This window comes from Protopterus annectens, chromosome 2.part2 (assembly GCF_019279795.1).
Source record: "Protopterus annectens isolate FY-2018-M chromosome 2.part2, PAN1.0, whole genome shotgun sequence".
In the NCBI taxonomy this organism is placed as follows: domain Eukaryota; kingdom Metazoa; phylum Chordata; order Ceratodontiformes; family Protopteridae; genus Protopterus; species Protopterus annectens.
Window position 1 is genome coordinate 418,538,679 of NC_056730.1, and position 144,179 is coordinate 418,682,857.

Genomic DNA, 144,179 nt, shown 5'->3' on the forward strand with positions numbered 1-144,179 from the left:
TTAGGTTAAACATATTCAGTGGTATTCTTAAAACATAACCTGATAGATGAAACAGCAAAGCTTGTTCTATATTAAAAATCTAGTTTTTTAACATGTGCCTGTCTTGCATATTGGTGTTCATGCTTTTTGTAGAAGCCTTTCTGTACTGACACACAGAGTACCAAGGCATTGCTGACATTGTGTGCATGATGAGCTCTGAGGCTTATTGACTATGTATGTGACCAGCCCAGTTGCACAACAAAGAGTTTCTTGTTACGGCTACAGTACAGACCCATGGGCAGATCATGAGAAACCACCTGGTAGCCACAGGTGGTTTACCATGACCAGCTGTAATAGTGTGGTACATGACCACCCCTAATAGTTGATACAAGTATGAGCACACAGGTTTAGAATGTTGATGTCATATACAGCACAAATAGAGGTATTGAGTGAGAGAGAGAGAACTGGGCAATGTAAGGGACAATACCACTGGTGGCTGAGGGCTTAGTAGTGGTTGTACCATAGAAACAGAGTCCATGAAGACAGACAAATGAAATAAAAAGTGCAAAGGGAGGTACAGAACAAAACAGTTGTAAGTAAAGCAGAGTGGACAAGGTGGTATGATAATACATGAATGTAGAAACATGTGAAACAGACTGGAATGGTGGATACAATAAAGTAACATGATGTACCAACCTTTATCAGTCCTGACAACATTAGAGTGTAAGCAGTGGACTGTACTATACTGTAAATGTCATTAAAAAGGAAAATGTGGTACCTTGAGTATCATACCTGTGTATATAGAGTTTAATGGAAAGCTGAGCCATTGCAGTAATCAGAGTAAAAGGGGATAATAAAGCACACAAATCAGGTAAATGTAGCACATGTGCAGAGTGATGGCAAGAAAAGTTGAATAGGCCTTAAGAGAATTGAGCCCATGACTTTCCCACTGAATGTTTCCATAGCAGTGCAATAGAAAGGGGAACCAAAGCAGCAGGAGTCAGAGTAAAAGCTGTCATAAAGTGCACATATCAGGGAAATGTAGCATGTGTGCAGACTGCTAATGGAACAGTTGAAAGCCCCACCCAGTACATTGACAGAGTAAGAATAATTCCATGAGTGCACTGAGCCATCAAAGGAGTTTGAATAACAGCAGAAACTAAACTTTATTTCAGATTGGTATGCGCAAGGTTTACTTCATTTATGCGACTGATTAGTATGTGTTTTTGCCATAGTATATGAAGTGTCATTTATCTCTTGTCATTTATGGCCATCTACATTGCTGTCTGCCAACTGTCAAGAAATGCATGACTGCATAAAGATGTTTTTTATGGTAGATGAATCCCATCAATACATTTGGTTAGAAAGGGACAAACTCCCTGACATAAATTACAACCTGATGATAGGAATACTTAATTTCAGGGGTACTGAGCACATGACTGTAAGAAAATATGCCTGAATGGATTTGAACCCCTGCCTATGTCATTGATATTTGCTAGACCAGGAGATTAGTTAGGCATGCCATGGAAGTGCTCATAAGAAAGACAAATGAAAAACACAATTCAAGTTAACAGAACACAGTATAGTGAGATAAGAAAAATGCACCTAAATAAATTTGAAATCCTGTGTTTGGCAATTATAGTCTCTAGACCAGTCTATTAGCATATGAAGCCATAGAAGAACTTACAGGAAAGGGATCAGAAAACATACATTTCAATGCATTGTTAGAACAGCGAAGAAGACTGAAAATTGAACATTAGAAAATAATGTACCAATCATCAGGGGATTATAACCCTATTTACTGACAGTGCACACATCACTGCTAGCGTATACTGAGCCACAGAAGCAGTCACATACATGTATTATGTTTACATTGCTTCATATTTGCATGGTAAGTTATTAGCAAATGATGCATATTTTTTTTTCACGCTGATAAAAGGTAGACCTCAATAAATTTGAACTCCTCTCTGTCTAACGGGCATTTTACAGACCAGTGCATTATTAAGTGAAGATTCAGAAGAACTATAGTGAAGAGGTTATAAAACACACAATTCAATGTTAGAACAGTACTTTTTTTTATAAATGCTTTGTGGGCATGTGTGCTGTTTCTGCCTATGTTGTAACTACCTTATAGTCTGGAAATAGGAGTATAGGATAGAAATTGAAAGGGGAAGCAATCAGTAGGAACAATACAAGATAAACAAATATGGAATGAGCAAGATGGGGGCAGGATAAGAGTCTATATCCCCCAACTTCTTTTTTTAATACCATTATTGAATTATCACTTGTGGCACAGGTAAACTTGCATTTATGTAAAAGTAATCAAACCATATTAACAAGTTTGCATCTAGGATATATAACAATGTATGTGATGCATAATCAAAGAAACATTACATAAATCATTCAATTCCTGCCTTCTCTTAAACCTTAGTCCTCCTCCAAAATGTTTTTCTGCATCTATTGTTCCCACAATTTCCATTTAATTTACTCCTACTCTTTTATAAAGATCCCACTTCCTGTTCTTTTTTTTCTGTTACAATATTCACTAATTCTAGTATAGTTGTTTCCATTTTCTAGTAACTGCTTTTTTTGCAGCCACCAGAATTAAACTTTACAAGGCCTTACTGTGTCTAGGAAATTCAGATCCTGTACACTAGCTTAAAAAATAATTTCCTTAGCTACACTCATTTGCTCTCCCAGTACTCCTGACAGAGTACTCTGTAGGGATTTTTTAAAGTCTGCTAACTCATTACATTCCCAAAACATATGTTCCTAGTTACCTCTTTTATCCCCATCACACCACCAACATTTGCCATCTACCTGAGGAAATTTTCTTTGGAATCTGCTTGGGGTATAAAAGTATCTATGCAAACACCTCCAGGCAAAAATCTTAAATCTTCTAGACTTTGTTGCATATTTGAGAGCCATACGTATGTCCTCTTATTGTTTCTTTGTGAATTGCTCGTCTAATCTCTCTTTCCAATCTTTTCTGACCTCTTCTAATTGATTTTTCTAGTTATTGTGCGATATTTTATATGCCCTGATAATTATCCTTTTTTAACAGCAACTTCTGTTCTAGATTCAATTAAAAACTCAACAAGTGCAGGTATTTTATTTAGGATCCCCCTATCCCTTTCTCTTTGTATATATTTTGATATCAATCCCTGATAGGGAGGCAAATTACTATCCTGCAAACTAAATGTCTTTTTGACCTCTTCCCATTCTAGTACCTTTCCTTCTCTTATTATTTGTTCTGAATACCTTGGTTCCTTTGCCAGCTTCCTCCAGTAAATTCTAGCCCCCTCCTGTCTATTCTTTGTACCCATAATTGCAGTCATTCTATGTTGGCTTAGTTCTTAGTATGCTTTCTGCTACTTTATGAATATAATATTCTGTATGACTTGCTATTCTCCTTAATGATCTGCATCCAACACCCCAGCCTTTCCTTATTTCTTAATTTATCCTCCTGCATCATCAACATTCCTTTCCATTTTGAATTGTAGCTTTCTGATTGTTTTATTTATAAGAGCCTTAACCATGTAATTTTGGAATATATACCTTCAAATCAAGTAATCTTATCCCTCCTTCTTCTGTTGGGAGGATCAGCTTATCCAACTTGACTCTTGCCATCTTTCCCTATAAAATAAAATCCTTCAACTCTTTATTAATTACTGTCCTGAACTTCTCCTCTGGTTTATAAAAATGTGCCTAGCCTGTGTATAAAAGTAAAGGGGCTAAAAACATTTTTACTGCTTGTATCTTGCTATCCATATTCATTATACAAGAACTTCCAGTTTCTCAGTTTTTGTATTATCTTTTGATTAGTCTCTTCCAATATAACCTCAGCTGACATAACTGAATCCTTTTTAATATATACTCCTAAATACTTCTTTTTATCATGTCTCCATAAATATGGGTATAGCTGTACCATTTCATGTATGGGTACATAGTTTACAGCTATAGCCTTTGTTTTATCTTCATTAATTTTATATCCTGAAAAACCCAGAACTGTCTCAGAAGATTCCAAAATAATGAGATGTCCTTTCCTGATTCCATCAACTGGCCTGGTACAAAATAATATCATCTGCAAATAATGCTTTTTGCATACACCATACCAACTATAACCTTGCATTTCCAAATCCCTTATTTTCTTTGCCAGTGGTTCTAAACATAACGCAAATAACAAAGGGGAAAGAGGACACAAGTAAATATGAGAACACCAAATATAATGAAATGTTTTCCTTTAGCACCAAATGTTTCTGCTTGTTTTTCAGGCTGCAACACAGGACTTTGTTTATCTTTTTTCTTTTTTTACTTTTACATTGAGGCAAGTTGATAATAGGGCAATAAAAGACAGAACACTTGTTTCTTCATGACTAGAAATTAATGATTTATGAAAGTATGCAAGTAGTTTTCAAATCTGGGGTGGGGAATAAAGATAAAAAAAGAACAGACAGCAACTAGTGTAAGTATACATACAGGGAATAACATGCATCTTAGCAAGGAGAACCTCAATTTCAGGTTAACTAGGGCCTGTGTTAGCAGCAATTTGGCACAAATGTTCCTATTAGGAGGGTCATCAGATATCATTGAGTACAATTTCCATTTTGGTGTGTACGTAACCAGGTATATCTAACAATTGGAATGTCCATAGAGGTTCCTCACTAAAAGAATACAGCATGTGAGTAACAGGTCCTATGCAGACTGCTTTAAGGCCCTATCTTTGTATTCTGTCTGCTACAGGCTGTTGAGGGGAGGTCTATGCCTGGCATACAAGGCATTGACAGACCCCACTCTGATGGACATCCTGCATATCCCCAAAAAACAGCACTATAATTACCTATTCTAAAGACTTAAACCTTGCCTGTGATATAAATAGGACCTGCTGGAGATACAGGTATGTATCTCAAAGACTACCCCTTTTCTGGGACAGGTTCCCCATCCATGTGAAGCAGAGTTCCTCCCTAATCCAAATCAACCTATGAACCTATGTGTAAACTTGGACAATTGGATGGGTAACAGGAAATTCATTGCTGGTTTGGCAACTATGTCTCTAATGGACAGACAACCTGTAAATGGTTCATCTCCCAGGCCCCTGCTTGTTAAAGTTTCACCTCCAAAGCTCCTGCTTACATTTATCAAAGGTACTAGAACTTGTCAAAGATTTGAAATGCATGGCTAGGCTTAAAAAGGCACTTGTGGTCTTTAGCCTAGTAAACACCTATAAACCTACAGCCAGGTATGCTCTTGTATCATATATAGGGAAGATTCTGTAACATATGTATCATGGTAACAGAACATAGTATAGCAAGAAAATTGGTATACACCTGAATAGAAGTGAACCAATGGCTGTGTCACCCATATCCTCTGCATCAAAGCATTAGCCAGTTATGCCACTAAAGCATTCAGAGGACATCCACCAAAAAATAAAACACTGCAAAAGAATGGTAGTCATATGATGAAAATGTAGTATTGCAAAACAAAATTTCACTCTCAGGGAACTAGAACCTTCATAAAGTACACTAAGAATGAACTCATAGGTTCATAGGTAGGTACTAGGCTATCAGCCCAAGGGCCTAAGTAAGCCTAGCCAACAAGGTTCCCTGGCTTACGCCACCCAAGAAAGTTAATTTCCTGTGTCCCTGTTGAGCAGAGCCACAGAAGTGATCCCCGGGGTGTATTGTCTATTTTCCATCCACTCATCAAGATTTTCTTGAAGAGTGCTAATGAGGAACTTTGCTTGACATAGATGGGTAGCTTGTTCCAGAGTATAGGAAGTCTCTGGGACAGGAATCTATCCCTCCAGCATGTCCTGTTTATTGCGGTGACAAGGTTTAGGTCCCTAGAGCGTGTATCTCAGAGGGATTGGGATTTTTTTTAGGTGTAACATGTCCAACAGCTCTGGGTTTAACATAGCTTTATATGTTAGGCAGAGAGCTCCTCGGAGTAGGCAATATGCTACAGAGTAAAGCTGGAGTTTTTTGAGATGGTCAGTGTAGTTCGTCTGTTTGAGGCCAGTAATCCTCTTTGTGAGGTACTTCTGTGACCTTTCCAGCTGCTGCAGATGTCTTGTGAGGTACATTCCAAAAGGGGCGTTGCACTCTAGAATGGGTCTAATGAGTGCCGAATAGAGGGGAACAATGACATCTTTTTTCCTGGATGAGAACCCTTTTGTGATGGGGTGTGCCACATAGAAGGATTTCCCGACTACTGCAGCGATGTGATTATCAAAGGAGAGACTACTGTCCACCTGTGTCCCAAGGTCTCTTATCACACATTCGGCATTAAGTAGACTGCCATTTATGTGGTAGTTCATGGGTACAGAGTTTTTACCAAAGGGGATGACAATGCACTTTTTGGCATTGAGCTTGAGGCCATACCTCTGACACCAGGCATTTGTCCTTGTGAGGCCCATCTGTAGGATGTCCACATCATTTGGGGACTCAACTATGGCTCCTAGTTTGCAGTCATCTGTGAACATTGTTAGCCTGTACTTCAGAGAAGTAGATACCAAACAGGAGAGGTCCCAGGACTGAACCCTGTGGTACTACACAGATCAGATTTGGAGTCTGCAACTTTTACAGTGTGGGTTCTGTCAGTGAGCCAGCTGGCAACTAATCTTGTGATGTAGGGATTTATACCTAGTTTAGTGAGTTTAGCTATAATTCCAGAATGGGGGATGGCGTCAAAAACCTTGGCAAGGTCAACATAGGCTGTGTGAACCACCTTACCCTCATCTATGGCTTTGTTGACTGCCTCAAAAAAGTTGATCAGGTTCAGAAGGCATGATCTGCCTTTCAAAAACCCGAACTGGGTGGGGTCCAGAATTTGGCGTTTACCAATGTCTTTGTTTATGAGTTCCATGATGATACGTTACATGGCCTTGCAGACCAGGCTCATCAGGCTAATAGGGCGATAGTTCCCAGGATCAGTGGTGGCTCCCCCTTTGTGGAGTAGGACTACTGTTGCTGTGTGCCATTCAGTGGGCACAAAGCCTGACGTGAGACTATGATTGACCATGGTACTTAGGTGAGGAGCCAATTCGTTCTGAAGTTCATGTAAAATGCAGCCTGGGATGTTGTCCGGTCCCACGGATGCTGTGTTTTTGGTTTTAGAGAGGACAGCTTTTACCTGCAAAGATGTGATTACAGGGACTCTGCATTCTTCCTGTAGAGATTGGGCCCTTTAAGGGTTTGAGAGGGGGTAAAGTTAGTAATGAATCTATCTGCCAGGATGTAGGCAATATCAGCTGGTTCTGTAATTTTTGTGCTGTTGTGCTGTAACTCAGAGCAGATCTGGGTGTTGCCATTGAGAATCTTGACATAGCTACAGAAGGCTTTGTGGTTGTCCTTAGAATCAGTGGCGATGACTATGTTGAGCCAAAGAGGTCTTCATAGGGAAAGTATTAACTTTAGTATACTTCAGTGTTGCTTGTTGACATGCACCTATGATAAGCTCATTTGCACAACTGATGGCAAGATCTTGGCATATTCAAAGGATTTTTCTTAATTTTCCATAGCATGGGAACTATTATTTCCGTGTGGTTATAGATGACCAGCAACATTGTTGTACACCAACAGTCACACAATGTATGACCACAGAAAGATGATTTTAATATTTAAAAATATGAAGGTACCCAGGACACCAAGACTGTTCCATACTTCTTTATTCACAATTCACAATCCACAGGATAAGCGCTTTCATCCAATTGTTGTTGGATTCCTCAGAACAATGAACATTACTAACTCCACCTTTTTATACCCCTCCCTGTAAATCAATTAAAACTAATTGGTAGGTTAAAATTCCCTTAAACATCAGTTAAAATTGCATAGTATTGCACCAGCCCCACCTATTCGTTAGAAACATAAAATGGATGTTAAAATTCAGAATACTGTTTAGTATTTTATTGTCAGAATGAGATAGTATTCTGAATTTTAACATGCATTTTATGTTTCTAACAAATAGGTGGGGCTGGTGCAGTACTATGCAATTTTAACTGATGTTTAAGGGAATTTTAACCTACCAATTAGTTTTAATTGTTTAATTGATTTACAGGGAGGGGTATAAAAAGGTTGAGTTAGTAATGTTCATTGTTCTGAGGAAGTCCAACAGCAATTGGATGAAAGCACTTAACCTGTGGATTGTGAATTGTGAATAAAGAAGTGTGCAACAGTCTTGGTGTCCTGGGTGCCTTCATATTTGTGAGTGCTGTTTTGTCTCTTTGGTTATACATTTTAATATTTAAGCCTGTTTGGCATGCAAGTGGTGTTATTAACTATTTATTTGACCATATTAAAGGTCTGGACTATACGGCAGAGATGAGAAAGCAACCAGGGGATAGAACACAACATGATCAAATCAGGAATGATCAGGATATAGGTTTGATAGGAATCATATCTCTCAACTTCTTAGCTCAATAATCATAGCTGAATTGAAACAATAGTTTTAATTATTTAATGACCAAAATCCCAAGTAACATGCCAGAAATCTGCATGTTTTATGTTGAATGATTATGGCCAATCATGTGTACATTAATAAGCTGGAAAATGTACCATAGAACAGAATGAAAAGAAGCAAGCAGATGATAGAGTACAAAGTGATCAAATGAATGAGCATGATGGAGGTTGGATAGAATCCATATCTCCCAACTTCCTAACCCAGTAATCATGGACGAATTGCAATGATAGCTGTAATGTTTTAATGACCAAAATTCCCAGTTAAGTGCCAGAAATCTACATGTTTTACGATGAATGGTTGTGGCCAGTCAAGTGTACATTAGTTAAAGGTCTGTGAGGTTTTAAAGTATGGGAGAGAGTATTTTTTGAAACAGGTGCCCTTTTTATTTTACTATTGAGAAAGAAAAGTTGGAGAAAGAAGTCAGGAAGTAAGAGGTGGTTAAGACTTGGAAAGTAGATTGCAAGGGAAGACAGACATGATTGACAATTGTGTGGAGTAACATGATAAGGGAGGGGGAACACAACTGGTAAAGGAGACATCAGAAAAACAGAGGGCAAACAATGGTAAGGAGAGGATTGTATAACATATAGGGGTGCTTATACACACAAAAATGAGGGGGAACACTGGGTTTTAGGGATATGATAGGCCTGTGCATTTAGAGATGCAGTCTCTGCTAGCTTCAACACAATGGGAGATTACTCCTCACCCTAGGAGCCACTACCAATGAGTCTTGCCTCAGAAAATGGAGACAGTGCCAGGCAGGCATATGACTCAACAAATCACAGGAGCATGGTTTGTATGCAGTTGATGCAGGCATCCAACTTCCTGTCCATAATATCCCCCACAAGCTCTGTAAGCCCCTGACAGATGACAAAAGTGTTACTTCCACTTGCACTGCTACTAGTGGGTACCAATGTACCGCCCTCCAGTAGAGGACTACCTAATGCAGGTGGTACAAGTAGGGCAGGAGGTGCGGAGCCAATTCTGGCGGGCTGGAATTCAGATATGCTGCATACTTCTGGTAGTGGTGGTGATGGTGTTGGTGCTGATGCTGCCAATATGGGGTCAGGGACAACAGGCCATGCCAGTTGTGGTCAGTAAAGGTCACTGTGCAGCTGCATATAATAGTAACAGAAATGGGGAGACATAAAATTTAAAAAAAAGTATAAAAGAGAAAGGTTAGTTACAAAGAGGGTGGGAGAAGAATCATACAAAAACAATGACATTTCATTCTTTATTTTGATACTCAAAATACAGTGAAGAAAATAATATTTAATAATATACACAGTTATGTCATCAATCTTCTGTTTCTGTTTGTAATTATATTTGGGGTTGCAGGGGCCTATGCCAAAAGCCGTCAGTGCATGCAGACTAATATAAGATCATATTAACTGCAGGAGCTATTTATCAGGAATGCTTATATGTGCTTGTAGCCAGTGATGCTATTTCAGTTTTTTGCAGTAATACAATTGTATATATACATGAGAAAGCAATGAAAATGTCAATCACAGGTGACAGATTATACCGTGAAGTGGCCAGCAAAGTAATAATTATGGCTAAGACATAAATGGACATTTTAGTGGTACAGTGATGTTACTGGGATTACACATATAAATCATGCCATGACAGCAGCATACATGCTTTTTGTTTTTTTTTTTGCTGTTGTTGTTATTGTATTTATTTATTTATTTTTGTGTGGGGGGGGGTTGCACTCACAGCCATCCTAACAATCTTAGTGCACATACACTTAACAAGATGAGCCACATCTCCACTTATACAGGGAGTGGTAATCAGGAACAAAAGTCTAACATTACACAATCATACTAATTACAGTACGATTTGCCAGTACTGACAGATGTGGTCCTGCAGTATAAATTTTATTTACCATTCTTTTTAATTGCTAAAACTGTCACTATGCAGATAGACACATTTTTCACAATAGTAGCTATACTTACCCCAGCTCTCCCTTAGATGCCCTATTCTGTCCATATATATCACCCTGTTCCTTTCAATCTCTGCAGGAACAGGAAATAAAGAAAGATAAGAATGAAAAGGTGTATGGTGCCATGCACTAGCGGAGTGATTCAATGCGTAAATTATGTTATACCTACAGTATGGAAGTGGCACCTTTGCCCTAATTTCATCCTCCCATCGGTAAAGAGGATCAGGCTTGCTGTGACTTAACTGGTGATGGCACTGTTGCCTCCATGCATGGTATGCCAGTAGCACGGGTGACAACCTTGGACAAACTATTCCCGGCATTAGCCTTACACTGTGACCCAGTATAGCTCTCCTGTTGGAGTCTGCAGCTGTACTGCTTATGGAGGAGGAGGAAGTCTAGAAAAATCTTGGGGTCCTCCTCATACTACCTCTGTGCTGTAAAAGGAACATTACCCTCACATTTTCTAGCCATAATAGTGTCCTTTCAAATATCTCAGGGCAAATGGCCAGGAACTGATACTCAAATTACTTTTCATATTTCTCAACCTCTGTGTATTAACAGGTACCTCATTTGAGTAATGGGTGACAAAATAATAAAATACAGGTACAATATTACTATTGTTCCAGTGTCACTTTAAGGTGTGAAACATGACAGTCCTCCATCCCTCTGTTTGCTGCTGAGAATAAATGCTAAACTGCAAATTCATCTTTAGAATGTTAATTATGGAATGACAGTTCTCTCCAACTTCACATAACTGGCTTCTCACGCATGTGTGGAGCTTACTGAAGGTGCTTAAGTGTGTGCACAGTATCATGTAGAACTCAGCAATAGGTTTAGAAGGTTCACTTGTTGCACAAATTGAGCAATTCAGAAACAATAATGAGTTGAGCCCTAATTAACATTCTCATCACACCCAGAGAATTCATAAATACCAATGCCTTGGATCAACTTATCCACACCCCCACCAGGGGCAGCAATATCTTAGACCTGGTCATTACCAACATGGGCGACCGGTGTTCCACACCAAAGGTCAATTACTTGTTGGTCAGATCTGACCACAAGCTAATCACCCTAGACATCCACATCCCGCCCCCACCCCCCCATTAGGGAAACCACAGTAAATAATTTATCCAAAGCAAACGTCACTCTTCTTAAGATAGAAGTGGCAAACTTCACGACACTCTTGCAGATAGACAATAGAGGTATGACTGCTAAATCCTACACAAATACACTTACATGAGTGCATGGATAGTGCTATCCCTAATAGAACCAAGATGCTATCCTCCAAAAAAAGGAAGTCAATCTGGTGGTCCCTTGCCATGAACAAACTCTACAACAGAAGAAAGAAACTGTTGCAAAAAAGAGTAAAATCCCATGATTGGTGGAACTCCCTGGTCACCCTCAGTAAGAAGCTGAAATCCCTCATAAAGTCCTCCAAAGCTAGTTATGAAAACAAAATCACCACTGATTCAAAAGACAACCACAAAGCATTCTATAGCTATGTCAAGAATCTCAATGGCAACACTCAGATCTGCTCTGAGTTACAGCACAATGGCACTAAATATACAGAACCAACTGATATTGCCAACATCCTGGCAGATAGGTTCAGTGCTAACTTTACCCCCCTCTGACCGCATAAAGGGCCCATCTCTATACTGGAAGAATGCAAACTTCCTGTAATCACGGCTGCACAGGTAAAAACCACACTCTACAAAGCCAAAAACACAGCATCCATGGGACCTGACAACATCCCAGGCTGCATTCTACAAGAACTACAGAACGAACTGCCACCCCACCTAAGTACCATGTTCAATCATATACTCACCTCAAGCTTTGTGCCCACTGAATGGCACACATCGATGGTTATCCCACTCCACAAAGGGGGAGCCACCACGGAACCCAGGAACTACCTCCCCAATAGCCTGATTGAGCCTGGTCTGCAAGGCATTGGAACGTATCATTATGGAACTTATAAGCAAAGACATTGGTAATCTCCAAACTCTAGACCCCACCCAGTTCAGGTTTGTAAAAGGCAGATCATGCCTCCTAAACTTGATAGAATTCTTTGAAGCAGTCAACAAAGCCATAGAAGAGGGTAAGGTGGTTCACACAGCCTATGTAGATCTCACCAAAGTGTTCAACACCATCCCCCACTCTGGAATTATAGATAAACTCACTAAACTAGGTATAAATACCTATGTCACAAGATGGGTTGCCAACTGGCTCACTGACAGAACCCACACTGTGAAAGTAGCAGACTCCAAATCTGACTTCAGACCAGTGACAAGTGGAGTACCACAGGGTTCAGTCCTGGGTCCTCTCCTGTTTGGTATCTACTTCTCCAAAGTACAGGCTAACAGAAGATCTTTGGCTAATGAAGTTCGCAGATGAATGCAAACTAGGAGCCATAATCGAAACTCCTAACGATGTGAACATCCCATAAAAGGGCCTCACTGAGACAGATGCCTGGTGTCAAAGCCATGGCCTCAAGCTCAATGCCAAAAAGTGCATTATCATCCCCTTTGGTAAAAACTTTGTACACATAAACTACCACATAGGCGGTAGTCTATTTAACACCAAAAGTATGATAAGAGACCTTGGGACACAGGTGGACAGTAGTCTCTCCTTTGATAATCACATCACCACAGTAGTCAGGAAATCCTTCTGCATGGCACAGGTCATCACAAGAGGTTTATCATCCAGGAAAAAAGAGGTCATTGTTCCCCTCTACTTGCCACTCATTAGACCCATTACAGAGTACAACACCCCTTTTGGTATGTTCCTCACAAGACATCTACAACAACTGGAAAGGCTGCAGAAATACCTCACAAAGAGGATTACTGGCCTCAAACAGATGCCCTACGCAGACAGTCTCAAAAAACTCCAGCTTTACTCCATTGCATATCACCTACTCAGAGGCGATCTCTGCCTAACATACAAAGCTATGTCATACCCAGAGCTGTTGGACATGCTCCACTTAAAGAAATCACTGAGCTACATGCTCTAGGGACCTAAACCTTGTCACCACAATAAATAGAACATGCTGGAGGGATAGATTCCTGTCCCAGAGACTTCCCATACTCTGGAACAAACTACCTATCTATATCAAACAACGCTCCTTATTAGCACTCTTCAAGAAAAATCTTGATGATTGGATGGGAAATAGGAAATTCACCCCAGGGATCACTTCTGTGGCTCTGCTCGACAGGGGCATGGGTAAATAATTTTCTTGGGTGGAGAAAGCCAGGGTACCTTTTTGGCTAGGCTTATATAGACCCTAGGGCCAATAGCCTAGTACCTACCTATGAACCTATGAGAGAGTAATCTACATGATAAAAGCATGATGAGATCAAATGATCCTCATTGCACCAGAACAGACAAGCTTGTGCTCAAATTCTGCTTCTTATTACCTTAAAGAGTTGTGGCTACATAAGATATCTTTACATAAGCTGTGTGGTACTTTATACACCTACTTCTTCATACAAAAGTAGCTTTGTGTGATATTTACTGTCAGATTCTGGTGTACCTACATATATTTATTAGCCACAGCTCTCTGGAGGGGTAAGTTGCAAGTGTGCTATCATAATAGAATGGAGGCAAGTGTCATACAACAGTGTAATGTTGTGTACCTTAAACATGCGTGATTACACAACAATTTCTACAAAGGTTGTGGCTAATGGTCATGTGCTTGTTAAGTTTTATTACTTTTTAACTTGCGGTCATGTGTAGATATTTTGTGGTGGGGGTTGTGCTTAGGACACAATAATGCCTGACATTCAAGTAAAGATTGTTTTGTGGATACACGTAGGTTTCTGGTTTGTGCTACTGCATGGTTGTAACCATGGTCAGTTTGGTTATGAAGATTTCTAATTGGTGTCATGAACCAGGGCTCCAAACCATATTCAGCATCACTCACAAGATGGTCTAGTGATAAGTAAATCATTGATAGAGGTCACATGTGCGCAATATGTAGGAGTCATGAAACTGCCTGGTTGGCCTGCATACGCATTAAATATAACACCCTATGCATTACAGAGCACCGAACAGGTGATGAAGTGATATCCTTTGCAATGCACATACCCTCTTCCCATTTCAGCTGGTGGAGCCTTTATATTAATGTGGGTACAATCTATGCCCTCAGTACCTCAGGGAAGTGAGCTATGTCATAGAAGCCCTTCACGGTGTTAGTTCTCTACTCTAGGGTAAATGGGAACCACATATATCCCCCCACATGCTTGAAGAATGGCATCAAGGATCTGGTGGAGTATTTTCATGGCAGATGCCTGAAATATTCCCACTGTTTCAGCAGTGGGTCACTGAAAGGTCTCAGTAGCTAATTTATGGAAAGTAGCACATATATTAGCATCCACTGGGATAAGTACTTCATGGTTCCCATGGGACTGCAAATGAGTCCTACAGATTTCCAATATGTGTTGCATAGTGACTCTGTCCACACAGTAATGGTCCACTATGTCATTCTCATGGAGGGTTGAGAGGCAATGTTAAGCATGGTCAGAAAACCCTGCATCTCTGGTGAGTGACATTGTGCACCACTTGTTGCAGTGGCAGCTCTGAGAGTCTCTTACAGATACAGGTTTACAATAGCTGCAGCAACCTGCAGCAATGTTCACTACTGGTATCTAACCATGTACAGACCTAAAGACAGATGCAGTGTCGCTGCAATGCATTTAAACATTTCTGAATTGCTCAGCCATGTTTCTTTTTTCTCATTAGCATGGACAGAGCTTCATTATTGAGTCATTAGGAAATAACTCATCTGACCATGTTATTTCAGTTGGTTGCATTATGCAGTTGCGTTTACTGAGTAACACACAACCTGCTTGTGGCATTGGTAAACAAATTCTCCTAGGGTAATGACTATATAACAAGTAAAGTTAAATTATATTTTAATTATTATGTATTAAAATCTATTTTAATTCCATTTTAATCAATTACTATTATTTTCTTTATTGGTAGATAAACATTCAAATACATATCTATAAAAACAATGAGATACAAGAACACTGTACCCTGTATATCTGAGTGTAATTCCCAGAGGCCCTGGCTGCATATTATTTACCTCTGAAAATGTAATTTAATTTAATGAATGCTTCTGCAATGCAAATTCTCCAGTTAAATGTTAACTAAATGGCTAACTGTGGCTTGATTCCATTTACTTCTGAAACATGTCCATAGACAACATGATATTTAATGAAGCAAAAGTTACAAAGTGAATTTCCTTTAACACAATTTTAAAGGTGTTTTCGGAAACGACTATGCGTTTCCTTCTTCAGAAGGTAAAAAAGCGAAAAAGCGAAAGCAAAAACAACGTAATTACATCCAGCCCATCCTTTTAAAACAATTTAAAACATCATATGGTACTAATTAATTGATAAATACGCTCAAAGCTATGTTTGCATTTAACTAACAACAATTCTAACTACATCAAACCAAAAACAATCCCAAAGCATGTCCATTTATTTTAACTAAATAATTCTGAGATATAAGTTAGTTGTTATACTCTTAAAAACTCTTACCCAGACTTTTCACATATACTACGAAAAACTAATTATATTTACATTTAAATACAGTAATTCAAATTATATTAAAAATAATCCCAAAATATTTCACTACTTTAATAAAACAATATCATCAAATGTAGGTTTAAAAATAAATCCAAGTTGGCCAATAGTACAAATGGCCAATATGGACAAGTTGAAGGCAGCAAAAAAAAAACGCATTCTATATAGGGAAAACGGAGCGTAAATTGAGGCAACGTGTTTATGAACACTATTACGCTATCTCCAAAGGTGACATAAACAATGCACTTGCATGCCACATTTTGGAATTCCCTAATCACGAATTTGAATTTATGGTGCTACAAAAAATAGAAATTGCCCCTTACGTGGGACCATGGCAAATTCATCTGGACATACAAGAACTATGTTGGCAGATAAGGACAGGGGCTACTTTTGCGCCAGGTCTTAATGAAAATATGTCCATTACTTGTGTATTAAAAAAGCTTGCTTGCAAAAGATAGGGGAGCTTGTTATTACAGATTTTTAAATTGCCCCGTGATGATTTTTATATTTTGATACCTTGTTTTAATACTATTGTTTTGTATTTAGTAGGCATCTTGGCTATATATACCCTAATGTAAAAGATTTAGAAATGGATTTCCTTTTTTTTTTTTTTTTTTTTTTTTTGCTGCCTTCAACTTGTCCATATTGGCCATTTGTACTATTGGCCAACTTGGATTTATTTTTAAACCTATATTTGATGATATTCAGTTTTTATTAAAGTAGTGAAATATTTTGGGATTATTTTTAATGTAATTTGAATTACTGTATTTAAATGTAAATATAATTAGTTTTTCGTAGTATATGTGAAAAGTCTGGGTAAGAGTTTTTAAGAGTACAACAACTAACTTATATCTCAGAATTATTTAGTTAAAATAAATGGACATGCTTTGGGATTGTTTTTGGTTTGATGTAGTTAGAATTGTTAGTTAAATGCAAACATAGCTTTGAGCGTATTTATCAATTTATCAATTAATTAGTACCATATGATGTTTTAAATTGTTTTAAAAGGATGGGCTGGATGTGATTACGTTGTTTTTGCTTTCGCTTTTTCGCTTTTTTACCTTCTGAAGAAGGAAACGCATAGTCGTTTCCGAAAACACCATTAAAATTGTGTTAAAGGAAATTCACTTTGTGACTGTTCGTGACTGTTTTCAACAGTAGTTTGGCGGCACTCAGCTAACCACTTCGGGCTTTGTGTTTTACAAGTTTGTTTGCCTTTTTCATTCATGATATTTAATGAACCAGGTGCAAAACCTGATCCATTCTTAAGACTTCATGTCCTCTCGTTTATTTGCCTTGTTTACTGCTATGTCTGGAGCCCTTCTCCAGGGAACTCCAATGAAAACGGCACCTCCTAAATGAACATTCCAACTCAACAACATTTTTGTTTATTTATATTTTATTAAATGGGTTAGCTATGCAAAGCAGAGTTTACTTACAGAAGGGAATCCATAGGGGAAAACCTCCTTGGAACATTTTAACAGGTAAGGAATAGAAATAAATAGAGCAAAGTTACATAATTGAAATAGAAGAGAATAAAGTAAAACAAAAAAGCTGAGTAAATACAAAGATATAAACTAGAATCCAAAAGTCAAGTAAAGTGAGAAGATTATGGTATGCCACAAAGTACACAAAGAACACAAACTCGACAGTGTAGTAATTGATGCTTGAGATTGATTTTGAATTTATTTCCATTTTCAGTATTCTAATGGACGATGAAACTTTCTTCCTTAAATAGAACAGAAATAGATTTGAAAAGCTCTATCATCCATCAGGCCATTGGTTATGGGATAGCAAGTGATATTTGATGTGAGGTACTAATATCTATTTGGCTATTGTGTAGTTTTAGTAGAGACCTCCTATGCCAACATTGATTGTTGCCTAAATATTTGAAAATGAAGATGTGTTGATAGTAAGGTATTCTTTGATTACATTACATCAATATTTTAAATACTGTTCAATGGTAGCGTGAAGAATGAAGTCTGCTTTGCTATTTTGTCTTTTTGTTGTTTTAAGTTCGACCAAGACATATTAAGTAGAATGCGTCTTCGGTCATCTAATAGGAACCCAATTGGTTGTACCCATGTTACACACATTAGGAGGGGAAATACATGTTGCTTGACCCAAAAAGGGCTATTAAAGGCATGGTTGGCTTCTTCTTTACCTTTAATAACACCTTAAGGATCAGGAGTATTGGAGGGAAAGCACAAACACACAGACCTACACTTGAAGTGGAGAAGGCATTTGTTTCCCACTAACCCAAGGTTGCTGTCCTGCAACAAAACTTCCTCAGTTGCTGGTTCTCTGAAGAGGCAAAGAAGTTGCACTTCTGAGATAGCCCACCTGTAAATCAAATCAAAGAACACATCTCTTCTCAGCATCCATTTGTGTGTGTTGGTGGTGATGGAGGATGGGTCTGACAGTGATCTGTTCAGGCTGTTTGCTAAAACATTTTTCCTGTGATGGAATGTAAGATGCCTTGAGGAGAGTCTGGGTCCCCTAGACCAGCCTGAAAGAGGTCACTGGACTGAGATGAGCCTGGCTTTTGCATCATTTGGTAATATTTTTTATATGGAGTAACACAGGAATTGTGACATTCAGAGCCTGAGAGTGTTGGCATCATCTATTTCTAAGGTACATTTTTGCACTTTTCTGATATGGATCCTTATTAAAGATCCTATCCAAATGCAGGATACTGTGTTGTAAAGGACCTTGATAAATTCCCTTGCTGTGACAGAACCTATCTCTAATAATTAAAATATTTTAGCAGTTTTATTTCATGTTCTTACAATCCAGTAAACATTTCCCTAGGCATCTTTTCTCCCACTGTCTGTCAACCATCCTGTCTTTCTTATGTGTCTCAAGCCTGTTCTTTCTCTAGAAGTGGGAAATCCCTAGATCCACTAGAAAGGTAGCCATCCAGATGGGCCATCATTCATGCGGAAATTTAGGAGATTGGGCTCTCACCATCATGCAGTAAGGAAAATATTTTTTTGCACTAAGCCCATAACCACCAGCCCAGGATGGATAGAAAGCCTACTCACATAACCAGAGTGACTCACAATGTCCTCCCCCCCTGTGAGTGCATGTTCCCATTTACTCACTTGCCTTTGTAAGTTGCAAACCTACCTGCAAGTCAAATAACCCTAATAAAAAAATAGAAGCAACTTCTAAATTAGTCATTTACTTGTATAAACTAAAGACATTAGATTAATATATTAATTATGTTCCCCTGCATGTTTGTCATGAACAAACAGAAAAATATACAAATTTAGATTTCTTCCCATGCTCCCTTTCTATACTCTTCCTCATCCATCACTCCCTCCATTCTTAAAAATGAAGAAAAAGATGCATCTTCAATTTGATCTAAATTCTTAATATTGTTTTTTTTTATAATGGGTCCACTACACGCACTAAGTCCCAGGTGGCCAAAGACCACTACCACACAATCAGGGATTCAGGCATCATATAGTTCACAGGAGTTGCCATTCATGCTCAAACTACATTTTCATGTGAAGAGTGGTAGCCATGCCAAGAGAAAATAGCTGTGGAACCTCACCTGAACAGAGTAGTAGAGTTCAAGCAAGGTTACTGCGACAGACACAGGGAGTAATTGGAAGGGGTGGGAGTGTAGTTTAGGATTTCAAGCAGTCATCAGGAGCAGGTTTTACATTTAGGGAGTGGGGTATGGGAATTTCAGGTTTAGGCAGAGAGGTGTTTAGGGTTAGGGAGAGATCAGGGACTTTAGGTTTAGGGAGTAGGATGAGACTTTTAGGGTAAGGGGGTGGGGGGAATTTAAGGGTAATGGAGTGGGGGGTGGTGTTAGGTATCAGGATTGGAGTTTAGGGACAGGGAGTAGGAGTGATATTTTAGGTTTATGGAATGATGAGGGCACCATGTTTGGGGAAGTAGAGTTTTAGGTTTAGGGGGTGATCAGAGACTTTATAGTTAGGAAGCAGGAGATGAGTATTATAGTTAGGGCTCAGTACCAGTTCAGAGTTTTGACAAATGTCAAATAAATACATTTTGAGTTAAAGTTAGGGCTACACAATTCAGTATGGTTGAGTGGTAGAAGGGATAAATAAATATGACAGGGCTACTGGGAGTTAGAACATTTACCATTTACAGCAAGTAGTAGCAAGGAAGTGCATCCCAAACGAGCATGCAAGCACACCTATAGTAGACTGTTTTATACGATTATCTAAATCTCATCATCTTGTTTCATTAATTTCATTATTAGACACAACAGAAGAGTCATTTATCAGTTTAATAAAATAGTTTGCTGTGCATTCATTCAGCAGACAATGAAAACATATTTTATTTTGAAAATAAGCTCAATCGAAATCTTCTTGTCAAATTCAAAGTAAACTTTATTGTCATTCAGACCATACAGCAACAGTCCACAGCTGAATGAAATTGCGTTTCTCTAAGCTCATGAGCAAATATAAACACATAATCAAAGAACATATGCACACCAACAACACAACAACAACAACAGAGTCCAAGCCATCAGAAGGCACCACATCTGCATTAACCATGCTCGACCCATCACAAACACCACAACAATCCTCGCCATCCACACCATCGCTAGCTCCATTTCAGCAACATTAATGTGCCAAGTCCCAGACTGGTCTCAGATTTAACAGAACCCAAATTTAACTGCCACTATTCGAAGGCCCAAATGATGATAGTGACCAATGCAATCAAGCAACCAAGTAACCACAGCAATTTGTCACCATCAAAACCATCCAAACCATCACCAACTTCATCTTCAACAACATCATCTCAAGTCCCAAACTGATCCCTCCAACATCCAAACCAGCAGACCAATCCAGGTTTCTGCCTTCCACCTTCAGTGCAACTGCTCTATAGGCCCCAAATGGCCATGGTGTTCCCAAAGATCCAAAACAGCAATGATCTCCAAAAACACAGCAAATCCACAGCCTAAGCCCAAAGAACACCACTGCTGCAGACAACTGCAAATCCAACCAACAAACAGACTCCCAAATGGATGGTAAGTCAATAAAAAATACATAAAGATACAAAATGCACACCAGGAGCCAGAGTAGCCACTGCACACAAGGCACTGCCATTTTAGCCATCCAATTATCTAATGTCTAATTTCAATTTGTATAACTATTGTCAATCATATTTAAGTTCAAGTTGGTATGCCTTAAACAAAACTGAGAACAAAGGAATAAAGGAGTACTATTATTATTTTCACAGACATAGAATCCTAAAAAGGACATTTGTCAATGTATATTAATCATGAGGAAGTAACATTAGGCCACTAAAGGCCCGTGTAACGTTCAACTGTTAAAAATACTTATTGCCCACACACAGATAATCATTAGAAAAGAATATAACAATGACAAATAAAGAAGGATAAAGAGGACAGAGAAGAGGAAAATATACGTATGCATGTTTATAAACAGTTTGCAGCTTTTCAAACAGTTCTTTGTGTTTACCGAATATACATATTTTCTGCTTTCCTCTCTGTACTAGCTTTTTTTTAATCTCATTAAGAATGTTTCTAATTACTCTTATTGTGTAAATCTTGATTAAGGTAATGATCACATTCTTGTTTAAAAAGAACAGATATCATAAACTAAAATAAGAAACCCAGAAATAAATATTAATGGCCTTGCAATTATACAGCATTGAAAATTTGTAAGAGAGAATGCTATTAAACAAAACAATAATGTTTGTAACTTGCAGATAAAATAAAGCTAGGGATAAACAGGGATATTAATGGTTTAATAAGTATAAGACTGAATAAGAGATATTCAATACATAAACATTTCATGTAAAGATAATACTGCAAACGTGGAAGTGGAGGGCAAGATCTTTAGCGTGAAAAACATAAAACATTATTTAGAGAATTAACTACAATCCTGAGACACTGTTTAAAATATGAACTTTTACAGAACTTACTCTAAACTACTGTGACCATCCTCAAATAATAATTTCATTCCAAACCATATTTAATAAAAAGTATGAATGCAATTATATTCTCATTTTGGTTATTCACAAAGTGATATTAACAATTAAAAACTACATGCTAACTATGTATTCAGCATTGGCATCAACCCCGTTTCCCATTTTGTAAATAGGGTCAGGGGTGCCACATCAACAGGGACCTTTACCGAGAGCAAGTGTTTACACTGCTAGGAGGTTTAGCTAAAATCAATATCATTCTACAAGACCTACATTTAAAGTTGCCCGCTTTGGAAGTTACCAGACACATTTCATCCTGTCATCCTGAGTTTCATTGCATTATACCTTGAGTACTGCAGGACTCAAAGCAGGTTACTTAACTTTATTGTGCTGTATAAAAGTACACTTGTGCCTAGAATGAGTATGTAGTTAATAAGTAAATACATAAATTCACTAAGAAAGATTGTAGGAACACTAACTTAAAAGACAAAGATAGCATTTTATTTACTGTGTGGCTTCAAACGCTAACAAATTGCATACTCTAAGGGTCTTATTGTGACATACCACAATGCCAAATAACATAAGGCTTAGATAAAGAAACATATCTTCTTCTTTGAGACAGAGTAAAAGGGTTATATCCTTGGCAACATCCTCTTCTGAAGTCAAAGTTATCTCACTTTAAGTTATTAGAGTGTGAATATCTTGGCTAGGAAATACTGAAACAACTTCCCTAAGACACTATACTGACTGTACCGTCAGTCAATAGAGAAAGAAAATATTACTCAGAGAAATAAACAGAATTACTTGAAAATGAAAAAATGTAGGATTTGTCTAACTGAAAAATAGAATTAAAAAATAACAATCATCTGAACACTGCAAAATTCTCAGACAGAGATATGAATTTGGAAGAAATAAAGGGACATTTTATACCATCAGCCATGCTCTCCATTTTGGCACTGTCACCCTTTACTGTTTCCACGGCTACCTCAACTCTAGAAACCAGGTTGCTGAACAGGCAGAAGTTAAATGTGAGTCATTTGCAACAACAACTGGAGTTTCACAGGGTTCATTTCTTGGTCTAATACATTTGAATGTTTCTGTTATTTACATATATACAGTGAGTGTGTTTGTGATGACCCTCCACTGGACCAGTAAGCAAGCAGCCTCAATCCTCAACACTGGCAACAGTGAGAGGTATACACTGCGAGGATAACAAGTACACACACAGCATTTTCAGATGCAGCTCTCTGCATCAACTGCAATTTCCCTTAAGAGCATACAGAGACCACAGTCAGTCTGGGGCTAGTTTCTCCCTCTTCTTTCAGATCCCCAATAAGACTCTCCACTAACGCACAACTATAGAGTTGAGATATCAGCTGAGTGACCAAGCCAAGACCTCCAGCACTCTTTCTGTCCAACCAGTGCTTTGTGTCCCTGCCCAAGTAGCTGACAGACACACTCTTTGAGGTTTTATTTACAAACACCTGGGAGAGGCTGGCACACATTTACAAGCTATGCCCCCTTCTGCCCAGACTGTAAGGTAGTTACCCCTGCCACCAGTCAACTCCTTATCAGCTACTTTAAGGTCCTTAACAAAGGGTGTCCAATCTTACTGTGTAATATTAATATTATCACAAATGGTAGTTTGACCAAGAGCACAGCTATTAAGAGGTACTCACACAGTGTCACCAAATAAATATGCAAGTACTCTCAGAACTTAAATATCTCTACACAGATCAGCCACAGTGAAATATTTCAATATATTTAATAATAAAAGAAGAAGACAGTACTAAATATATATTCATCACAGTGACATCAGAGTTCAAAACCACAAGAAATATTTAAACCAACATTGCAGGGCAGTCTCAAATAATTAAAGAAAAATATCTAAGCTAAGTTTCACTATATTCCTGACTGAATCTAAGAGAATTACTATAACATAAGAACTTACTAATAGAGCAAGGTAGGTGTGGTGAATGGATCTTCTGGTTATTGTCAGGTCCAACACATAATGCAGAATGCCCTATCTTGCTAAGAGACTTCTCAAAATAATATCTAAAATATTACTGCTGGAATAGCTTGCAAAATGACATCACTTCTTGTTATTTGACCCTAGTTCCCAGGCAAAACAACCATTGATGGCAGCTGGTAGCATTTAGCATCTACCTGTAAAAATACATAGACAAGGGCTTTGCTCAGATCTTTGGCAGATGCTGGAAGTCATAAAACAATTGTATTCCTTCATGCTTTCAAGACTAGTAATTAGTTCACCCTAAAGGCAATACAGAAAGCTTCCTAGCACAGACTTTATGTTTTTTGCTGCATTGAGAACTGAAAGATACTATCTTTTATGGCCTAGCCTAAAAGTAATATAATTTCAAATAATTTTCTAAAGTTTGCTGGACTGAGGTTAACCTCCTGTATTCCAGTTTCCACTGTTAAATATATACATTTAAACAGTTACAATAGTGCATGTACATTTCTGTTCTCTTCCAGTAGGGCACACTGTGGTTACATTTTAAACACAGCATTCTGCAAATACTTTTCAACATACACATCTGTACAAGCAGTTTGATATACACGACATACAGTTCTAATACATTTGTAACACAAGCATCTTGTATAAATCATTTTGATATTCACCAATAACATATAATTATTTATAAAATTCCAGTTAGCTGTGCTGGTAGCATCTTTTTTTCTCACAGTGCTGATGATGCAAAGGTTGTTCTGTGAGCAAATAAATCTTCAAAACTGCATCAAGGTTTCAGTGCCGTTGAAATGTTTTTTAATACAGCCCTCTCATTTATGAAAACTGCAGCAGGAAGGAAGCTACACAAAGTGAACCATTTATAAATTCAAACAGAGTACTGCATTACGGTCACTGTATGACCTGGAATCAAGGGGTTACTCTGAGAAAGTAAGGGAAAGCAAAAAACGTATTTAGTTTTTACCCATGTTTCTGTTTGTTAGCTTTATATATATATATATATATATATATATATATATATATATATATATATATATATATATACACACACACACACACACACACATTTGATATATATGTATATATATATATATATATATATATATATATATAATATATTTTTTTTTCCTTGTAACTGTCTGGCCATGCTGCTATCCCCCCCCCCCCACCAAGTGTCTGTAACACCAATTCTGCTTGCTTCACTTCCTTTACAAAATGTGCACTTTGTTGGCCTTATCTTTTGTCAGTTTCTTACCTCTAAACTTCAAAGTGCATTTTTAATTTTTTTTAAGTGCAAGACATCTGGACAAAGCCAAAATAATGGAGGGACAAAGGCCCAAAATCAGGGGCAAATTTTAAATATTGCTCTTAATAATTAGAAAGTTGCTAGAATAATAAATTTTGTGTTAGCATGCATTTTCTGAAAGATATGAAGTCTGAAACTCAAATGTAAGTAGTTATTTAGTTTTTTTTTTCAATCTTTAATGATTTGTTAGAAAACCACAGATTGTATGAGGAACAGACCAAAAATATGAGGCAAAAATCTAGACAGTATGTGAAAACTTGAAAAACTGGAAGATGTGTACTACCCATCTTATTTTTTCTTCATCTCCTTAGTTTATCAAAATTGCAGCAGCTTACATCTCCACATGTAAATAGCTTCCTAACTTCTCAAAAATACAATAGTATTTTAAAATAAAAAAATATATATAAAATGAATTTCATTCATTCAGATCTAAGAGTGGCCCACAGGAAACCCACATGAATGCAGGAAGAACATGCAGCCATGCACACTCCACACAGAAGGCACCCCAGCCAAGAACTGAACCAGGGAACCTCTTGTTGTGAGGCGACAACACAAACCACTGCACCATACCAAAATGAATAACTATACCAGAAGCACAACATATACAATTATGAAATGAATATGCCAAAAATATGCAACATCCAGTGAATAATGTCCTTTCCTTTCCTTTTTAAGTAATAAGAGAACCACCCTAACATCTTGACTTTTTTAATTTCAAAGAGACAAGCAACACAAATCTCTATGACTAGTCAGCAGTGATTCACATGTTCCCATTTATACTATCAACCAATAAAATTATAATAACTGCTTTGGTTCATAGGTTTGTACTAGGCTAATGGCATAAGGGCCCTTATAAGCCTAGCCAATATAATCTGATTTTACCCAGTATATGGTCCCTAGGGGCAAAAGGATGGCATGGATTTGTGCCTGTGCATTGAGTATTTTACAGATTGCCTGTGTTCATAAGGGACATAGGCAATAACCCAGGTGTGAATTTGTGATTCCCCATCCATTGATCCAAACTGCATTTGAAGAGGGTCAGGGAATAGCTGTGCTTAATGTGAATAGGAAGCCTGTTCCAAAGAAGGGGCAATCTCTGAGACACATATCTGTCTCTCCAGCATGTTTTGTTTGAGTCGCTGACTAAGTTTAGATCCTCAGATTGGGTGATCCTCATGCTGTTTGACTTGCAGATGTGTAGCAGCTCCATCAGGGCTGGATTTGTGCGTACTCTGTAGGTCAGGCATAGGACACCCCTAAGAGTCGGTAGGAGACAGTAAAGAGAATGGGATTCTAGTGTGTCTGCATAGTTCATGTTGTTTACACCCTCTATTTTCTTTGTGAGGAAACTCTGAGGTCACTCCAGCTGACATAAGTGCCTAGTCAAGTACATGCCAAATGGCGCACTATATTCGATTATTGGTCTGATGAGGGATGAGTACATCAGAACTATAATTTCCTTGGATCTGGATGCCATACCTTTAGTTATAAGTTGTGCCACATAAAAGGATTTCCTCATCACTGTGGGCACTTGGTGGTCAAAGTTCAGACTACTATTTATCTGTGTACATAAATCTCTCACCTCCAAGTCTTCTTTAAGTGGTGTGCTATTGATGTTGTAATTTTCAGGGGTATTTGACTTCCAAAAGGATATGATAATGTATTTTTTTGCATTATTTTTAGGCCATGGTTCTGGCACCAATCATTTGTCTGATCTAAATCCTCCTGAAGAATATCTACATCACTGGGGGAATTCAGTGATAGCCCCCAGCTTGCAGTCATCGGCAAACTTTGTCATCCAGAGGCCTTCCACTTTTGCCTTGACATAAAAGAAGTATATTCTGAACAGAAGTGATTCCACTACTGAGTCCTGTGGCTCACCACTAGTAACTGGCCTGTTGCTGGACCTGGATTCGCCCACTATAACCACATGTCCTGTCCATGAGTCAAATAGCTATCCTTCTGGTGACATAGGAATTTATGCCCAGTTTTGTGAATATATTTATAATACCTGAGTGGGGAATTGTGTCAAATGCCGTGACCAGATCAAGATAGGCAGTGTGTACTGTTTTACCCTCGTCCATGGCCATAGTGACTTTGTCAAAGAAATCCACCAGATTCAATAAGCATAGCCTGCCCTTGACAAAGCTGAATTGGGTCAGTCCAGTGTTTGGAGGTCTCCTATATCATTATTTATCAGGTCCATGACTATTCTATCCATGGTCTTACATATAAGACTAGTCAAACTTGTGAATCTGTAATTTCCAGGATCAGTAGATGGTCCCCCTTTATGCAGGGTGATGACTATTATTGTCCTCCACTCTACTGAGACAAAGCCAGTCCAGAGGCTGTGGTTAAATAGAGATTCTGATGGGCCTGATAAGTCCTGATTTAAGGTGTTCAAGAGGCAACCAGGTATATTGTCAGGCCCAACTGAAACCGTGTTTTTAGCTTTAGAGAGTGCAGTGACAACCTGTTCTTTGGTGATAATTGGTGGTGGAGGATATTTATTTGGGGAGAACTGGGGGTGATGGGGAGGTGGAATTTGAGCTGAATTTGTCAGCCAGCAGATTTTCTATGTCTTCCAGCTGAGTATAGGTGATGCCATCTTCAATTAATTCCACACATTGCTAGGTTTGCCCTTAAAATTGCGGATATAACTGAAAAATGCCTTATGGTTATTCTTAGCTTTGGAGGCTATCTGTATCTCAAAGTCTGCTTTCAGAGACTTGACTAGTTTCCTGACTCACTTGTTTAGACTAATGAGGGACTTTTGCTCTGTTGTGCACATTCCCTCTTACTTCTTGACAGGATTTTCTTTCTTTTGGTGTACAACCTATTAATACCAGGGGTCCACCAGGGTGGCTTGTTTTTGCAGTTTGACCTGGGTTTATTTCAGTCTGGTACTGCCATTTCGATGCAGTTGTTTATATGGTCCTATAGGGCTTTTGCATATACCTCTACATAGGTTTCTGTGTTTTCTGGATTTGGGGAAGCTTGGAAACTAGCTATGCCATTGCTTAATAGGGTGTAATTTACCTTAGAAAAGTTCTTAACATTTTTGGACTTAGGTGGAGGGACTAGTTTTGCCTTTATTCCACTTTGTGATCTGATCTTACCAGTGAGAACATAAACACTGGGTGGGGGGTGCAGCACTTCCCATATTTGTGAGCAACAGATCTGGCATATTTATTCCCCTAGTGGGAGTGCAGACTAGCTGCTCCTGGGCATTTGAATTTACAAAGTCGTGAAATCTTTAGGCCTACATGTTAGTGGTCATACATTCCTCCCAATTAACAGAGAGGTAGTTAAAATCAACCATGAGTATGGTATTGGGCTAAATAGTGAGTGATTCTATTAACTTCAGGTATGTTGTATGGGTTTCCTGTTTCATAGTGGGGGACCTGTAGCTAGCAAGGATGTGGTAATGGAATTTTACCATGGTTAGTTGGACATGGGGTAACTCAAGCATTTCATGTTGTTTGACTAGCCTTGAGGTGTGCTTATCCTTTATGTAAATAGATACACCTTTCCCTTTTGCTCTTTCATGTTCAATGAGTAGTCGGAATGTATGAAAGGCATTATAGCTATGCACTGCCAGAGTGCTTTCCATGGCTTTGAATCATGTTTCAGCAGCTGCACAGACGTCAGCATTCTCCAGGGTGAGAAGAGCTTCTAGGGAATGCAGTTTCTTATTGAGGTTCCCAGCATTGATCAGTAACACCTTTAGCTTTTCCTGAGTAGCTTTTGTTATGTTGGAAGGTTTGTATGTTTGGTAATACCTGGGGTGGATAATCTTTTGGCCAATATCTGAAAGCCTAGAGGTGACAGGTAAAGACCATCCTTGGCAAAACAGTATGCCCTATCAATCATGTCCTTGCAGGCTGGCAAGTACTGGGCCCCTTTGGAATGACACCAGTATCCAAGCCAGTTGTTAAAGTCAATCATTTTCTGATGGTATTGCGGCATCATCTTTGGAGATGGTAAAATGCCACTCAGTGCTGGCTCATACCTGCCTGTAACACATATTTTGAGAGCTCAATTATGTCTGTCTTCATTTAGTCCAAGGAGGTACATCTCAGATCATTCACACCCACCTGGATTATGACTAAATCATACTGGTACTTAGGGGTAAGTGACCTGAGTGCTTGCATGATCTGGAGAATCCTGGCCCCTGACAGGCAACTAACTGTAATCTTCCCCTTATCCAGCCTGATAAGAAGGACATCAGTGTGTCTCACAATGGAGTCTCCTATGACCAGAATATTGGGTTGCGGAGTGTTTCGCCTCATGGGCTTGGTAGTTGAGGCACAATGAGATGTGGCTTTATGTGTTGTGATGGGAATTGTGTACCTGCAGAGTTTCTGAGGACTGCAACTGAGAGGCCTTTGAGATTTGGGTAAGTTACATGTGAGCACCTTCACATATATGGGTCAGTGTGCCATTCTTTTTAGGTGTGGTAAGTGATGTGTGTGAGTTGCTGACAACCTGTTTGTGTCGGTATGTGAGAGTCTAGCATCCAATGTCAATGTGTAACTGCATCTCTCACATACTGTATTAGTCTGAGAGTGTTTGTCAGTGTACATAAGGCTATTGTTACATTGCCTCAGGATACTCATGTCCACTATGCTGGATGCACAAATGTTAGAAAAGTGCCCATCCATGGTTGCAGGCCCTAATGCATATTTAAAAGGATAAGAGTGGAGGGTGTTTGTAACAGGATGAGGGAAGGGTGCTTATGTGGTCCAATCTGCAGCTAAGCTAACCAGTGATACTGCCCGGCACCAAATCAGATGCTCTCTGAGCAGCAATAGTCCTGGGTGCTATTATAAGGCAACTAGCACAGTAAACCTTCAAAGTATAATGCAAATAAGCAATGTTTCTAGAAGTTTGGGTCCACACAGGGCACTAGCACAGCAAACAGCTCCATGCAAATGTGATGAATTTATACCAACACTGGAAATGCTTAGACCAGGTAAACACCAACTGACTAGATGACTAATTCCTGTCCTCCTAATGTAAAACCATAGTAAAGGAGTGTCTGGAGTGAAATGTTAAACCAAACAAACTTAAGGATACAGATACAGCAGTGTACTTTAAACAGCTCATAAAAGTATGATTATTCAATACAAGTACTTTGTTTTATAGGAATGAGCCAAGAGCCACTCAATTATACAGAATCAAGCCAATAAAACAGCTACATGCAGGAATCTCTAGTGTGTTCCGCCAACATATACAGACCAGGCCACCATCCAGTGCCCTAGATGGAAAATCCACTGACCTCTATGTAAAAACACAGAAAAGTGCTTGCTAGAGTGTAAAAATACACTACTTTATCCAACACCTAACTAGTTAATGAATTCAGGGTAAGTAAACCAGTAGAATAGACAATGAGAGGCAGAATGCACTTTTTTTCAAAATAAGCACAAAGAAAGACAAATAAATAATTCAAGATATAAACAGCAGTGTAAAAGGCGCTTAAAAATCTCAATTTACAGCAAGGGTGGGCAGCTTAAAATCATCAAGTTTAAAAATCAGATCAAGGAATGCGAGAGCGGGTGGGAAAAATAACAATCAGGAAGCCACCAACAGTGCTTGTAGTTTATGAAGGCTTTGATTCTTATCAATAAACACAAAGACCAGAAATACCCTGTGTATTTAAGTATCACTCAAGAAACAAATTAACCAATGAAAAACATGTGACATGTGCAGCCTAGAAAATGTAAGTGTCTATCTCCCACACAGAATAAAAGACACCAGACCAAGCAGGTTTCTTAAAACAGAAAACAAAATACAGCAGGTTAAACAAAAAGCAGCTCTGTCAGTTTAAGCAACTCAGAGACAAAAAATATATGTTTACTTTCCTCACCCAGCAGGAAGTCACCAACAGTGCTTGCATTTTTTGCAGGCTTGAGTCTTATCTGAAAATAATATAATTGTATTTATTTCTGCATCCACCCACTACAAACCAGGGCTAGCCTTAACAATTGTCTGGTCAAGTTAGACCTTTTTGGTGTGGCCTTCAGTTGACAACCCCCCCTTCCATGTGGGCTTCTTGATTTTTAAGATTATTTCAAATGACATGCCAAGAATATATGCTATTACTTTGTATTAAAATAAAGCAATATGTTTATTTATTAGTTTATATTTTGTTAGAAGACCTGTTAAAACAGAAGTAAACTGTTGGACTCCTGCAGTTGCACCAAGATCAAAAATCTCCTGTACTTCCTCTCTCAAGGACTGCTTAACTTGTTCCGATACACTATATAGGGGACTGTTTGATGGGCTCCTGAGGCTTTGTATCTACATGGCACTTTATCCATTGGCTGCACTCTGGTTAACCAGTAAATAGGGTCATGGAGTTTCTGACCCTGGCTTGGAGGTAGCTGCACACACACCTGCCTAGCATTTCTTTTTTTCTCTCTTTTTTCTGTTTGTCTCTCTCTCTCTCTCTCTCTCTCTCTGTCTTTTCCTTTCCTCCCATGATCATTTTAGTTAAGCCTTGCTCTTCACATCCTGTGTCCAGCAATAATACATACTATAAATACTTTGTTTTTGTGTGTTGTTTTCTTTGTAGAGCCATCGTGTTGTGTGATGTAGTAATGTACAAGTACTCTTCTCGCTGATTTACTGATTGAATTCTTGCATCACATCAACTTATAATTGTGCTCATTTATGCCATGTATTATCCTGACATACTCTCTCTACAATTATTTTTATATTAACATGGTTGCACTAATATTAAAGTTTATTGTTTATTTAGTTGTATTACTGCTGTGCTAAGCCTGAAAATTGTCTAGGTGGAGCAGTGCTCCACACTGGTTTACAAACTTGAAATAAGCAAATGAAATAAAATAAAATAAATATGTTTGTAAATTAAGTACTTTAGATACTCCATCATCTTTGGGAGGTGCTGCTGACCATACCAAGCAGATGGTGCTACTTATTTACTAAGATGCAGACTTATTTTAAAACATGAAACCTGGCAAAATATTGTAACTCATCACAGTTCCCAGCTCTGACTTCCCATGTCCAGTGTCCTCTGATGTCTGGAAGCACTGAACAGATGAGCATATTGGTTTGTACTTGGTGGTTTTGAGGTGCAAAAAGAACATGAACAATTTTTAACATCCATTATATAGTCTCATCTCGTATTTCCCCTTTCTTTTTTCGTGGACTTCCAATCATCCCCTGCACTTGCTCTGAATACTTACAGTCAACGTGCTTCCAGAAAACCACATCAAACTGTTGAACCTTCCCAGAAAGTTCAGCAATATTAATAGAAATAATCTCAGGCCTCTCCTTAGAAATTGTACTGCTCACATACCATCCCCTTTATGATTATTTCTGAAAATCTGTTTTTTATTAGTTTAATTATTTGTCAGACTAGGTAGGTGAACTAATAAATGCAGATCTTTTAAAGCCATATCACAAGTCACAAGTGTTACAGAAAGGACTACACTTGGAGATAATTTATAGTAGTTACTAAGTATCATATTTTGAAAACCACTTGGCACCACAGGACCCGGAAGCACGTAAACAAAGGCTTTCAAAATAAGCAGATGAAGAAATCAAACATAAAGTTCATGGTTTTGGAACAGGTACAACAGGATATAAGAGGTGGTAGTTGGGAGTCAAAATTAGAATACCGTGAGCTATTTTGGCAGCTCCGTTTAGACGCTACTAGATACCCAGGTCTGAACGACACCCTTAACATTATTAGTGTTCTGAAATTGAGGCAAGCCCGTTTATAACACAGTTTGGCACAACATGACATTTATTGTTTTATTCACTTTTGAATTTACAAAATTTTATAATAAGATATATGGAATGTTATGTCATACACTTGAAACTTAGAAAATAAATGTTTTACAATGCTATTCAGTAACTCTAGGTTTTAATTTGGAGTTTTGATTTTATCGATGAAAAAAAGTCACTGCACTTATTTGTGATTATAAAAATATTTTGCAGAATTGTTTTGGCACATTTTAACAGTTTGATTTAATTTTATGTTTAACATGGTATCCAGTTGCTGAGATTTTTTAGAAAATGAATTTTTAATGATAATAAGAATGCATTTTAGAATTTCCTTATATGGTAATTTTCCTGTTGGGAAAGGTTCACAGGAAGTCATGTGATGATTGTGGAAGTATTTAATGTGAATGAACTTCCAGCAATGTTTTTTGCCTTGAAAAAGCTCGCAAGTGGTCGAGTGAAAGTGCTTGGAAGATTTTGTGGATTTTTACTTTGCCTAGTTATATTAAAGGAGCTCATTGGAGATCTAGCAGCTGTTTGATTTCTTCATCTGCTTATTTTGAAAGCCTTTGTTCCGGGTCCTGTGGTGCCAAGTGGTTTTCATTCTTGGTTTGATTTTGCTTCTAGTTTTGGTGTTTTTAAGTATCATATTTTGGCAGGTGGAATGAAATCAGAATGCCTTAAAGAAACTTATATGGACGCAGGCAGAATATAAAGAAATGCACATTTTTTTCAACTTTTTTATAGTACATTTCCTCCTAAAATTCTTTCCAATTCCGGTCTAACCACTTTCTAGCTTTAAGTATCTGCCTCCCAAATTCTGTATGTGGCTGAACATTGTGAGACCCTGCTGTACATTTATGAGTCAGATTCTGTTTACTATTCTCCCTCTTTCAGCCAAGTGAATCACTTTTTCTATCTACCTTTGCATTTCAAAACTCTCTTGACACACCTCATATTTATCTTCTCTGGGATTGTTTTGCTGCTTTTTATTACTGCACCGAGCATTTCTCTGCCATACTATTGAACTGATAACATTCTATCACAAGTCTTAGTGATTAGAAATTACCTCAAATCACAGTATTTTTTATGTTTACTATTCTAGTTATGTTTTCCAACTGTATTCATTAGCAACCAGCTATAAACTCCATGTCAGCAAAAAAGCAAAAGAAAACAGTAACTCTCTACCAGTCTTCATATCAATCCCGAAATCTTTTGAGACAGTAACTACATCAGTACAAAAAAGCTGATGGTTAATTTGACCAATTTGGGGTTTAAAACCCTGTTGAACAGTCAACAATAGCAACTGACTACTGGATCTGAGCAGCTAACGCTGTGAGCTATGCAAGAGGTATGAAGCTGTGGTTACTAATAATAATGGACTAGCCACCAATGCAATACTTGATGGAAAATGTCTGCTCCACTAGCAAGACGTTTAATTATTCAGGAGCAAGTGGACCATTTGGAAACATCTTGCATGTTTCTTTAGTGTCTGCCATACAATTATCTGGACCACATAAGGCATAATGACCCTGTCGTAGTGTATTAAGGAGTCCCCTGAGGGAATGGGGCCCTATGGGCTAAACAGGTCCAAACAGCCTAAGATTGACACTGCTTCAAACAGTAAGTATTACACTGTAAAATAAACATAACTTTATTTCTTTCTAAACTGGTGCTAATTTGTCATCTGGCGATGAAAAATAAAATGAGTTATTTTAACATAATCTTTAAAATTTGTGGCTTTTTCTCTGGCCCTGTAATGCATGGGTGTGATATAGTAGCATTTTGAAAAGGAAGTATGCCTAACTGGATAAGAGACTAATATTTGTGTCATGAATACAATAAATAAAATAATAGCGGTGGAAACTATTTTTTGAATGCATCATGTAAGATATATATTTTCAAATTAAGGACAACATTGCATGATGAGATGACATGCCATTGTGGTGCTTTTTGATAAAATGCAAAGTGCAAGTGAGCTAAATTGTCTGTGCTATTACAGCAGGTGCCGAGATACAGCACATAAATAATAGAAGGATTTCTGGGCTGTACAGCTTTAAGTGCTAATATTCCACAGCTGCTCACTGTGCAAACATCATAATGACTCTGATGTCACTGTGGAACTTACTGCAACATATTTTCTTGTGTGGTCACTGGTTCTTGACTAGCAGAATTAAGCACAATTTTCAGAGGCTGAGATAAGAAAGAGAATCATCCCTGACTTTTTTCATTAAATATTTAATTCAAGAGGTTGCAAAGTGACAGAGAAAATCACCATTTTTTATGTGGTACATCCATCCCATTATTAAGAGGTATGATAACAAATTTCACTCAGCTTTCAACAGGTTTTAGGCCTTGTTTAGGTCAAAATCATCTCTTGGTGTGAACACTAAGTATAGTGTTGATCTTTAGTGATTATTGACAATTATCTCAGGGTTTTACCATCATTATATATCTGTACATAGTTATAGCTCATTTTATACTGATTAGGACGCATTTCATTTACTTAGATTATATATCTGTACATAGTTATAGCTCATTTTATACTGATTAGGATGCATTTCATCTACTTAGATTATATATCTGTACATAGTTATAGCTCATTTTATACTGATTAGGATGCATTTCATCTACTTAGAAAAGGAGATGCCATGTACTGAAATGCTAGAGTATTTAGACTGTGTTCTGGGGATGCACAAGCCAGTGCATTTCTTTGTGCCGGTCCCACGCCTGGATAAATGGGGAGGGTTGCGTCAGGAAGGGCATCCGGCGTAAAACTTCACCAAAACATTTCATGCAGTCACCAAGAAAAATTTTTATACCGGATCAGTCGAGGCCCGGGTTAACAACGACCGCCACCAGTATTGTTAGCCTACAGGGTGCTGGCAGAAATTGGGCTACTGTTGGCCAAAGGAGGAGAAGAGGCGGAAGACATGGCCGAAGGCAGGAGGAGAGGAGAAAGGCTAGGACTGTGGTAGTGAGGGTCGGAACTTTGAATGTTGGCAGTATGACTGGTATAGGGAGAGCTAGCTGATATGATGGACAGAAGGAAGGTTGGTATATTGTGTGTGCAAGAGACCAGATGGAAGGGAGTAAGGCTAGGTGTATCGGAGGTGGGTTCAAATTGTTTTATCATGGTGTGGATGGGAGGAGAAATGGCGTAGGAGTTATTCTGAAGGAACAGTATGCTGAGAGTGTTTTGGAGGTGAAAAGAGTGTCGGATAGAGTGATGTTTATGAAGCTGGAAATTGATGGTGTAATTATGAATGTTGTTAGTGCATATGCTCCACAAGTTGGGTGTGCAATGGATGAGAAAGAAACATTTTGGAGTGAATTGGATGAAGTGGTGATGACTGTACCCAAGGGTGAGAAAGTGGTGATTGGAGCAGATTTTAATGGGCATGTTGGTGAAGGGAACAGAGGGGATGAGGAAGTGATGGGAAGGTATGGTGTTAAACAAAAGAATGCAGAAGGTCAGATGGTAGTGGATTTTGCAAAAAGGATGGACATGGCTGTGGTGAATATGTATTTTAACAAGAGGGAGGAGCATAGGGTGACATACAAGAGTGGAGGAAGATGCACACAGGTGGATTATATCTTATGTAGGAGGGCCAGTTTGAAGGAGATTGGGGACTGTAAAGTGGTGACCGGAGAAAGTGTCGTTAGGCATACGATAGTGGTTTGTAGGATGACGTTGGTTATCAAGAAGAGGAGGAAGAGTGTGAGGGCAGCACCAAGGATCAAGTGGTGGAAATTGAAAAAGGGTAATTGTGAGGTGGAGTTCAGGGATGAGTTAAGGCAGGCACTGGGTGGCAGTGAAGAGTTACCAAATAGCTGGGTAACTACAGCAGAGCTAGTAAGGGAGACGGCTAGAAGGGTGCTTGGTATCACATCTGGACAGAGGAAGGATGACAAGGAGACATGGTGGTGGAATGAGGAAGTACAGGAGGGTATACAGAGAAAGAGGTTGGCAAAGAAATGGGATTCTCAGAGAGATGAAGAAAGTAGACAGGAGTATAAGGAGATGAGGTGCATGGCAAAGAGAGAGGTGGCGAAGGCTAAGGATAAGGCATACGAAGAGTTATATAAAAGGTTGGACACTAAGGAGTGAGAAAAGGACCTGTACCGATTGGCTAGACAGAGGGACTAAGCTAGGAAAGATGTGCAGCAGGTAAAGGTGATAAAGGATAATGAGGGAAACATACTCACAAGCGAGGAGAGTGTGTTGAGGAGATGGAAAGAGTATTTTGAGGGGTTGATGAATGAAGAGAATGAGAGGGAGAGAAGGTTGGATGATGTAGGGATAGTGAATCATGAAGTAAAATGGATTAGCAAGGAGGAAGTAAGGATAGCTATGAAGAGAATGAAGAATGGAAAGGCTGTTGGCCCAGATGACATACCTGTGGAAGCATGGAGGTGTTTAGGTGAAATGGCAGTGGAGTTTTTAACCAGATTGTTTAATGAAATCTTGGAAAGTGAGAGGATGCCTAAGGAATGGAGAAAAAGTGTTTTGGTACCGATTTGTAAGAATAAGGGTGATGTGCAGAGCTGTAGTAAGTACAGAGGGATAAAATTGATCAGTCACAGCATGAAGTTATGGGAAAGAGTAGTGGAAGCAAGGTTAAGAAGGGACGTGATGATTAGTGATCAGCAGTAAGGTTTCTTGCCAGGAAAGAGCACTACAGATGCAATCTTTGCTCTGAGAGTGTTGATGGAGAAGTACAGAGAATGTCGGAAGGAGTTGCATTGTGTTTTTGTAGACTTAGAGAAAGCATATGACAGGGTGCCTAGAGAGGAGTTGTGGTATTGTATGAGGAAGTCAGGAGTGTCAGAAAAATATGTAAGAGTGGTACAGGATATGTACGAGGGTAGTGTGACAGCGGTGAGGTCTGCAGTGGGAGTGACGGATGCGTTTAAGGTGAAGGTGGGGTTACATCAAGGATCAGCTCTGAGCCCTTTCTTATTTGCAATGGTGATGGACAGGTTGACAGACGAGATCAGACAGGAGTCCCCGTGGACTATGATGTTTGCAGATGACATTGTGATCTGTAGTGAGAGTAGGGAACAGGTGGAGGAGACCCTGGAGAGATGGAGATATGCTCTAGAGAGAAGAGGAATGAAGGTCAGCAGGAATAAGACAGAATATATGTGTGTGAATTAGAGGGAGGATAGAGGAATGGTGAGGATGCAAGGAGTAGAGGTGGCGCAGGTGGATGAGTTTAAATACTTGGGGTCAATAGTTCAGAGTAACAGTGAGTGTGGAAGAGAGGAGAAGAAGAGAGTACAGGCAGGATGGAGTGGGTGGAGAAGAGTGTCAGGAGTGATTTGTGACAGACGAGTACCTGTAAGAGTGAAAGGAAAGGTCTACAAGAGGATAGTGAGACCAGCTATGTTATATGGGTTGGAGACAGTGGCATTGACAAAAAGGCAGGAGTTTGAGCTGGATGTGGCAGAATTAAAGATGTTAAGATTTGCACTGGGTGTGACGAGGGTGGACAGGATTAGGAATAAGTATATTAGAGGGTCAGCCCAGGTTGGAAGGTTTGGAGACAAAGCCAGAGAGGCACGATTACGTTGGTTTGGACATGTGCTGAGGAGGGATGCTGAGTATATTGGGAAAAGATGCTAAGGATGAAGCTACCAGGTAACAGGAAAAGAGGAAGGCCTAAGATAAGGTTTATGGATGTGGTGAGAGAGGACATGCAGGTGGTTGGTGTGACAGAGCATGATGCAGATGGCAGGAAGAAATGGAAACAGGTGATCTCTTGTGGCGACCCCTAACGGGAACAGCCGAAAGAAGATGAAGATGATTTAGACTGTGTTCTACTTCTTATTCAAAAGTCATAATTTTAAAATATTGCAAAATAAAGGCATATGGAAACCAATTAATCAGCTGAATTTCTAAGCAACCCTACTGAACCTAATTTTGTGATATCACAGTCTCAGAACTAGACACTTTTTATTGAAATAAGTCAAGTCAAAGTCAAAGAAAACTTTGTTGTCATTCAGAACTACACAGCAGTGTAGCTGAACGAAATTACAATGTTTCATTCTCAATGCAGGAAACAGTTGCATATATAGACAGAGAAAAATTAATAAGATATCACAGTAGAAATGTAATAAGTAGCAATTAGTAAGTAAAGTAGGACAGCAGTGATCCATACCCATCCTAAAACAGGAGACAAGGAACAATATGAAGGTAATATTGTCAAAGTAAAATTGAAACAATAGCAGCATATCTGTGATTAGACTGAATTATTACAGTTTGTATATTGCACTTTACAGTCCCTCAGTGTGGTAGGTGAGCTACCTTAGTATTGCACTTGGTTATTGCACATCCATAAAATACTCCACTTGATAGGCTAGTTATGTAACAGAAGTGATTGAGTGTTTCGACAGACTCATGGTTCGTTTTTCCAAAGAGTTCAACAGTCTAATGGAGAGCGGAAATAAATGGTTATTTAGTTTGGTGGTCTTACAATGCAGGCTTCTGTATCTCTTACCTAAGGAGAGGCGAGTGTACAGAAAATTGGCAGGATGCATTGGATCACTGGAAATCTTTTTGGCCCTGTCGATGCACCGGCATTTGTGTACAGCCTCCAGAGGTGTAAGGGAGGTGCCAATGATTCTTTCTGTTGACTTTACAACTCTCTTGAGAACCTTCCAATCCTGATTGTTACAGCTCCCATACCAGACTGTTATGCTGTTGGTCAGGAAACTTTCAATGGTGCCTCTATAAAAGGTCTGAAGTATGGAGCTTGGCAATTTTGCCTTCCCAAGTTCTTTAGAAAGTGCATCTTCCTGTGCCACATTCTCTTCAGTTTCATCCTGTGTCATCTATTACTCTTTCATATGGGAACTCACTGACCATATGGTCTGAAGAAGAGCAGAGTTTTTGCATGAAAGTGCTTAACAATTTTTAATAAACAGATGCACCTTCGCTGTGTTTGTCTGGCTTATCTGCTTTTTTTGCTTTATTTGGTTTTTTTTGGATTGAGGCAACTTTTATCCACCTGGTTTCTTTGATTCTGGTGCAACTCACTGACCTAGCAGTCCACAACATTGACTGCATCACAGTTGCCACATTTCCTGTTCCTTCCCTTGCTGTGCAGCTCCAATTGAACTTTTATACTGGTTTCCTACTGAAGGTTCTTAAGTATCGTCATATGGTTCATAGGTTCATAGGTTCATAGGTTGGTACTAGGCTATCAGCCCTAGGGCCTATACAAGCCTAGCCATAACAATTCCCTGGCTATTTCTTCCCACATTATTTACTTTCCTGGACTCCTGTCTAGCAGGGCGACTGACGTGATCCCTGGGGTGAATTTCCTTTCTCCCATCCAATCGTCAAGGTTCCTCTTGAAGAGGTCCAAAGAGGCACTCTGCTTGACATGTATGGGCAATCTATTCCAGAGTCTGGGGAGTCTCTGGGTCAGGAACCTATCCCTCCAGCATGTTTTGTTTATTGTGATGACAAGGTTTAGATCCCTGGAGCATGTAGCTCTGAGGGATTGGGATTTCTTTAAGTGTAGCATGTCCAACAGCTCTGGGTTTGACATGGCCTTGTATGTTAAGTAGAGATCGCCTCTGAGTAGATGATATGCGACAGAGTATAGCTGGAGTTTTTTAAGGCGGTCAGCGTAGGGCATCTGCTTTAGGCCTGTGATTCTTTTAGTGAGGTATTTCTGAGGCCTTTCCAGTTGTTGCAGATGTCTTGAGAGGTACATACCAAATGGGGCGTTGTATTCTATAATGGGTCTAATGAGGGATGAGTACAGTGGGACAATGACCTCCTTTTTTCTGGATGAAAAGCCCTTCGTGATGAGGTGTGCCACATAGAAGGATTTCCTGACTGTTGTGGCGATGTGGTTATCGAAGGTGAGACCACTGTCCACCTGTATCCCTAAGTCTCTTATCACACTTTCTGTGTTTAGTGTACTGCCACCTATATGGTAATTCATGGATACATGTTTTTTCCCAAAGGGGATAGCAATACATTTCTTGGCATTGAGCTTGAGCCCATGGCTCTGGCACCAAGCATCTGTTTCTGTAAGGCCCTTTTGTAGAGTATCCACATCATTTGGGATTCAATAATGGCTCCCAGTTTGCAGTCATCTGCAAACTTTGTTAGCCAGAGTCCCTTAGTGTTGACCTGTACTTCAGAGAAGTAGATGCCAAACAAGAGCGGCCCCAGGACTGAACCCTGAGGTACTCCACTTGTCACTTGTCTGGAGCTGGATTTGGAGTCGGCTACTTTTACAGTGTGGGTTCTATCAGTAAGCCATTTAGCAACCCATTGGGTGACATAGGGATTAATGCCCAACTTAGTAAGTTTATCTATGATTCCAGAGTGGGGATGGTGTCAAAGGCCTTGGCAAGGTCTAGATAGGCTGTGTGGACCACCTTACCCTTGTCCATGGCTCTGGAGACTGATTCAAAGAAGTCAATCAGGTTCAGGAGACAAGATCGGCCCTTCACAAACCCAAACTGGGTGGGGTCCAGTGTTTGAAGGTTGCTAATGTCTTTGTTTATAAGTTCCATGATAATACGCTCCATGGCCTTGCAGATAAGGCTTGTCAGACTGATGGGACGGTAGTTTCCGGATCCAAGGTGGATCCCCTTGTGGATTGGGATAACTGTAGCTCACGCCACTCAGTGGGCACGAAACCTGAGGTGAGGCTATGATTAAACATGACACTTAGGTGAGGTGCCAGTTCATATTGTAGTTCATGTAGTACACAGCCCGGGATGTCATCTGGTCCCATGGATGCTGTATTCTTGGCTTTAGAGAGTGCGTTTTGTACCTGTGTGGCCATTATTACTGGAATTTGGCAATCTTCCGGTATTGAGATGGGCCATTTAGGGGTGAGGGGGGGTGAAGTTGGCACTGAATCGATCTGCCAGGATATTGGCAATATCCTTCAGATCAGTATATTTAATGCCATTCTGTTTTAGCTCAGAGCAGATCTGAGCATTGCCATTTAGATTCTTGACATAGTTATAGAATGCTTTGTGGTTGTCTTTGGAATCTTTGGCAATTTTATTTTCGTAACTAGCTTTGGAGGATTTTATGAGGCATCTCAGTTTCTTACTGAGGCTAGTAAGGAGTTTTTGGCATCCTGGGATTTTCCTCTTTTCTGCAAAAGTTTCTTCCTTTTGTTGTAAAGTTTGTTTATGGCAGGGGACCACCAGATTGGCTTCCTTTTTTTGGATGAGAGCATTTTGGTTCTATTTGGGATGGCACGATTCATGCATGAGTGGATGTGCTCGTACAGTGCCTTAGTGTAGGATTCAGCAGTTGAACTTTCAGTTCCCGTCTGCATGGGTGTCATGAAGTTTGTCACTTCTGACTTGAGTAGCATGAAGTTGGTTTTGGAGAATTTTTTTTGGTGTTTTCTTTAGGGGGGGGGGGGGGGGGGATGTGGATGTTAAGGGTGATTAGCTTATGGTCAGACCTGACTAACGAGGGGGTGACCATAGGTATGGAGCATTGATTTCCCATGTTGGTAATGACCAGGTCTAGGATATTGGAGCCCTGGTGGGACTATGGATTAGTTGATCCAGGGCATTGGAATTTATGAATTCCAAGAACCGTTGCACAAAGGTGTTGGGACATGAGTAGTTTTCCCAGTTAATGGCAGGGTAGTTAAAATCACCCAGTATTAGGGTGTTTGGTTCTATCTTAATATTTTCCAGTATGTTTAGAAAGGTGTAGTGAGAATCTTGGGGTATGGTGGGGGATCTGTAGCAAGCTACAATTTGGATTGCAGTCTTACCTAGTGTTAGTTGCACTTGGAGAATTTCAGACACATTGTGTTGGCCAACTAGCCTGGTGGTGTGAATAATCTTGGTGAATATTGACACTCCGCCACCTTCAGTGTTTCGGTCCTGGTTTGGTGGCCGAAAAGTGTGGTAAGAGTTGTAGCCTGGTATTGCAGGGGTGCTCTCTGGAGCCTTGAACCAGGTCTCAGTTACTGCACAGATATCAATGTTCTCCATTTTTAGGAGTGCCTCGAGAGAGTGCATTTTGAGGTTTAGACTTCTAGCAATGAGTAGCATTACCTTCAGATTTTGCATGCTTGTACCTGTTACGGTGGTGGTTTTGTCCTTTGAAGTTTGCCTAAAAAAGGCACTATAGGGGTGGCAAGAGCCTTAGCCAGTAACCAGAATCCCAGGGGCGACAGGTGCAGACCATCTCTGGCAAAGCATTGTGGTCTGTCAATCATGTCATCCCAGGCAGACAGATACTGGATCCCCTTTGAATGACACCATAAGCTTAGCCAATTGTTGAAGTCAATCATTTTATCCTTATATTGTGGTATCATTCTGGGCGAAGGCAGGATGCTACTCAGGGCTATGGTCATACCTGCCTGGGCCACATGATCCGAGAGCACTTCCATGTCTCTTTTCATGTAGTCCAGGGAGGTACATCTCAAGTCATTCACTCCAACATGGACAATGACAGAGTCATATTTGTACTTGTTGTGGAGTGACTTGAGTGCATGCATTATGTGGCGGATCCTGGCACCCAGCAGGCAACTGACTGTAATTTTCTCCTTATTCAACCTGGTGAGAGGGACATCAGTGTGCCGGACTATAGAGTCACCTATGACTAAAGTGTTAGGTACATTGTCTTGCCTTAGGGGCTGTTGCTGGGTGGCACACTGGTGTTGTGAACTATGTGACACATTGGTTGTGATTGGTGTTTGTTTGCGTTTCAGCTTCAGAGGTCTTTGTTGCTTGGGCAGGTTACAGTTAAGGGCCTCTGCATATGTGGATTTAGTGTTGCTATATGTGGGTGTTGTCAAATAAGTCAACTGATCAGATGCTTTCCAGTCCACTGATTTCTCCTTAATTTGGGAATTCATTGTTCTATCACACTGTGATGTTGTCAGAGTTAGATTTTCTAAGCTAAATCCTTCACTTCGCTGGTAATCCATAATTTTAGTTTCTATTTCTTTAACTTCTCCATTGCTAATCCTCTTTTCTACTTCCCCTTTGTTTTCTTATTTTTCTATTGTAAAATTTTCTATATCCAGATGCCTTTGCCTGTATTTCTCTTCAAAATTATTTGGTGCTGCTTTTTTTTACTGCTTTCTCCTTTGCATAAATACTGCACCATATTAAATCTCTTTTTCTTTCCCATGCCTATATTTCTTCTTCAGATGTCTCCCACTCCTCCTGTTTCTCCTTTCTTGGGGGACTCATTGTTCCATCATAATTTGGCATTACCTGTGTTAGACTTTCTACACTAAATCCTTCACTTCACATGTACTCCCTAACTTCAACTTCTATTTTTTTAACTTCTGCTTTACTAATCTTCTGTTCTACATTCCCCCTTTGTGATCTTATTTTTTGTATTGTGAAATTTTCCATACCTGGGTACCTTTGCCTGCATTTCACTTTGAATATCTCTGGAGCTACTTTTCTGTATCAATTAGGTTTGCTTTCTTCTTTGCATATATATTGTACCATATGAAATCACTTTTTCCTTCCCGTGTTCATGTTTCGTCAGATGTCTCCCACTCATCTTGTTTCTCCTTACTTGGAGGACTCATAATTCCATCATGCTGTTACATAACATGTGGTAGACTTTCTACGCTAAATCCTTCAATTCGCAAGTATTTCATAACTTCAGCTTTACTAATCTTCTCTTCTGCATTCCCCCTTTGTGATCTTATTTTTTGTATTGTGAAATTTTCCATATCTGGGTGCCTTTGCCTATATTTCTCTTTTTGAATTGATTAATTTGGCTTTCTCCTTTGCATAAATATTGCACCATATCAGATCTCTCTTTCTTTCTCATGTCCCTATTTCTTTTATACCTTTCAAAAATCTCTAGATTTTGTTCTTTCTATTTCCACACTTCCTCAATCACTTCTTTTTTCTAATGGCCCATGATTTCTTGTTCTCTATATCATTTTTCTTGAATCTGTTGTATTAATGAACAAAAGTTTGCATTTGAAGCTTTTGACAGTTTTTCTTATGCACTCTTTTTGTTTATCTTCTGTCCAGAAATTCTGGGCTTCTTGCATAACAGTAACAATACATAATTTCTTGTTTATCCTCTATAATCCACTCAGTCTTCTTTATGTCTCTTTTTTGGCCTGTTTTTGTGTTTTTGTGGACTACTACTTCCTTCTACAACAGGGGGTCCATCCTTCCCCTGAGCCTGGCCTAATCTCATTGTAGGAATGTTTCCATGTCTTGAGGATTCTACACTGTCATTTTTATTGGTCCTAGCACCAGTGCATCTACCAGGATTGGGTACTTTTTTAAACCTGGAATTTGTGCTCCCAGGTGTCTTTTTTATTTTTAACCTACTTTTTTCCATGACGATGTATGCTATACAGTCCATATATCATTGTCATTTGGGTGAGATTTTGTAAAAAAAGAAAAATAAAAAACAGGGTAAGTCTCACCAAGAGTTGAGGATGAATTAAAGTCTAGTAATACTACTGTCCTTTGCTTGCTGATTTTATCATCTCTCCATTTGGACCCCACTTGCTTTTCACAGTGAGGGGTCACTCTATGAACCAACTTTAAACTGTTTGCTTTCTGCAACAAATGACCTCTGAATTCAGGTATGTCCCACTATCCGCCAGCTATAAACTGATTGCTTTCTGAAAACAAGGGTCTCTGAGGTCAGGTAAATCTTGTTATGCACTGGTTCTAAACTGATTGCTTTCTGCAACCAAGGGCCTGTATAGTCAGGTAAGACCAATTACGCACTAGCTCTAAACTGACTGCTTTTCCCAGAGAAGATCAGGTAATTCCCACTACACACCTGCTCTAAACAGATTGCTTTCTGCAGCAATTAGCCTCTAAAATGAAGTACATCCCATTACATTGCAGCTGTAAACCAACTGCATCCTGCAGCCAAAGGCCTCTAATATCAGATAAATCCCACTATGCTATCATTCTGAGCTGACTGCCCTCTACAATGAAAGGTCCCTGAGGTCAGGTAAGTCCAACTATTCACCAGCTCTAAACTGATTGTTTCCCAAAACAGAGTCCCTCTGAGGTTTGGTAAGTCTTGCTATGCCCTAGCACTAAAGTGATTGCTTTCCATAATGAAGGGGCTGAGAGGGCAGGTAAGGCAATATATGCACCAGCTCTAAATTGATTGCCTTCTACAATAAAGGGCCTCTGAGGTCAGGTAAGCCCTGCTATGCAACAGCTCAAAACTGACTGCTATACTCAACAAAGGGCCTCTAAGGTCAAATAAATTCTGTTATGCATCAAGCTGAAACTGATTGATTTCAATAATGAAGGGCCTCTGTGTTTAAGTAAATCTCTCTAAGCATCAGCTCTAAACTACTAGCTTTCAGCAATGAAGGGCCTCTGAGATCAATTAAGCTGCTCTATAATCCAGCTCTAAACTGCTTGCTTTCCTCAAGGAAAAGCCTCTGAGGTCTGGTAAGCCCCACAATGCTCAAGCTCCATACTGATTTCTTTCTACAATGAAGGGTCCCTGAGATCGGATAAGTCTTCTTATTGACCAGCTCTACACTGATTGCTTTCCCACTATGAAGGGCCTCTTATGTCAAGAACAACCCACTATCTACCAGCAATAAACTGATTGTTTCTGCACCCAATGGCTTCTGAAGTCAGGTAAGACCAGCTATGCTCCATCTCGGAACTGTTTGCTTTCTGCAGCAAAGTGCCACTGAGATCATGTAAATCCCACTACTTACCAGATCTGAACTCATTACTTTATGTAACAAAGGACTTCTGAGATTAGGTAAGTATTGCTGCATGACAGCTCTGAGCAGTATACTTTCAGCAACTAAGGGCATCTGAAGTTAAGTAAATCCTGCTACACAGCAGATCTAAACTGAGTGCTTTCAAGGACCTCTGAGGCCAGATAAATCCAACTACTCACCAGCTCTAAACTGATAGCTTTCTATAACAAATGGCCCCTGATGTAAAGCAAGTCCTGTTACACAGTACCACAAAACGTATTACTGTCCACATTGAAGGGCATCTTAGATCAGGTAAGACCAGCTACATATTAGCTCTAAATTGATTGCATTCTCCAAAAAAGGGCATCTAACATCATGTAGCCCCCACTATGCACCAGATCTAAATTGATTGCTTTCTCCCAAGGGCATCTCATGTCAGGTAATTCCCACTTTGCACCAGCTCTAAATTGATTTCTTACCACAACAAAGGGCCTCTAAAGTTATGTGAATTCCATTACACAACTGTTCTAAACTAATTTCTTTTCCTCAGTGAAGGGTCTCTGTGGTCAGGTAAGTCTAATTATGTACCAGCTCTGAAGGTATTGTTTTCTTCAGCCTCTGAGGTCAGGTAAGTTACTCTACTACCAGCTCTAAACTGTTTGCTTTTTGCAGCTAAGGGCCATGAGGTCAGATAAGTTCTGATATGTAGTAGCTCCAAAGTGATTACTTTCTACAAGCAATGGCCTCTGAGATGTCTTGCTACTCACAAGCACTAAACTGACTGCTTTCTGTAATGATGGGCCAGTGAGGTCAAGTATGACCCACTACCTATGCATTATAAGTTTATTGCATCTGCGACCAAGATCAAGTAAGTCCCACTATACACTAGCTCTAAACAGATTGTTTTCTGCAACTATGGGACTCTGTGGTGACCTAAGCCTCACTGCACATCAGCTATAATCAGATTGCTTTCAGAAACCTAAGATCTCATTAGTCAGGTAAGTCCCATAATACACTAGTTCCAAATTTATTGCTTTCTGAGACCATAGACATCCAAGGTCAGGTAAGACCCATTACACACAAACTCTAAACTGATTGCTTCCGCACTCAGGGATCTCTGTGGATGGAAAGACATTATAGGCACCAGCTTAGAAAAGAATGTTTTCCTCAATGAAGAGCCTCTGAGGTGATGTAAATCCTGCAGTACACCAGCACTGAACTGATCCCTTTCTCCAATGAATGTTCTCTGAGGCACATACATCCTGGTGTGCATAAGCTCTACACTGACTGGATTTTTCTGGTAAGGGCTACTAAGGTCAAATAATTCTTGCTATGACCCAGCACCAGACTCATTATTTTCAGCAAGTGAGGACCTCTGAAGTCAGATAAGTCTTAATGCATGCCAGCTCTAAACTGATTGCTTTCTGCAAATCAGCATCTGAAATCAGGTAAGGCCTGCTAAGTGACAGCTCTGTATTGAATGCTTTCTGCAACGACAAGCCTCTGAAGTCAAGTAAGTCCCACTTCTCACCAGTTCTAAACTGATTGATTTCCACAGCAAACCACCTCTAAGGCCAGGAAGGTCCTGCTACCCACCACATCTAAACTTTCTTCTTAACACAGCAAAGGCCATCTGCAGTTAGGTAAGTCTCTCTACTCACCAGATCTGAACTAACTGCTTTCCAGAACAAAGGGCCTCTGAAGTCAGGTATGTCCTGCTACTCACCAGCTCTGAATGTATTGCTTTCTGCAATAAAGTTTAAAGTTTATCTGAGATCAGGAAAGTCCATCTACCTACCATATCTAAACTGGTTGCTTTCTCCAATGAAGTGCTCTAAGATGAAAAGTCCCTTTACATACCAGCTCCCAAATGATTCCATTCTACAATGAACAATCTCTGAGATCATGTAAGTCATGCTTTTGCACCCGCCCTAAACTGGCTCCTTTCCACAACAAAGGATTTATGTAGTCAGGTAAATACCACTACTCACCAGCACTAAATGGATTGTTTTCCAGAACAATGGGCCTCTAAAGTTAGATTTGTTCTGCTACTCACCTGATCTAAACTCATTGCTTTCCCTAATAAAGGGTCTCCAACACCAAGTATGTCTTGTTACCCACCAGCTGTCAAATGATTTCATTCTTCTGGAGGAATGTAGCTGGTTGTATCATAGTCCAAGCAAAAAAAGACGAATGAATGTGAATACTTTAATCATGGAAAAAAACAAACTGCGTAAAGCTCATAAACCGCTTTTCGTATTCCACGCTGAATACTTTTTCAAATGCACATTACATTATGAATCAAGCCATTTAAAATATAAACGTGACAGGAAATGACATCATATTCTAAATCATCCCATTCACAAATAACCTAGTGTAATCCCGCCCATACATCCAAACTCATTCATAAAAAACTAATTAATAGAGGTGAGTCCATACAACTAAAACATACTATAATCATTTTTATCATCCTAGAAGCAGAGGAATGTGAGATACAACAATTCATTGAATATATTAACAATACTACTAATTTCCTCAGGTTTACAGCTAATTTTCATACAGAAGAAATAGATTATTTGGATATAAACCTAAGGAAAGACCGTATAAATAGGTGTTATTTAGCTAGTATTTTTAGAAAAAGTACATATTCAAATTCATTTTTACATTTTTCCAGTTGCCACCCATTCGAACAAAAACATTCAGTAGTAAAAGGGCAATTAGTCCGAGCAGCTCGCATTGTGTCTTTGGACACGGATTTTGAAACTGAATGTGCACTATTACAAAATATGTTTTTAGCAAGAGCATACCCAGACAACCTAGTGAGGGATTTGACTAAAGAAGTTTATGACAAAAGGCAGGTTGGGATATATTCACCCATCCTTCAATATCAGAAGCCTTACATTGTAATGAAGGTATAGAAATCAGTGAGTCAACCACTCCATCAGAAGTATCAGAAAGGAATTACACTATAAATTGTATTTCTACATTTAATTTAGAGAGCTCAGAGATCTTCAATATCTTGAAGAAAAACTGGGCATATATTATCAATGATTTGAACATGCCCAATAAATTTGACATTACTCCAAGGGTAACATATAGGAAAGGGTACAACTTAAAATGCCTCTTTGAAAACAAAAATTTGTTAAATACTAGAATGATAGGGATGTTCAAATGTGAAAATTGCAACTTCTGTAAGTATGTGGATACAGGCAATAGTTTCACAGTGTGCGAAGCTAAGTACAGATTGCATAAAAAATTTAACTGTAATTCCAGAATGGTCATTTACCTAGCTAAATGCCAAATGTGTACAGCATTTTATGTAGGTAAGACTGAACGACATTTGAGGGATAGGGTATATGAGCACCAATATGCCATACAAAAAATGGCGAAGCATGTGAGTTCCGCTCCAAACCATAAGTTTAAATTTCAGGTTATTGACCAGATTAGAGAAGACATAAGGGGTGGTCCAACTCAATTGAAATTGGAAGAACTAGAATTGATTTGGCAGATCAAGTTGGATGCATGCCACCACCCTGGGATTAATGGTGCCAGTTCACTTAAATACATTTTAAAGATTAAAAGTTTGTCCAGGTAATTTAATGTAACTTAAGCTAACTTAATTCATTTCAACATAACGTGAGTTAATTTATGTGACCAAAATAAGTGATGTTGTTGTATCGGGTAAGGGTCAGTCTATCCTACTGTTGCAGTAGGTTTTTAAAATATATATTTATATTTATATGATAGAAAATACATATTTATATTATATATTTATTTCATATACACATACCAATTTTAATGATTGTATAGAATCTTGTTTTAGGATTTGTATAAATTTGTTTTTAGCATTTTTTATTTACTATTATGGTTAATAATATATATTATTAGGACTGTTTAAAGTAATAATGCAGTTGTTCCCATGTTTTTATAGTATGTTTTAGTTGTATGGTCTCGCCTCTATTTATTAGTTTTATATGAATGAGTTTGGATGTATGGGCAGGATTACGCTAGGTTATTTGTGAATGGGATGATTTAGAATATGATGTCATTTCCTGTCACGTTTATATTTTAAATGGCTTGATTCATAATGCAATGTGCATTTGAAAAAGTATTCGGCGTGGAATACCAAAAGCGGTTTATGCACTTTATTCAGTTTGTTTTTTTCCACTATTAAAGTATTCACTTTCATTGGTCTTTATTGCTTGGACTATGATACAGCCAGCTACATTCCTTCAGTCTGTCAGTTTGCGGTTTCATTTGGTTTGTCTTTTGATTTCATTCTTCAGCTAAGGGACACTAATGTCAGGTAAGTACAGCAAAGTATGAGATCTAAACTGATTGCTTTCCTCAACAAAGAGCCTCTGATAACAAGAAAGTCTGCACCAACGCTAAACAGATTGATTTCCACAATGAAGGGTCTCTGAGTTAAAGTAAGTAGCATTATGCATCAGCTATAAACAGCTTGCTTTCTGCAGTGAAGGGCTTCTGAAGTCAAGTAAGTCACTCTGTGCATCTGCTCTAAACTACTTGCTTTCTGCATTGAAGGACCTCTGAAGTCTGTTAAGTCCAACTATACACTAGTTCCAAGCTAATTGCCTTCTGCAATAAAGTGCCTCTGAGATCAGCTAAGTTCTGGTACACACTAGCTCTAATCTGATTGCTTTCCTCAACAAAGGGACTCAAAGTCAAGTATATCTTGCAACACACCAGCTATAAACTGATTTTTTCTGCAGCCAAGGGTGTCTAGGTCAAGTAAATCCTGATATAAGCAGAATCTGAACTGACTACTTTCTGAACAAATGGCCTCTGACAATAGTTAATTCCTGTTACACAGTAGTACCAAACTGACTGCTTTGTGGAACCAAGGGGCTCTGAGGCTAGGTAAGTCCCAGTGCATGTCCTCCTTGCAGTGGTTGTTTTCTGCAAGAAAGGGCTTCTGAGATCAGATTAGTGCCATTACGTGCCAGCTCTAAACCGAATGTTTTCTACAAATAGGGACCTCTAAAGTAAGGTAAATCTCATTATGCACTACCTATAAATTAACTACTTTCCACAACAAAGACCCTCTCAGGTCAGGTAAGTCACACTTCTCACCAGTTCTAAATTGATTGCTTTCCAGAACAAAACACATCTAAGGTCAAGTAAGTCCTGTTACACACCAGCTCTAAACTGACTGCTTAATACCACAGAGGGCATTGGCAGTTTGATTTTTGCCACAACTCACAACTCTAAACTAACTGCTTTACGCAACAAAGGGCATCTCCAGTCAGGTACCAGTTCTGAACCGATTCCTTTCTGCAATGAAGATTCCCTAAGGACAAATAAGTCCTGCTGTGCACAAGCTGTACACTAACTGCATTTTACTACCAAGGGCTTCTAAGATCAAGTAAGTCTTGCTATGAACCAGTTCCAAACTCATTTGTTTCAGCAAGCAAGGGCCTCTGAGGTCAGGTTAGTATTGATGCATGCTTGCTCTAACGTGATTGCTTTCTGCAACAAACAGTATCAGAGGTTAGGCAAGTCCTGTTGTGTGCAGCCCTAAACTGAATGCTTTCTGCCACTACAGGCCTCTGAAGTAAAGTAAGTCCCACTGCTCAAAAGTTCTAAACTGATTGTTTTCTGCAGCAAAATACCTCTAAAGTCAGGAAAGTCCTTCTACATGCAAGATCTAGACCTTCACCTTAACACAACAAAGGGCATCTGCAGTCAGATAAGTACCACTACTCATCAGCTCTGAACTAACTGCTTTCCTGAAGAAAGGGCATCTGAAGTCAGGTATGTTCTGCTACTCACCAGCTCTAAACTGATTGCTTTTTGCAATGAAATGCCAATTTTGGTCAAAGAAGTCCACCTACCTACCAGGTCTAAACTGGTTGCTTTCTATAATTAAGGGCTTGAAGATGAGGTAAGTACTTTTACATACCAGGTCCCAAATGATTCTATAATGATCATCCTCTGAAATCAGCTAAGTCATGCTTTTGCACCAGCTCTAAACTGAATGCTTTCTGCAAATAGAGACTTCCGAAGTTAGGTAAATCTCACTATACACCACCTCCAAAATGACTGCTTTCCACACCAAAGACTATCTCAGGTCATGTAAGTTCAACTACTCACCAGTTCTAAACTGAGTGCTTAATGCCACAAAGGGCATCCACAGATGTGTGCCACAACTCACCAGCTCTAAACTAACTACCATGAAAAACTTCTCTAAAGCTGACTTTGGGCTCCTAAAACCAGAGGTGGCTAACTTCACAGCACCCATGTCAATGGAAAATAGATGCATGACTGCTGAATCATACACCAGTATACTGTACGAACATGTACATAAATGCATGGAACTAGCCATACCCAACAGAACCAAGGCACTCTCCTCCAAAAAAATAAAGCCAATCTGGTGGTCCCCTGCCATTAATAAACTCTACAACAGAAGGTAGAAACTGTTGCAGAAAAAAGTGAAGTCCCAAGACTGGAAAAACTCCCTTATTAGCCTCAACAAATACTTGAGATCCCTCATCAAAACCTCTATAGCCAGCTATGAGAGCAGAATTGTGGCAGACACTAAAAACAACCACAAAGCCTTCTATAGTTATATCAAAAATCTCCACGGCAATACCCAGGTTTCTCTAAGTTACTGCACACTGGTACCTCCTGTACTGAGCCAACAGATATTACCAACATACTGGCCAACAGATTCTGTGCTAACTTTACCCCTCTCGCCCCCCCTAAAGGACCAATCACAATACTGGAGGAATGCCAGACACCCAGCATTACTTCAGCACAGGTTAAAGCTGCATTGTCCAAGGCCAAGAATACAGCTTTCAAGGGACCCAACAATATCCCTGGATGTGTTCTACATGAACTACAAAGTGAACTGGCACTACATCTGTGTGCCTTGTTCAATCACAGCCTCACCTCAGGTTTTGTCCCTACCGAATGGCGCACTGCTACAGTCATCCCTCTCCATAAAGGGGGAGCGACTTCAGATCCTGGGAATTATCGGCCCATTAGCCTGACAAGTCTGATATGTAAGTCTATGGGGTGCATCATCATGGACCTAATTAACAAGGATATAGGGAATCTCCAAACTCTAGATCCCACGCAATTTGTTTTTGTGAAAGGTAGATCATCCCTGCTCAACCTGGTTGACTTCTTTGAGTCAGTCACTAGAGCTGTGGATGATAACAAGGCAGTTCATACAGCCTACCTCAATCTGGTCAAGGTCTTTGATACATTCCCCACTCAGGAATTATTGATAAATTCACCAAACTAGGCATCAACTCCTATATCACTAGGTGGGTTGCAAATTGGCTCACAGATAGAACCTACAGTATGAAAGTAGTGGACTCCAAGTCAGACTGCCGACCAGTTACTAGTGGAGTCCCACAGGGATCAGTCCTGGGTCCTCTCCTGTTTGGCATCTACTTCTCAGAAGTCCAGGCCAACACAGAAGGACTCTGGCTGACCAAATTCACAGACGACCGCAAGCTGGGAGCCATTATCAACTCCCCAAGTGATGTGGACATCCTACAGAAAGGCCTCACTTGAGACCAGTGACTGGTGTCGAAACCATGGCCTTAAGCTTAATGGCAAAAAATGCGTCATCATCCCCTTTGGAAAAACTCAGTTCCCACTAATTACCACATTGATGGGAGCCCACTGAACACTAAAGGTGTTATAAGAGATCTGGGGACACAGGTTGACAGCAACCTCTGCTTCGACCACATTGCCACTGTGGTCAGAAAGTCCTTCTATGTGGCACATCTCATTACCAAGGGTTTTGCATCCAAGAAGAAAGAGGTCATCATCTCTCTCTTCTCTTACCTCATTAGGCCAATCATCGAGGATAATGCCCCATTTGGCATGTACCTCACTAGACACATGCAACAGCTGGAAAGGCCACAAAGGTACCTCACAAAGAGGATCCTAGGCCTTAAACACATCATACATGGACAGATTCAAAAAACTCCAGCTATTCTCTGTCTCATATCATCTACTAAGAGACAATCTCTGCTTGACTTACAAAGACATGTCTGAACCAGCTCTATTAGAAATGCTCCATCTAAAGAAATTTTAATCCCTCCGCACCACATGCTCCAGAGACCTCAACCTCATTACCACAATCAACAGAACATGCTGGAGGGACAGGTTCATAACCCAGAGACTCCCATTGCTCTGGAATAGACTTCCCATACATGTTAAGCAGAGCACCTCACTGACCCTCTTCAAGAGAAATCTTGATGAGTGGATGGGAAATAGAAAGTTCACCCCGGGGATCACTCCAGTGGCTGTACTTGAGAGAGCCACTGGGAACTAACGTTGGCCGGCACAATGCCAGGGCATTTCTATGGGCTAGGCTTGTAAAGGCTCCAATGCCATTAGCCTAGTACACACCTATAAACCTATGAACTTATGAACTGTTTTAGGTAACAAAGTGCATCTCCAGTCAGGTAACTCCCACTAATCACCAGCTCTGATCTGAGTGCTTTCCAGAACAAAGGTCCTCCGAAGTCAGGTGTATCCTGTTACTTACCATCTCTAAATTGATTTTTTTCTGCAATGAAGGGCCTCTGAGGTCAGGTAAGTCCAGGTATGTACTAGATCTAAACTACTTTGCTTTTCACAACTAGGGGCCTCTGAGTCAGCTAAGACCTTCTACTCACCAGCTCCAAACTTATTGCTTTCTTCAATAAATGGCCTATGAGAGCTGGTAAGTTCTGCTAATCACAAGCTCTAAACTGACTGCTTTCCATAAGAAAGGGCATCTGAAGTCAAGTATGTCTCCCTACCTACCAGTTATAAGCTGATTAAATTCTACAACTAAGGGTCTCCAATGTCAGATAAGTCCCACAATACACTAACTCTAAACAGATTGCTTTCTGCAACCAAAACCTCCAGTGTGTTAAGACTTGGCATGCGTCAGCTCTAAACTGATTGCTTTCAGAAACCAAGGACCTCTAAGGTCAGTGTAAGTCCTGCTATGCACTGGCTCTAAACTGATTGCTTTCTCCAACCAAGGGCCTTGAAGATCAGGTAAGACCCATTACACACCAGCTCTAAACTGACTGCTTTCTGCAACCAAAATATTCTGGGGTGAGGTAAATCCTGATATTCACCAACTCTAAAATAATTGTTTTCAGCATCCAAGGACCTCTGTGGTCAGGTAAGATCCTCTAAGCAACAATTCAGAACTGAATGCTTTCTTCAATAAAGGGCCTGTAGGTCAGGTAAGTTCCACTGTGTACTAGCCTGGAACTTATTTTTTTCTGTAATGAAGGACCTGCTAGGTATTGTAAGTCTTGCAATGCACCAGCTCAGAACTGATTGCTTTATACAACACAGGGTATCTGAGGACACATAATTGCTGCTATTCTCAAGCTCTATACTGACTACTTTCTACTACCAATGGCCTCCATTGTCAGGTAAGTCCTGCAATGTTCGGTTCCAAACTGATTACTTTCAGCAACCATGGACCCCTGAGGTCAAGTAAGTCTTGATATATGCCATTTCTAAATTGACTGCTTTCTGCAACAAAGAGAATCTTGGATCAGGTAAGTCTTGATAAGTGACAGCTCTAAACTGAATGCTTTCTGCAACTACAGATTTCTGAAGTCAGGTAAATCCCACTATTTGCCAGCTCTAAACTGATTCTTTTCCAGAGCAAAGGGCCTCTGAGGTGAGGTAAGTCCTGCTACACACTAGCTCTAAACTGAATACTTCATGCAACAAAGAGCATTTGCAGTCAGATAAGTCCCACTATATCCCTATTCACCAGCTCTAAGATGATTGTTTTCCAGAACAAAGGGCCTTGGAAGTCAGGTATGCCCTGCATTTCACCAGTTCTGAATTGATTCCTTTCTACAATGGAATGCATATATGGTCAGCAAAGTCCAGCTATCTACCAGATCTAAACTGGTTGCTTTCTACAATGAAGGGCCTCTAAGATGTGGTAAGTTCTGCTACAAGCCATCTTCCAACTGATTCCTTTCTACAATGATCAACTTCTAAGATTAGGCAATTCCTTCTACACACCTGCTGTAAATTGATTGCTTTAATTAAAGAAAAGCTCATAATGTCAAGTGTGTCCAACTACACAGCAACTCTAAAATGTTTTCCTTCTTCAGCAAAAGGCCACAGATGTCAAATAAGTACAACTATGTACCAGCAGTAACCTGATAGCTTTCCACAACAAAGGACTTCTCAGGTCATGTACGGTCCATTGTACATCAGGAACTGATTACTTTCCAAAGTCTCCAAGCCTTTTGAGTTATAATACAATGACCGGAATGGACTCCATTCCTAAGTCAAAGTATTATTAAGGTTCATGAACTTATTATTAGGTTCATAGGTAGGTACTAGGCTATCTGCCCGAAGACATTTATAAGCCTAGTCACAATGTGTTGGCTTTCGCCACCCCCTTAGATTAGTTCCCTGTGCCTCTGTCCAGCAGAGCCACTGAAGTGATCCCAGGGGTAAACTTTCTGTTTCCCATCCACTCATCAAGGTTTCTCTTGAAGAGTGTTAGCAATGAGCTCTGCCTAATGTAGATTGAAATCTTGTTCCAAAGCATGGGAAGTCTCTGGGACAAGAATCTATCCCTCCAGCATGTCCTATTTATTGTTGTGGTAAGGTTTAGATCCCTAGAGCATGTGGCTCGAGGGGATATGGTTTTCTTTAGGTGAAGCATGTCCATCAATTTTGGGTTGGACATGGCCTTGTATGTCAGGGAAAGATCACCACTGAGTAGGCGGTATGCAACTGAGTACAGCTGGAGTTTCTTCAGTCGAGCTGCATAGGGCATCTGTTTGAGGCCAGTGATCCTCTTGGTGAGGTACTTCTGTGATGTTTCCAGCTGTTGCAGGTGTCTTGCAAGGTACATCCCAAATGGGGTGTTGTACTCTATGATGGGTCTGATGAGTGATGAGTACAGGGGCACAATGACCTCTTTTGATTTGGATGCAAACCCTTTTGTGATTAGGTGGGCCACATAAAAGGATTTTCTAAACACTTTGGCAATGTGATTATCAAAGGAGATATTACTATCTACTTGGGTCCCCAGATCCCTTATTACATCTTCCGTATTTAGGGGACTACCACCTATGTGGTAGTTTGTGGGTACTTTGTTTTTTCCAAAGGGGATGACTATGCACTTTTGGGCATTTAGCTTGAGGCCATGATTTTGACATCAGGTATATGGCTCAGTGAGACCCTTTTGGAGGATGTCTGTGTCAGCCAGAGAGTCAATTATAGCCCCTAGTTTGAAGTCGTCTGTTAACTTGATCAGCCATAGTCCTCCTGTGCTTGCCTGTACCACTGAGAAGTATATGCCGAACAGGAGGGGTCCTAGGACTGAGCCCTGGGGAATGCCACTTGTAACCGATTTAGAGTTGGACCTAGCTCCCACAACTCTCACCATGTGGGTTCCGTCCATGAGCCAGTTGGCAACCCATCTTGTGACGTAGGGGTTTATGTTCAGGCAAGTGAGCTTGTCTATAATACCAGAATGGGGAATGGTGTTGAAGGCCTTTGCAAGGTCTAGGTAGGCTGTGTGTACCACCTTTCCCTCATCTATAGCCTTGGTAACTGTCTCAAAGAAGTCCACCAGGTTTAGGAGGCATGATATGCCCTTAACAAAGCCGAACTGGGTAGGGTCCAATGTTTGGAGGTTCCCAATGTCTCTGTTAATGAATTCCATGATGATGCACTCCATAGCCTTGCAGACCAAGCTAGTCAGGCTTATAGGGTGATAATTCCCAGGGTCTGTTGTGGCTCCACCTTTGTGGAGCAGAATAAGCATTATTGCTTCAATCTTTGATGTTAGCCAGAAGTGCTCTTTGCAGCATCCATAATGTGCCTAGTATTGACTCCTACAGTTCATATGGAGGTACATGTATCAGTAACATATCTAAGTACGATTGTAAGTTCTTTTTTATAAGACCCATTGTACTTACTACTATTAAACTGTCTGAGTATCCTTCTTCCACATTGCCCTTGTTTCTGCCTTCAAATCCTGGTATTTTATGACTTTGTGTCTCACTTGTACGTAGGACACTGCAGTCACTGAGTATAGCAATTTCAGTGATCAATGCTATTGTTGTCTTCTCTTCATGGACCACTATATCTGGTTTTCATACATCTATTTTTTGAACTGTTGGTAATGGATGATCCCAAGTGATATAAATATTTTCAGTCGAGCTGCATAGGGCATCTGTTTGAGGCCAGTGATCCTCTTGGTGAGGTACTTCTGTGATCTTTCCAGCTGTTGCAGGTGTCTTGTAAGGTACATCCCAAATGGGGTGTTGTACTCTATGATGGGTCTGATGAGTGATGAGTACAGGGGCACAATGACCTCTTTTGATTTGGATGCAAACCCTTTTGTGATTAGGTGGGCCACATAAAAGGATTTTCTAACCACTTTGGCAATGTGATTATCAAAGGAGATATTACTATCTACTTGGGTCCCCAGATCCCTTATTACATCTTCCGTATTTAGGGGACTACCACCTATGTGGTAGTTTGTGGGTACTTTGTTTTTTCCAAAGGGGATGACTATGCACTTTTGGGCATTTAGCTTGAGGCCATGATTTTGACATCAGGTATATGGCTCAGTGAGACCCTTTTGGAGGATGTCTGTGTCAGCCAGAGAGTCAATTATAGCCCCTAGTTTGAAGTCGTCTGTTAACTTGATCAGCCATAGTCCTCCTGTGCTTGCCTGTACCACTGAGAAGTATATGCCGAACAGGAGGGGTCCTAGGACTGAGCCCTGGGGAATGCCACTTGTAACCGATTTAGAGTCGGACCTAGCTCCCACAACTCTCACCATGTGGGTTCCGTCCATGAGCCAGTTGGCAACCCATCTTGTGACGTAGGGGTTTATGTTCAGGCAAGTGAGCTTGTCTATAATACCAGAATGGGGAATGGTGTTGAAGGCCTTTGCAAGGTCTAGGTAGGCTGTGTGTACCACCTTTCCCTCATCTATAGCCTTGGTAACTGTCTCAAAGAAGTCCACCAGGTTTAGGAGGCATGATATGCCCCTTAACAAAGCCGAACTGGGTAGGGTCCAATGTTTGGAGGTTCCCAATGTCTCTGTTAATGAATTCCATGATGATGCACTCCATAGCCTTGCAGACCAAGCTAGTCAGGCTTATAGGGTGATAATTCCCAGGGTCTGTTGTGGCTCCACCTTTGTGGAGCAGAATAAGCATTATTGCTTCAATCTTTGATGTTAGCCAGAAGTGCTCTTTGCAGCATCCATAATGTGCCTAGTATTGACTCCTACAGTTCATATGGAGGTACATGTATCAGTAACATATCTAAGTACGATTGTAAGTTCTTTTTTATAAGACCCATTGTACTTACTACTATTAAACTGTCTGAGTATCCTTCTTCCACATTGCCCTTGTTTCTGCCTTCAAATCCTGGTATTTTATGACTTTGTGTCTCACTGTACGTAGGACACTGCAGTCACTGAGTATAGCAATTTCAGTGATCAATGCTATTGTTGTCTTCTCTTCATGGACCACTATATCTGGTTTTCATACATCTATTTTTTGAACTGTTGGTAATGGGTGATCCCAAGTGATATAAATATCATCATTTTCTATAATGCTTTGTGGTTCATGTTTTCAATGAATTTCAGCTACTTCAATATTATAATGTTTGCATAATCCCCAATGCAACAGTCTTGCCACATTATTATGCCTTTCAGTACACAGTCCTTCTGCCAGTAGTATTTTACAACCAGCAACAAGATGACAACTCTTTCCAATTCTGTTTTACAAAACTTACATTTGCCTGTTTCTCCCACATGTTCAATGGTCTTTGTAAACCAACATGTATGTAGTCCACTGTCTTGGGCAGCCAATATCTACCTTTCGTCTTTTGGTTTAAATTTAACTCTCCTTAACCATTCCTGAATTCAGTCCTGATCAACATGAGGTTGTTTCAAGAGTTTTCTGTACTTGCAACTATATTTATGCATTTTCCATTTTTCTTGCCTTCTCATCTGATCCTTCACCTTATATTCTTTCTTTTGTCTTTTGACACATTAAGTTGCTGCATGATTTTTTGGAAGCCGTGGTGGTACAGCGGTAATGTTGTTGCCTCACAGCAAAAGGTTCACCTGTTTGATTCTCGGCTGGACTGCCTTCTGTGTGGAGTCTGCATGTCCTTCCTGCGGTTGAGTGGCCTCTGAAAGACATGTGTGAATGGGCGTGCCTTCGCTGAAGGTTGGGCATTGGGCTGGCAACTTGGCACCATAAAAATCTACTGCCAATCATTAGCAGACCAGAGTTCCGCTGTGGCAACCCCTAACCAGGAAAAGACAAACAACAGCAAGTTGCTGCCTGATTTTTATTTTCTGGTTTGATTTTCATTCCCACTTGACACTGCTGTGGTGTGATCAGAAGTAGATTTTCTACAATAAATCCTTCACTTCACAAGAAATCCATAACCTCAGTTTCTGTTTCTTTAACTTCACCATTACTAATCCTGTTTTCTACTTCTCCTGTTTGTTTTCTTATTTTTTGTATTGGAAAATGTTCCACATTCAGATGTCTTAGCTTGTATTTCACTTCAAATATCTTTAGTGCTGCTCCTTTTGTGTTGATTAGTTTTGCTTTCTTCTTTGCATAAATATTGCACCATATTAAATCTCTTTTTCTTTCTCGTGTCCATATTTCTTCTTCAGGTGTCTCCTGCTCCTCCTGTTTCTCCTTACTTGGGGGACTCGTTCCATCATGCTGTGATATAACCTGTGTTAGACTTTCTGCACTAAATTCTCCACTTCACAGGTATTCCATGATTTCAGCTTCTATTTTTAACTTCTACTTTACTAACCTTCTGTTCTATGTTCCCCCTTTGTGATCTTATTTTTTATGTTTTGAACTTGTCCATATCTAGATGCCTTTGCCCGTATTCCTCTTTGAATATTGTTGGGGCTGCTTTTTTGTACTAATTAATTTGGCTTCTTCCTTTGTATAAATATTATGTCATGTCAGATCTCTCTTTCTTTCCTATGTCCATATTTCTTTTTTACATCTTTCAAAAATCTCTAGATTTTGTTCTTTATATTTTCGCACTTTCTCAGTTGCTTCTTTTTCCAAATGGCCAAGGTTTCTTGGTCTATATAATGTGTTTCATAAATCTGTTGTATTAATGAATACAAATTTACATCTGGAGCATTTGGCAGTTTTTCTTGTGCAAGTATTTTTTCCTCTAATTTCTCTCTTGATCTTTTTGTATATCTTCTGTCTGGAAATTCTGGGCTTCTTGCATAATAGTAACAGTACATAATTTCTTTCTTATCCAAAATAGTCTACTCTATCATCTTTATGGCACTTTTTTGGCCTATCAGTTTTTGTGATTTTTGTTTTAAAACTTTCACTATGTGTGGGTCTTGTGAAGTCAGCAGATATGTATGCAGTCCTGCAATTGCAGATCTATACATGTAATCAATTTCAAGGAGGCCCATACGTCCTTCAGAATGGGGAATATATATTCTTGGCATGCACTGATTTTTATAAATCATTTGGTGAGCATGAATCATCTTTCTTGTTTTCCTGTCCAACCTATCCAACACCTTTTAGGGCCAGTCAGTCACTCCAAAGCTGTATGTTAGGACAAAAAGAGCAAATTGGTTTATAGCTTGGACTTTGTTCCTAGATGTCAACACTGTTTTCAGTATTAATTTAAGTCTTCTAAAATATTTCTTACTAAGTTTTATTCACATTTGTTAATGTTTTATTGTTGATCGTTCATCAATTCCCATATATTTATACTCTCCCTTTTGCTCAAGTTCTTTTATATCACATTTCTGTCCCAGGCTGATGTTTTTCTTTGTGCTGCAGCTTTCATACTTTAAAGGTTGCTTTTGCACATTTATCAAGATCAAATGACATTCTTATATCATCTGAAAAAGTTTTGACCACTTGCAGTTGCTTTCACCAGAAAAGTGCCTCTGATGTCAGGTACATCAAGCTATGCACCAGCTCAAACTTGTTTGTTTCCATGGTGAAGGACCTCTGAGATTACAAAAGTCTTGCTAAGCAACAGCTCTAAACTGATTACTTTCCAACATGAAGGGCCTCTCAGGTCAGGTAAGTACTGTTATGGACCAGTTCTAAACTGATTACTTTCCTCAATGAACAACAGCAAGTTGCTGCCTGATTTTTATTTTCTGGTTTGATTTTCATTCCCACTTGACACTGCTGTGGTGTTATCAGAAGTAGATTTTCTACAATATATCCTTCACTTCACAAGAAATCCATAACCTCAGTTTCTGTTTCTTTAACTTCACCATTACTAATCCTGTTTTCTACTTCTCCTGTTTGTTTTCTTATTTTTTGTATTGGAAAATGTTCCACATTCAGATGTCATAGCTTGTATTTCACTTCAAATATCTTCAGTGCTGCTCCTTTTGTGTTGATTAGTTTTGCTTTCTTCTTTTCATAAATATTGCACCATAGTAAATCTCTTTTTCTTTCTCGTGTCCATATTTCTTCTTCAGGTGTCTCCTGCTCCTTCCTGTTTCTCCTTACTTAGGGGACTCGTTCCATCATGCTGTGATATAACCTGTGTTAGACTTTCTGCACTAAATTCTCCACTTCACAGGTATTCCATGATTTCAGCTTCTATTTTTAACTTCTACTTTACTAACCTTCTGTTCTATGTTCCCCCTTTGTGATCTTATTTTTTATGTTTTGAACTTGTCCATATCTAGATGCCTTTGCCCATATTCCTCTTTGAATATTGTTGGGGCTGCTTTTTTGTACTAATTAATTTGGCTTCTTCCTTTGTATAAATATTATGTCATATCAGATCTCTCTTTCTTTCCTATGTCCATATTTCTTTTTTACATCTTTCAAAAATCTCTAGATTTTGTTCTTTATATTTTTGCACTTTCTCAGTTGCTTCTTTTTCCAAATGGCCAAGGTTTCTTGGTCTATATAATGTGTTTCATAAATCTGTTGTATTAATGAATACAAATTTACATCTGGAGCATTTGGCAGTTTTTCTTGTGCAAGTATTTTTTCCTCTAATTTCTCTCTTGATCTTTTTGTATATCTTCTGTCTGGAAATTCTGGGCTTCTTGCATAATAGTAACAGTACATAATTTCTTTCTTATCCAAAATAGTCTACTCTATCATCTTTATGGCACTTTTTTGGCCTATCAGTTTTTGTGATTTTTGTTTTAAAACTTTCACTATGTGTGGGTCTTGTGAAGTCAGCAGATATGTATGCAGTCCTGCAATTGCAGATCTATACATGTAATCAATTTCAAGGAGGCCCATACGTCCTTCAGAATGGGGAATATATATTCTTGGCATGCACTGATTTTATTTTATTTGTTTCCATGGTGAAGGACCTCTGAGATTACAAAAGTCTTGCTAAGCAACAGCTCTAAACTGATTACTTTCCAACATGAAGGGCCTCTCAGGTCAGGTAAGTACTGTTATGGACCAGTTCTAAACTGATTACTTTCCTCGATGAACAGCCTCTGAGGTGAGGTAACCCCCTTTATGTAACATATCTAAACTGATTGCTTTCAGCAGTGAAGGGCCTGTGAGGCCAACCCTAAACGACATGCTTTTCACAACTCTGGACGTCTGAGGTAAAGTTAGTATCATTATGCTTCAGCTCCAAAGTGACGTCTATCTAGAATGAAGAGCGTCTGAGATCGGGTAAGTCCCACTACTCACCATCTCTAAACTAACTGCTTTCCACAAAAAAAGTATCCCTCACATCAAGTAAGACCTGTTATGCACTAAAAGTATTGCTTTCTGTATTGAAGGGTATCTGAGGTCAGGTATGCCCAGCTCTAAACTGATTGGTTTCTGAATTAAAGGGCTTCTGAGATCAGATAGATCCCACTATGCACCAGCTCTAAACTGATTGCTTTCACCAAAGAAGGGCCTCAGACATTAGGCAAGTCCCTTTGTTCACCAACTCTAACTGATTAATTTCCACAGAGAAGGACTTCTGAGGTCACGTAAGTCCTGCTATGCAACAGCTGTTAAATGATTGCTTTCCAAAAGGAAGGGTCTCTGAAGTTAGTTAAGCCCCTTTGTGCACCTTCTCCAAACTGATTGCTTTCCATAGTGAAGAGCCTCTGGAGTTAGGTAAGTCAGTCTATGAACCAGCTTTAAACTGCTTACTTTTCACAACTAAGGGCCTCTGATATCATTTAAGAAACGCTATGCACCAGCTCCAAAGTGATTGCTTTGGCTCTTTGGCTCTGAGGTCCAGTAAGTCCTGCTACTCACAAGCTCTAAACTGATTATTTCTGTAACAAATGGCCTATGTTTCAAGTACATGTAACTACCTACCAGCTGTAAGCTGATTGCATTCTGCAACCAAGGTTCTCTAAGATCAGGTAACTCCCACTATGCACTAGCTCTAAAATGATTGCTTTCACCAACCCAAGGCCAATGACATGAGTTAAGTCTCATTATGCACCAACTCTAGACTGATTGTTTTCTGAAACGAAAAGCATCTAAGGTCATGTAAGTCCCACAATGCATAATCTCTGAACTGACTGCTCTCTGCAGCCAATGGCCTCTGAGGTAAGTCCTGCTTTGCAGCAGTTCTAAAATGGTTACTTTCTGCAACCAAGGCCCTCTTAGATCAGTTAAGTTCTAATGTGTACCAGCTCTAAATTGATTGTTTTTTTGCAACAAATGGCCTCTGTATTCAGGTAAGTTCCTCTACATGCCAGCTCTAATCCAAAATCTTTCTACAACCAGGGTCTAGGTAAGTCCTGCTTTGTACAAGCCCTGAACTGACTGCTTTCTTCAGAGAATGCCTCTGAGTTTAGTTAAGTTCAGTTACTAACCAGCTATAAACTGATTGCTTTCCAGAACAGATAACCTGCAAGGTCAAGTAAGTCCTGCTAATCACCAGCTCTAAACTGATTGCTTTCTGCAATGAAGGGCTTCTGAGGTCTACACACCAGCTCAGAAATTAATGCTTTCCTCAAAGAAGAGTCAGGTACATCCTGCAATGCACCAGCTTGGAACCGATTACTGTCTGCAATTAAGGACCTCTGACAATAAAGTATGACCCACTAGCTACCACCTATAAACTGATACCTTTCTAAAACTAAGGGCTCCTCTGGTCAGGTAAGTCCTGCTATGCACCTGCAAGGAATTGATTACTTTCTGAAAGAAAGGGTCACGGAAATCAGGTAAGTCCTGATATGCACCAACTTGGAAATGACTGCTTTCTGCAACAAAGGGCCTCGAGGTGAATAAGTGTCAATATGCACCTGCTTTAAATTAATTCCTTTCTGCACCCAACAACATCCAATTTCAGGTAAGTCTCAATGCATGTCAGCTCTTAATTGTTTACTTTCTGTAATAAAGGGCATCTGAGAACAAGTAAGTCTTACTAAGTGACAACTCTAAACTGAATGCTTTCTCCAGCTATGGGCCTCTGAAGTCAGGTCCATCCCACATTACTCTACACTAAATGCTTTCTCCAGCTATGTGCCTCTGAAGTCATGTCCATCTCACATTACTTCAGGTCTGAACTGAGTGCTTTACACAATAAAGGGCTTCTGTGATCAGGTACCTCCCACTATTCACCAGCTCTAAACTGATGCTTTTCTAGAACTAAAAACCTCTAAGGTCAGACAAGTCCTGTACACACTAGCGCTAAATTAATTCTTTCTACTGTGAAGGGCTTCAGAGGTCAGGTAACTCCTTCTACATACTAGCCATAAACTTATTCTTTCTGCAAGAAGGGGTCTGTGAGGTCAGTTAGGTTGTACTATGCACCAGCCCTAAACAGATTACTTTCACCAATAAAGAGCCCGTGAGGTCAGATAGGTGCAGCTAATCACAGCTCTAAAATTATTTCTTTCCACAGTGAAGAGCATCTGAGTTCAGGGAAGTAAACTGATTGCTCACCTCAACAAGGGACCTCTGAGGTCAGGAAAGCCCCATTATGCACCGGCCCTAAACTGATACCTTTCCACAGCAAAAGGCTTCTGAGTTCAAGTACATCCTGCTACCAACCAACTACAAACTGATTGCTTTCTGCAACCATGGCCCTCTGATGTCATTTAAGTACATCAAGGCAGCAGGTCTAAACTTATTGCTTTCCACAATGAAGGGCCTCCAAGATCAGATATGTCCCTCTATTCACCATCTTTAACCTGAATGCTTTCTGCAACCAAGGACCTCTAAAGTCAGGTAAGTCTTACAATGCACAGGCTTACAACTGATTGCATTTCAGAGCAAAGGTCCTCATAGGTCAGGTAAGACCTACTATGAAACAGCTCTAAACTTTCTACAACAAAGGGCCTTTGAGGTCAGGTAAGTCCTATTACATATGAACTGACTGCTTTGAGCAATGAAGGGTCACATATTGATCTTGTAATGCACTAGGATGAAGCTGATTGCTTTCAGGTCAGGTACATCCCGCTATGCACCTGCTCTCAACTGATTGTTTTCTGCAAAAAAGGGCCCCTGCTATCTGGTAAGTCTCGCTACACATCAGGTCTAAACTTATTGCTTTCTGCAACAAAGGGCTTCTGAGGTCACATGAGTCCTGCTACACACCAGCACAGAAATGATTGTTTTCCAAAATGAAGGGACTCAGAAGTTAGGTAAGTGCTGATATGCACTAGCTCTAAACTGCTTGTTTTGCATAATGAAGGACCTCAGAGGTCATGTAAGTCTTGTAGGGTACCACCTCTAAACTGACTGTTTTTCACAGTATTCAATGTGTAGCAGGTTTAGTTTCTCTAATACATAGTTTAGTTTCCATGGTGGAATAATTTCCTTTCTGATATTTCTGAAATGGAATATCCTCTTTTAGGAACTACTTGACTTGCAATAGAGAATATAACAGAGGGTCTATAGGTGGGCAAGTTGAGATAGTCAAAACACATAAATGGAGGATACTGCTCTGATTTGTAAATATTTGACAAGAAGCTGAGAATCAGAGATTCTCCAGATGAATTAGGGTCATGATGCTAAAACAGTAACAGACAGAGAATTTCTTCCCCTTTGTTAGGTATGATTTTTCTTGAGTTTGGTTTCCTACCCTCCCTTATTATATGCAACACTTCCTCTGACAACACATTTTTTAAAATTTGTTTATTTAACATTTGTTTACAGGGGAAGTCCAACTTGGAACAAAGCCAATTTTCAGTGGAGGCTCGGGGAGAAACGAGGAGATACATGTCTTTGAAACATGAGAGGAAACCAAAGCACGCAGAGGAAACCCACAGAAATGCAGGGAGGACATGCAGACTCCACACAGAAAGCACCCCAGCCAAGAATCAAACCGGAAAGCCTCTTGCTGTGAGGTGACAACACTACTGGTGCACCACTGCGCCTGGAAGCAGTAACATAGCTAGGGTGGGGTGACAGAAGCAACTCCTCCGGGTGCAAAGTGTTGAGTGGAGGGCTTGATCAGCCATTCCAGACCACTCTTTTATGTAATACTGACTTAAAAGCTGGTATTGCATTTGTGGTCAAACTGGAGTGGTCTGTGTTTGGTCTAAAGTGTAGCAACTAGCAAGCGGTTTGATACAGTTTAAAAGTAAAAAAAGAAAATCCTTTTTTTTAACTAAAGCTTGAGGACTGTTGCACTCTGTGTAGTCAGAGTATAAACTGTAGTGTACGTTTATAGAAAGCAGCTTGCTACAGTTTGAAAGAAGAATTTTTTTGGGTCGAGGACAGGGCACAGATATTGTACTTGAATGGCCGAAATAGTACTGAGGGAATTATTTCTCTGGACTGAGATGAACCTGGCTCTTCTCCCATAAGTTTGCTTTTTTGATATAGAGCAAGATGTAGCTTGTGACAACCAGTAACTGAATGTGATGAGATTAACTGTTTCTGAGGTATGTTTGTACTTTTCTTGTACAGATTTTTGATAGAACTGCTTTCAACATACAGGTTACCATGTAGCCCAGAATCCTGATGAATTCCCTTGTTGTGACATTTTTAGATGTTTAAATTTTCATTTTTAGAATCTAGTAGACATTTTCCTTGGTGGTATTCCTCCCTCTGCCTGCCAACCATCCTGCCTCCCCATGACTATAGAGCCTTGAGCCTTTTCTTTTTCTAGCAGCATGGAATCAGTGGATCTACTAGAGAAGGCAGCTAACCAATAAGGTAACCATTCAGGCAGAACATTAGACTGAGATCTCATTGGTATTATATTAATGAGTATTTTTTGTGTAAGTCCATAAAATAACAGCCATGAATGGAGAGACAGGCTAGCCACATGACCACAAGGGCCCACAGTGCCCTCCCCCTGTGAGTGCATGCTCTCATTTACTCGCTAATGACAGCTAATACCAGGCCATGCCATGGCATGTTGCAAGCCCACCTCCAGGACTCCCACTTCAATACCACCTGCTCTGAAGGACTGTAGCTTTCTGTGTCACGCTCCTCTCCACCTGCCTTGCCCTGTATGCACCATGACATGTCTGAGCTACTAAGCAAAGTTAGGTTGTCACAGCCATCATTATGGCTTTATTCTACTACATCACCACTTGTGGTGTTGATCCTAGAATCCAGTGATCATTTGGCTGTCTACATTGTTTTGAAATTCTAAAACATTTACTGAAAGCATACTGTTGTTATTGTAAAAATTCCTTAATTTAGTTAGGGAAAATGCATTCTTGTTTCCAAAGTACTCTACCAAGTGTTTTCTTTTCTTTTCTTTTTAAAAGGAAATAAAGGACAAATTTCATATTAAAACTCTTTAATTTATCAAACTGTCTTCCTGTTTGATTTTCATGTAAAAAGATCACATTAAATTTATTTTCAAATATTTAGTCAACCTCTTTCTTCTTGGCTATTCAGTCCATTAAAGATAAAGTTAAAACATAAGTCATTAGATCCAAAATGGAGAAAATTTAATTTTGAGTAAATATATAAAAAGATTCAAAGATTCATAGAAACTTTATTATAATTTAGGATCACACAAGTGCAGTCTAAATACTGCCATGATGGTATGGCGGTAGTGTTGGTACCTCACAGCAAGAGGTTCTCCCATTCGATTCTCGGCTGGGCTTGGGAATGCCTTCTGTGTGGTGTCTGCATGTCCTCCCCACGGTTGGGTAACATTCAAAAGACATGCGTGCATAAATGGGCATGCCTTTGTTGAAGGTTGAGTGTCGAGCTGGCACCTCGGCATTTCATAAAAATCTACTGCCAATCATTAGCGGACCGGAGTTCCGCTGTGGCGACCCCTTACCGGGAAAAGCCGAAAGACAAACAACAACAACAAGTGCAGCCTAAATGAAATTGCAAATGTCAGCTCACGAGAGAAATGCAGTGCAAATAACGTAGATACAGCGGTATCAAAGAATAACATAAGAAAGAAAATAACACGTATGCATGTGACTCATTGATAAAGATGTTAGAAATAATGGCCAAATTACGTTACAGAGTTCATAACTAGATAAGGAAATAGAAACTGAATAAAAAGTAATTAAATAGATAAATAAATAACCTTAATAAAACTAGATGCAACCTCTAAATTAGTCATTTACCTTTGTAAATTGAAGATATTAAGATATCATTTATCTACATGTTTCTCACCAACAAACTGGCAGAATTAAAGAGATAAAAAAACATACAAACTTTGTTTTCTTCCTATCCATTCCTCCTACACACTTTGTCATTCATCACTCCTTCCATACCTCCAGATAGCCTAAAAATGAAGAAAAAAATCATCTTCAATAAGATTTTAACTTTATTGTTTTTATTATCAGTCTATACAAACTTTAAACTGATTGATTTCTGCAGACAGGGATGTCTAAGGTCAAGTAAATGCCAACATGTGTTAGCTCCAAAGTGACTCTTTTTCTTAATGAAGGGCCTTTCAGTTAAGTCTTGATGCACACCAGCTCTAAATTGATTGCTTTCTGTGGCAAATGGTATCTGAGATCAGGAAGGTCCTACTAAGTGACATCTCTAAACCAAATGCGTTCTGCAACCATGGGCTTCTGATGTCAGGTAAGTCCTGTTATACACCAGCCCTTAACTGATTCCTTTCCATAATAAAGGACTTATGGGGTCAGATAAATCCCACTACTCACCAGCTCTAAACTGATTTGTTTTGCAGAACAAAGGGCCACTGACATCAGGTAAGTCCTGTTACATATCAGCTCTAAACTCATTGTTTTTTCTAATGAAGGGCCTCATAAGTCAGGTATGCCCCGCTACCTACCGGCTCGAAAAATCATCTCTTTGTTTAAGCTAAAGGTCACTGATGTCAGGAAAGTGCAGCTATGCACCAACTCTAAACTGATTGCTTTCCTCAGCAAAGGACCTCTAAATACAGGTAAGCCCCCTTAAACACCATGTCTAAACAAATTGCTTTCCACAAAGAAGGGCCTCTGAGTTCAGATAAGTATTAATATGCACCACCTCTAAACAGTTTGCTTTCTGCAGTGAAAGGGTCTCTGAGGTCAGGTAAGTCACTCTCTGCTTCTGCTCTAAACTGCTTGCTTTCTGAAATAAAGGACCTCTGAGGTCTAGTAAGTCCCATTATGCACCAGTTCCAAGGGCATTGGCAATTAGATTAGCGCCACAACTCAACAGCTCTAAATTAACTGCTTTAGGCAACAAAAGGCATCTCCAGTCAGCTAATTCCTATTAATCACCATCTCTGAACTGACTGCTTTCTAGAATAAAGGGCCTCTGAAGTCAGGTATATCCAGCCACTCACCATCTCTAAATTAATTGTTTTCTGCAATGAAGAGCCTCTGAGCTCAGGTATGTCCAGATATACACTAGCTCTAAACTGCTTTCCTTTTCACAACTAAGGGCCTCTGAGATCAAGTAAATCCTTCTAGTCACAAGCTCAAACTGATTGCTTTCTTCAGTAAATGACCTTTGAGATCTGGTAAGTTCTGCTAATCACAAGCTCTAAACTGATTGCTTTCCATAACAAAGGGCATCTGAAATCAAGCAGGTCCTCCTACCTACCATGTATACTTGATTAGATTCTGCAACTAAGGGCCTCTAAGGTCATATAAGTTCCACTGTGCACTATCTCTAAATAGATTGTTTCCTGCAACCAAAAACATCTGGTGTGTTAAGTCCTGCTATATACTAGCTATAAACTGATTGCTTTCTCCAACCAAGGTCCTCAGAGATCAGGTAAGATCCATTACATACTAGCCCTGAACTGACTGCTTTCTGCAACCAATAATTTTTGTGGTGCGGTAAATCCTGCTATACACCAGTTCTAAAATAGTTGCTTTCTACATACAATGACCTCTGTGGTCAGGTAAGAGCCTCTACACACCGACTCAGAACTGAATGCTTTCATCAAATACGGTCCTGTAAGGTCAGAACCTTATTGTATAGATTTTCTAAACTGATTGCTTTCCACGTTGAAAGGTTCATGAAGTCAAATGTGCCCAGCTACACACCAGGTTTAAAAATGGTTTCTTTCTTCAGCAAAATACCACTAATGTCAGATCAGAACAACTATGCACCAGCAAGTAATTTCTTTCCAAACTGAAGGGCCTCTAAAGTCAGGTAAGTCTCTCGATGAACCAGCTTGAAATTGCTTGCTTTCCTCAAGGAAGAGTCTTTGAAGTTAGGTAAGCTCCACAATGCACAAGCTCCATACTGACTTTTTTCTACAATGAAGGGCCTGTGGGATCATATAAGTCCTGTTACTCAGAAGCTCTGCACTGATTGCATTCCACTATGAAGGGTCTCTGATGTCAAGTACAACCCACTACATACCAGCTATAAACTGATTGTTTCTGCAACCAGTGGCATGAGGTCATGTAAGACCTGCTATGCACCAGCAAGGAACTGATTACTTTCTCTAACAAAGGGCATCTGAGGTCAGATAAGACAATCTATGTTCCATTCGGAAGTTGCCTGCTTTCTGAAACAAAGAGCCTTCTCAAAACTGTTTGTTTTCTGCAGTGAAGGACCTTTGAGGTCTGGTAAGTCCTGCTACACATCAGCTTTAATCTGCTTGCTTTCCATAATAAAGGGCCTCTGAGGTCAAGGATATCCTGCTCCCCACCAGCTATAAACTGATTGCTTTCTGCACCCAAGGGCTTCTGAAATCAAGTAAGTCTTCCATTTGCACAAGCTCTCCACTGACTGCTTTCTGCAACCAAAGGTGTCTAAGGTCAGGTAAGCCCTGATAAAAGCAAGATCTGAACTGGATGCTTTATGAACAAAGGTCAACTAAGGTCAGGCAAACTAATTATTTTCTGCAGCCATGAGCTACTGAGGGCAAGCCTCAATGCATGCCCGTGCTATACTGGTTGCCTTCTGTTGGTTTAATTTCTCCAAGTCTTTTAAGTTTATAATACCAAGGGGAAAATTGACCCCATTCCTAAGTCAACGTTTGATTGTTTGTGAAATTAGTATTAAATTATTATTAATAGCGGTATTAAATTAGTATTGTTTCAATCTTTGATGTTAGGCAAAAGTGCTCTTCGCAGCACCCGCAATGTCCCCAGAACTGACTCCTGCAATTCATAAAGAGTTACAGGTATCGGAAGCACATCTAAATATGACTGAAAATTCTTTTTTTATGAGACCCATTGCCCCTACCACTACTGGAACTGTCTGGGTATCCTTCTTCCACATAACCCTCATTTCTGCCTGCAATTCCTGATATTTTTAAGACTTTGTGGCTCTCTATATGTAAGACACTGTAATGTAATCACTGGGTGTAGCAATTTCAATGATCAGTGCTAATTTTATCTTCTTTTCATGATCTGGTCCCTATCTGGTTTTCCCACATCTATTTCTTGAACTGTTAATAATGGGTGATCCCATGTGATATAAATTTTGTGGCTCATATTTCCTATGCTTCTCAGCTACTTCAATATTTTAATGTTTGCACAATCCCCAATGCAAACGTCTTGGCAAATTATCATGCCTTTCAGTGTACAGGCCCTCTGCCATTAGTGTATCACACCAAGCAACAAGATGTACGACTGTTTCCAGTTCTGTTTTACAGAACCTGCATTTGTCCGCTTCACCCACATGGTCAATTAACTTTGTAAACCAACGTGTATGTAGTCCACTTTCATGGGTCTGAACTGACTGCTTTCTAAGTAAAGGGCCTTTGAGGTCAGGTAAGTCTCGATATATGCCAGTTGTAAAGTGACTGTTTTCTGCCATAAAGGGAATCTGAGTTCAGGTAAGTCCTGATAAGTGACAGTTCTAATCTGAATGCTTTCTGCAACTGTGGGCTTCTGATGTCAATATGTCCCACTACACAACAGCCCTAATTGCCTACTTTCCAAAGGACTTCTGTGGTCAGGTAAGTCCCATTACACACAGCTCTAAACTGATTGTTTTCCACAACAAAGGGCATCTGAGGTCAGGTACGTCCTGCTGCTCATCTGCTATAAATTGATTGCATTCTGCAATGAAGGGCCTTTGAGGTCAGGAAAGTCCATTTACCTACCAGTTCTAAACTGTTTGTTTCCTGAATAAAGAGCTTGTAGGGTGAGGCAAGTTCCACTACACACCATCTCCCAAATGATTCCTTTCTACAACGATCGACCTCCAAGATCAGATAAATCCTAGTAGTCACTTTGTCTAAACTGATTGCATTCCAGAACAAAGGGTCTCTGAGGTCAAGTACAGCCTGTTACCCAACAGCTCTATTTTTTTTTCCAGCAAAGGACCACTGATGTTAGGTAACTGCAACTATATAATAGCTTTTTTTTTTTTCAATAATTTTTATTTTTATTTTTACATTAATAAATGTCACAAATAAAAACCATCTTACAACATGACCGTGTGCATATATATATATATATATATATATATATATATATATATATATATATATATACATACACATACATACATACATATATATATATATATATATATATATATATATATATATACACACACATACATACACACATATATACATACATACACATACACACATATACATATGTTATACATTGATGTCAAATACCACAGGATATAGGTCATACAACATATCTATTTACACTATGTACATAGATGCTTTCATTGTTAATTCCACAGTTATATAGACAGTATATACATTCGTAATATCCAAGTTATTATTTAATATCTGAACTTGTATGTGTTCTTTGGTTCCATTATAGTGTATTTCTAAGTTGCTGTGTGATGAATTATGTTAATATGATGTTAAAGGTTTGTTCCCAAATTTCTCTGGATTTCATGTTTTTGTTTCTTTTATCTATTACTATTTTATGAGCTAAAAGGTGTTGTATAGCTACTTGTTTAAAACCCTCCCAAGAGATATTTATCGTATCTAGCCATTTAAAAGATATATACAGTTTCATTAGTAGGAAAATTGTTAAAAGTGTATTTGCTTGTTTTCTTGGGATGTTGGGTGGGAGAATGTGTAACAGAGTGAATTCCCAAGTTAATGTTGATGTTTGATAACCCGTTTTTTGTAATTGTACCTTGAGAGAGTTCCAGAGTTTATAGACACATTTACATCTCCAAAATACATGGATTAAGTCAGCTATCTGGTCCTTACAGTGTGGGCAGAAAGGTGATTTTGATGTGTTAAATTTGTGTAGGATTGCAGGTGTAAAATAAGCATTATTATTGATCATGAGCTGAGTGTATGCTAACTTTTGAGGGGTAGAATCTTCAGTGTTAGATTGATTGCCTGGCTTATTTGCTGATCATCTATGGATGGTTTAATTTTTCTCCAGTAGTTAGAGAAGAGGAGGTCCTTCTGGTATTTGATTTAATTTATCATTTTATATGAATTGGTAATAGTTTTCTTTGTTGTGATAATAGTTTTCCAAAGCCTGCTACAAGTTTCTATGTCACCATTGGTCATAGTAATATTTTGGAGATAACTGGAACACAGTTCTTTGATTTGTCTTAGGATTATTATGTGTGATTTAGGGAGTTTTAAGTTGGTCCTCATTTCTTGTATTGAACAGTTAAGGTAGGGATAGATATCTTGGATTGTTTTATCTTTTAGTCTGGGAAAAGGGACTAAGTCCAGCATCTTATTGTTTATTTTTAAATTTGGGTTTTTATGAAGGGGTTGCAGTATTGTCATGGCATGCCTAAGGTTCAAGAATTGAAAGAGTTTTTGTGCTAGGTTGATAGAATGTTTTAAGGGCTCTATAATGTTATAAGTTTGTATTTCTTTCTGCTTCAGGAATGGAAGTGCTTTGGGATTGAAACCTAGAGCTTTAATATATCTATAATATATTGTCACCCAGAGAGGAGACCAATTTTCCATTGACGGGTTATGTTCAGCTATTCTCAATATTCTGTTAGTGTTAATGATCGAGTAGTACATTTTAAAATCTGGTAGATTTAGTCCTCCTTTGCTTTTGGGGAGTGTTAATTTTGGATAGGAGATTCTGTTTTTTTTGGGTTCCCATATAAATTTTGCTAGGAAGGTATGAATTTGTTTGAAGAATTTATTATGTATTGTTGTCTGTGATGTCATGAATATATACATTAATCTAGGTAAAATGTTCATTTTGATTATTGATACTTTGGCCAAGAATGGTAGTTTTAGGTTGTTCCATCTTTTGCAGTCTTGCATTATAGTTTGCCATTTAAGGTTTACATTGTGTTGGTAGAAGTCTTTGTTACTCTGGAAAAAGGTGATTCCCTGGTATTTAGTTTCTTCTTTAATTTTTATTGTGTTTAACAATGGTATTAGTGAGATGAGTTTGGGTGTTTTTAGGGGGAAAATATTAGTTTTATTAAGGTTTAGTTTGTAGTTAGACATAGTTGAGAAATGTTCAATTGCAGCTATTATTTTGTTTATATCTGAATTTGGTGTAGTGCAGTATATGTTCAGATCATCTGCAAATGCAGTGAGGTATATTTTGAAGTTGTGTATTGATGGAGGATTGTGATATGTATTTTGTTTAATGTATAGAAAGAGTGGTTCTAGGTATAGGTTAAACAGGAAGGGTGATAGTGGGCATCCTTGTCTTGTTCCATTTTTTATTAGGATCCTATTTGACCAAGTTTTATTTATATACAGAGATGTGTATGGGTTGCTATAGAGAGTTTGGATGATCTGAATGAAGTTATTGGGTATATTAAAGTAGGGTAGTGTTTGGAGTAAGAATTCTGGATTAACTCTATCAAATGCCTTGTGGGCATCCACTACCATTGTGTAGATGTTGATATTGTATCGGTTAGCGTAGGATATTAGTGCATCTAATGTTAATGTATTGTCACTAGTCTGTCTATGTGGTGTAAAACCGGATTGTTCTGGAGAGAGGATTTTTTCTATCAGATTTTTCATTCTGTTTGCAATTATAGAGGTAAATATTTCAGTATCTATATTTAAGAGGGAGATGGGTCTGTAGCTGTCGGGGTTTTTGGGGTCTGTGTGTTCTTTTAATATAAATATAGTTTTAGAGGCATTAAAGTGGATATCATTTATTTTATAGTTTATTATGTAATTCAGTATATAGTATAGTAGTTTGGCTATCAAGGGGGAAAATGCTTTGTAAAATTCTGATGTGAGTCCATCCGGACCCGGAGCCTTATGCACTTTTAAGTGTTTGATTGTTGTAATAATTTCACTGATGGATATCGGCTCAGTTAATTTTTTTTTGTTGGTCTAAATTGAGTTTAGGGAATTTCAGTTTTTGAAGAAAAAGAGTTCTATCTTCCTTTGAGGTTTGTAGTATTTGTGCTCCATATATTTGAGAGTATATTTGTTCAAATGTTTTAATAATGTCTTCATTTTTTGTGTAGTTTTTGTCTCTGTAGTTTATTTCTGATATATTGGAGGCATTTTTGTGTTGGCAGATAATTCTGGCCAGAGCTCTAGATGGTATTTGAGCTTCTTCTGCGTGAGTGGCTAACATTCTGGCTTCATAGAAAGATAGGTTCCTGGTTTCTAACATATATAGATCCCTTTGCAGTTTTAAAAGTTCTGCTTCTGTTTGGTTCTTAGGGTTATTTATTAATTCTTTTTCAAGGTGCTCTATTTTCCCTTTCAGTATATGCTCCTCTTTCAGTTGTATTTTTTTATAGTATGCTGCTTTTTTGATAAACAATCCTCTGATTTGTGCTTTGGTTGCAGTCCATTGTATGTCAGTTGGTACTTGGGAGTTAGTGATATTTGTAAGAGCTATTTTTAGTATTGCTTCTGTTTCTTTTATTACATCCATTTTGGAAAGTAAATTAGGGTTTAATGACCAATTATGACCCCTATTCTCTAAATATATCTTGTTGTCCCAGTTAATGTTCAGTGTGATTTTGGAGTGATCTGAAAAGAACCTGGTATGTATAGTTATTGTTGGGTCCATGTTAATGAATATGTCAGAGATTAAGAAGAAGTCTATCCTTGACCACATTTTGTGGCATTGCAAATAGAATGTGAATTTCCCTGTTTTATCTGCACTGTTCCCATGTTTAAAAGGGTCATGTAATTTGAAATCTTGTTTGAGTTCATTAAGGGCTAATGTGGCTTGTTTATTATGTGATTTGGTCAGATTAGATTTATCCTTTTCTGGGTTTTGATATGTATTCCAGTCACCTCCAATCACTAGGTAGTGATCTTTAAACTGGTTTAAGGCTGGGTATAATTACATAAAAAAGTATTGTTGGTTATTACAGGGTGCATAAACATTAAGTACCATTATAGGTTTTGGTATTCTAGGACTATTAAATGTTACATAGCACCATCTTCCCTCCTTGTCAGCTTTGGTTTTAAGTATTTTTTCCTTAAATTGTTTTTTAATTATTATGGCAGCCCCAGCACTGTTTGTTTTCCCCTCTGAAGCTATGATTTGACTTATCCATTTCTTTCTGCTAATTTCTGCCCATTGATCTGCAGTCAAGTGCGTTTCTTGTATTAGTATGAGGTTGGCTGTGGTTTTTAATGTAAGGTGTAAGAATAGTTTTCTTTTCTTCTTGTTTTGGAGCCCTTTAACATTCCATTATTCTATTTCCCACATTTATTTATTAGGTGTATTCCTTAGATATGCCATGTATATTAGTTTTGTTTTGTTAGTTTTGTATGTGTTACTGTGTAATGGTTTAGGAAATATAATAGCTTTAAACTGATTGCTTTCCTCAAGAAAGGACCTCTGAGGTCAATTAAGTCCCATTACAAAACAGCTCTAAACTGATTGCTTTCCAAACTGAAGGGTTTCTAAGTTCAGGTAAGTCCCATAATGCACCAGCTCTAAGCTGATTTCTTCCTGCAATGAAGGCTTCTGTGATCAGGTAAGTTCCACTATGCACATCTCATTGCTTTCTACAATAAGATGCCTATGAAATCAGGTTAAGTCCTGCTACTATCTCTAAACTGAATGCTTTCTGTAACAAAGGGCCTCTGATATTAAATATATCTTGCTAGTGACTACCTAACAGCTATAAACAAATTGCTTTCTTCTGTCACTGGCTCTTGATGTCTGATAAATCTAGCAACTCTCCAACAACGCTGACTGCATTCTGCAACCAAGGGGATCTAAGAACATTTAAGTCCCACTATGTGCTAGTGGTAAACAGATTGCTTTCTGCAACCAAAGGCCTCTAAAGTCAAGTAAATCTGACTATGTGCCAACTCTAAACTGTTTGCTTTCTGCAACCAAGCAGCTCCAATGGCAGGCAAGTCCTGCTTTGCACTAGCTCTAAAGTGATTGCTTTATGCAACCAAGGACTTCTGAAGTCAGGTAAGACCCATTAAGTACCAACCCTAAACTGAATGCTTTCAGTAACCAAGGCCTTCTGATTTCAGGTAAGTCCTGCTATGTATGAGCACTTAAATGAATGCTTTCAGCAAGTAAGGACCTCTGAGGCCAGGTAAGACACTGTAGGCACCAGCTTGGAAATGAATGCTTTCCACAAAGAAGGGCCTCTTAGGTCAAATACATCCTGCAATGAACCATCTCAGAATTGATTGTTTTCTGCAATGAAGCACACGTAAGATCAGGTAAGACCTGTTACTCACCAGCTCTAGACTGATTGCATTCCACAACTGAGGCCCTCTAATGTCAGGTAAGTCTATCAATGGGCCATCTCTAAACTGCTTGCTTTCTACAATGAATGGCCTCTGAGGTTAAGTAAACTCTGCTATATGCTAGCTTCTTTTGGATTTCTTCTTACAATGAAGGGCTTGTGAGATCTGACAAGTCCTGTTACTCACCAGAAATAAACTAATTGTTTTATGGCTAAGGTCTTTTGATGTCAAGCACCAAGTGGCTACCAACAGTAAAACTGATTGCATTCTGCAACCAGAGGGCTCTGAGGTCAGATATGTCCTGATACCACCAATAAGAATGGATTGCTTTCTGCAAGAAAGTGTCTCTGAGATCAAGTAAATCCAGATAAGCTCCAGCTCTGAACTAATTACTTTCAGCAACAAACAGCCTCTGAGAGCTTAAAAAATCCCACAACGACTTACTCTGCGCTGATTGCTTTCTGTAGCAAAGGACTTTTGAGATCAAGTACATCTTAGTACATAACAGTTCTTAGCAGAATGCCTTCAGCAACAAAGAGTTTCTGAAGTCAGGTTGCATACCTCTCAACTGTCCATATTTTTGCCTCATATTTTTGGTCTGTTCCTTATAAAATGTGTGGTTTTCTGGTAACTCATTTTTGACTGAAGTCACTAAATAATAACAGACATTTAAGTTTCAGACTTCATATCCTTCAGAAAATACATATTAATTATTTTCCAAATCAAATGGCCTCTGATGACAGGTAAGTCTTGTTTAACACCAGCGCTAAACTAATTGCTTTCTACATTGAAGGGCATCCGAAGTCAGATACACCCAACTACACATCAGCTTTCTAATTTGACTACTTTCTGCAATAATGGGCCTCTGCAAGCAGGTAGGCCCTGCTATGTACCAGCTATAAACTGATTATTTTCACCAAAGAAAAGCCTCTGACATCCTTTAAGTCCTACTATGCATCAGCTCAAACTGATTTCTTTCTGAAAAGAAGGACCTCTGTGGTCATTTAAGTCCTGCTATGCAACAGCTCTAAACTGATTGCTTTCTGCAACAAATAGCCTCTGAAATAAGGAAGGTCCCACTGTGCATCAACTCTAAACTGATTGCTTTCAACAAAGTAGGACTGCTGACATCAAGTAAGTCTCATTACACACCAGCTTAAACCGATTTATTTAAAATAATGAAGGACCTTTGAGGTCACATAAGTCTTGCTATGCGGCAGCTCTAAACTGATTGCTTTCCACAAAGAAGAGCCTCTGAGATCAGTTAAGTAGTACTGCACACCAGTTCTAAACCAATTGCTTTCACCAAAAAGGGACTCTGACTTCAGGTAAGCAAATTATACACCATTTCAAATGTATTTCTTTCCATGGTGAAGGACCTCTGAAGTCACATACGTCTTGCTAGGCAACAACTCTAACCTGATTACTTTCCACAATGAAGGACCTCTGAGGTTGGGTAAGTACCTCTATGCATCAGCTCTAAGCTGATTACTTTCCTCAATGAAGAGCCTCTGAGGTGAGGTAAGCTCCATTATGTAATAGATCTAAACTGATTGCTTTCAATACTGAAGGGCATCTGAGGTGAGGTAGGTCACTCTTTGAACCAACCCTAAATTACAAGCTTTTCACAACTATTGGCTTCTGTGGTAAGGTAAGTCCCACTATTCTTCACATGTCCAAAGTGATTGCTATCTACAATGAAGAGCTTCTAAGATCTGGTAAGTCCCACTACTCACCATCTCTAAACTGATTGCTTTCCACAAAAAAATATCCCTGACATCAGGTAAGTCCTGTTATGCACTAGCAATAAACTTATTGCCTTCCACACTGAATGGCATCTGAGTTCAGGTATTCCCAGCTACACATCAGCTCTAAACTGATTGCTTTCTGCAAAAAAGGGCTTCTGGGATCAGGTTGTTCGCACTATACACCAGCTCTAAACTGATTGCTTTCACCAAAGAAGGGCCTCTGACATCAGGTAAGTCCCTTTGCTCACCATCTCTAACTAATTACTTTACACAGAGAAGGACCTCTGAGGTCACATAATTCCTGCTGTGCAACAGCTGTAAACTGATTGCTTTCCAAAATGAGTCTCTGAGGTTAGGTAAGTCCCTTTATGCACCATCTCCAAATTGATTGCTTTCCATTGTTAAGAGCTTCTGGGACTAGGTAAGTCAGTCTATGAACCAGCTTTAAAATGCTTGCTTTTCAAAACTAAGGTCCTTTGATGTCAGGTAAGTCCCACTATGCAGCAGCTCCAAAATTACTGCTTTCTGCAATGAAAAGCCACTGAGATCTGGTAAGTCATGCTACTGACAAGTTCTAAAGACATTGCCTTCTGTAACAAAGGGATTCTTTTGTAAGTACATCCCAGTACCTACCAGCTGTAAGCTGATTGTATTCTGCAACCAACGGTCTCTAAGGTCAGGTAACTGTTGCTATGCACTAGCTGTAATAAGATTTATTTCACTAAGCTAGGGCCTCTGACATGAGTTAAGTCCCATTACACACCAGCCCTAGACTGTTTTTTGAAACCAAGGGCATCTCGGGTCAGGTAAGTCCCACTATGCATAATCTCTGAACTGACTGCTTTCTGCAACCAAGGGCCTCTGAAGTAAGTTCTTCTATGCACCAGATGTAAAATGGTTATTTTCTGCAACCAAGTGCCTCTTTGATCAGGTAAGTCCCAATGTGCATCAGCTCTAAACTGACGTGTTTTTTTGCAACAAAGGGCTTCTATATTCAGGTAACATCCTCCACATGCCAACTCTAATCTGAAATCTTTCTGCACTCAATGGCATCTAGGTTTGGGTAAGTCCTGCTATGCACAAGCTGTGAACTGACTGCTCTCCTCAAAGAAGACCTCTGAGTTCAGGTAAGTCCAGTTACTCTTCAGCTCTAAACTGATTGTTTTCCAGAAGAGAGGGTCTCAAAGGTTTGGTATGTCCTGCTAAGCACCAGCTCTTAACATATTGCTTTCTGCAACAAAGGGTCTCTGAGGTTAAGTACATCCTACTATGCACCAGCTCTGAAGCATTTGCTTTCTGCAACCAATCACCTATAAGTTTAGGTAAGTCCCACTACATACTATCTTTAAACTGATTGATATCTGTAACTAAGGATCTCTGAGGTTGAGTAAAACCCATTACACACCATCCTTAAACTGAATGCTTTAGGCAAACAAGTGCTTCTGAGTTCTAGTTAGTCTTGCTAAGCACCAGCTTTAAAATGAATAATGATTTTTGCAACCAAAGACTTCTGAGGTCAGGTACAGCCTTCTACACACCAGCTCAGAAATTAATGCTTTCCTCAAAGAAGGGTCACTGAGGTCAGGTACATCCTGCAATGCACCAGCTTGGACCCGATTGCTGTCTGCAATGAAGAACCTCTGAGATCAAGTATGACCCAATAGCTACCATCTACAGACATTGCTTTCCAAAACTATGGCCCTCTGAGGTCAGGTAAGTCCTGCTACACACCTACAAGGAACTGATTGCTTTTTGAAAGAAAGGGTCTCTGAAGTCAGGTAAGTCCTGATTTGCTCCAGCTCAGAAATGAAAGATTTCTGCAGCAAACAGCCTTGAGATGAGATGATCCCAATATGCGCCAGCTCTAATTGAATTTCTTTCTGCAACCAAGAGCATGCAATTTCAGGTAAGTCTCAATGAATGTCAGCTTTAAATTGTTTGCTTTCAGTAACAAAGGGCATATGAGAACAGGAATGTCCCACTAAGTGATAACACTAAACTATATTCTTTCTGCAGCTATCAGCCTCTGAAGTCAGATACATCCCACTTCACACCAGATCTAGACTGATTGCTTTATACATCAAAAGGCTTCTGTGGTCAGGTAAGTCCCACTACTACCAGCTGTAAACTGATTTTTGTTTGCAGAACTAAGGACCTCGAAGGGCGGGCAAGTCCTGTACACACTAGTGCTAAATTAATTATTTCTGCTAAGAAGGGCCTCTAAGGTCAGGTAACTTCTTCTACACACTGGCCATAAACTTATTCTTTCTGTTAGAAGGGGCCTGTGAGGTGAGTTAGGTTGTACTATGGACCAGCTCCAAAGTGATTGCTTTCCACAACAAAGGATCTCTAATGTCAGGTAATTCCCAGTATACATCAGCTCTAAACAGATTGCTTTCACCAATAAAGAGCATGTGAGCTAAGATATGCTAAGCACCTGCTCTAAAATGATTTCTTTCCACAGTGAAGGACATCTGAGGTCAAGTAAGTACAACCATGTACCAGTTCAAAACTGATTGCTTTCCTCAACAAGGGACCTCTGAGGTCACAAAAACTCCATTAAGCACCAGCTCTAAATTGATTGCTTTCCACAACAAAAGGCTTCTAAAGTCAAGTATATCCTTCCACTTACCAACTGCAAACTGATTGCTTACTGCAACCATGGTCCTTTGATATCATTTAAGTCCTTCAAGGCAGCAGCTCTAACCTCATTGCTTTCTACAATGAAGGGTCTCTGAGGTCACATATATGTCCCTCTACACATCAGCTCCAAACTGAAGGCTTTCTACAACCAAGGCCCTCTAAGGTCAGGTAAGTTTCACAATGCATGGACTTACAAATGATTGCATTCCAGATCAAAGATCCTCAGAGGTCAGGTAAGTCCCACTATGAACCAGATCCGAACTGATTACTTTCTGCAACAAAGGACCTTTGAGGTCAAGTAAGTCCTGCTACATACCCACTATAAACTGATTGCTTGCAACAATAAAGGGTTTCATTAGTCCTGTAATGCACAAGGCTGGATTTGATTGCTTTCAGGTCAGGTACATCCCATTATGCACCAGCTCTCAACTGATTGTTTTCTACAACAAAGGGCCCCTGATGTCTTTAAGTCTCACTATACACCAGGTCTAAACTGATTGCTTTCTGCAACAAAGGGCCCCTGATGTCTTTAAGTCTCACTATACACCAGGTCTAAACTGATTGCTTTCTGCAACAAGGGGCTTCTGAGATCACATAAGTCCTGCTACACTACACCACAGAACTGATTGCTTTCCACAATGAAAGATCTCTGTAGTTAGGTAACCACTGCTATGTACTAGCTCTAAACTGCTTGCTTTCCATAATGAAGGACATCAGAGGTCATGTAAGTCCTTCAAGATACTAAATTGATTGTTATTCAATGTGTGGCAGGTTTAGTTTCTCTAATATATAGCTGAGCTTCCATGATGGAGCAATTTCCTGTTTTGAGATTTCTAAAATAGAATATCCTCATTTAGGAACTGCTTGACTTGCTGTAGAGAATAGAAAGGAGTGTCTAAAGGTGGGCAAGCTGAGATAGTCAAAACACAGAATGGGAGGATACTGCTCTGATTTGTAAATGTTTGACGAGAAGCTGAGAATCAGAGATGCTCCAGATGAATTAGTGTCCTGATGCTAACACAGAAACAGATAGACAATTTCTTCCCCTTTGCTATGATATGATTTTCTTCAGTTTGGTTTCCTACCCTCTTTTGTTACGTGCAGCACTTCCTGTGAAAACACAAACTTGGAAGCAGTAGTGTATTTTGTAAGGGCAAAAGGGCACCTGCCCCCTGGGTGCAAAGTGTTGGGGGTGCAATCAGCCATTCTGGGTCTCCCTTTTATGCAATGCCATCTTTAAAAAGATTGCATTGCATTTGCGGTTAATCATGAGCAGGCTAGCACTCCTTGTGTGGTCTAAAGTGTAGCAACCTCTTGTTACATTGTAGCAGGCAGTTTGCTATAGTTTAAAAGCAAAAAAAAATAAATACTTTTTTTTTAAATAAAACATGAGCGCTGTAGTGCTTCGTGCAGGAAGGTTATAAACTGTAGCAACTGTTTTCTTAATTGGTAGCAAAGAGTTTGCTATAGTTTAAAAGAAGAAATGTTTTTTTTTTCTCAGTAAAATGTGCAAGAGGGTCAAGGCAGGAGGCAAGGGGTGTGTTGTACATCTGGTCTGTTAGGTGTGCCAGCAGAAAGAATGGATTTTTTTTTTTTTTTTTTTTTGCTTTTCAGTCAAAGAGCTGGGGGCTTATTACATTAAAGAAAATATATTTTTTTCTCTCTCTTCAATGGAAGAGTGGGTGGGGATTGAATGCAACTGTAATAAGCCTATTGCTAATTACTGTGAAGTGCTTTCTTGTAAGAATTAGCGTTATGATGCTGTGGTGTAGTAAAAGGACACAGTGGTCCATCAGCTGAGGAAGCAGTAATGGTTGTAGCCTTGCTACAAACATTATGAGGGAGAATACGTGTTGTCTAGGCCAAAAGCAGCTATTAGAAGTACTGTTGGCTTCAGTTTCTTTACTTTACTAACATCCTGAGGATCAGATGTATTGGAGGAAAAGCACAAAGAAACAGACCTCCCCATGAAGTTGAGTGGAGAAGGCATCTGTTTTCCACTCTCCAAGGGCTGGTGTCATCCAACAAAACTTTTTGATGGTGCTCTAGAGAAGCAAATAAGGTCTCCTTCTGGCACATCCCACCTAAAACGTCAGAACAAAGCACACATCTCTTTTCAGCCTCCATTTGTGAAAGTGTGTGTTTGTTTGGGGGGGATCTGTGTGTGATCTGCTCAGTTTGTCTGCTATAACTTTTACATTGTTGAGATGTATAATGCCCCAAGGGTCAGTTCTGATGCTTGGGCTATTTTCCAAGCTTACACTGTCCCTATGTGAAGCACATAGGAGTGGATGTCCCCTGCTTGTTGATGGACCACATCAATGTAGTGTTGTCCATATGGATGTGCAGGGTGCCCCTTATCCAGAGCTGTTTTGGTGCTTTTAGTAATACAGGCATCATCCTTTTTATATTTGTGTGCTTTTCCTCATACTGTTATCTCAAATGCTCTGATCTCTCAGATGAACCACACAAGCTTCCAAGACTATGTGCGAGGAATCATTACTGAGGGTCTTAGTCCTCTGAACTGAGATGAACCTGGTTCTTCTACCATAAGTTCACCTTTCTGATATAGAGCAAGAGGTGGATTGTGACAGCCAGTGACTGAATCTGATGAGATTATCTGTTTCTAAGGTATGTTTGTTCTTTTCTCATGTAGATTCTTGATAGAAGTCCCATTAAAATGCAGGATGCCAGAAAGTCCAGGATCCTGATGAATACCCTTGTTGTCACATTTTTAGCTATTTAAATTCTAATTTCTAGTATCCAGTAGACATTTTCCTTGGTGCCATTTTTCCCTCTGCCTGCCAACCATCCTGCCTCCCCTATGAGTCTCAAGCCTGTTCTTCCTCTAGCAGCAGGTAATCCCCAGATCCTCTAGAGATGGCAGCCATCCAGAAAGGCAATCATTCAGACAGTACTTACAGTAATGAGAGTATTGTTTTGTGTAAGTCCATAAAAAAACAGCTCTGGATGGAGAGGCAGACTAGCCACATGACCACAGGGGCTCACAATGTCCTCCCCTGTGAGTGCATGCTCCCATTTACTCACTATTGAGGCCTTCCACCAGGCCAAGCCTTTGCATGTTGCAAGCTCATCTCCAGGACTCCTACTTCAATACCACCCACTCTGACAGATTGTGGCTCTGTGCGTCATGCTCCATTCCACCTACCTTGCCCTGTATGCACCATGAAGTGTATGAGCTGCTAAGCAAAGTTAGGTTGTCATGGCCATAGTCAGGGCTTTATTCTGCTACATCATCACTGGTGGTGTTGATCCTAGAATCCAGTGATCACTTGGCTGTGTACATTGTTTTGAAATTCTACAAGATTCACTGAAAGCATACTTTTATTGTAAAACTTGCTTAATTTAGGAATAATGCTTTCTTGTATCCATAGTACTGTACTATATCTTTTGTTTTTAGAAAGAAGTGATGGATAAATTTCACATTAAAACTAATTTATCAAAATTTCTTCCTGGTAGTGAGTGTCATGTATAAAAATCACATTAAATGTACTTATTTAAAAATATTTAAATAGTCAACCTCTTTCCTGATGACTATTCAGTCTATTAAAGATAAAGTTGAGAGGTAAGTCATTAGATGCATAATGAAAAAAATGTAGTTTTGAATAAATATATAAAACACTTTAAATATGTGACTCAGTGATAAATATGTAATAAATAGCCCAATTATATGCTATACAGTTCATAAGTGGATATGGAAATATAACCTAAACAAAAAGTAATTAAATAGATAAATAAAACAACCTTAATAAAAATTAGAAGCAACCTCTGAATTAGTCATTAACCTGTATAAACTGATGATATTAAGTTATCATTTATGTTCCCCTATGTGTTTCTCACCAACAATAAGAAAGAGATATAAAAACATACAAACGTAATTTCTCCCTATCCAGTCCTACTACACTCTTCTTTCCCATTACTTCCTCCTTACCTCCAGACAGCCTAAAATGAAGAAAAAAGATTCATCTTCAATAAGATTTAAATTCTGAGCAGTGCTTTTATAATAGGTCTCCTACAAGGACTCAAGTCGCAGGTGGACTGTCCCATAATCAAGGACTCATGCATGTTATAGCTGTCACGAGCTGCCATTCATGCTCACGTCCAACTACATTTTCAGGTGAGGTGAGGCAGCCATGCAGCAAGAGTAGAGCTGCTGCATCTCACTTGAACACAATAGCCAAATTTAAGTAATGCTAAAGTGGCAGCTACAGGGAGTGACTGGAAAGGGTTGGGCATGTAGTTCAGGCCTGCAGTCAGTCATCAGAAGTGGAATTTAGGCTGAGGAAATGGGGGGTGGGAGTTTTGGGTTCATGGGGTGGGAGAGGAGTTTAGTTTTATGGAAAGATCATGGCCTTTATGTTTAGGGAGTGGGATGGGAGTTTAGGGTTTGGGATCAGGAGTGAAGTTTAGGGACAAGGAGTAGGAGTTTTATTTTTTGGTTTAGGAAGTGATATGAATATCATGTTTAGAAGTGTGAGTAGGGTTTTAGGTTTGGTGAGTGACAAGAGACTTAAGAGTTAGGGAGTGGGAGGTAGGTATTACAATTAGAGCTCAGGACCAGGTCAGAGTGTTAGGATTGCAGTTAGACGCAGATAGAGGTATGCAGTTCAGTAGGGTTCCGTGGTAGAAGGGCTAGGTAAATAAGTAGGGCAGGGCTTTGGGGAGTTAGGGTACTTACCATTTATAGCAAGTGGAAGTGACCAAGTGTGTCACAAGCTACTAGCATGCAAGCAGATTTGTAATAGATTCATTTATAATATTATATACCACTAACCCATGGCTGGGTGTGGGTAATGCTGGATCTACCCATAGCTGGGGTGGTTTGGTCACAAGGGTGAAACCCGAGGGGCCAAACAAAGCCGACCATGGGTAAATCCAGAATAACCCACACCTAGCTGCGGGTTATTGATATTATACAATTACATTATTTCAGGAAAAAAGTTAATTACTTTTCTTAAATAATGTCCTTGTATAAGGGTACTGTGCTGCTCTTCTGTGTTTTTTCCTCGATATCCTGCAGCTTTCCTGATGTACTGTGCATGCATATGGGATTTTCATTCACATGCTTTCACAGTACATCAGTGCTGTGTAAAGGAAGCAATGGAGAAAGGAAGATCTCCATTGCTTTGTTTTTTTGTTTTTTTGGGGTTTTTTATTAAAAGTCCATACCAAATTTAAAACCAATGGTCCTCAGCTCTTCTTCTCCAGTAGAATCTTTAAAATGAGATAGTCTCAGCATTACAGAGTTCATTGGGTGCAAAATAAATACATGAAAAAAAGGAAATTAAGAAAAGAAATGCTTCTACACTCCTTGAGCAACCTGTCCATCATCTTGTCTGGTTAGCACTGTAACCCAATGCCTAAAGAAAAGACACTATTTATTTATTTATTTTATTTATTTATATACACTACCATTGTCTTACTTCCATTCCTACACAACACTAGAGATGAAGAATATGTGAGACAGTCAATTGAAACAGAAAGAAGCAGTATTTGTTTTGCACCCAATGAACTCCGTAATGTTGGGACAATCTTGTTTTAAATTGTATAAGAGTTTGTTAGAAGATATCTGAATAAGGCTTTACCTTGAACAACCTCAGTAAGTAGGGATTATTGGAAGAGCACAGTCTTTGACACTTTTTATGCTGGAGGAATGGTTATTGGATATACATCTATTTCACTGATTTTGGAAAATATGTAAACAAGCTTCTACTGGAGAAGAGGAGCCGAGGACCATGGGTTTTAAAGTTGGTACATACTTTTTATAGACCAATGATGCATCACTTTTTTAATTAAAAAAAAAAAATAAACCAGGAAACTTTCAACATACGGGAGAGATGGGACAGAGAAAATAAAAGGATAATCAGGTACGCGTCTCTAGTTTTGAATAACATACCTGAATATCCTTTTATTTTTCTCTGCCCCATCTCTCAAGTCTCCAGTTTTGTAAGTTTATTAAAAAAAAAAAAAAAATGAAAGAAAAGTAAAATTTTTATTGCATATATAAATGGAAGAAAGCCTGGGCGACTTGACCTTTTTTCCATTGGTATATGCTCGATTTACAACAGGCACTCTGGCTGGGCTGACCAATCAACATGCTCATTTCTGAATGTTAATGGCCAGTCATTGTATGATTTAAATCTAATCATCTTGTTTCATTAATTTCATTTTTAGACACAATGCAAGAACAGCACATGAGTTAAATTAATTAGTTTGCTATGTATTCAGTCAGCAAACAAGTCATTTTGAAAATAAATTCTTAATAAAACACTGGTGTCTAATTTCAGTCTATATAACTATTCTCATTCATATTAAGTTCAAGCCAGTATGTTTTAGAGACAACTGAGTGTAATGGAATAAAAAAATACCGCTGTCATACTTACACATTCATAATTTGTGTTTATATAAGAACATCTGTCTCTGTACATGAATATGAGAAAGTTGCATTAGGCCACTAATGACCCATTGGAAGTTTAACTATCATTCATACTTATTGCTGCTACACGGATACTCATTACAAAAGAATATAAAAAAAGAAATAAAGAAAACTGGGGGAAAAAGGCCAAAGAAGAGGAAAATGTATACACACGTATAAAATATATATATATATATATATATATATATATATATATATATATACATACACACATCTTTTTTTAAACATTTCTTTATGTTAATTGAATGTACTTATTTTCTGCTCTCCTCTCTGTCAAATCTGTTTTCAAATCTTGTTATGAATTTTTCTCAGTATTATTCTTGAAATCTTGGTTAAGGTAATGACTGTATTATGGTTTCATGAGAACACATACTGTAAAGTAAAAAAAAAAAGAAAAAATATTAATGGTCTTACAGTTACAAAACATTGAAAAGTTGTAAGAGAGAAAGCTAGTAAACTAAAAAAAGTTACTGACTTAAAAATAAACTAAAAACATGGACAGACAGGGTTAATGCTTTCACTATGAACATAAGTAAGTGAATGCGCTGAGGATTAGAATCCCTAAACTGCATTCACCAAAAATAACCTGACAAAAAATACTTTTTAAAGTTTTTTTTGCAGAGGGACAAGCCTTCCAGCACCCTCCAATGTGGGGGACAAGCTGCCACCCCCCAAACTTATATATACCAATTCCGCAGGCACACCAACTTGAAGAAGAGGGGAAATTCTTCCAAAAAAGGACCTTACTGCCAGCACAACTTGCAGACAATGATTTCCTATTGAAGGACTACAGCTGTCCGTGAGTTGAGCCTTGGCCAATTGAAGCTTGAGCACTCAGTCTTCATTCACCAGTAGGATAATAAGGGATAATAATGGTTTAATAAGTATAAGACTGAATAAGAGATATCTAATATATGTAAATTCAAGTAAAGATAATATTGTAAACATGGAAGAGAAGGACAAGATCTTTACAATGAGTAAGAGAAAACATTCTTTAGACAATTAACTATACTCATGAGACGTTCTTTTAAATATGAATTCTTACAAAACTTAGTCTGAACCAGTGTGTCCATTTTGAAATAATATCTTCAAACAAAACCAATACTTAATGAAAAGGTATGAATGCATTCATAGTCACAACTTTGTTATTCATAACAGAGAAATAGCTGCTTCAACCTACCAGTGCCCTGTGCCAGTTCCACAAACTATCACACCCCACCTGTTCAGTTCTTCAAGAAGAATAAAAAGGTCTATTCCTTCAACTGTCAGCCAGGAACACATCCCCTCCATCCCACCCCAGCTCTTCAATAAAACAGGAAAAAAAAATGTAGTAAGCAGTTGTTACAATTTATACCCCAAACAGAGCACTACAACACAGTTTTTATTTGCTACATGCTCAGTTTAGACCACACGTTAAATACTACAGTGCTCAGGTCTGACTGCAAATGCAATATTGGCTTTTAAAACTGGTATGCATTAAAAAGCAATTGGGAATAGCCAATCCTGCCCCACCTCCAACATTTTGAACCCGGGGCAGGCAATCACACTAGTGATTCATGAACTGATATTAACAAATAAAATATATATGCTAACTATACTCAGCATCAGAGGTACAAGAGAGATTTGGTGGTATCTCAGGTAGATGTAAAAGATCCCACTGCACCTCTCAAAAAGAGTAGGGAAAGTTCCCTAAAGCCCTGGCCAAATTTGCCCTAGTAATATAAATACCACCTCAGGTCTCCTCTAAAAATAGGCTACTAGCCTATTAGGACTAACCTAGTCAACAAAGAATAAATAAAGAAAAATAAATAAATCAGCATCAACACCTTATTGCACAAAGGGTCACTGTGACACTTAAACAGTAGCTATCACCTAGACTGAGTGTTTACACCACCAGGTGGGTTAGTGAAATTAATATAATTCTACAAGACCTATATTTAAAGTGGTCTGCCTAGATACTTAACAGACACATTTCATCCTGTAATCCAGATTTTAATTCCTTCCATTACACCTTGAGTACTGCAGGTTGCTTAACTTGATTGAGAATCAGGGGTGCATGATAGTTTGTCTTCCTGCAAAAAAAAAAATTTTTTTTGTCTTCAGTCATTTTTTGGGTGATGGAAAGGAATGGAATGGAATGAAATGAAAGTGGCTTCAATTAATCAGTACAGACTAAATTATGTTTACAAAATAAATCACCAGAGTTTAAAAACTGGCACCATCTTTAAACATCTACGGACAACAATAGACAACATTCTTAACTGGGATCAATGTGTAGCCTGTTAAGAGGTTCCTTATTACTGTCATCGTTAGTAAGTCCACTAAGACATGAAAACAGTTTATGGCAAGACATTTATTTTCAAAATAGGTTTGCAATATAAAGCAAAGTCTAAAGTAATCTCCAGCATGAAAGATGTACAGACTTTAAGTACAAGAAAATAAAGTAAAAACTAGTCTCGTGATAATATTCTGGAAAATTCCTTATAATCATAATTCATATCCTTAATTGACAGTATAATAGTACAGTCATTATTCAGTGACTTTTGTTACTTGTTACATTTCAGCATATTCTCATACACAGTATTCATGGTTTCATCCATGCAGTCATTTTCCTTTACCAAACAAGGCTGCATTATTTACAGAAGTTGTAGTGAAGCAAAGACAAACTGTCTAACTGCTCTTCTCAAGCAAGCAGTGTTGCATAATATTCCTTTGATTTGGAACAAAGCAGTAGTATGAGATTTATTCAAAGTGGCAGCATACAGTTGCTTGTACTCATGCCACACAGAATACAAACATGTTTCTGGTCTAAAATACAGAAATCCATTTTATCAGTTGTAATGTCTGAAATAATTTTACTGCAGAAAATCCATTCTGACGCTTATATTTTTGACTATTCAATAAATACTCAACATAACTAAGTCAGTAAAGCCTATTATATAGCCTTCCAAATTCTAAATGCCATATCTAGTCACTCCAGGGAAACATACCTCTCAACTGTCCAGATTTTCACAGAATGTCCAGATTTCTGCCTTATATTTTTGGTCTGTTCCTCATAAAAATATGTGGGTTTTTTTGAATTTTTGTGGCAAATCAGTGAATATTGAATTCACTAAATAATGATAACCATTTGAGTTTCAGGCTTCATATCCTTCAGAAAAATACACTGTAAAGCAAGACATTTTATTCTAACAGCTTTCTGAGTTTATAAGAGCAATATTTAAAATTAGTCCCTATTTTTGCTGCTTTGTCCCACCATTATTTCTGTCTTTGTCCAGATTTTTTGTGTTAAGAGGTTGAGAGCTATGCAGGGAAATCACTGTACCAGTTTATATGTCAATGATCTAAGCCATTATACAGTGCTGCATTTTGAAGCTTTTAAACAGACCGTGTGTGTGTGTGTGTGTGTGTGTGTGTGTGTGTGTGTGTGTGTGTGTGTGTGTGTGTGTGTGTGTGCGCGCAAATATAAAATGCTGCTTTATTGTAAAAAAATGCTATCTTGCTGTACAATGCTGTTTAGTTTAAGCAGCTATTTATAGATTGTATAATACAATATAGAGTACAGCAGGAGAAGGAATACTGTGGTGGGAACTGATTAGAAACATCTGTAAAACTTCATTTAAAATAAACAACTACAACACAACATAGTAGATATGTTTGATTCTCAATAGTGAGGGAGATTTTTTTCTTTGTTTGTTTCATTTTCATTCAAAATTACACATTGTCCAATCCTTATGCATGGTGTTCTTTTTATTTTACACCCATGGTTCAGCTTCTCATTACTTTTCTAGTTACTTTCACCCCCTGGCCTCCCGCAATACACACTTTTGACTGATAGTGGCTGATCACCCATTCTTCCCTTACCTTTTCTCCCAAGCCCTTATGTTCTTCTTGTTTTTAATTCTTCTTGCATTGTCTAAAAATCTACTGTCCGGCTCCCATTTCCGGCACTTGCCACTTATTTTCCATTTTCTGGCTATTAACTCCTCAACTCTTTTGCCATTAATTTTAACATCCACATTTTTTTGACTGCCAACCCCCCCCCCCCCTCTTTATTCTATATCACACACACGCAGGATTTCCAGGAGTTTTTTTTTCTCTTTTCTGTATATCCTCTTCAGGATTTCCAGGACATCTGTCCAGATCTCTTGTGAGCAGGTACATTTCCAAAACATATGTTTCATGACTCTTTTCTGTCATGCATCTTCAGCATCATGAGTCTGTTTTTCTTCCCTCCTAATATAATCTTTTTGGTTTGAGATACCATCTGTGTGATATTATTAATATCCGATCTCCACCCAATAGATTTTCTGCATTTCTGATGTTACTTTGATGAATGTTTGCCATTCAACTTTCCCTGGTTTGCCACCCTTCTTTCTTCTACCATCTTTTCCTTACCTCTTTCTGTGTGGCTTCCTCATCTTTCCTCCTCAGATCTTTATAAATCATTCTACTTTTACCCTTCGCCATTTTACTTTTTTCCATAGAGCATGGAGCTCTCCTCTCCTTTCTTATCTTTTCCTAAGTTGCTCCCTCCTCCCTCTTCTTCAGCCATTTTTCTCTCAGTCTGAGGTATATCCAACATTCATTTTATGTTAATCCAGATTCGTGTGCTAATTCTTCCTGGGTTTCAAATGATATCTGCCCTCCTGTCCTTCCTTCATGAACTCCCAATATGAACTTGTCCCCTTTTCCTTCCATTTTTTCTGCATGTTTCTTCCATATGACAGTTCCCCATCCTCCTCCCACCCATGTGTCTTTCTTTCTTTCTTTCTTTCTTTCTTTCTTTCTTTCTTTCTTTCTTTCTTTCTTCCTTTCTTCCCTTTATCCTCACATATGTTGTTCTTTCTCTATAGTGCCTTCTCATTCATTCTTTTACAATTTTTCCACCATTCTTTTTTTCTTCTCACCTCTTGCCTTTTGCTCATCCCTTTACTCTCTCTAGTTACCAAAGTAAGTTATGTGTTATTGCCTGTGTAGCTATGTGTATGGGAGTAGCAATCCCTTTTTTCTTCTCAGTCTTAGTTTGTGTTTTAGACCCTTCTCCATTTCCCTTTTTTTATCCATCCTAAAAAATCCATCTGTAATTTAAAAGTTTGGTCTCCATTGGCCCAACTGGCAAGTTTTTTATACATGTACTATAACTGAGAGTGTCATTGTTGTGTGTATGTTTTGTCCCCCCCGCCACATTATTCCCTGCATTTTCTCATGCTCCTTCTCCAAATTATTTTCTACTGTATCATTGAAGGTGTGTCCTATATATACTACCAGTTATTTGGTGTATCCCCTCATCTAAATGTCTCTCATTTATTCCTTTCCTTTTCCATCTCTGATCCTGACCACTGCTGCCTTTTTCTGGTCATATCTAAGCCTTGAGGCCCTTTTTAAACCTTATAAAAACTAGCATCATGTTTGGAGACACTCAGTGTTCCAGACACAACTAAAAACTCATCTGCTGAAACTTGTCAAATGCCAGTGCTATGCCCTTAGCCACCCACATTACCTAAACACCCATATTCTGCCGCTGTCTAATAGCTCTCTTTCTCTCTATATCCCTCTAATTATATATCTCATCCAGCTTATAATATGACTCTCTTTTATATTTCAACTTCAGTCAACTGTATGTTGTAAAGAATTTCCCATACTGGAGGTTTAACTATACCCACCTTATTGTTGCATTATTCTAACCTTGATGTACACAGTGTATTGCACTGACAGTCAGTCTGTATTGTAGAAATTCATTTTATTACTGTATTTTTTCCTAGGCTGAGACTGAAATTTGTCTTTTGTGATCAGTGCTCTACCCTGGTTGACAAATTCAAATAAATAAATAAATGACTGCACCCGTGTACGTACATTAGGAACTCTGACTAAACTCCTTTTCTTTGTTCCATTTGTGCAACTTTCATCCTCATCTCTACTGGTATCTCTTCTGTGTCTAGTGTGAAGAGCCCCAGGGAGAGTGATTACCCCCTGTCTGGTCCTCCTCCCTACTTTTAAAGATTTGTAAACTCCTCCTTTTACCATTAAGTCTATCTTTGGCTCACTGCAAATTGCCTTTATCAGTCCTATACATTTCCCCCATATGTTTTTTTTTTCTAGCAACTCCCAAAAAAATTCCCATCTGTGACACAGACCATAAGTAGTTCAAAAAAGTCCATTCCTGCCTGTGTTCTATCATTTTGCTCTTTTCTGTCCTTAAACTCCATCAAGGCCTACCAATAAATTATGCACTTCTTTCTTTCACAAAGCCTTTCTGCCCCTCACATATTATTCCCAGAAGAATGAGGGGATGGTTGGCAGATGAGAAGGAGGTAAAGTTGAAACTGAATTTGTCCCATAACAAGTTTGCTTTATCATCATGCCCAGTGAATGTGGCACCATTAACCACCAGTTCAGCATGTTGCTGTGTGGCTTAAGCAAAGCCAACTTTGAGTTTAAATGAACTCATGATCTTCCCTCCTTTTTCACCTTTAATTTGGTCTCCTGGAGCAGTATCACATCCCTTTGTATATTACTTATTCTGCTAAGTACTTTTTGCTTTTGATTTGTTGTGAAGCCCCTCACCCTATGTTGCAGGGGATGTACTTCTAAACATGGAATATTAAATGGTTAATGATCAGTCCCAAAAGATTTCCCTTGTATTGTCTTTCACTTGTTCACTCTCGTCTCTCCCTGAATGGCTGGACTGTCCAATTCTTGATTGCTTCTTTCATCATTTCATCATAGCTTCTTTCTTTGATCTGATTTTTCTGCCACTGCCCCATTTTGGTCCCCCCCCCTTTGTCTAGTCCAGTCTACTCAGCACCTCCAGGATCTGGCACTGGTCATCTGAATCCCCTAAGACTTCAGCTGGAGTGTATTCTCCTTGATGATACATTTTTCTTCTGCTTCTTGTATTTCTACCCTCATTTCTGCTGTAGTCACTATCAGATTCTCCTATTTTGCTGTACTTCTGCTTTGACCAGACTTTTGCTCTTTTCCCTATATCTTTTTGTGTGCACAATTCTCTCATATTTCCTATGTCTTCTGTGTTGTTTCTTCTATTTCTGTAGTCTGCTCTGCCCAGAGAATTGTCCACCTTACCTGCCTTGCTGGCATCAGTCTGTGTGACTTTGTTTACTTCCTCTTTGGTTCTTTTTCTCATGGGTGCATCTACGTTAGATGTTCTCCATATTCCTTGTAATTCTACCCCATAGATGGCCTTTTGCAAGTTTGTCTGCATGTTCATTTCTTGTGGGATATTTGAATTTATTTTCTTGTGTGTGTTGCTTCAGCTTCTATACTCCAGAATCTTTCTTAAAAAAAGTTTGTGCTTCTTCCACTACGTGGAACCTGTATTGGTTTCCCTTTCTATAGGACAGCACAGTGGTGCAGCAGATAGCATTGTTGCCTCACAGCAAGATGTTTCCTAGTTCAGTCCTCAATGGACGTGCCTTCTGTGTGAAATATGCATGTCCTCCCTGTATTCGCATGGGTTTCCTCCTGCTGCTCCAGTTTCCTCCCACATTCCAAAGATATGCAGTCAATCGGACTGGATATTCTAAATTGGCCTTAGGTGTGAATGTGTGGTGTGAAAAAACTACCGCTGCAGGGCTAGCCACCCAGCTGTGTTAACCTTGGTTCTAGATGATCGTCACTGTTGAAGTGAGACCCTGTGCAAAAATGGGAGAAGGAGGTTGTGGATGGATGAATGGCTTTACTGAAAAAGCTCACCCAGACTCTGCCACAATTGTACTTTGTATTGCTTCATTGCCTTCATCTGTTTTGTATATTGTGATTTATTTTTTACACTGTGTTTTACTTCTATTCTGCTTTTAATTGCATATTTAAACTAAGAAAGAGACCACAGATGTGTCTCTTGTGAGTCACATAGAAATGAAGTTTTTCCCCACCTTTCCACCCTGGTGCTGTTGTATTTTTAAACTCAACTGTCTTTTGAGTTGCTTGCCCCTTATGTTAATTTAACCATATATCTCCTTTATTCTCATCTTTCTTTGGCTATTGTGAGTAAGCACAAAATTATCATTTTGAGACCCCCCCTTCATTTATTTAAATTTATTGGCCAACCCACCATAGTCCATAGAGCCAGAACACTAAGTGTCCACCCCATCCAATCTATCATGATATTTTAAAATTAATGGCTCTTCACTTTGATAGCTAAAGCTTAAGTTACCCCCTTTCGTATGTCACTGTTTAGTGCACACTGCAGCTCTTAGGATGGTAATTCATTTTTTCCATCTTACCTTTAAAATCTGCAACATCTACCCTGAGACCACCAATAGGTGGAGAGCCCACATTTTACCTCTTAGTAGTTATCTTGGGTTCTGGGCTTCTGTTTTGCTCCTAGTGATAGAAGGATCACAGTGACATTATTTCCAGAAGACTGCTGATCTCCAGAAGCCTAATAACTGTTTATAGGTACAAGCTTGGAATTTGTGCTTATAATTTTGCTCCTGATGAGAGAAGGAGCAGAGTGCATTGATTCCTGACTGTGTCTGATTGGGCAATGTGTGACTGTGTTTGATCTTCCTTTTGGTCTGGTTGCTATTCAAGGCATCTACCAGGAAAAGGCAACAACAAGCCTACAGACATTTGCATCATCTGGGACAAAACTGCTGATCACCAAAGATCCTGTGGTCTACTTCTCATTTTGGGATCGGGCTACTGTTTTGCTTGTGCTGAGAGAAGAAGCAAAGGAGCATTGTATCCCAGCAGCAAGAAGCTATAGTGAGACCAGCACTAGTAGGAGCAAAGCAGTAGACATCCATGCAGCTCCACTTTTTCATCATTCTTCACAAGCTAATTCTTTATTTTCGGCAAGTACTGCTTGATTTGGTGCTGTCCAACAAAACTTCATAATATCTGCCTAAAAACACATCCACAAATTATCAGGGTCTACTTATTAGTTTCCCCTCAAGTGTTTGGCAGTGCCCTGTACAGACGCCGTCACCTTGAGTTGACATTTTTCCTGTAAAAGCACCATTGAAATTTCACCAATACATACTTGTACACAGGACAGCTAGATTGCAATGATAAGCACTGCCCCCAGGGATGGAAATGGGCTACTCCTGATATTACTTTATATTCGAATTCCAACCATCTAATCGATAAAAAAAGTCTGCTGCCACGGATATGAACTTTGCCACTATCTCCGTTACAAGCTTGGTGGATATGGGCATCTGGAGGCAATGTAGAAATTGCCTGATGTGTACTCACAACAAGTTAATTCTCAAACAAATTTATATGGTATGTAAGAGATGTATTTACACAATGTCACTGGTGGCAAAGGTCTCATATAAAAGCACTCCTATTGTCAATCTATTTGTCAGTAGTATATACACTGCACCCATCACACACAATTCAAAGCAGACACACAGACCCACATATGCTGAGCCACTTAAATGTAAACTTCCTAAACCCCAAAGACCTCCTAGACAAGGTACACATAACAAATACTCTCAGCAGCCCTGAATGCACTCTTTCAAAACAAAACCCACATCAACACATACAGCCACATCACATGGAGCCTCTACTTGTATTCCCATAAAGAAAGCCACCACACAATCCAATATTCTAGTCATTGGAGACTCCATTGTGAGACACACCGATATACCTCTCACCAGTCTGAGTAAGGAGTAAGTCACAGTCAGTTGCTTATCAGGGCCAAGTTCACTACATTACACATGCATTCAGGTCACTGGACCACAAGTACTAGTATGGCTCAGTCATAGTCCATGTGAGAGTAAATGACGTGAGATGTAGCTCCCCAGACTATGTGAAGAGAGACATCATGGAGCTCTTGGAATATGTGTCCCAGGCTGGTATGAGTCTAGCATTGTGCAGCATTTTACCTTCTCCAAGGATGATGCTACAATATGCACAAATGATGAATGACTTTAGTAACTGGCTTAGTTTCTAGTGTCATTCTAAGGGGATGCAATATTTGTCAGCAAGGAAGGAGATGTGTCAGTAGACCATGCTATTTTGCCAGTGATGGTCTGCACCTCTCCCCACTAGGCTTTTGAATATTAGATAAAAGATTGTCCTCCCTCATAGTGGCTGTTTTAGGGAATGCCAAACTGAAAGTACTGCTGACATAGCAAACAAAACCAAAAAAAATCTAAAGGTGTTACTGCTCAATGCTAAAGTCTAAACAAAAAACTCCATTCCTTAAAAGCCTTCCTCACCCTAGAGAATGCTGACATCTATGCAGTCACTGAGACATGGTTTAAAGCCACGGATAGCACACCAACAGTGGAAAATCATAATGCCTTCCACACATTTAGACCAGCTACTACACAGACAGGGACTAAAGGTGTAGGTGTCTTGATCTACATCAAAAACAAATATACCTCAAGGTTGGTCAAACAGGACAATGCACTTGAGCTTCTTCATGCTCAAATCACCACAGGCAGAATCCCATACCATCTACTTGCAAGCTATAGGTCCCCCTTTATGACCCAGGAAACCCAAACCATGTATTAAAACTTATTGGTAACACTCACCATCCATCCCAATACCATATTCATGTGCGATTTTAATTACCCCACTATTAACTGGGAATCATATATATGACACCAAATATACAGGTATAAAGATTACTGGATTTTGTAAACACAAACTGCCCAGACCATATTGTTAATGCACCAACCAGGGGTGCAAACATACTGGATCTGGTCCTTACTAATATGGGAGAGTGCTGCACAGCCCCTAGTGTAATGTCTTCTCTGATAAGGTCAGACCACAAAATGGTTTCCTTTGAAGTAAAAATAAAACCTGGAACCTCAGTTAACCCTGGAATATTCAAGAACCACTCTAAGACAAACTTCCTACAATTAAGTGATAACCTGGCAAAATGTCAATCCCCTATAAACTCTAAGAACACAGCTGCCTATATGGAACTGTTCACAGAAACCCTATACACCAGGAAAAAGTACAGAACTAAGTAAAAAAATAAGCCACCCTGGTGAAATCACTGCATCAATAGGCTGTATAACAGAAGAAAGAAAATCATGGCAAAAATTAGGAGGTGCAGTACTCAGCAGGATAAAATCATTCTCATCAAACTAAACAAAAAAACAAGAGGACAAATAAAGTATACCAAAGCCAAATTTGAGGTAAATTTGACCTCCCAGGCCAAGGACAACTACAAGGTATTCTTTAACTATATCCACAAGCTCAAAGGTAATACACAGTTGTGTACAGAGCTCATCGTTAATGGAACCACTTATACTGAGCCAGTATAGCAAACCTACTGGCTGACAAATTTAGCTCCAACTTTATCGCCCTCTCCCCCTCAACCTTCCCTCAGGAAATACCACCAAATATAACTCCCCCTGCTATCACTTGGGAACAGGTCTTTAATGCTCTATCTAAGAGTAAGAACGCTGCATGAATGAGCCCACAGTATCCCAGAATGTCTTCTAAATAGTATGAAACATGACCTAGCAGGCCCTCTCAAATTGCTATTTAACTGTAGCCTCCAAACAGGCTTTGTGCCTCATGAATGGAGTAGAGCAACAGTCATCTCTCTGCACAAAGGTGGGCCATCTACAGACCCTGGAAACTACAGACCCATAAGTCACACTAGTCTCATATACAAAGCCATGGAAAGAATTATCATGGTAATGACCAGTAATGACATGGGAAACTTCCAGACTCTGGACCCAACACAATTTGGTTTCATTATTGGCAGGTCATGTTTACTCAGTCTGGTGGACTTCTTTGAGAAGGTCACCAAAGCAATGGATGAGGGCAAAATGGTTCACACTGCCTACCTTGACCTGGCCAAGGTATTTGAGACAATACTCCTTTCAGGTATTGCTGACAAACTCAAGAAGTTAGGTACAGACCATTATGTCACCTGGTGGATAGCCAGCTGGCTCACTGACAGGACCTAGGAAGTTAGAATTGGTGAGTGCACCTCTACAAAGAGGCTAGTCACAAGTGGAGTCCCTCAGGGATCAGTCCTAGGACCACTCCTTTTTGGCATTTACTTCTTTGAAGTCAAGGTCAATGTCAATGGTCTCTGGCTGACTAAATATGCAGATTATTGTAAATTAGAGGGTGTCATTAAATCCCCCACTGACACAAATGTTCTCCAGGAAGGGCTGACACAGACAAATAACTGGTGTCAGAGCCACAGACTAAAACTAAATGCCAAGAAATACATAATAGCATCCTACAGGAAGTCATTCATCCCTGGTAACTATCAAATTGATGACACACCCCTAAGAGTTAACCCAGTAGTCAGGGACTTGGGGACTCACATAGACAGTAATCTAGCCTTTGACCCCCATGTGTCTACATTAGTAAGGAAATCATTCTATGTTGTGTAACATAAACAAATGCATGGCATCTAGGTCCAAGGAAGTCATTGTTCCACTATATTTGGCATTTATCAGACTTGTCATTGAGTACAATGCCCCCCTTTGGTACGTACCTAACCTGGCATATCCAACAATTGGAACATCTGCTGAGGTTCCTGACTAAAAGACTACATGGCATAAGTAACATGTCATATGCAGACAACCTCAAGACCCTATCCCTGTATTCCGTCTCCTACAGGCTGTTGAGGGGAGATCTATGCCTGGCATACAAGGCATTGTCAGACCCCACTCTGGAGGACCTCCTGCATATCCACAAAACAGACAGCACCAGAATGACCTGTTCTAAAGACTTAAACCTTGCCTGTGATATAAGTAGGACCTACTGGAGAGACAGGTATTTATCCCAGAGACTACTACTTCTCTGGAATAGGCTCCTCGTCCATGTGAAGCAGACTTCCTCCCTTACCCAATTCAAGCGAAACTTAGACAACTGGATGGGGAACAAGGAATTCATCCCTGGTTTGGCACCTATGTCACTAATGGACACAGGCATCCTGTAAATTGCTCATCTCCCAGGCCCCTGCTTGTAAATGTTTCATCCCCCAGGACCCTGTTTACACTTATTAAGGGCAGCAGAACTTGTCAGAGATTTGGGATTCATGGCTAGGTTTAAAAAGGCCCCTTGTGGTTGTTAGCCTTGTAAACACCTATGAACCTATACTGTTAAAATGGTGGAGCAGTTTATCCATGCTGAAATTCCCTCTACTTTTAACAGCACCATGTCAGCCATCCCTTTTCTCAATTTTTATAGTGAATCAGAATAACCATCCATCAGGTTTACAAACATACCATTAAAGGATATTGACTTATATTCTCTGCTTGTCTCATAATTCCTTCTTTAAATTTACAGTTGTGCAGACATGATAATACATATTTTAGCTGGTATGCTCTCTTTGAAACTTGATTAAACAGAATGGGTCAAGATTTTGTGGTAGCCTTTAAAGTCTACATAAATATGGAAGGTACAAAAGTATTGACTATAACAACATGACAAAAAATGATTGATAGGGTTTTCAGAAACAAGGTATAAAATGTCATTACTCAGCATTTAACACCAATAAAAGTTAAGAGCTCAAATAGCTAATGCAAAACAAGCTTGAAATGTATAGTTAGAACTAGAAGTAAATAGCAAAAGCAAATGATACACATATTAGTTGTTGACACTTTCAAGAAGGATCTCCCAAGTAACTGATGTCTAGACTTTCCTGTGTGATTGTAAGTGCACTGAGAAGCTGTTTGTGTTAAATAACGATTGTTAGCTAAGGAAACCTTGTTTAGACCTGAAGCTAAGCCTGAAACTTTCAATGTGGAATTACCTGCAAACACCTAGAAAAAGCCAGCAAGTGAAATAATAGGTCTTAAAATCCAAGAAGTGGTGGTGCATTGTTAAAAATGTTTAACTAGTATCTCACAGTAATGTGATTTTTAACCAAAATGATATCATGAAAAATGTGAAAGTTATGCAATGTGCTGATAGTGAAACTGTATCTGTATAATATAATAACATAACTGGTAGAACAGTAGAATCAGCCTATGTGCAATAGTCAAGTATAGGAAGAAATAGAAAGGATTATTAGATTCTGAGAGCATGGCCACACTCATTAAGGAACATATGTCTGCAATCATAACACCTACAATATGAGCATGCTAGAAGAAATATGTGTTCATGGAAATAAGAAATAGCATATTATAGCACAACATAAAATTAGAGGCTGTTAGGTATGATGCTCTATTCTATTTCCTTATTACTTAATATAGTACATTATGTATAATAGGTCAAAATTTCCCTCAGCTGTAAGCAATTGTGGAAATTATTGGGTGGAGGGACAATTAGATACTTTATGTCCTGAGTACACCTCAAGAAAAAGTGGGAGGGTAGCAGCAGCCTGACACATACTACCAAGAACACACAATACTGAATGTACTCAAGAATGGAAAGGGCCACACCAGCCTGACACACTGTTAAAATACTGTTATGGAGCCAATTTATATTAATATTTTTATGTCTGCTTGGGAACAAGTTAACATATATAAGAATGTTTATGTTCATTTTATACTAGATTCATTGATGATATTTTCTTTTAATAGGAAGAATGTGAAGAATGTTTATCCAAATTTAAACAGTATTTGAATGGTGTTTCTACTTTTGTCAAATTTGAGACTAGACGTGAACAGAAGATAGGTTACCTTGATGTCATTATGTATAAGAATGCTGGCTCCTTAAATAAAATGGCATATAGAAAGCCTGTTAGTTACAATAAATATTGGGATTATTTTAGTATGCATCATATGCACACTAAGAAAGGCATCATTAAGAGCCAGTTTATAAGAGCATCAAGGTTAGCATCCAAAGATGAGGAATTCATTGATAACTGCAAAGAAACAGTGACATATTTTAGTGAGAGACATTATCCTGATGTCATGATTCAGGCTGCTTTGGAAGAAGTATGTATCAACAAAAATAACAAATGCATGCCTGTTATACATTGTGGATTAAGACACAATGATGTACAGAAAAGACAAGTTGGCAATTCCAATATGCTAGCGCCTTTACCTATATTTTTGACAATAAGCTCCTTAAGGACATAATTAGGAGATAATGGAATGCCCTTAGGGTCGTGAGAGTTTAAAAGATGTTATAGGTACTAGAAAGAAGAAATACTGCCTACAACATGGTTAGGAGTAGAAAGAAAACAAGTGGAACTTTTTCTTGTGTTGGTTACAGGCAATGTAGAATGATGGTGAATAGTCCTTACGTGATAAAAATATTTAAAAAAATGCTATAGCTGGTTTCAATAGCAGGCACACCTATGGTATCAGTCAAGTGACTTATGCGCATTGCTCAGCATGTGACTGTCTTTATATAGAGAAATCAGGAAACGCAAGGAATGAGTAGTTAAACACATAAGTATTAAGAACAAAGGTGAAAAGAGTGCTTTATACAAGCATAGCACAGAGTGTGAAGGTTTTTAAAAGATTTACTTCTTTTGTACTCAAATAGGTAATTAATGATTTTAGAGGTGGAGATTCAAAAGCAGATAAGTTGGCAGTTTCATTTTAATTCATTTAGAACTCCATGAATAAATTGTTCAGTTAATTTAGCATTTTCCTTAAGAAAGGGAATCTGCATTATTGATTTAATGATGCGTTTTATTTGATAGAACTTGTCATGTGATCTTATCAAGTTTGTATTTAAATGGATGTTTTAAAGTTGTGTTTATCTGATGAAGTTCCTTGTACATTCATTGGAATGAAACCTTTATAGTCATTAAAGGTGTGTTATTGGAGTTTGCATAAGCTTGGTATTTTTTCTGTTTTATCAGTTCTCATACATATAAAGGATATTATCAGAAACACACAGTGCACTGTGCGTTTCTAGCAGGTCTGCACAACGTGATAGGTGCTTCTGATTCAGACACTGCTGCAGCACTAATACATTATACAGCCACAGGTACATAGTGATACATCAGTCAACCAGACATGCAAATGTTTTAGTCTGGAAAGGCACAGCTAATTCAAACTAGTCATCTCTGCTTCCCTAGAGCCTTACAATGGGATCAAAAGAGCTCAGTGGAGCAATTCAAAGAAAAGTTCTTCCCTTCTTTTTTGGAATGAAGCAATGGGAATTTACATTATTTAAGGTGTACATTAGTTGGGGTTTATGGCAGGAGTGGTACTGTTAACACTGTAGCGGTGAGTGAAGCTGTGTGTGTGTGTGTGTGTGTGTGTGTGTGTGTGTGTGTGTGTGTGTGTGTGTGTGTGTGTGTGTGTGTGTGTGTCTGAATATATAGGGGAATGATTTGATTATGTAGGGAATGTTTGTGAATCTGCTTTTCTGAGTTACTGGGTTTCACTACAAATGTGCTTGTGTGTGAGTGTGTGTGTGATTTATGGCAAAAATAAATTTCTCAAATTGTGCAGAACCTTCTTTCATATATAGCATACCTTGCATTTACCTTCTAGTACTGCTAAACTGATTTGGTCATTCTCATTCAAACCAAAACTGTTAAATACCCTGATGGCTTTGTTATCCACTATATGAACAAACATGGCACAATTTGACTTTCTCTGGTCTGTCACGGATGGCTTTCCCAGGCAGACACAACTCATAACCTTGAATCTGGGACTTTTCAGATAGTCAGAAGCTAAGTCATCAACATTTCCAACTTAAAAAATACTGAGAAAATATTCCCAAACATCAATGATGTGGCTATGCACACATTACTGTAATGAAAACTCACATGTTTAGGTTTTGAAAATAAGTGGTTTGTCTCAGATCGAAATGAACTTTTTGAGGTGGAATGTGTGTGCTTAAGATATTTAGTTAAAATAAAGGACATTCAAATTGGAATATTTTCAGTCACAGAAAATTAATTATACAACTGATGAATAAGAAGATGAAAATGAAATAAATTAATATTTCTGCTGTCGTTTTTTTTTCCAAACGTCAAAGGGTTTTTTTTTTATTCTGCCAGTTCCTTTTCTTCTGAACCATAGCTGAAAACCATATAAAGGCTAGTACCACTTCATAAAATGTTCATAATAACCATCGGATCCTGAAGTTTGGTAGTGGTTCTGTAATAATTCCATAATTCTCCTGCTGTAGACTAAATGAATGTGTCCTGAAGATTTTTTTACAAAATGGCTGCCCTGTAACAAAATAGTAAAGTGTAGTGAACAGAGCAGTTTCTACAGTTCAGTGGCTCATAAAGGCATGTACAACTTTTGTTGGTTGGCATTTTATGTTCAGTCTGTAGTACTGATTTAACTACGAATTCTGATTTTTAGACTGCAGGAATACATTGGTTATACTTTTTAGTTTTACATTACTCTTACTGTGAACAGTTGTTGTAAATGGAGTATGAGTAAATTGTTTTTTTTAAAAAGACTACTTTCTTACTGCAGCTGCTGATACTGAAGGGTTGCATTCCACATAACTAATGTAATTAACAAAATGTAGAATTACTGAATGAGATATGAGTTCTAGTACTTTCCAATAAGTGGCTGACAGAAGATTTTAGGTTTCTAATTTGCGTAATCAGAGGTTTAGCTAGGGTAGGGGATGGGGGTAGCTGTGCAGAATGCAAGTCATCAGCAAGGTGCAATCAACAGATGCCAGTCAGCTGGTAGTACCACATTTGGGTTCAGAACTGAAGCACTTTAAAGCTCCATGTTTTGTAGAAGCAATGCCAGCATTGAAGAATGAATGCTGATCATCCATTCTCAAACAGGGCTAAATCACTGCAGCACTCCATCTGTGGTATTTAGACTGTTGTTACATTACAAAGAAGACCATTTTCCCCATCTGATTAGACAAAAGTTTATTTATCCATCCATCCATCCATCCATCCATCCATCCATCCATCCATCCATCCATCCATCCATCCATCCATCCATCATTGAGTTGCCAGATTGAGAAATTGCACAAGGCACCAGAAATGCTAACTACAGCTCTGGGTGTATACCATGTCATTAAGTTATTACTATGTGGTAATGAATATAGTGGGTAACTAAAGTCTTGTTTAAGAATCTTTTCATTAGTAGTAACACAACTAGTGGTTGATCCCACTTCACTAACTCAGTACTAACCAGTGAAAAGTACCAATAATTATTTCATATATATTTTAATGAATTTCAGGGTGTTATATGTTAGCTTTGCCACTGGTGTAACCAAGCAGCCATAAAATAAGTTAATGAATCATGGAGTGAGTCTGATGACAAGTAAAAAAGTAATAGGGGCTGTATGCTTTTAAAATATTGTACTGAGTGTGATTAGTAGGCTAAGATTTGACTATAAGTAGATGCTGCTGAGTAGTTACAGGTAAAAAAGTAACACTAAAGGAAAACATAAGATCATAAGCTAACTGCCAAAGCATAATTCTTTTTAACTGTATTAATAAAATTTGTTGTTTTTAATGAAGTTCCAGTTGCCAATGTGTGTAACATAGTAAGAAAATTACAGCACTCTGCAAATGCTTACAGTGAGTTGATAAAAGTAGCACATATTTTTTATTATACTTTGATTCCACCTGCCTGCTGGTCATCAGGCTCCTTCTAGCCAATAAGCCCATTCATGCTGTATTACCACAATGAGGGTCAGCTGGGAAGGGTTATTACTTAGGCAACCATCTGGAATGGTTTGTCATTTATTCTGATTTTTTAGCTCTAGCACACACTTGGCAGAGCATGAGGCAGTGGATGTGCAGTGGGCTGACCATGAAGGATGTTCTCTCACTTCTGCCTCTACCTTCGAAGCAGAGGAGGTGGTTTCCTCAGTCTCAATCAGGGAAATCACACATACCCAGTTTCCTCCAGAGCATGCACAACTCTCTGCATCCCCCTCCCCCAGGAGAAGTGAGTGGGACACCCCCTTTCATTCCTCTCCCTTCTCCAGTGCATGACTCCTATTTGAACCCTGGTTATCTGGCTCAAAGTCAGGGTTTCATCCCTCTGTCCAAAGGAGTCAGGCAAGTACTGTGCATTTAGGTTTTGCAGGAAGTAGCTCACATGGTATTCAAATTAGCAGTTAGCAGTAACATTTGAAACCACCTCATTTTGATAATTAACAGAAAAGAAATCAAACTGTCAGCCTTTTGTGCACTTTTCCTTAAATGGAACAATGATTTTCAGTACATCTACATAAAATCTTTCCAATGAGTTATAAAGAAATTTAGTCACAGAAAAAAAGAATATATTGGCTATTCAACCATATTGTGGTGTTTTACTTATACCAACATACAGGGGTGCAGCCAGAAATTAAAATTTTGCATTCAGACCTAATGTTGATGCTCGCACCTCCCATCTATCATTTTCAAAACGTAGTCATCTCTCAAAATGTTACCAGACATATAGGAAGGGAACATGATATTTTCAACTGCTACCATTTAGAGCCATAAAAAATCTATTTTTAGAAATGTATTCTTTTCAATAAGCATTCTTTGTATACCTTTGTATCCCTGGCTGAGCCTGAAATTGGTCAATACTGATAAGTACACTACCCTATTAAACAGATATAAATAAATAAATAAATAACTACATCTATACTCTAAATATTAGTTTACCCAAATCTAAATATTCTGTGCTTTTTAACCTTTAGAAACTTCCTAACATATCCCCTCCTAATAAACGCCCATGATACGTAGGAACACAGTCAGGTTGAATTGCAAAGCTAGTCTTATAAAGGCCCTGGTGGTCACTAGCTTACAACCTACAGATGAACCTGTGAACCTATTAGTGTTGAAGTTTCCAAGAGATGGTCAGAAAAAAATTGCTCATTTGCATATACTCAGTATGCCTGGCTACACCCTTGCCATTGTAATATAACCAGTGACAGCTAGTGACTTCAAAGCAGAGGGGAGGCTGCAAAAATCAACTGAATGGGTGGGGCTAATTGGAATGGGGTGGAGCTCTGTTATGGCACCCATTACCTATGATCAATCATCATCTGGGGTCAGTCACTTTCATCCACAGACTGCCTCAATACCCACTTGTTATAGCTGATTTATTGACTGTGTACACCTCAGATATCTAATCGCAAGCAACAAGTCTAGTTTTAAGTGAAGTGGAACTCTAGACAAAGGACTCTATGGGCCCCCCCCCCATTAACCATTGGTCCTCCCGGCACCTCCACAATGTGTTTACCCTGTTCCATCATCCTGGCCCAATAACATCCAGATTAATTACTTCTTCCTTGTTTTTTTTTGCAGTTGATCTTCCTTTTGAGCATTTTTCCTCCATTCTTTTAACATAGCCTAACTGGACAAGACTCCAGTGGAACACTTATATAGGAAATAACTGAATTAATCTGGTGGTCTGGAGGCCACAAGGCCCACAGAAGCCATGTGTTTCTAGATGCTCTGAGGTGCACCTTAACAGCTTTTTAAAACTTTTTTATCCAATGATGACCAGAAAAAAATCATAATTAAGGAAAGAAATTCAGTCTTATTTTTTTTTCTTTCAATGAAAAATAAGTTGTGACTTAAGCTTAATGTTCAGAGCTAACAGCATAGTAATTTGCAATGCAATGAGATAACAAGTACTTGTATAGATATATAAATCTTATGTGGGAACAGTGCCTGCTTACATACTCCTCTAAAAAAGATAGTTGCCTTTGGTGTGCCCTTCTAATGTTAGATTGGGATGAAAGTACAATCAGAAATGCCACAGGCATACATTAAATACTTGTGGGTCTGAGGGAGGAAATCAGAGTGCCTGGATAAAATCCACACACACACACACACACACACACACACACACACACACACACACACACACACACACACACACACATTTAAGGAGTATATGTACAGAGAGGAAATCACAGCCAAAATCTTAACCAGAGAACCAGGTACTGTAAGACAGCAATGTTAGCCGCTGCACCTCTGTGCTAATGATCAGCTGCTATAATGCACATCCTGTCTAAAGTGGCATAGCCCAATCAATCACCCCCCCCCCAATATTCGGCTGTTAAAGCCACATGTATTGACTGTGTACACCTTAGATACTAGACTGTGATAAAATAAAAATAATAACAATTGCCCACAATAATTTTCACACATATAGATGTAACCATCAATTTTAGCCATTTGTATGACTGTGACCACATACCTCAGATTGATTGTGGTCAAACTAATGAATAAATATGTTAATAACTGCCACAGGAAAATATGTCTTCTCAGCTAATGGCTGTCAGAATACAGTGTGCAACTCCCCCCCCCTTCTTATCTCTCACTCTTTTAGCTCAAGAATCAAAGAGAAAGCTAAAAAAATAGAGGGCAAAGGACCAAAATCAGCAAGAGATACTATCCTTAACTTAGTTGATTGAACAACAGACTTTGCAATAGCATACTTTTACTGAAGGTTAATAAGTCTGAAATTCATGTGTCTATCATTATTTACTGACTGCGCCCCTCACTGATTTGCCAGAAAAAACACAAAACTCCATGAGGAACAAACCAAAACATTAGCAAAATCAGAGGCATTCTGCAAAATGAGTCACAGACAGCTGAAAGCATGTATGACAGCCCCACCACACACATACATACATATACAAACACACACACACACATACACACACACAAACACACACACACACACACACACACACACACACACACACACACACACACACACACACACACACACACACACACACACACACACACACACACACACACACACACACGTAAAACCACACCATCAATTATAGCTACTCTTTTGACTGTGACTGTACACCACAGAACTTTGACTGCGATCAAAGAAATTAATACATATACAAACAACTGCCACACAGGAATGCTTCTTCACAGCTCACTTTTCTCAGAATACGCTACAATGCATCCCCCATACCTCTCAACTTTTTTTTTACTGAAGAATCAAGGAGAAAAAAAACAGAAGAAAAATAATGAATGGCAAACCCATATATCAGTGAGAAATATTGTTTTTATTTTATATATTTAGAAAGTCTTGCTAGAATAACAGGCTTTGCATCAACCTTTTTATTTGTCTGAGATGACTGCAAACTGGGAGCCATTATTGAAACGCCCAAATTATATGGATATTCTACAAAAGGGCCTTACAGAAACAGATGTTTGGTGCCAGAGCTATGGGCTCAAGCTCAATGCCAAGAAATGTCTGACCATAAGCTAATCACCCTTAACATCCACATCCCACCCCACCCCCCAGTAAGGAAACCTCCATAAAAAACTTCTCCAAAGCCAACTTCATGCTACTCAAGTCTAAAGTGACAAACTTCATGACACACATGCAGACGGGAACTGAACGTTCGACTGCTGAATCCTTCATTAAGGCACTGTACGAGCACATCCACTCATGCATGAATCGTGCCATCCCAAATAGAACCAAGATGCTCTCCTCCAAAAAAAGGAAGCCAAATCTGGTGGTCCCCTGCCATAAACAAACTTTACAACAAGAGGAAGAAACTATTGCAGAAAAGAGGAAAATCCCAGGATACAAAAATATAAAAATAAAATTGCCAAAGATTCCAAAGACAACAACAAGGCATTCTATAACTATTTCAAGAATCTAAATGGCAATGCTCAGATCTGCTCTGAGCTACAACAGAATGGCATTAAATATACTGATCCCAAGGATATTGCAAATATCCTGGCAGATCAATTCAGTGTCAACTTCACCCCCCTCTCACCCCCTAAACGGCCCATCTCAATACCGGAAGATTGCTAAATTCCGGTAGTAATGGTCACACAGGTAAAAAACGCACTCTCCAAAGTTAAGAATACAGAATCCATGGGACCAGATGGCATCCCAGGCTGTGTATTACATGAACTACAAAATTAACTGGCACCTCACCTAAGTGTCATGTTTAATTATAGCCTCACCTCAGTCGTCGTGCCCAGTGAGTGGCACAGAGCTACAGTTATCCCACTCCACAAGGGGGGATCCACCTTGGATCCCAGGAAGTACTGCCCCATCAGTCTGATGAGCCTGATCTGCAAGGCCATGGAACGTATTATCATGGAACTTATAAACAAAGACATTGGCAACCTTCAAACACTGGACCCCACCCAGTTTGGGTTCATGAAGGGCCGATCTTGTCTCCTGAACCTGAATGACTTCTTCGAATCAGTCTCCAGAGCCGTGGACGAGGGTAAGGCAGTACACACAGCCTATCTGGACCTCGCCAAGGCCTTTGACACTGTCCCTCACTCTGGAATTATAAATAGACTTACTAAGCTGGGCATTAATCCCTATGTCACTCAATGGGCTGCCAACTGGCTTACTGACAGAACCCACTCCAAATCCAGCTCCAGACAAGTGACACGTGGAGTACCTCAGGGTTCAGTCCTGAGACCGCTCTTGTTTGGCATCTACTTCTCTGACGTACAGTCCAATACTAAGGGACTCTGGCTAACAAAGTTCCCAGATGACTGCAAACTGGGAGCCATTATTGAATCCCCAAATGATGTGGATACTCTTCAAAAGGGCCATACAGAAACAGATGCTTGGGGCCAGAGCCATGGGCTCAAGCTCAATGCCAAGAAATGTATAGTTATCCCCTTTGGGAAAAAACATGTGCCCGTTAATTACCACATAGCTGGCAGTACACTAAACACCGAAAGTGTGATAAGAGACTTAGGGACACAGGTGGACAGTGGTTTCACCTTCGATAACCACATCACCACAACAGTCAGGAAATCCCTCTATGTGACACACCTCATCACTAAGGGCTTTTAATCCATAAAAAAGATGGCCATTGTCCCACTGTACTCATCCCTCATTAGACCCATTATAGAATACAATGCCCCGTTTGGTATGTACCGCTCAAGACATCTGCAACAACTGGAAAGGCCACAGAAATACCTCACTAAAAGAACCACAGGCCTAAAGTAGATGCCCTACGCTGACCACCTTAAAAAACTCCAGCTATACTCTGTCGCATATTGTCTACTGAGAGGCGATCTCTGCTTAACATACAAGGCCATGTCAAACCCAGAGCTGTTGGACATGCTACACCTAAAGAAATCCCAATCCCTCAGAGCCACATGCTCCATGGATCTAGACCTTGTCATCACAATAAACAAAACATGCTGGAGGGATAGATTCCTGACCCAGAGACTCCCCAGACTCTGGAATAGACTGCCCATATATGTCAAGCAGAGTGCCTCTTTGGCCCTCTTCAAAAGGAACCTTGACAATTGGATGGGAGAAAGGAAATTCACCCCATAGATCACATCAGTCGCCCTGCTAGACGGGTCCAGGGAAGTAAATAGTGTGGGAAGAAATAGCCAGATAATTGTTATGGCTAGGCTTGTATAGGCCCTAGGGCCAATAGTCTAGTACCAACCTATAAACCTATGAACCTATGAACCTATAGTTATCCCCTTTGGGAAAAAACATGTACCCATGAATTACCACATAGATGGCAGTACATTAAACACCGAAAGTGTGATAAGACTTAGGGACACAGGTGGACAGTGGTCTCACCTTCGATAACCACATTGCCACAACAGTTAGGAAATCCTTCTTTGTGGCACACCTCATCACTAAGGGCTTTTCATCCAGAAAAAAAGGAGGTCATTGTCCCACTGTACTCATCCCTCATTAGACCCATTACAGAATACAATGCCCCATTTGGTATGTACCTCTCAAGACATCTGCAACAACTGGAAAGGCCGCAGAAATGCCTCACTAAAAGAATCACAGGCTTAAAGTAGATGCCCTATACTGACTGTCTAAAAAAACTCCACCTATACTCTGTCAAATATCGTCTACTTAGAGGTGATCTCTGCTTAACATACAAGGCCATGTCAAACCCAGAGCTGTTGGACATGCTACACTTAAAGAAACCCCAATCCCTCAGAGACACATGCTCCAGGGATCTAAACTTTGTCATCACAATAAGCAAAACATGCTTGGTGGGATAGGTTTCTGACCCAGAGACTCCCCAGACTCTGGAATAGACTGCCCATACATGTCAAGCAGAGTGCCTATTTGGTCCTATAGCCTAGTACCAACCTATGAACCTATTAACTCTGAAATGTATATCATTATTTAGTGATTGCAATCCTCATTCATTTACCAAAAAAAAAAAAAAACTTTACTTGTAACAGACCAAAATATGAGGCAAAAAAAATCAGAGACATTCTGCAAAAAGCAAGGCCAGTTAAGGGGATCTATACCCCCACAAATTCCAGCATATACAATACTGACACCCAGACACACACACACACACACACACACACACACACACACACACACACACACACACACACACACACACACACACACATTTCCCTGCCTCATTGTTAAATTAAGCCCACCAAACCTGTAGTATCAGGTCACCTGATTTAAGCATATTAACTAGTTTTTATCATATATTGTTGGAGTAATTTGGAGACATTTGACTTTTTGCCATTCAGATGAGAAAAAAAAACAATTAGATTGCTAAGTTCCATGATCTAAAACTCAACACTCTGGCAAACAATTTACAACTTTTTTATCTTTACCACTCCATGCTGCATCTGACATTCACAACACAACAGATTAGTTTCATTCAGGATACGGTACATCTATATGAAAATGAAGTTCACAAACCTGTTTTCAGTATGACTACATGAGTACTCCTACCATTGGCAATCCTTATGTGTCACTTCAAGGTCACACACGTACAACTCATCCCACTTACATACAGCAGATGCTAATACATTTACAATCAACACAAATTAAGCTCTTTTATGCAGGATCCCCCAATATGCATATTCTAATTCCACTGTTCCCACTGCTGTGGAAGAAAAGGCAGGGCAACTCTGGGTTTGCCTATGTTGCAGCAAGTAGCACATAAAATCACAAAAATCACATACTCCACTTCATATTCACTGCACTACAGCATGTATACTCACCCCTAAAAAATACATACATACATACATACTTACACCACATTAACGCTTCATACCTTACCATACACAACATCATTCAAAACATACTTATAGTCAAGTATCATTTTCATTAATCAGCGATATTTTACCACTCAAGCCACTCACCTTGAAAACTTTTGATTCACACACTTGGCATACATCAAGTAATTCAAATAACAGATTTTCCATTTTATTAGACCCAAATCTGCTTCCATTACAATACTTTTTAATTATTATTCCTTATATTAGTAAGTGGTTTAGTTTTACTGTGACATATAATCTTTTTTAAGCAATGCATAATTACAGCATAATAACAGATGTACATCACCAAAGCGCTGATACTCCATGTTCGCTGTAACCCAAAGACAAAATGACATGGCCCACAGAAGTAAAATATACACACTGGTACATCAAACATCAATACTGCTCAACCATGTATAATGCCTTTTCTTCATAACATATTTGTCCATATTAAAAAAAGTCCCTTTGACATGTATAAATAAGAGTTTGAAACCAAAAAAGTAGATAGTGATGAGATTATAAAATTTCTATAAAGTTTGCTAAGGTATCCTACATGGCTAGAAACTTATTGTGATTTCTGTTGAAGCCACCTGATTTTCTGGGTCTATATTATTTTGCCGAAATTTTATTTCGGTGAACTCCTATTCATTGACCCCTGTTCAGCAAAATTCACTTCAGTGATTCACTGAAATTATCAGGGGCAAGGAAATATTGCCCACAGCACAACGAACCAACATCTAAGTGAATTGCACCTACCCAAGTGGGAGGCTTTGCCCCCCACACCCCCTAACTAAATATACCAGCTCCAAGAGCATACTACAGTGGGGAAAAGGGCAAAGTTCCTTAGTTGGCCAACTACGTCTTTGCCCTTGGTAAATTCAGCAAATCGCTGAAATGAATTTTGTTGACTATGGGTTGATGAATAGGTGTTCACTGAAATAAAATTTTGGCGAACAAATAGACCCGATTTTCTAACAGTTTTTCATAGCTTAGAAATCTCACAATATCATATCTAACATTTTATATATTTTTTATTTCATTTTCTATCGATATATTATTTTGTTAATGTAGGTATAATTAGCAGAACTATAAAGAGACATATGGAAATGCTTTTTGGCTTGAAGTCAAAATTCAGGACTCTCATGGGGGATCCATGTCAATGACCTGTTCCTTTGTGTTTTTAAGCAGTTTGTGCCAAGCTCCTTTACTTGCCACACAATCCCAAAGAGTACCAGCCAAAATGGTTCATTCACATTCACACTGTGTGCACCATTTTGGATTCTGTAAGTAGCGTGCACTGCCATGCAAACAAGGTTAACACAGTGGCATGCTAATTACAGCATAAGCAGCTGAATTTTATACTAATCAACCAATCCAACACAGAGGAGCTATTCAACAAGCTACAGACTCTGTGCTGGTTTTCCCTGTGAATTCCAAAACCTACTGGAATGCAACCATGAAAAGGAGTCTACACAGAAACAATGTTAATTCATTTCTGTGTGCTGCTGCTGCTAATAGACCAAGGCCAAGAAGAAGAAGAGTTTTCAGACCCCGTTTAATTTATCATAACCTACATGATGTGGAAATTGTAGAGTGCTACAGGGTGGATAGAGACACACTACAGGAACTCTGCAACCTCTGTCATCCTCATCTCAGACCCAGGGCAAACCAAGAGGAACCCATCCCAGTGGAAACAAAGGTATGTGTAGCACTTAAAATCTTAGCTACAGGTACCTTTCAGAGACCAACAGGGGAAATGCTAGGGGGGTGTCACAGACATCAGCATCCAGAATTCTCTATCAATTCCTGAATGCTATGCTCTATCATGCCAGTGACCACATGTATTTTCCCCATACTCCTAAGGATAGGACCACAAATATGCAGGAGTTCTACTGTGTTGCACACTACCATGAAGTACTGGGTGCCATATATTGCACAAATATAGAAATTAAGGCACCAGCTGGGGAACATGGTAGGCTCTTCATGAATAAAAATGGCTTCCACTCTATTAACTGCCAAGTCATATGTAATGCCAAAGGAATCATCTTGAATGTATGTATTGGCAACCCTTGCAGTTACCATGACTCTATATCTGGCACAACTCTCAACTGTATAAGATGTTTGCTAGGGGGATATCCCACACAGTCATTTACTGGGGGATGCAGGTTGTGCACTGAAACCATGACTGAAGACACCCATCAGAAATGTGCACACACCCGCTGAAGAAGGCCATAATCAGGTAGATGTTCAAACCAGAAATATCACAGAGTGTGTGTTTGCACTGCTGAATTTGCGTCTCTGGTGCCTAAATACATCTGGGGAGCCTTGCAGTACAATCCATGGACATGTACTAAAATGTTCACAGTATGTGCCATGCTACACAACATCATCCTGAAACAACAGTTTCTGCAGGATCAGCAAGTGGAAGGAGCACACATCCCACCACAGCCACACGCAGATGAAGATTCAGAGGGGAAACCACCAGCTGCTGTGGGTGTAGGCAGATGTAGGCATGCTCAATATGCCTTTGCATTAGCTAAAAGACAATGCATAGTACATTCACTCACCACCTAAGGGCCTAAAAACCTTCCTCCTAAGCATATTCATATAGCAAAATTGATGCCAGGCAACTCTCACAACCTCTACCTAACCATGTATTGGCTTTGTACTGCTTGCATCAGCCAGAGTCAGCCCTGAACTAAAATTGTTGCAACTGCTGCATTTACAAGGTAAGTATTGAACCTGGGGTGTATTGTGTAATAATATGAATGAGTGTTATATCCTTGTATTTCATCACTTGGTAGTGTAAGCAAGTAAAAGGTGGGATATTTGTACAAAACTGACCTTAACATGTGACAGCAGAAACTTATTTGACTTATATGTGTCCAGTATTAAGTAGTAATCCTCAGGCATCAAAGATTCACACAGTCATACCTCTCAAAAATACTGATGATCTCTGCATCCCCTCAATTTAGCACCACATGTTTGTACTGGAAAATCATTAAAAAATAGAAAGTAATGACACACATTGTAGTTTCTGACTTCACAACCCTCACAAGAGCATTAACAATAAAGTTGGGAAATTTTGATGCTATCAACTAACTTCCTAAGGCCAATATAAGTCAGAGGTACAATTACCAGTTCAGCATCACAAATGCAGATATACTTAGCACTAAGTCAACTATGCACCCTGAGCATCAGACGCAAAGCTTATGTATCCCTGAATCCAAAAGATACAAAACAGGGATAAGGCACAATTATCACTTGCACAGGGTGTTGTGTGGGGGGAGCAGGAAGTCTAGGCTGACACAAAAGGTTGGTGAGTGTGCATGAGTAAGAAAGGGAATCAGGCAGACATTTGGTTAAAGAAACAAATGGCCAGTGAGACAAACTGAGTTTTAAGCTACACGGCTGAACCATGTAACGGTTGTGTATGTGTGTCTGTAAGGGTCCTCCAGGTGAAATTGGTGTGTGAGTATCTGCATGAACACAGCCAAGGCCTGTGGTAGCTCCATGTCTTGGTATGTCAGACAGGTGTGAGCCATGCATGGTAGAGGTGTCAGTTCATCGTTGTCGTCCCCTACCATGAGAACTGGATCTGCCAGGAGTTGCACTGGCACATCCACACCCACTGTCAGATGCACTACTGTTACCTGAACATGACTGATGTCTGCTTTATGAGCTCCCTTCACGAGGGCACCCAGGACCATGACCTCATGACCTGTCACATCTGGATGTGAACTGCTCACCCACTGATGGAGCAGTAGAAGTACTGCCACTATGGGAGCATGATTGGGCATGGCCACATTGGCTAACAGCAGATGATGTGGCTGACCTATGCCCAGGAAGGTGCCGTTCCCCTCCCAGAAGATGTTCCATCACAGATACCCCTCATGCCAATGTGTCATTTATCTGATCCACTGAATCTGCAACATGGTGGAGGCAGCCACACATGTCAGCCTGTGCCACATCTACAACCCTAAGCATTTCTATGGAGCACCTATGGGAACATGCCTATGCCTATATGATAGCCCTAAATGTACAGTGAGTGGCAGGGGAATAGACACCTGGATCAGGTGGAGGAGGGACAGCAGGCCTCCTCTGAGCACCCCTAACAAACCCTCTGTGTGGGAATTCACCCATACTTTGGTTATAGCCAGAGTCAACAGGCACTGAAGCCGCCATAACCACAATCTGTCCAATATCTGAGTACTCACTGGAATGGGTAGGCATAGGCCTATTGGCTGTGTCCGATGGAATTGCAGAGGATGGTTGTATGGCAACCTCAGTGTCAGATTCAACCTCTGCACCCCCAGACTGTGCCTCTGTTTGGCCACCATCATCATCAGTGTCTGCCGATACACTAACATCGGGTGGTATAATTCCCACACTTCCACTGTTAGGATCACCTGTGATAAAAAGCAACAAACACAGGAACAGTTATTACCTAAACTACTATACTCCAATATATGCTAACAAAACAACAGTGTTGCCACTATTAGGCAGTATAGCAATACACACAACAGTCATGACATTAACATCACACACTAAAATATTTCTTTAAATTGCTCATCAGCATTGACATAAAAATGTTTGGCTTACCATATGCAGATGAGGTTATCCTCTTCAAGCCAGATGGTCCTGGAAGAAGTTAAGTAAAAGGTAAGGGCAACATTGTCACAATTAACAGTAACACAGAGGGTAATACTTTTATCCCTTTATATGTTTATTAACTATACTTTCAACAAGAACTTGGATGACAACTCCAACCTAAGCTAATCAATCAGAATGTGTTAACTGTAACAATCTTCAATCACCCACTCAAAAAATTCTTGTGACACAGGAGTAATATATTGATTTCAGTTGTTTTACTATACTACAGTATTCAACAACTGACATACCAAAGCCTGCCTGGAAGGTCTTCCTGGGTATGCTTGCTATCCTTCTAGCCCATGCATCAACATCGAGGCCATGCTGTTCTGCACTTTCCTGGGAGCTGTCTGGATCCCTGACAGTAGACAAGAACTCTTCATTTAGTATTAGTGGTGACTCCATAACAGGCCATCCCCAGTATCCATCTGATCACGGCCCACTGCAGCTGCTCTCCTCCATGCAGATGTGATCATATCAGTGGCCCTATGGTGCACCTGCTTATATGTCCTACTGTGGCCACCTATGGCATTAACATCATCCACAATCTGCCACCAAATCTGCATTCTGTGTGCTATATCTCCCCATCCCATTTCAAGCAGGAAGGCACCATGTTGCCTAAAAGCTTCCATGATCACTTGATTTTCAGCATCAGTGAAGGGTGGTCTTTGAGGACTGACAAGCCTGGGTGACATACTCCTAGGTGTCCTAAAAGATGGCAGAAGGATAATACACATAAGTATCATATAACTACAAAATAACCATTCCCAGATAAAACAGAAAAGGTAGCATCTTAGTATTACCCACTGGAGAAACATAAAACAGTCTAGAGATGTGAAATATGAACAACAGGCTGGATGCAACTAAGGAGAGTAACAATAGCAACATATCCTTGTTTGTGCCATAACAGAAATGCAGCTTTGCTCCCCCAGCCCCCCAAAAAAGGACAGGCAAAGGACACATTTTGCTAACAAACCATCTATGAAATGCTAAAAGTGCTATCGATCTGTCCCTGAACTAAAACATGTGTACATATTTATTGCAAAACATTCCATTTTAAGGTATGTATACCTGTACAATTCCTTGACAAACATGCCCATGGCATCAGTACACTTCTAACTAATGCATACAGATAAAAGTGTAAATGCCTTTGCTTCAGATTTTTCTTAATTATATTCCAGCATATGCAGTATGTAGCTGACAAAGTGCAAGCATACCTTCTAAAGTTCAGTAATCCTCTGTATAGATATATTCCAAAAGTAATAGCCTATATTCAGTTTATCCACATTAACAAGTCTCCTCACCTTCAGTTTGCCTAGCTACATGGTTGCTTTTTATATGGTGTAGATTCAGAGCTGTTAGTATGGTGAAGATGTAAATGAGGTGTGAACTGATTAGAATTGTTGAATCCAAAATACTCGGATCTGTGTAGGAGATGTAATCATAGTGCAGGCACTCCCTCAGTGTTTGTTTTTAATGGATTGCAACTGTGAATGATTACTGGTTGGAAGAAGGAAAACACAACAGCGCCACAGGCTGCCTTATATCCAGTGGGTGTGTCAAGTTAGACTTACAAAGTGTTAGATGTAAAGCTGGAAATGTAGGTAAGCAGCACACAATCCACAGGTTGTGTTCATTAACATCCAACCTCCCCTTCATTTGTTGGTAACTGCGTAGTATATTATTTACAGTTAATATACTCACACAATTCCAATGATATAGAATGGCTTATAGACTGCATGTCTCAGATTACTGTTCAGATAAACACAGCATGACCAACAAACACAGACAGGTAAGACACAGCTGTATATTTGCATGCAGTAATCATAACTGGTTATGTGATCACTTAATGCACTACATCCCAAAATAATAAATGCACAAATAACAGTTGTATGGTTTCATATTACTGTAGATGATGTTGCAGTTGGTTGTGTACAGAATGATTTCAGTTCCTTGCTGCAAATCTATTTGCGTGGCAAGAAGGGATAAGGCACCCCTCCTGTGTTCTGAAGCTTTATTGGAGTTAAAGTTCAAATTCAGATCTATGTACAGATATTTCATGTGAACCAACAGTTTCTAGTGTGCATGTCATAGATTGATTTTCCTCATTTCAACTACTTGTCCCTTTTTTCATTTTTTTTTCATTTTCTGTCTTTTTTGGGGGGGCAGTGTTTGCATTATGGGGCGTTTAGCGCAATCACAGAAACAGAGGAAATTAATGGTGGGTTTGGCTATGATTATCTCATTTGTGTGAAGCACAGCAGTGCACAAATTGAACAGCTGGACCACCCAGGAAGCAGACAGGACCCAGATAGCCAAAAACAGAAACCGGATACATTCAATTAATTCTAGTGCGCACCGTGCAAACCTGCTAAGTGGCATTACACAGCAGTTAACACAGAGGCCTTAATAATGATTAGTAAATTAGGGAATGTCATGTAACTAGTCCTGTGGCAGCAGGTGTAAGTGTAGGGCTGGAGTACAGATGGTATTGGGTTTTAGTACAGGATGTGCAACCATTTTTTACTGTTGTGACAGTTTAGTTTATAACAATGAACTGAAAGATAGACAAGTGCTATTTCAACTTTCTTGTGGCAACAGGTATAAGAGTAGGTCTGCCATATACATGTTCCTGGGTTCTAATATAGTATATTCCATATACTTTTACTGTTGTTCCACTTTCCATTATAATCACTCTCACTTATGATACTTTAGATAGTGGAGTTGATATAAATTATATGTATGAGGGATGAGACGCCATTATTGGGTTTTCAAGTGTATGACTGAGGGTATACTGTGCACAATATGTAAGTATAATTCTGCTATCTGGACTTGCATGGGCTTCACATTTGCCTAAGACACATACACAACTGGATCTATATTCAATAACCTTGTCAGGTCACATACAGGTGTAATAACTCAAACTGTCACCTGTATTTATGTATGGTTCCTGACTATGTCTGAACAGCACTTCTTCTGTGGCAAAGATGGAAAATCAATGCTGTGGAAGAAAATGGTTTGTCCCTTATGCCTAGGTTTGAATCCCTCAGTGTAATAATCAATTTCCTCAATGTATAAAGGTACAAATGAATGTGTCAGGCCATTATATTTATGCCCCAGTACATGTCTGCACACCTAACACACCTAACAGTTACCTTCCAATTTCCAATATATATTTAAAGGCTACATCAGTAGACATACCTAAAACTAAGGCCAAGTGTCAGAGTAATTTTCCAATTGCAATTATTTAATTCCTCACTGCTTGGCACTGCTGCTCTCCACTTCCCATCATGCAAACACTTTGCTCAGATGTGTGTACACCCAATAAACATGATAACTGGAATTGGTGGGAAAGCATTAGTCTCCATTGCTCTAGGTCTGTTGGTAGACATGGCTGGTGTTAGTGGGGAAGGTGCCAGGATTAGAGGACAGAGGTGGGGTGTCCAGGTGTCCAGGACATTTACTGGATTCCTGGTAAAGCACTGAAAGGCCTGTCACTTTATTCAGTATCATGCAGGCTGCTGAGGGGTGACCTATGTTTGGCCTGCACAGCAGTCTCAGACTCTGCCCTACTGGAAATGCAGGACATCTACAAATCAAATGGGACAAGAATAAGTTGCTCCAGGGATTTCAACCTAGTCTGTGACATAAACAGAATTTGCTTGGGAGACAGATATATTTCCCAGTGATTGACACTCCTCTGTAATAGGATCCCACTGCATGTGAAGCAGTGCTCCTCAATGTACCAATTCAAGCACAATCTTGACAACTGGATGGGTGATTGTACATTCATCCATGGGGAGGCATCTATGTCACTCATGGGCAGGGCCAGTTGCTGAAGCTCACAAAATTGCTCTGCTAGGCTTGTAAATACCATAGGGCCATTAGGCTAGGAACTTCCTATGAACCTATGAAGCTATGAACATATGCAGGCCTCCCAACATCTTCTCTCCAACAGGCCTGCTGATGTCATCCACTATAAGTTGACCTGCAGTCATCTATAAGTCAGACTTGTGCCGTGGAACTTGCATAAAGTACTGAGTTCTGTAGTCTGTGTACTTAGATAGGTAGGGGTTCTGTTGTCACTGCAGTCAAATGTGTGTTTGCATAAAGTACTGAGTTCTGTAGTATGTGTACTTAGCTAGGGATTCTGTTCTCACTGCAGTCAAGTGTGTGTTTGTGTATGTGTGTGTCTAGACAGAAGAGCAGAATTGTGCATCCTACAGTTACTGCTCTAATGACATAGACTGACAGTATTTTGATACTCGCACATGCCTATACATCCATTTCATGTAGACCTCCCAACATGTTCTCTCCAACATGGCCGGCTGATGTCATCCACTATAAGTTGACCTGCAGTCATGTATAAGTCAGACTTGTACTGTGGTGCTTGTATAAAGCACTGAGTTCTGTAGTCTATGTAGTTATATAGGGAGTAATTCTATTATCACTACAGTCAACTGGGTGTGTGTGTCTTTGTGCTCATTCTTGACATTACAGAGAGCCTTTTACACCAGCATGTGGGACACTGTTATTGCCATATTTTCCTTAACAGACACTGCTGTTGTCATCAGCTATTAAGTGTTGTCTGAGACACTCCAAGTCAGACTTGAGCTGTGGTACTTGCCTTAAATACAGAGGTCTGTAGTCTATGTACTTAGGTAGTGGTTCTATTATCACTGCATATATGTTTGTGCTCTTGCTTTACATTACAGACAGCCTTTTACACCAGCATGTGGGACACTATTATTACCATATTCTTCTCAATGGACACTGCTGATGTCATCAGCTATATCTCATTTGTGGATATGCACTATTCCCAATAGGGCAGGGTCAGAGACTGGCCTAGAGGTTAGGCTGAGATCACCTCATCCCAAATGATACAGATTACAGTGACATGGTTTTCTGTCTATTCACATACATCATGGCATGGTTTGTAAGCCCTGTGTTTTCTTGATGAGAAAGGACTGTAGTCTCTCCAGCTGCTGCGTGTGTCTGGTGAAGTACATGCACAAGACAGCATTATACTCTATTAATGTTCTGGTGATGTTTGAGTACAGAGGAGTCATATAATCCTATGATCTAAATATGATGGCATGACTTATGATGTGCACAACACAGGCTTTCATTACCAGTGTGGACACTTGGTGTTCGAAGTTCAGATTGCTACCTACATGTGTTTCAGCATATCAGGACTGTTGTCAGTGTTGTAATTAGCACGGAATTCCACTTTACAGGACAACATAAAGACACATTTCTTCATTCATTTGTAGTTTGTGTGGCTCTTTCACCAATTATTTATCTGTCTGAGCTCCTCCTGTAGTATGTTTATCATCACTGGTGGACTCAATGATTGCACACAAAATGCAAGAATCAGCAAACTTGTTAAGCCAAAGGCCATATACTTTCTCCTAACCTGTCGAGAAATAGATTCCAAACAATAAAGGGCCAATCACAGATCCCTGGGGCACACCAGTGGTGACAGCTCTACTGTTACAGGTTGATTTACCAACTTTCACAGTATGCGTTTTGTTGGTGAGCCAGTTAGTTACCCATTTAGTGACATAAGGGTTAATCCCCAGCTGGGAGAGTTTTGCAATGATACCTGTGTAGGGAATTGTGTCAAAACCCTAGGCCAAATCATGATAGGCAGTATTCACTGTCTTCCCTTAATCCATGTCTATCACACAGAATCTATGGTCTGTGACATCACAGATCACCTATGGTGTAACTTAGCATGTACACCTTCCTGATACGGTTGAATATACACTTCAACACACCCTCCACCTGGGCTATGTTCCCAGTGGAGGGGTGTACATCAACATGCATCCATCTGAGTTGGAGGGGACAACACCTGATGCATGCATGTATAGACACATCCTGACTCTCCTCAACTGTGAGGTAGACTAACATGTCATCATGGACTTTTTCTAAATGGGCACTAGTAATATCCCAGCTGTGTGCAACACATCTGTGTGTGCTGTTACTGCTACATCATGTATTTTACATCTGATAGATGTCCTCAAAGAGGTCATCAAAGGAAGGCATGATGACAACACTAGAATCTTGTGGAACCTGACCAGGTCAAGGCATTTGACACAAATCCACACTGAGGTATTCAATCAACACTGTCAGATGTGGTCATAAACAGTTATATCCTCAAGTGGGTGGACCAGTGTATCACATATGTGACATCTCACTATGTTGAAATGTGTGAAGTGTCCTATATCTCAGGTCCAGTGATCAGGTCCGTACATCAGGGCTGTCTGCTAGGCCCTTTCCTGTCCATTAATTAAGTGACTGACATCACAGATGACATCCTGTGTCCAAACAGCTGCTGAAGGACTACAGGTTGTGGACAATCATTGACTCCAACTGTGATATTAGTATAATACAGACAGTATCAACACCTGCAATGACAAGAAAACATGGGGGGACCCTACAGAGATAGTGAACCTGCTAGCAAATTTCACTCTCTTATCCCCTCTTAACTTAAAACAAATCCTCCCCCAACCCCCCCACTTTACACATCTGAAGAGCAGATACTCAAAGCCCTGTGTAAGGCAAAACTCAGCATCTCTGGGACCAGATGACATCAAAGGCTATCTTGTAAACAGGCTAAAACAGGAACTAGCATCACCACTAAGCACCATTTTTAATCATAGCCTAACCACAGGCTTTGATCCTGCTGAATGGAGAACAGCTACAGTTATTCCCCTCCACAAAGGTGGCCTAGCAACAGACCCAGAGAATTACAGACCCATAAGCCTGACCAGCCTTATCTGTAAGGCCATGGAACATCACAAATAAAGATTTAGGTGACCTCTAAACCCTGGATCCTACCCAATTTGGCTTCATGAAGGGCAGATCCTGCCTGTTAAATCTAGTGAATTTCTGTGAAAGTGTGACCAAGGCCACTGATGAGGGTAAATCTGTGCACACAATATACCTTGACTTGGAAAAGGCTTTCAACACAATCCCACATTCAGTCATTACTGATAAACTTGGAAAACTGAATGTAAACCCCTTCATTGTAAGATGGGTTGCCAACTGACTCACAAACCAGACACACATTATCAAAGTGGGTGACTCCACATCAACCGGCAGACCTGTTACCAGTGGGGTACCACAGGGGTCAGTGCTGGGCCCCATACTGTTTGGTATATACTTCTCAGAAGTTCAGGTCAAACCTAAAGGGTTGTGGCTGACCAAGTTTGCAGACGACTGCAAACTAGGTGCAATTATTGAATCCCCAAATGATGTCAGTATACTCCAGGATGGTCTCATGCAGACCAATGATGGTATCAAACTGAATGCAAAGAAATGCATCATCATTCCCTTTGGCACAAACAATGTCCCTTCACACTATCAAATCAATAACAATACCCTAAGTACCCATGAAGTGGTAAGGAACCTGGGATCACAGGTTGACCGTGACTTTAACTTCGATCACCATGTGTCTACCATTGTAAGGAAAGCTTTCCACACAGCTCACTTGATTAGTAAAGGCATCACCTTGAGAGCAAAAGAAGTTATAAACTCCTATACTCGCCACTTATCCAGCCCATAATTTAGTATAACACCCCATTCGCTATGTACTGTACTAAGGACTTACAGCAATGAGAGAGACTTCAGAGGAAATTTCTAACAAAGAAGATCAAGGGCCTCCAGCATGTGTATTACATGGACCAACAAAAATCCCTGTCACTGTACTCCGTATCGTATAAACTTCTTAAAGGAGACTTATGCATGGCCTACAGAGCAACACAAGACCCAAACCTAATGTACTTACTGCATATCCATAAATCAAATGGGTCTAGGGCTACCCATTCCACAGACTTAAATATGGCCTGTGACTTAAATAGGACATGCTGGAGGGACAGATTTATCTCCCAGCAACTGCCACATCTTTGTAACACACTACCAATTCATATGAAACAGAGCACCTCTATGGCAGTGATCAAAAGGAACCTGGATGTGTGGATGGGGTACCATAAATTCTTACTGGGCATAGTGCCCACAACCCTCCTGGATTTGGGCAGTCATCACTAAATGCAATCTTGGGTATAGTCTACTACCTCCACGGTATTGCATTGGGTTGAAACAGCTTGGCTTAAAATGAACTCCAGGTCAATAACCTAGTAATCTCCTATGATCCTATAAGTCAGGAAAATAAACACCCAACCCAAGTATGTGGTCATCACACCCTATAATCAGACCAATAGGTATGTGACCTGTGTCCTGGGAGATGGTAATTAGAACGTCCACCAGCATGTGGACACAGTGCTGACTACTCCCTTGTATGCAACACAAGTACTGAGTATGTGAAGGTCATCTACATCAGAAGCCATAATACCTGCATAGTTCCCAGCAGTCATCACACCAATAACTGAGTACAATGCACCCTTTTTCATGTAGCTCCCTACACAGCGTCCACTGATGTGTAACTGAAGTGTACCACCTTTGTCATAGTGAGCTCTCACAAAACTTATTGGCCATACCTAGGTATTCATTTTGTGGCATAAACATGACTGCCAAATGGTGCAAAACACCAATCAAGTTGTTACACCAGATGCATGTCTTCTACCTGTTCTGGTGATGCACACACTACATACATAGGTGTTTGACAGCATTATTGGCATGGATATCATTTGTGACAGTGTGGATTGTGTAATATATATAAATATATATATATATATATATATATATATATATATATATATATATATATATATATATATATATATGTCATGCACACCAGTCAACTAGCCTGTATTGCTCACAGTGTCACATACAGGTATAGCAGTGTCCCTCCTAACACCTCCAGCAGATGTTACTGTGCCAGGACAGTGTGCGTGATTACCCTCATAGAGTGTGTATGTATCATAATAGTTGTACAAGTGTGTTTCTGCAGAATTATCTCTTATTACTCTATATCACATATGTTATGTCAGACGCATGGAATTACTAGTGGTATTAATCTCTTAAAGGCTTGTCAGCCACGGCACTAAGATCTATTAAAGATCTTCATTTTTAGAGGCTGCTGTTCCTGTCTCCTTTGTGTTATTTTTACATCTTCAGGTTCTTCGTTGTATATATTACTAGTGGTATTATTCTGATATTGCCCATGACTGTGGTTGCTTCTTTTAATGTTATCCGTGAGGCTTTACCTGTATCCCACTTGCTGGATACCTCTGTTGAGATTACACTCATATTCAAGCAAGTCAGTTTGCATAGCGTCACAGTATGAACCCTACCTCAATTGTATGTCAGATCCCTGATAGATGTCCTCTGCATTATTCATGTAAGGATGCTTACCTCACACAGAAATCCTCCCCACTGTAATGTCACCTTGTGTGACAGTCACATAATACACATTTTCACTGTGCAGTCCCTACTGCACCATATAGATACGTGATTGGTGTTGCTGCTACAGCCATCTTTCATTGACATGCCCTCATCTGCTGTACATTAGGTTGTTTCAGATGTTCCATTTCCCTGTATGCATTCCTACAATTCATCTTTGTGACCCTATTCAATAAACACACTTCCCCTGAGTGTTTATTTTACATGGTAGTCCATGTACCATTATAGATCATTTACATGGCTTCAGTACAGAATGCCAGGAATGGGATATCACAATACTCTGCACTGTAGATAAACTGTCCTGTACTGTGTTTGGACCATATACTTCACATTCATACCTCTCAGCTGTCCAGATAGTCACAAGATGTCCAGATGTGTTCCTTATCAAATTTGTGGCTTTCTGTCATATTACTGGGATGATCTCGACTGATGTGACTCAATATTACAAACATTTGAGTTCATACCTGTTTGATCATTTTCTCATAAAATTTTGGTTTGCTGGCAAATCATTGGCATGTCATTGTAGATTGAATTCAGAAAATAATGACAGAAATTTGAGTTTCAAATTTCATGTTCTTCAGAAAATTCATGCTATATAAAACATATTATTCTATCAACTTTCTAAGTGTGTAAGAGCAATATTTCAAAAATGTCCCTATTGTTGGGCCTTTGACCTCCATTAAGTATGGTTTTGTTCAGATTTCTTATTCTGAGGTTGAGAGGTATGTTTGAGTTTCATACTTCAAATCCTTCAGAACAAGTATCTTAACACAAACCACTGGTAATTCTAGTACATTTCTATAGGGCATATATGTCAAATATGTCCTTACTTCTGGGTCACTGTCCCCACATTATGTTGGCCTTTCTCCAGATGTTTTGCACTAAGAGATTGAGAGCTATTTGTGAAGCCCTGGTGATCAATGTGGCATTCCATGCAAAACTGCAGACCATCAGTTATCTGGTTTCAACAGGTGTGCTATCCATGTTCGGTTAGATGGTTTCCTGGCTGGCAACACTGTTGCCAGCCATGAAACCTTGCTTAAACGTGCACCACCATGCACCACATGTAAACTCCACATAAGCTTTGCACAAAGCCTACGTGGAGTTTATTGAATCTCGGGGTAGGTTTTAAATCAGCCTCTACTGAAATATACACCTGATATGCAGGTGAGATTGGAATCCCAAAAAAAACTATTTGGCTGGGGAATTTTTAACAGTTATGATGGATAGTGAATAGTGTGTACTGAAACTTAACAAAAGAAATAAGCCTCCATGTCAAGTCTCAGAATTTATCCCAGTCAGGTTTAGTGATTCCTGTTGCAGAATTATTTCCCACTACAATGGTGTTTGAAGGGGCATCTTACTGATTTCTGAGACAATGCCATTATAAATTGTGTGGCAACTGCAGACATCAGTTCTTTTAGTTCTAATTTCTCCAACTATTGTTTAGGAGGGTTTAGCTTTTTCATTGGCTGGAGTAGCAATTAAGAATTTTGAAATATTAATTCTACACTGTTTCTGACATAACCATATCATTCATTTTTTCAGTCCCCCACTGTCAGTAGTGAAAAGTTATTTAAAATGAATGATTGAATGTCAGTCTTGTCTTACTAGCCTGATACTGCTGACTGCAGCTTCTGTGTTAGTGCCTAGTCTTAGTGCCTTGTAAAAACAAAGTCTGATTAATGACTAAACTTTGGAGATTATTAACCTTCTCAGCAATATATTATTATCTTTCTTGTGCAGAACTATTAAAGTAACTTGTCTATATTACAGACGACACGTACAACTGTACAGTTTGCAGGGTTTGCTGCCTTTAAGTTGTTTCTCATACAGCATAAAAGATGTTCTCCAGTATGCAAAGATGAATGCCACTTATTTAGCTGAGAACAGTTTAACCCTTTAATATATGTATGCTAGAAAACAGAAATGTATGCATCTAACTGACTATATTATCCCTACATATATTATAGCAACAGACGTGTATATGCATCTAGCTAGCAAACAGGTGTGCATGCATTTAAAAACCTCTAAATATATATCTAACTATTCTCTCTGTTTTATTTTTTTAAAAATACAAAACAGTCTACATTAGTATGTACTCTTTAGTCAAGTCATAATTTTTATTGCTATTAACTAGAAACACACTGGGAAACAAAACCTTTAGTTTTCTTTTGATACAGCAAGTTAACACACAATTCCATATTGTTAACACAATGATAACAAACATTACTACTAAATTGGATGAATGATCCAATCTAATAACTTCTTTCCCTTTCCAGGCCATCCTTTGAAAATATTCCACCAATTATGGGCTGTATCTGCTTCGTTTTTTCTGCTAATTTAATTAACTTATTTTTTTAGAATTACAGAATTTAACTCCTGACTTAGGATTGTTTTATTAACCTTTTGCAGTTGTTGAATTAATTGTTTATTTTTACTTATGACTTTATGTAGTGATTCTAATGAAAGACCTACATTAATCATTGACAATGTTTGTGGATAAGACACTGACACTTTATTTCCTGGAATGAACACATACATTTTATTATGCCATGTCAGATACATTATTTTATTAAGACAACCTACAAAAGGATATTGTTTAATAAAAGGTAAACTTTGATTTGTTACAATACACACAAACTGTGGGCCTATTTCAGAAAACATTTCAAAACTAGAAGGTGAAATTGTCCATTGACATAGGTCATGTGGTTTGACCTTACACATTTTAGTACCAGTAACATTTTATCACTTCAACATTTCTTGTAACTATCCATTCCATCCTGGGAAGATTCAAGCTCATATAAAACAAAATCTCTTACTTTTTTCTTTCTGTGCATTCCAGACTCTGTCTCTTAACCCCTTCAGCACTTTTTTTACCTTCAGTCATTTGTTAATACACTTGCAACTTGATATTAGAATGCAGTTGTAAAACACTTAGAACTATAATAAGTATTTGTAATTTGCATGACTATGCATAAATTACTCAGTATGACTTCATATTAGTAACATTGCTTTTGAATACTGTTTTTGCTGGAGTATCTGCTATTTTTTTTTTGTTCAAATATTTTTTATTAAATTTAAACACATGAAATATTGCAAACATTCTAATGTGAATTTTGAGTATATAACTATATACAATATTTACAGTTGGCCTAGTATTCAACATATTTCACAAAGAACGAGAAATGAAGCAGTACAATTACCAATTTATATCCAGAGTCTTTAAATAACATTCAGTCAGATTTATGAAAGGTGAGCTGATTTAAGAGTTTCTATTAAAGAACTTTAGTCCAAGGATTAACAGACCATTTTCTGGGATGAATTCTTGTTTCCTTAACTTTTTTTTCAGTGAGGGCTGATTCTTCCACTCTTCAAAGGTTGGCGATGCAGTTGATTTCCATTTCCTGGTTACACATTTTTTGTCTACTGCTAGGATGGTCAAGAGAAGATACAAATTGTTTCTTGTCATATAATTCATTACATTTACATTCAATAGAATTAAGTATTTGGATAAAATACATTTGTCTGAAAATAGAGCTTGACAAAAATTACTTATGTCAATCCAATATTTATTAATTTTATTACAGGTATAAATGAAGTGTTCCCAACCAGCTGAGCATTTATCGAACATCCCCAACACACAGTAGTGATATATGATTGGATTGCCTTTTATACTCCTAATAAAGTTGCAAAAATTCAGTATCTGCTATTTTTGATGCTGTTATATTGCAAATTATTGTAAGAAACAAAATAGATATTGGCTTAACTAGCACATGCTTAAAACAGATATATTTACATTATTTACATTTTTTGTTGTCTGGCTTTTGCTCTTGTACATTTTAAGCAGATGCACTTCAGGTGAAAAAAAATACATGCATGTCAGTCTTGTGACCTAATGTCTTTACTGTTTTTATCTACTCTCATTTGATTTCTATGCCCTAGAACTGTTCTGTTATTTGAAATGGTGATTTTGAAATTATTTAACAACTTAGCTATGAGAACAGCATCATATGTTTTACATTACTGTTTAACTGCTAAGTGTCTTGCTTTAAATGAATGAAAGTTACTTTAGATCCTGATGTATACACTAACCACTTTCTAAACGTAGAGTAGAATGTCATAAATTATTTTTTATCAGTGTAGCTAACTGCTGTTGCTTTAACTCTTTATCTTTACTAACCAGATTATTTTTGTCTTGTGATTTTGCACTGGCTGATTGATATTTTTTTCAGTATTCTGCTCTGCTGGCTTTAAAGCTCTTATGCACTTCTGAAAAAGTGTTTGCATATGTTGTCTAAACTTTCTGAACTCACTCTCTTTCTCTTAGAAGTTTATTAAATCTTTATGTCAGTTCACCATGAATCCCGTCTCTGTTCTTATCTGTGTTGTACTGTGTAGTGGTTTTATTCCACTTTTGTCTAAAAGATGTACAGAAGGTTTTGTCAATAACTGACTTGACTGCTGTTGTAACTCTGAAATTAAGATGTTACATGTAGTGACAGGACATAACGCAAGTGTATGACCCTTATCTGGTTGTTTACCATTAATAATGCTCTGAACTGTGCTTTTATGACATTGCACACAGAAAACAGTTTCATATGACTTGCACAATAAACATTTACTGTCATACTAATCATGTATATTTAAGATTCCAGTCAAATGTAATCCATTTACATATTTCCTGACTGTCAACTTGCCCTAATATGATTTTAAATTTGCTAATATGCTGTTTACAGAACTTCTGTAGTCTGTCTAAAATTGACACAATAATAGTAATACTGTGTTTACTACCTTTACTCAATGCATGTACTCTTACTTGTCCTATGTTCTGCTTACATTTCTTACTAGCATGATTTACAGCATTCATGCTGTTATGTAACCACAACAATTTGCTTACCAAAGTCCATGAAAAGTTCAGCTGGCCACTTTTGAGCACTGTAGATGGTCAGAAAACTTTTGCAGTTACTTGAAAAGCTGGTGAAATGAAGTTGGCAGCTGCAAAACTTGAAGTATCACCAACCTGGAGAATTTATGGCACTGCTTACTTCCTGCCCTGCAGTCCTTCTCTGGATCCCAATGTCTGGGTATCTCTACCGATGCAAACTGTTGGAAACTGAAGTGCTCCTATTCTGGACTCAATTACATACATGTTACTTACTGCACTTTTACTGAAGTCACAGGCACCACTCCCTCTGTGTTTGAATCCAGGCAAGGCTCACCATTGAAAAGTTATTTAAAATGAATAATTGAATGTCAGTCTTGTCTTACTAGCCTGATACTACTGACTGCAGCTTCTGTGTTAGTGCCTAGCCTTAGTGCCTTGTAAAAACAAAGTCTGATTGATGACTAAACTTTGCAGATATTAACCTTCCCAGCAGTATAGTATTACTATCTTTCTTGTGCAGAACTATTAAAGTAACTTGTCTATATAACAGACGACAAGTACAACTGTACAGTCTGCAGGGTTTACTGCCTTTAAGTTGCTTCTCATACAGCATAAAATATGTTCTCCAGTACGCAAAGATGAATGCCGCTTATTTAGTTGAGAACAGTTTAACCCTTTAATATATGTATGCTAGCAAACAGAAATATATGCATCTAATGGACTATATTATTCCTACATATATTATAGCAACAGAAGTGTATATACATCAAACTAGCAAATATGTATACGTGCATTTATAAATCTCTAAATATATATCTAACAAGTAGGGATGATAGATCCCATACTGAGATATCCTCTATGAAATTAGACATAAACATATCCTAAAGTTTATGAAAAAGGACAGGTGTTAACATTTGTTCATATAGAAGTTGCATTTTTGTTACTTAGTACTGGCTGATGAGCCAAAGAATTAGTTACAAGGGAGAAATGCTACATAATAAAACTCAAATATGTTGTTCCATGGCCTGCATTGAATCCAAGACCCTAAAGAGTTGAACAGACATTTTATTAACTACTGCACCAATAAGTTAATTCATTGCATCCAAGTGACGCCTCCAGGTGCATCTGCAGTTAACTCCTACTGACACCTCTAGGTGTCAAATATTGCTTGTTTATTTTTGCATCAATAATATCAGAACCATGCTATATACAAGGTTTTCAAAGATTTCATCTTAAAGCTTACACAATGGCAAACCCAACTGCATTAATATTTGGTCTTTGTCTAGTGCAGGTAAATACATATTAACTGGTGTTTTTATGATATTAATTTATAGATTATTTTATGAAATTAATTTATAATTTATTTAAAGAGGCCAGTTGGCATAATGGTTAAGGTCTTCGCGGCACCTCCTATGCACAAGGTACAAGCTTCGATCCTGACCTCCTAACAATGCCTGTTTGGAGTTTGCATGTTCTCCCTTTGTCTCTGTGGGGCTCCTCCCACCTCCAAAAACATGCTGAGTGTTTCCATCTCAAACACATCAATGAATGGAGATGTGGGAAGCAGCACAGACTCTGTATGGTGCCCTATAGGGGGAAGAGTTGTACAGATCAACTGCTTTGGAGCATCTACTGTGGTGCACAGTATCCTCAAGATAGGAGAACACAGATCACAGACTGCACTCCATGGCAGGGCTAGCCACTTGATGGTGTAAAATATGGCTCTAGGTGATTTGGTCATGTTGATTAATGTCGCCAAACGAGCATGTGTAGTTACTGGTGATAAGTGGGTTGAGGACCCAACCTATGCCAGGGACCCATGCTAATGGTGGGAGGGGTGTATGCTCCCCTATTGGCCAGTGTGTGCTCACCATAAAGCTCAGCAGCCCTGGGTTAATAAGCTAATGGCTGCCTGGTGTCTAGTTGCCCAGCCTGGGTTACCTGGGATAGCTCTGTTGAGTGAAAGCCAGACATAAAACCAATCAACCTGCCAAACATGAACTAAGAATTGCTACACTTATTAATGTAGGTTCACTGACAGAATGCAGCTTGGAAATGGAATACATGATGATATGGAGGAGGCCGGACATCCTATGTATCCAAGAGACAAGATGGAAGGGCAGTGCAGCAAAGCCACTTGGCTTGGGATCCAGAGTCTAATTCTCAGGATGGAAACAGGCCAGAAATTGTGTGGCAATTGTGCTGAGAGACACGATTCAGAAGGCAGTGAGGGATATCATCAGAATTAGTGGCAGACTTATGGCAGTTAGACTCCAGTGTAATGATAGGGCAGTATTCATAATCTCAGCCTATGCCCCACAGCAGAGTTGTGATAGTGAGGAAAAGAGTGCATTCAGACAGCAGTTGCACACCTACTAGATAAAGCAGGACAACATGAACAGGTGTTGCTAATGGGTGACTTGAATGCACATATCGGGACAGACAGAACAGGTTACGAGGACTGCCTGGGTCCACATGGGTGGGGCAACCGGTATAAAGAAGGAGAGGCCATTCTAGACTTCTCTCTAGCAAATGGCTTGATAGTAGCCAAGAGAAAGAGAGACAGTCACAAGATCACATACAAGGGTGGCCAAAATGCAACTCAGGTAGACTTCCTCCTAATAAGGAAAAGACACTGGGGAAGAATCAATGATTGCAAAATCATCCCCTGTGAAACAGTCAGGCCACAGCATAAACCACTGCTTGCTACAGCTGCAAGCAGTGGTCAGAGAAGACTCTAAGATCAACAGAGACCAAGCTGAAGACCTGGCAGTTGACTGGAGAGAAAATACAACAGTTCAAGGAATTACTCAGGGCTCTAGCATGCCAAGAAGAGGAGGAAATAGGTGGAGTTGAAGAAGAATGTCAGTGCCTCAAAACAGCATGTGTGAGAACTACAGAACAGATATGTGGCCAAGTCAGGTATGGAAATAAGGCAGTAAAGGAAAGTTGGTGGTGGAATGCAAAAGTCCAGGAAGTCATGAAAAGAAAGGAGGAGTGCAAGAAAAAGTGGGAGACAGAAAAGACTGACCAGGCTAGGAAGGAATACTGGTTGGCTAACAAAGAAGCTAAGAAAGTAGTTGCAATACCAAAGAATAGGGCATCAGAGGCACTCTAACAACTTCTGGAAAGTGACTCAGTGGGTGGCACAAAGAAAATATATCAGGTTGCAAGGCAAAGACAGAAAGATAAAGAAGATAGTCAGACACCCTTCATAAGGGATGCCAGCAACAACCTGCTCACCAGTCCACATGACATCAAAGGCAGATGGAAAGAGTATTTCCTGCAGCTTCTGAATGAAGAAAACTCCACAGAAGCTGTACTGCCCCAGAAACAGCCTAAGATGAGAGAAGAAGAGGAGGCTACCCAAGAAGAAGTAAGAATAGCACTAAGGGAAATTAAGTCAGGGAAAGCAGCAGGTTAGATGAGGTCACAGCAGATATGATAAAGATGCTAGGTGAGAGGGGAGAAATGGTTCATGAGGGTACTCATAGCAGTGTGGACAGAAAGGTGTATCCCAGATGACTGGAAAACAAGCATACTCGTGCCAGTGTACAAGAACAATGTGGGCATCCAGAACTGTGGGCAGTACAGAGGAATCAAACTCCTATCACATTGCATGAAAGTTCTAGAGAGGGTGATATGGATATGCAGAGTAGTAGAATGTAAGATTGGAGATGAGAAATTTGGATTTAGATCAGGATGCAGGATAACTGACCCTATGTTTGCAGTGAGACAGATAGATGAGAAGAAGCTAGAGATGAGGAAAGAGTCCAACTGGGCATTCCTAGACTTGGAGAAAGCATATGACGAGGTCCCAAAAAAGCTGATCTGTGCAGTACTGTGGTGGTTCAAAGTCCAAGAAACATTGGTAGAATTAGTGCAGGCTATGTACAAGGAACCAAGGACTCAAGTATGAACAGTGTTCGGCCTCACAAAGGGGTTCCCAGTGGGAGTGGGTGTTCACCAGGGTTCAGCTGTAAGCCCACTGCTGTTCATACTGGTGATGGACTACATTAGCAAACAGGTTGGAGGGGACAGATCAACAAAGTTGCTGCATGCAGATGATGTGGCATTACAGGCAGATTCTAAGCAAGAGTTCCATCAAAGTATAGAGCGATGGAATGCAAAACTGAAGGCACATGGGAAGACACAAAGCACAGATAAGACAGTGGTAATGGCAGCAAACTGGGGAAATCAGAAGAAGCTGAGAATTGAGATAGAAGGGAAGATAGTGGAAGAGGTAAATAGCTTCAAGTATCTGGGAGGGGTGGTTGAGGAGAAGGGGAGTCTGAATGAAGAGGTCAGAGCTAGAATCAGGGAGGCTGCAGCCAACTGGCATAGAGTGTCAGGTGTAGTCTATGACAGAAGAATGCTAAAGAGGCTGAATAGTAAGGTGTACAAGACAGTGCTGTGACCAGTACTGCTGTATGGTACAGAAATCTGGGCAGTAAAGGCAGATCAGGTGAAGAAGCTAGAGGTGGTGGAAATTAAGTGCCTGAGAAGGGCAGTAGGATGCACTCTGTAGGACAGATGAATAAATAAGGACATAAGAGGAGAAGCCAAAGTAGCTCCAAGTGCAGAAAAGATCAAAGAGAACAGATTATTGTGGTTTGGACACGTGCAGAAAAGCAGAAGACAATCTGGTGAAGAAGATTTGGGACAGACAGAAAGAAGATAAAAGAAAACAAGAATGCCAACAAAGAGGTAGACAGATTGTGTGAAAGAAGATTTGTGACAGTCAGGCATGAGTCTTGAAGAAGGCAGGAGTGTGGCATTGAATCGAGCGAGATGGTAACAGTTAACACGATTCTGCAACCTCATGTAGAAAATGGGAAAAAGGGGGCTGATGATAATAAAGATGGTGATGATTTATGATATTAATTTATACAGATATAATTTTCACATTTTTCTAAATATTTCCGCAACCAAGTGACATAGACAGAGCTCCTTAGCCTACATAAAAAAAACTCTTAGCTAGATGAATACAATGCCGTTTACAGAATATGTATAACTTGGGTAGTTGCTGAGATATTGCAAGTTGTTTACAAATTATTAAAAATGTAATAGTTATTGTGTTTCCTGTGACTTATAAAACTTGGTTTAAGACCTAGAACCTGAAGAATACAACCACTATAAAAAAAACAGTTCGTGTTAAAGAGTTTGCCATTTATACTTCTTTCATAACCACTATGGTTCCAGAGATATGAACATTTGTTTGAAATGTGGGGACATAATTTGATTTTGTCAAAAGGCTTAGGCTCTGCCCTTTGGAAGTTACAGTGCAAACTTCCTGAGCTCCATTGGAGTGAATGAGTTAAGTACTGCACCATTACCTACCACACCATTAACTACCACACCATTAAGTACTGCACCTTTAAGTACTACACCATTAACTACTGCATCATTAACTACCGAACCATAACTACAGCACCATTAACTACCTCGCCCTTAAGTACTGCACCATTAATTACTGCACCATTACCTACCACACCTTATAGTACTGCGCCATTAAATACTGCACCATTAAGTACTGCACTGTTAACTACCGCACCAAGTACTGCACCATTAAGTACTGCACCACTCTCGCATACTATAGATACTTTTTAACTACTGCACCACTCTCACATACTATACATACTTTTTAACTACTGCACCACTCTCACTTACTACAGTTACTTTTAAATTACTGCACCATTAACTACTACACCACTCTCACATACTACAGTTACTTTTTAATTACTGCACCATTAACTACAGCACCACTCTCACATACTACAGTTACATTTTCATTACTGCACCATTAACTACTGCACCACACTCGCATGCTGCAGTTACTTTTTAACTACCACACCATCAACTACTGCATCACTCTTGCATACTAAAGATACTTCTTAACTACAGCGCCATTAACTACTGCACCATTAAGTACTGTACCACTCTTGCATACTATACATACTTTTTAACTACGGCACCACTCTCACATACTATATATACTTTTTAACTACTGCACCATTAACTACTGCACCACTCTCACATACTACAGTTACTTTTTTATTACTGCACCATTAACTACAGTACCACTCTCACATACTACAGTTACTTGCTTTTGATTTATTAATTTACTGTAATAATATTCATTCTTTTATATTGAGTCTGGCTTTTGGCAGTAAGCAGAATTCCTGGGTTGTCTTTGATAACTAACTGTAGATCTCTGGATCACCAAGACCTATTCCAACTAATGTCCTCTAATATCCCCTTACTGACTCATGTATATTCTAATTTTCTTGCTTCGACACATTGCTGCATACAGTTCTGCTTTACTGTATGCTTTGGCTGAGGATAGTTTTTCACCTGTGTCAAAACTAAGATACTGGAACTTGGCCCTAGATATTAAATGTGAAACCAGTCATGTTGGGGCTGCTACTACCATGGATTATGATGATGTGCTGTAATTCAAACAGGACATCATCGACAGTATGTATAACTGTCTATGACAGATTAATACTCCTGAGATTAGATAAACTATCAGATACTTCAAATATTCTGATGCCTTCTAAATTAGATCTTGCTCATACAGTCAATACTGACATTCCTGACAAATTAACAGAAGCATGGAAATTTCAGAGTTTTGGTCAACCTGTATCAAAAAAGAAAACAAAATAAGAGAAAATATAAAACATTAAGTTCAAAAGAGGTGTTTCATATGCTGTCCTTCAATATTCAGTACTGGGGAGTTAGGACCATTTTTTTAACAGAGTTACTGCTAGCTTGTTATTTTTTACAGGAAGTTGTTAATGAAATTTGCTGACAGTAAGCTTGACAACATGGTTATTACTTATTTTCAACCAGAAGTATGCAGGTTGTTCAAATTTCTTAGATGACAGAGTCTAAGGATATATAATTTGCCTCCAAAGCTTATATTGCAAAGTAATGTATTTTGGCAGAAATGACTTTTTAGTCAGTTTAATTTCTCCAAGTCTTTTAGGTTTCTAATACCATGATAGAAACGGACTCCATTCCTAAGTCAAAGTATGATTAAAGTTCATGAATTTAGTATTGTTTCTATCTTTGATGTTAGCCAAAAGTGCTCTTCATAGCACCTGCAATGTGCCCAGAGCCGACTCCTTCTGCAATTCGTATGGAGTTGCATGTATCGGTAAAATATCTAAATAAGATTGCACATTCTTGTTTATGACACCCATTGTTCCTACTACTATTGGAATTGTCTGAGTATGCTTCTTCCACATTGCCCTCATTTCTGCCTGCATATCCTGGTATTTTATGACTTTGCATCTCTCTACCCATAAAACGCTGTAAAACGCTGCTTTTTTCTTCTTTTCAAAGACTACTGTATCTGGCTTTCTCATATCTATTTTTTCAAATGTTGGTAATGGGTAATCCCATGTGATATAAACGTCATCATTCTGTATAATGTTTTGTGGCTCATGTTTTCAATGCTTCTCAGCTACTTCAACATTATAATGTTTGTACAATCCCCAGTGCAACAGTCTTTCTTATGCTTTTCAGTATACAGGCCTTCTTCCATTAGTGTATCACAGCCAGCAACAAGATTTGCAACTGCTTCCAGTTCTATTTTATATAATCTGAATTTTTCTGTTTCTCCCACATGTTCAATGGACTTTGTAAACCAGCATTTACATAGTCCACTATCCTGGGCCACTAACATGAATTTTTCTTTTGGTTTAAATTCACATCTCCTTAACAATTCCTACATCAGATACTGGTCAACATGAGGCTGATCCAGGAGTTTTCTATACTTGCAACAATATTTATGCTTTTTCCACATCTCTTGCTTTCTCATCTGATTCTTCTCTTTATATTCTTTTTTTTTATTTGCATTTTCAGTTGCTACCTGATTATTGTTTTGATGGTTTGGTTTACATTCCTGGTCACCAAACTAAGCAGGGAAGTCATCTTAGATTTGTCCAATTCATGTTTCAAAACTTTCACTATGTTTGGATCTAGTGAGGTCAGCAGATATGTATACAGTGCTACGATTGGAGATCTATACATGTAATCACTTTCAGGGAGGCCCATACCTCTTTCAGAAAAAGAAATACATAATCTTGGTGTACACTGATTTTTATGTATCATTTGATAAGGGTAAATAATGTATTTTGATTTCCTGTCCAGCTGATCCAATACCTTTTTGGGCTAGTCAAGCATCCCAAAACTTTAAGAACAGGAAAAGCAAATTGCTTTATAGTTTGGACTGTGTTCTTCTAGTTGTCAGAGCAGTTTTCAGTATTAATTTTAGTCTTCTAAAATATTCCTTACTGGGTTTTGTTTGCATTCTTTCATGTTTTATTGTTGATCCTTCATCAATTCTCAAATATTTATATTGACCCTTCTGCTTAAGTTCCTTTATATCACATTCCTGTCCCAGACCAACATTTTCTTGGTACTGCAGCTTTCCTGCTTCAAATGTTGCATTTACACATTTATCAAGATCAAATGACATTCTTATATCATCTTGAAAGTTTTGACCACTTGCAGTTGTGTTTTCAGCTCTTCATCATTCTCCATTATAACTTTATAACTTTATTTAACAACAAATTATCCTTTGCTCCATATTACTTTGTTTTGTTATCCTTTTGCTCTATTGCCATGATTGAGTTTTCTTCTAAATGACTAAACTCTGTCAGCATCAATTCCAGTACATAGTTTATACATCATCAGAAGGCATGTTACTGGCCTACAGGTTTTAGGATAGCTTGCAGGTTCAGTCTTAAGAAGGAGTATCATTTTTGCTGTTGTTAACCAGGTCAGTGTCTGTTTGGGGTGCGCATATAAGTAGTTCTTACTCAGAGCTAAATCTTTGTGTAAAGATGTTAATACTTTTAGCCAGAAGTTAGGTACTGCATTTGGGCCTGTGGCTTTCAAGTTAGGACCTTTTCTTAATTTTGTTTCAATATCTCTGGCCGTTACTTCATCCCATTTCATATCTGGTACATGTGAACTTCTTACTGTTTCTTTTACTTCCTTTTTGCATCCAGCATCTATGATGTTCCACAGGGTCTTCATAGATATTT